Genomic DNA, 115773 nt, shown 5'->3' with positions numbered 1-115773 from the left:
TATTTATTAACAGCCTTGCCCTCCGAGGCGGTGGAAAGCCTGGTGAGGCGAGGTTAGTGTAGGCCTAGTAGCCTACTGTAAATGTAAATTGACTGACAAGAAAGCAGGGTTTCCTGACAATCAACTAGCCAATCAAAGCGCGACTGTCCATCCTGGCAATGGGGTCCTGACAACCTGCAAAAAAGCAGCTCGAGGCCCTGTATGTAAATTATTGCGACGCAGCTATGACGTGAAGATGTCGAACATATATCTTGCAAATTAAAGCAATACACTAAATCGTGAACATTGAAGTGTGTCATTGAATAATAATAATAGTAATTATAAAGTAGTCTGTCACAAACCGCTCTCTTTTACAAACGCAGTCATGCAGTCAATTTTTATGAATTGAACAAGGTGGACCCTGTTGTAAACAAGTGTAATGCTTAATTGGGTCGTCCACTCACAGTTAACAGTCTTTGTATTGAGTTTGTGCTTGAAATGTACTGTTAATAAATATTTCAATCAATCAATCAATCAATCAATGCAGACTGCAGAGAAATTATGATAATTTATTTTGCATACTTTCTTCTATTCCAGTAGACAATCAGTCACAAATTAGCACCCTGTAGTGTAGAAGATCCACACTAAATGTGGCATTGGCCAGCCACCCTGTTGGGGCCCACCCATTAGTCCGAAGGACCGTTGTTCCGAAGTACCGATGTTCAGAAGGGCCATTGATCCGAAGATTAAATGAGAAGTACCGATGTTCCGAAGTACCGATGTTCCGAAGGGCCATTGATCCGAAGATGACAATGAGCGCTCTCCGGGGTGCTGAATGGCAGCTCAACAACGAGCCCATCGCATACCAAAAAATAAATATGTTGATATTGGCAGGATTCACAACGGAGAGTTGTTATAATTGATATATATTCCCTGAAGTGTCTACAGTATATATATCATTGGTACAATCATGTTTTTTTATATGCCTTTATCGAAAGATAAGAGCAGCACGCATGTCGGGTTATATAATGTGCTATACGCCACGGCTATATATAAGCCTGCATGCCGTCTCGTTGCACCCGTGATAACCATCCTTTTTTAAATTTCTTATAGACTATAGTAGCCTACTGTTTTACTCTTATGTTTAGGCCTGCCGCCTGCCGCCTCGCCTGGATATAATCCACCGAGGGATTTTTATTTATTTATTTATTTTTCGTGTCTGGCCACGCGACTGTGTAGCGTGTGCATAGCTACACAAGAAAGATTCAATAAAGTACCTATAACCTTGAACCTTATGAACAAATAAGTCAACATATGGTGTAATAGATTTCTTTACTGAACAATTGGGGATTAAACGGACATGACTGAGGAAACACGTGCTCTAAACAAAATGTAATAATAATAAATAATAAGCATATATGTGCAGTCAAGCTCACAAAAGTATAGTCTCACTTAAAATAGAATCCCCCCTGAACAAAAAGTCCTGCACGCACAATCGCACATATTCAGCTTCAGAGTCCAACCCTCCTGCGGCCTCCCATGCACCGCTGATGAAAAACTTAAACAAAATTGTGTACAGTATGCCGCACCGCATTCCAGTAGTCATCCAGATTACGTACACCGTCATGGTATTCACGTTTAAGACGCACAATGCACTCCTCCAAGTCCCTCCACTTCTTTTTGGGCCGTGGCCGAGGTTCTCCCCTCTCAGCAGCTGCCGTTGTGCTTTCTACAAACCGTTGATGATCCTTGAGATGGCGCAGGAATATCCACAGGGATGGGTGCCACTGCCTCCTCTGCACTGTAGAATTCCATCTCTGATGAAAACCTTAGAAAAAATGAAAATCAATCAATCTTTATTTCAGATCCAGGGAGATCCATATGACAATTAAACAATACAACGGGAAAATAAAACATAAAAATAAATATATAGGCCTATAAATGCACCCTCGTGTGAAGTGAGGGGCGCTCACTGTATTTAATATAATAATAGTAATAATAGTCAAACATAATATTAATATGAATATTAACAACAACAAATTAACATCGTAGCTTACCTTCCACATAATTGTTGGTCCGATTGTCTGTAGTTCGTCTGTAGACGTTCCACAGTCGTGGTGGAAATTGACAGCCGTCATGGATGTAATTCTGGCCAAGATATCGGATGAACCGGGTCAGTCTAGGAAAGCGCCTTTTTAGACGCACTGTAGCTCTATCAGTTGAGAGCAGCTGGAAGTTCTGCAGGACTAACAGAGGAGGCAGGTAGCCAATGGCCATGAATTTCTGCAGGCAGTTTCGAAGCCTGTCGTCCCTTTGGTAGTTTGGTATGGACCAGAAAGGCCCAATTCATTTATGCGCCTCCACAGACTCTGGCAGAAATGAAAATAACAGCCGTAAGACTGACTGTTGGGAAGTTCAGTCTGAATTGCCAGCAGAAGTGAACTTTCAAAGTCGGTGATGATGCGCTCTGGTTCCCACGCGTGCCCAGTTACACGCCGCACTTTGCGCTTCACCCTTTGCAGAACCTGCCTGTATTGACCAACTGTTTTGCCAGTCAACAAGCACATGACCAGTGGCACCACACGACCCAGGTATTTGCCGTGAATGGTCACAAACTGCATGTAGGGCCGCGGGGTGCTCTTGAACGTGCCGTCCATATAGATATCACGGCACCTACCGAGCTTGGCAAAATTGTCATTGGTGCCAAACATTATTATTCCCCAGTCGTTGTCCTGGCGACAAAGAAAATTGGCCCCACGCCAAGTTCTTGCCCACTCACCCTCTACCCGAACATCATCTACTGCATGTGGTATGGGTGGCATGCGTTTGGCACGTCGCCGATTTAGAGCTGAGCGCACGGTCTTGAATTCAGGCACATGGTCATCATTTGGGGCATCTCGAACCATCTGGTCATAGACCCTTTTTATTGGCCTTGACGGGTCCGCGTCCACTGCCTCCAGCATGCTGTTTTTCAGGGCAATGGTCTCAATGAGATCCCTATCGACGGGATGGATGTGTGGAGCCACATGTAAAATGGTGATATCTGCACCCTCCTCATCAATATCAAACACGGCCGTTTGAATAAAGGCCCCACAGGCCTTTTGCCAACATCGCCAGTACATTTTGGTACCGATATCCCTCATGGACTAAAACTTTCCCTCCTCGGTTCCCTGGCTGTACGGAGGCCATCCTTACAGGTGTTGGACTCTAGACCGCGTGCGTTTAACGTGCCTATTTAAAAGCTTTGGACTAATCTCAAGTGGGTTTCAGCCGTGCGTAATTGTTCAGTTACGCACGGATTAAACAAATTCAAATCAGCCTTTCTTTGGTCATACAATATTTTATATTCATTCGTATATCCCTGTGCGTAATTGGCACTAATTCAAGTCTGTCTGTCATTGGTGAAACTGCACAATTACGCACGGCTGAAACCCACTTGAGTTTAGTCCAAAGCTTTTAAGTGAGACTATACTTTTGTGAGCTTGACTGCACATATATGCTTATTATTTATTATTATTACATTTTGTTTAGAGCACGTGTTTCCTCAGTCATGTACGTTTAATCCCCAATTGTTTTATTTATAAGTAAAGAAATCTATTACCGCACCATATGTTGACCTATTTGTTCATATAAGGTTCAAGGTTATACTTTATTGAATCTTTCTTGTGTGGCTATGCACACGCTACACAGTCGCGTGGCCAGACACGGAAAATAAATAAATAAAAAGCCCTCGGTGGATTATATCCAGGCGAGGCGGCAGGCCTAAACATAAGAGTCAAACAGTATAGGCTACTATAAGTAGGCTATAAGAAATTTAAAAAAGGATGGTTATCACGGGTGCAACGAGACGGCATGCAGGCTTATATATAGCCGTGGCGTATAGCACATTATATAACCCGACATGCGTGCTGCTCTTATCTTTCGATAAAGGCATATAAAAAAACATGATTGTACCAATGATATATATACTGTAGACACTTCAGGGAATATATATCAATTATAACAACTCTCCGTTGTGAATCCTGCCAATATCAACAACCAATATTTATTTTTTGGTATGCGAGGGGCTCGTTGTTGAGCTGCCATTCAGCACCCCGGAGAGCGCTCATTGTCATCTTCGGATCAATGGCCTTCGGAACATCGGTACTTCGGAACATCGGCGCTTCGGAATAACGGTACTTCGGAACAATAACCCTTCGGAACAATGGCATGGCACCGAAAAAATCTACCTAAACAAAGCAGCAGTGGCTATAGATCTTAATTGTCAGTTTGTGCTCACACACTTCCATGAGAGTTTGGCACAGGGCACATGAATGGACACCAACCTGAATTGTAACATATATTTAGAATAGATTACAGAACATGATTAAAACTACATTAATGAGACATGCTACTCACCCTGGCAGTAAAATTTATAAAAAAAAAACAGCAGACCCAGGTCTCAAGACCCACGGCCAGGCCAGCATTCACCAAACTTCTGCTTGGAAGAAGACAGGGCATTTAAATAGTTACCTGAGGATTGTCAATGAGGAAGTGCCCCTATGGTGGCCTCTGAGGCTCAACTTCAACTGGCTACAGTACAGAAGCATGAGGCTTCTTTCCAATATGGCTGCTGTGCATAGAGCCCATTACATACATACAGAAACGCTAAAATTGACAAACTCATCCCGGGTCATCATAAATAAAAAGGTCTTGGTTTCTGAGGCTATCATAGACAGACTGGAAAAGCTTTGGAGCTGTATTAGCCCTGAAACATGACTGTCATGATTAGCTGTATATATTCAAGTGACACCATAAAATGAATGGTCCCCCAAACTATCAGGACAGAATTATAACATTTCAGAGTAGTTGAACATAGTCTTCCTGAATCTGCAACAGACATACAATTTAATAAATGCACATTGGAAACAAACGAAAAAGCTTTTACCTTGGGCAAACCAAATAAAAATAATCAGTTCAACAAGAACAAGCTTGCAAATGTTTCCCATTTATATTTCCACACGACACAATAGTTAGATGTCAAGTGCTGAGGAAGAAGTGACTAGCTGGCCCTCAGTCAGAGGTAAATAAGGCTTGCTGCTGGTCCCCACAGGCACAGCTGTTCATGATCAGCATTGCCTGTCTGTCATGATGTCATCCCATCCCATCCCATCTCACTACCAGAATCAGAATCGGGTCGACATCGGTAGAGCTTACCAGCACTCCACTTGCCTGCACACTTCCACAAACTATTCATAAGTACTCTGTCAAGGTTCTAGACTTATTATCCCATTCAATATATGAATGTCTTCATATATTGTATTTGTATTATTATAAGACGCATTATTCAGGCACATTCCAGGATGCTTGAAGTCTACTCTATGAAGTTTCCAATGTCAGTAATGTTTTGTGATGGTGCCATCTGCTGGTGTTGGTGGTGCACTACACTCTTTTATCAGGTCCAGAGGAGCACTTCATGCTTCTGCAAGCTTTATGGAGATGACTAGTCACTAGTGCTATAACTAGTAGTAACTGGTTTGCAGAGATGGGAAAAGTACTGACATTCTGTACTCGAGTAGAAGTACAATTACTTGTGTAAAAAACTACTTTGGTAAAAGTAGAAGTAGTCATTCAAATAATTACTCAAGTAAAAGTAAAAAAGTACAGGCTCTGAAATGTACTTTCTGAGTAAAAGTAAAAGTATTTTTACCGGATTTGCAAAGCCAACTGTAACCTCATATACGTCGAAGGCTATTAAACTAAAAAGATCCCCACCAAAAACACTGATTTGGCTGGTTGTGGTTGATCGTCTGATTCGTCTGGCTCGTCCTGCGTCGAGTCTGCAGTGTTGACCGTTTCAATGTCACTTTCCTCCTCAGTGTCGCTCATTTTTCTGCCTGGTTCGGTTCCGCAAATACGTGTAAACTATATCTCGTCTCATCTCACGATTAGATACGCATCTCGATGCACTGCCAGCGATACGATACTTTAGCGATACATGGAATCTCCTGGTGATATGATGCGATACGATTCACCCCTCTACCGATACGATGCGATTTGATGGCGATTCATCACAATAGAAAGGATTTATATTAAAGCTCTATTCATTTCCCAAAACATGTAAAAATGCATTACATTTCAATGTAATTTATTGTTTTACTGTAGGTTAGTATTATAGCTCTGCATCTCAAACAACCCAACGTATAGAATTCTGTAAGTAAACAAAGGGTCTGCTCTCTGCTGGTTATTGTGGAATTGTTAGAATACTAATAATCATATAGGCTATAGTATAATTATTATATCTCAAAGGTCAAGTTGAAGTTTTGACAAGAGATTAAAATGTAATAGCCTATCGTTCATCAATTAATGTTACCAACATATAAATAGAAAAGAAACAAACAAATAAACAAAACAAAAATTACAGGTAGGTCACACTTGTAGTGCTGTCAAACAAGTCTATGTCTAGTTTAATCTGCAACAGTTTTATAATATAATTGCCTATGTATAGTGGGGGTCCCTGCTTGAGCTCTCACTCTCAGCTAAGTGGTCCTTGGCTTGACCTGAAAAACATTGAAGTCCCTGGCCTGCATGTATTATTAACGTTTTAAATACATAGCAGATGTACAAGCTCACAACGCGTCTCATCCACGCCCATATGTGAGTTTGTGGATCTGTAATTTTAGGCGTGCGACACCGTCTTGCTGCAGAATATAAATACATAAGGCTTTTATCCCAGAGATCAGCAGGGGAAAGCTGGACAGTGGAAAGTTGTGAAACGGTTGTAAACGACTTTAAACGCAAGCAGTACACCCTGCTGTGGCGTTGTTGTTGTTGTACACGTGTGTGCAGACTGCAGAAGCTTTCTTTAATTACAAATTGATGATCGCGACGCAGATTCGCATAGGAGAATCAGTGAGAACAGCTGTGGAGTGTGGATCATTACCAGCACGCAGAGCTACAGTGAAAAGTCAACTGATCGACGGACAAATTCGGATAGCTATTTTATAAAGCTAAAGGTGGTGCTTCTCTTGTTCTGTTAGTCGCGGGTGCTCTTTATAGTCAGTTTGTTGTCTCAGTCTCAACGTGTCTACTCTGCACGGTCGTACGGTAGCTTCTGTCCACTGACTGTGTGTGCGGCTGTGCGCTGCCTGCGAGAGACCTTTTTTTCCCTTCCTTTTCTGATGGTACGTTCAATGCGCCTCGGAAACACATCTGAAAACACTGTTTCGGGGATATTCGTTTGCCTCCCGCATCTGAAAACACTGTTTCGGGGATATTCGTTTGCCTCCCGCATCTGAAAACAGTGTTTCGGGGATATTTGTTTGCCTCCCGCATCTGAAAACACTGTTTCGGGGATATTCGTTTGCCTCCCGTATCTGAAAACACTGTTTCGGGGATATTCGTTTGCCTCCCGCATCTGAAAACACTGTTTCGGGGATATTCGTTTGCCTCCCGCATCTGAAAACACTGTTTCGGGGATATTCGTTTGCCTCCCGCATCTGAAAACAGTGTTTCGGGGATATTCGTTTGCCTCCCGCATCTGAAAACACTGTTTCGGGGATATTCGTTTGCCTCCCGCATCTGAAAACACTGTTTCGGGGATATTCGTTTGCCTCCCGCATCTGAAAACAGTGTTTCGGGGATATTCGTTTGCCTCCCGCATCTGAAAACAGTGTTTCGGGGATATTCGTTTGCCTCCCGCATCTGAAAACACTGTTTCGGGGATATTCGTTTGCCTCCCGCATCAGAAAACAGTGTTTTGGGGATATTCGTTTGCCTCCCGCATCTGAAAACACTGTTTCGGGGATATTCGCATCTGAAAACAGTGTTTCGGGGATATTCGTTTGCCTCCCGCATCTGACAACAGTGTTTCGGGGATATTCGTTTGCCTCCCGCATCTGAAAACAGTGTTTCGGGGATATTCGTTTGCCTCCCGCATCTGAAAACAGTGTTTTGGGGATATTCGTTTGCCTCCCGCATCTGAAAACAGTGTTTCGGGGATATTCGTTTGCCTCCCGCATCTGAAAACAGTGTTTCGGGGATATTCGTTTGCCTCCCGCATCTGAAAACAGTGTTTCGGGGATATTCGTTTGCCTCCCGCATCTGAAAACACTGTTTCGGGGATATTCGTTTGCCTCCCGCATCTGAAAACACTGTTTCGGGGATATTCGTTTGCCTCCCGCATCTGAAAACACTGTTTCGGGGATATTCGTTTGCCTCCCGCATCTGAAAACAGTGTTTCGGGGATATTCGTTTGCCTCCCGCATCTGAAAACAGTGTTTCGGGGATATTCGTTTGCCTCCCGCATCTGAAAACAGTGTTTCGGGGATATTCGTTTGCCTCCCGCATCTGAAAACAGTGTTTCGGGGATATTCGTTTGCCTCCCGCATCTGAAAACACTGTTTCAAGGACACCCGTTTGCCTCCCGCATCTGAAAACACTGTTTCAAGGACACCCGTTTGCCTCACGCATCTGAAAACAGTGTTTCAAGGACACCCGTTTGCCTCACGCATCTGAAAACCAGTGTTTCAAGGACACCCGTTTGCCTCACGCATCTGAAAACAGTGTTTCAAGGACACCTGTTTGCCTCCCGCATCTGAAAACAGTGTTTCGGGGATATTCGTTTGCCTCCCGCATCTGAAAACAGTGTTTCGGGGATATTCGTTTGCCTCCCGCATCTGAAAACAGTGTTTCGGGGATATTCGTTTGCCTCCCGCATCTGAAAACAGTGTTTCGGGGATATTCGTTTGCCTCCCGCATCTGAAAACAGTGTTTCAAGGACACCCGTTTGCCTCACGCATCTGAAAACAGTGTTTCAAGGACACCCGTTTGCCTCCCGCATCTGAAAACAGTGTTTCGGGGATATTCGTTTGCCTCCCGCATCTGAAAACACTGTTTCGGGGATATTCGTTTGCCTCCCGTATCTGAAAACACTGTTTCGGGGATATTCGTTTGCCTCCCGCATCTGAAAACACTGTTTCAAGGACACCCGTTTGCCTCACGCATCTGAAAACAGTGTTTCAAGGACACCCGTTTGCCTCACGCATCTGAAAACAGTGTTTCAAGGACACCCGTTTGCCTCACGCATCTGAAAACAGTGTTTTAAGGACACCCGTTTGCCTCCCGCATCTGAAAACAGTGTTTCGGGGATATTCGTTTGCCTTCCGCATCTGAAAACAGTGTTTCGGGGATATTCGTTTGCCTCCCGCATCTGAAAACACTGTTTCGGGGATATTCGTTTGCCTCCCGCATCTGAAAACAGTGTTTCGGGGATATTCGTTTGCCTCCCGCATCTGAAAACAGTGTTTCGGGGATATTCGTTTGCCTCCCGCATCTGAAAACACTGTTTCGGGGATATTCGTTTGCCTCCCGCATCTGAAAACAGTGTTTCGGGGATATTCGTTTGCCTCCCGCATCTGAAAACAGTGTTTCGGGGATATTCGTTTGCCTCCCGCATCTGAAAACAGTGTTTTGGGGATATTCGTTTGCCTCCCGCATCTGAAAACAGTGTTTCGGGGATATTCGTTTGCCTCCCGCATCTGAAAACAGTGTTTCGGGATATTCGTTTGCCTCCCGCATCTGAAAACACTGTTTCAAGGACACCCGTTTGCCTCCCGCATCTGAAAACACTGTTTCAAGGACACCCGTTTGCCTCACGCATCTGAAAACAGTGTTTCAAGGACACCCGTTTGCCTCACGCATCTGAAAACAGTGTTTCAAGGACACCCGTTTGCCTCCCGCATCTGAAAACAGTGTTTCGGGGATATTCGTTTGCCTCCCGCATCTGAAAACACTGTTTCGGGGATATTCGTTTGCCTCCCGCATCTGAAAACACTGTTTCGGGGATATTCGTTTGCCTCCCGCATCTGAAAACAGTGTTTCGGGGATATTCGTTTGCCTCCCGCATCTGAAAACACTGTTTCGGGGATATTCGTTTGCCTCCCGCATCTGAAAACAGTGTTTCGGGGATATTCGTTTGCCTCCCGCATCTGAAAACAGTGTTTCGGGGATATTCGTTTGCCTCCCGCATCTGAAAACACTGTTTCAAGGACACCCGTTTGCCTCCCGCATCTGAAAACACTGTTTCAAGGACACCCGTTTGCCTCACGCATCTGAAAACAGTGTTTCAAGGACACCCGTTTGCCTCACGCATCTGAAAACAGTGTTTCAAGGACACCCGTTTGCCTCCCGCATCTGAAAACAGTGTTTCAAGGACACCCGTTTGCCTCACGCATCTGAAAACAGTGTTTCAAGGACACCCGTTTGCCTCCCGCATCTGAAAACAGTGTTTCGGGGATATTCGTTTGCCTCCCGCATCTGAAAACAGTGTTTCGGGGATATTCGTTTGCCTCCCGCATCTGAAAACACTGTTTCGGGGATATTCGTTTGCCTCCCGCATCTGAAAACACTGTTTCGGGGATATTCGTTTGCCTCCCGCATCTGAAAACACTGTTTCGGGGATATTCGTTTGCCTCCCGCATCTGAAAACAGTGTTTCGGGGATATTCGTTTGCCTCCCGCATCTGAAAACACTGTTTCGGGGATATTCGTTTGCCTCCCGCATCTGAAAACAGTGTTTCGGGGATATTCGTTTGCCTCCCGCATCTGAAAACAGTGTTTCGGGGATATTCGTTTGCCTCCCGCATCTGAAAACAGTGTTTCGGGGATATTCGTTTGCCTCCCGCATCTGAAAACACTGTTTCGGGGATATTCGTTTGCCTCCCGCATCTGAAAACACTGTTTCAAGGACACCCGTTTGCCTCCCGCATCTGAAAACACTGTTTCAAGGACACCCGTTTGCCTCACGCATCTGAAAACAGTGTTTCAAGGACACCCGTTTGCCTCACGCATCTGAAAACAGTGTTTCAAGGACACCCGTTTGCCTCCCGCATCTGAAAACAGTGTTTCGGGGATATTCGTTTGCCTTCCGCATCTGAAAACAGTGTTTCGGGGATATTCGTTTGCCTCCCGCATCTGAAAACACTGTTTCGGGGATATTCGTTTGCCTCCCGCATCTGAAAACACTGTTTCGGGGATATTCGTTTGCCTCCCGCATCTGAAAACACTGTTTCGGGGATATTCGTTTGCCTCCCGCATCTGAAAACAGTGTTTCGGGGATATTCGTTTACCTCCCGCATCTGAAAACAGTGTTTCGGGGATATTCGTTTGCCTCCCGCATCTTTTCACACTGTTTCAAGGACACCCGTTTGCCTCCCGCATCTGAAAACACTGTTTCAAGGACACCCGTTTGCCTCACGCATCTGAAAACAGTGTTTCAAGGACACCCGTTTGCCTCACGCATCTGAAAACAGTGTTTCAAGGACACCCGTTTGCCTCACGCATCTGAAAACAGTGTTTTAAGGACACCCGTTTGCCTCCCGCATCTGAAAACAGTGTTTCGGGGATATTCGTTTGCCTTCCGCATCTGAAAACAGTGTTTCGGGGATATTCGTTTGCCTCCCGCATCTGAAAACACTGTTTCGGGGATATTCGTTTGCCTCCCGCATCTGAAAACAGTGTTTCGGGGATATTCGTTTGCCTCCCGCATCTGAAAACAGTGTTTCGGGGATATTCGTTTGCCTCCCGCATCTGAAAACACTGTTTCGGGGATATTCGTTTGCCTCCCGCATCTGAAAACAGTGTTTCGGGGATATTCGTTTGCCTCCCGCATCTGAAAACAGTGTTTCGGGGATATTCGTTTGCCTCCCGCATCTGAAAACAGTGTTTTGGGGATATTCGTTTGCCTCCCGCATCTGAAAACAGTGTTTCGGGGATATTCGTTTGCCTCCCGCATCTGAAAACAGTGTTTCGGGGATATTCGTTTGCCTCCCGCATCTGAAAACACTGTTTCAAGGACACCCGTTTGCCTCCCGCATCTGAAAACACTGTTTCAAGGACACCCGTTTGCCTCACGCATCTGAAAACAGTGTTTCAAGGACACCCGTTTGCCTCACGCATCTGAAAACAGTGTTTCAAGGACACCCGTTTGCCTCCCGCATCTGAAAACAGTGTTTCGGGGATATTCGTTTGCCTCCCGCATCTGAAAACACTGTTTCGGGGATATTCGTTTGCCTCCCGCATCTGAAAACACTGTTTCGGGGATATTCGTTTGCCTCCCGCATCTGAAAACAGTGTTTCGGGGATATTCGTTTGCCTCCCGCATCTGAAAACACTGTTTCGGGGATATTCGTTTGCCTCCCGCATCTGAAAACAGTGTTTCGGGGATATTCGTTTGCCTCCCGCATCTGAAAACAGTGTTTCGGGGATATTCGTTTGCCTCCCGCATCTGAAAACACTGTTTCAAGGACACCCGTTTGCCTCCCGCATCTGAAAACACTGTTTCAAGGACACCCGTTTGCCTCACACATCTGAAAACAGTGTTTCAAGGACACCCGTTTGCCTCACGCATCTGAAAACAGTGTTTCAAGGACACCCGTTTGCCTCCCGCATCTGAAAACAGTGTTTCAAGGACACCCGTTTGCCTCACGCATCTGAAAACAGTGTTTCAAGGACACCCGTTTGCCTCCCGCATCTGAAAACAGTGTTTCGGGGATATTCGTTTGCCTCCCGCATCTGAAAACAGTGTTTCGGGGATATTCGTTTGCCTCCCGCATCTGAAAACACTGTTTCGGGGATATTCGTTTGCCTCCCGCATCTGAAAACACTGTTTCGGGGATATTCGTTTGCCTCCCGCATCTGAAAACACTGTTTCGGGGATATTCGTTTGCCTCCCGCATCTGAAAACAGTGTTTCGGGGATATTCGTTTGCCTCCCGCATCTGAAAACACTGTTTCGGGGATATTCGTTTGCCTCCCGCATCTGAAAACAGTGTTTCGGGGATATTCGTTTGCCTCCCGCATCTGAAAACACTGTTTCAAGGACACCCGTTTGCCTCACGCATCTGAAAACAGTGTTTCAAGGACACCCGTTTGCCTCACGCATCTGAAAACAGTGTTTCAAGGACACCCGTTTGCCTCACGCATCTGAAAACAGTGTTTCAAAGACACCCGTTTGCCTCCCGCATCTGAAAACAGTGTTTCGGGGATATTCGTTTGCCTCCCGCATCTGAAAACAGTGTTTCGGGGATATTCGTTTGCCTCCCGCATATGAAAACACTGTTTCGGGGATATTCGTTTGCCTCCCGCATCTGAAAACAGTGTTTCGGGGATATTCGTTTGCCTCCCGCATCTGAAAACAGTGTTTCGGGGATATTCGTTTGCCTCCCGCATCTGAAAACACTGTTTCAAGGACACCCGTTTGCCTCCCGCATCTGAAAACAGTGTTTCAAGGACACCCGTTTGCCTCCCGCATCTGAAAACACTGTTTCAAGGACACCCGTTTGCCTCACACATCTGAAAACAGTGTTTCAAGGACACCCGTTTGCCTCACGCATCTGAAAACAGTGTTTCAAGGACACCCGTTTGCCTCACGCATCTGAAAACAGTGTTTCAAGGACACCCGTTTGCCTCCCGCATCTGAAAACAGTGTTTCGGGGATATTCGTTTGCCTCCCGCATCTGAAAACAGTGTTTCGGGGATATTCGTTTGCCTCCCGCATCTGAAAACACCGTTTCGGGGATATTCGTTTGCCTCCCGCATCTGAAAACACTGTTTCAAGGACACCCGTTTGCCTCACGCATCTGAAAACAGTGTTTCAAGGACACCCGTTTGCCTCACGCATCTGAAAACAGTGTTTCAAGGACCACCGTTTGCCTCACGCATCTGAAAACAGTGTTTCAAGGACACCCGTTTGCCTCCCGCGACTGAAAACAGTGTTTCGGGGATATTCGTTTGCCTCCCGCATCTGAAAACAGTGTTTCGGGGATATTCGTTTGCCTCCCGCATCTGAAAACAGTGTTTCGGGGATATTCGTTTGCCTCCCGCATCTGAAAACAGTGTTTCGGGGATATTCGTTTGCCTCCCGCATCTGAAAACACTGTTTCGGGGATATTCGTTTGCCTCCCGCATCTGAAAACAGTGTTTCGGGGATATTCGTTTGCCTCCCGCATCTGAAAACAGTGTTTCGGGGATATTCGTTTGCCTCCCGCATCTGAAAACACTGTTTCGGGGATATTCGTTTGCCTCCCGCATCTGAAAACAGTGTTTCGGGGATATTCGTTTGCCTCCCGCATCTGAAAACAGTGTTTCGGGGATATTCGTTTGCCTCCCGCATCTGAAAACAGTGTTTCGGGGATATTCGTTTGCCTCCCGCATCTGAAAACAGTGTTTCGGGGATATTCGTTTGCCTCCCGCATCTGAAAACAGTGTTTCGGGGATATTCGTTTGCCTCCCGCATCTGAAAACAGTCTTTCGGGGATATTCGTTTGCCTCCCGCATCTTTTCACACTGTTTCAAGGACACCCGTTTGCCTCCCGCATCTGAAAACACTGTTTCAAGGACACCCGTTTGCCTCACGCATCTGAAAACAGTGTTTCAAGGACACCCGTTTGCCTCACGCATCTGAAAACAGTGTTTCAAGGACACCCGTTTGCCTCACGCATCTGAAAACAGTGTTTTAAGGACACCCGTTTGCCTCCCGCATCTGAAAACAGTGTTTCGGGGATATTCGTTTGCCTTCCGCATCTGAAAACAGTGTTTCGGGGATATTCGTTTGCCTCCCGCATCTGAAAACACTGTTTCGGGGATATTCGTTTGCCTCCCGCATCTGAAAACAGTGTTTCGGGGATATTCGTTTGCCTCCCGCATCTGAAAACAGTGTTTCGGGGATATTCGTTTGCCTCCCGCATCTGAAAACACTGTTTCGGGGATATTCGTTTGCCTCCCGCATCTGAAAACAGTGTTTCGGGGATATTCGTTTGCCTCCCGCATCTGAAAACAGTGTTTCGGGGATATTCGTTTGCCTCCCGCATCTGAAAACAGTGTTTCGGGGATATTCGTTTGCCTCCCGCATCTGAAAACAGTGTTTCGGGGATATTCGTTTGCCTCCCGCATCTGAAAACAGTGTTTCGGGGATATTCGTTTGCCTCCCGCATCTGAAAACACTGTTTCAAGGACACCCGTTTGCCTCCCGCATCTGAAAACACTGTTTCAAGGACACCCGTTTGCCTCACGCATCTGAAAACAGTGTTTCAAGGACACCCGTTTGCCTCACGCATCTGAAAACAGTGTTTCAAGGACACCCGTTTGCCTCCCGCATCTGAAAACAGTGTTTCGGGGATATTCGTTTGCCTCCCGCATCTGAAAACACTGTTTCGGGGATATTCGTTTGCCTCCCGCATCTGAAAACACTGTTTCGGGGATATTCGTTTGCCTCCCGCATCTGAAAACAGTGTTTCGGGGATATTCGTTTGCCTCCCGCATCTGAAAACACTGTTTCGGGGATATTCGTTTGCCTCCCGCATCTGAAAACAGTGTTTCGGGGATATTCGTTTGCCTCCCGCATCTGAAAACAGTGTTTCGGGGATATTCGTTTGCCTCCCGCATCTGAAAACACTGTTTCAAGGACACCCGTTTGCCTCCCGCATCTGAAAACACTGTTTCAAGGACACCCGTTTGCCTCACGCATCTGAAAACAGTGTTTCAAGGACACCCGTTTGCCTCACGCATCTGAAAACAGTGTTTCAAGGACACCCGTTTGCCTCCCGCATCTGAAAACAGTGTTTCGGGGATATTCGTTTGCCTTCCGCATCTGAAAACAGTGTTTCGGGGATATTCGTTTGCCTCCCGCATCTGAAAACACTGTTTCGGGGATATTCGTTTGCCTCCCGCATCTGAAAACAGTGTTTCGGGGATATTCGTTTGCCTCCCGCATCTGAAAACAGTGTTTCGGGGATATTCGTTTGCCTCCCGCATCTGAAAACAGTGTTTCGGGGATATTCGTTTGCCTCCCGCATCTGAAAACAGTGTTTCGGGGATATTCGTTTGCCTCCCGCATCTGAAAACAGTGTTTCGGGGATATTCGTTTGCCTCCCGCATCTGAAAACAGTGTTTCGGGGATATTAGTTTGCCTCCCGCATCTGAAAACACTGTTTCGGGGATATTCGTTTGCCTCCCGCATCTGAAAACAGTGTTTCGGGGATATTCGTTTGCCTCCCGCATCTGAAAACACTGTTTCGGGGATATTCGTTTGCCTCCCGCATCTGAAAACAGTGTTTCGGGGATATTCGTTTGCCTCCCGCATCTGAAAACAGTGTTTCGGGGATATTCGTTTGCCTCCCGCATCTGAAAACAGTGTTTCGGGGATATTCGTTTGCCTCCCGCATCTGAAAACAGTGTTTCGGGGATATTCGTTTGCCTCCCGCATCTGAAAACAGTGTTTCGGGGATATTCGTTTGCCTCCCGCATCTGAAAAAAGTGTTTCGGGGATATTCGTTTGCCTCCCGCATCTGAAAACAGTGTTTCGGGGATATTCGTTTGCCTCCCGCATCTGAAAACACTGTTTCAAGGACACCCGTTTGCCTCCCGCATCTGAAAACACTGTTTCAAGGACACCCGTTTGCCTCACGCATCTGAAAACAGTGTTTCAAGGACACCCGTTTGCCTCACGCATCTGAAAACAGTGTTTCAAGGACACCCGTTTGCCTCACGCATCTGAAAACAGTGTTTCAAGGACACCCGTTTGCCTCACGCATCTGAAAACAGTGTTTCAAGGACACCCGTTTGCCTCACGCATCTGAAAACAGTGTTTCAAGGACACCCGTTTGCCTCCCGCATCTGAAAACAGTGTTTCAAGGACACCCGTTTGCCTCCCGCATCTGAAAACAGTGTTTCAAGGACACCCGTTTGCCTCCCGCATCTGAAAACAGTGTTTCAAGGACACCCGTTTGCCTCCCGCATCTGAAAACAGTGTTTCAAGGACACTTGTTTGCCTCCCGCATCTGAAAACAGTGTTTCAAGGATATTCATTTGCCTCCTGCATCTGAAGCCATGAACAACTCTCTCCGGCATCACCAGTACGTCCCTGCATTAGTAACACAAACACACACATTCTCTCGGCACAGCGGCTCGAGCACTCAACACAAACACACACACATTCTCTCTCTCGGCACAGCGGCTCGAGCGCTCAACACACTAAAAAAGCAACTTGCCAAATATTGATCTGTTTGGGCTCTTTATAGGTGTCCATGAACTGTCAACTGTTATATTTGTCTCCTTGTAAAATTTACTGTCATTTGTGGATTCAAATGAAAAACTAAAATTGTGTGTGTGTGTGTGTGTGTGTGTGTGTGTGTGTGTGTGTGTGTGTGTGTGTGTGTGTGTGTGTGTGTCATTAGTATACACACGCAGCATACAGAGAATCAAAACATGGTTCCTACTTTGAGCAGTCTTCTAACCGATGTAGTCATCAGTGTAAGATGCTGCAGGATCTCATCATCTCATCCTCAAACTCTGCAATGTTGTCGTTTGGACTCTGGGGTCATCAGCAGGATATCTGAAAGAAAGAAAGAAAGAAAGAAAGAAAGAAGCTTGTGACTAAATAACTACAATATAGGTCCTCTATAGCGCCACCTATACTGTATTATCTGTATACCAACGGAATCAAGTTCGACACACGTTTTGAACAAGGTCAACTTCTCCCTCTTCCGCATTCAAAGCCCACGCACGCATGCTGCCGTGTGCGGTGTTCCCCCCTGGGGGTCTGCGGTTCCCCGGGGGCGTCCCAGCTCACTGCTAAACTGCCTATCACACAGAACCAGAGAGGATCCCCATTGTTCCTGCCCCCCCCCCCCCCGTACTGTTTGACCCATCCTGACCCATTAAAATTAGTGATGGATCGAATATTCGGCCGCAGAAAATATTCGGCAGAAAACGGCTATAAATGCATTTTCGGCCTATTCGGTTTCGGCCTGAATAGGCAGAAAATATATCACTGAATACAAACCGCATTCAAAAGAGCTGAATAAAAGTTTTATGGACCCATAATAGTGATTATTATTTAAGTTAAGTTTTGCCGTAACCATTTTTTTTGCCATAAATCAGGTAGTTTTAAGGTACGGCCATGACAGCAATGGTAGGAAAAAACATATATAATATTAATCATATTCGGATATTCGGTATTCGGTTTTCGGCCAACTGTTTCCTATATTCGGTATTCGGCCAACTGTTTCCTATATTCGGTATTCGGTTTTCGGCCAACTGTTTCCTATATTCGGTATTCGGTTTAGTCCAAGAATTTCCCTTTCGGTGCATCCCTAATTAAAATGTAGCCTGAAACTCTGCCGGAGGGGTCTGGACAGACAGTGGGCGATCATTGGCATGCGCGGCCCGCCGCGGCACTGAATATTAAACCATTTAGGCCTGACAACTGTCTTCTAAATCATGATGTTTTTAGATCAGTGGTGCTCAATATTTCATGTCAAGGATCCCCAAAAAGTAGTTGGCCGCCGATCGACCCCCATCTGAAAATATGTTGTTTCTTCAGGGACCCAACCAAAAGCAAAGATTTGACTTAAAAACTTTGACTCTGTTAACAATATTCAAAAACAGCAGATCTACAAGCTCATGGCGCGGCACACAGGTCCATTGTCCACCAGTCGACCTTGAGGCTTAATCAGGAGTTGTAGTAGCCACAGGATAATCTAAGCGGTGGATATTGCTCTTGTCTTCATGTCTTTATGTATGTAAATTGTCTTGTTCTTTGTGTTATGTCAAATGTGTGACGTATACGCAGGGCTCGACAGTGCGACTAGGTACTCGCATTTGCGACTAAAAATATCACCGTGCGAGTTGTAAAATTCAATTTGTAGCACAGGTGCGACTACAGGATTTGACCGTTCAATCGTGATAAAGACAAGTCTCTGTCTACAGCAAGTGCACATTCTATAGTCGTGGTTCTATACCTACATTTATATTTCTGAACGGCGGTGTCGTTCGCCAAAAAGAGCAGAGCTACAAGCTAACAACGTGTCGAGGCTCAATGCGGTGTTCATTTGAAGATCTGTCCCCTTTGCTCCCACCGCCCCGCCCCTCCCTGTGTTGCTGCTCCGTGCTCTTCCGTCACTGCTTGCTGACTGTCAGCAGCAGCAGACAGAAAAGAAGACGGGATAGCATTAGCATGATAGCACAGATTCAGAAGGAATTGCTTGGACCCCGACACGTTATTTGCAAAGTTTGTTTGTAATGTTCAAAGTTCAAACGTTACTTACTTTTAACCAAACGCGGGTGAAACAGCGTGCAGCCGTGCACGCACGCGCGCACACACACACACACATGGAGTGGACGGATTGATGTTTATCAAAAACAACCCTTGCTTAGCGTTTGCTTACAAAAGTGTGTGCCCAGCATAAATGATAATGCGAATGACTGAACTGGCTGGATTACCGTATTAATATCAGTCAGTCAAAGCCAAGGAGAATGTTACAATACTAATTCACCATCGAGCAGCCTCTGCACTGTCTGAATGTCACACTAACATGATAGAACAGCAGGATAAAAACGGATAGCCTGTCTATCCATCCATGAGCAACATATTATCTATCTAGCTCTGGTCCATAGCTCTAATGTGTTGCACGTATTAGAGGTATGGAACAGAGCTACTATCGATCTATCTACAAAGTATTAGCATAAAACAAATTGATTATATAGATTATATGAAAACAAACATAACAATGATATCATGATGAATATCACTATTTTGTGATAATTGCTGAAAAGATAGTGATATAATATTTTGACATTATTTTCCACCCCTACCTCATATCACTTAATTAAAAGAAAACCACACCCATGTGAAGTGAGGGGCGCTCTTGTCATCATACATCAGATATCATCTCATACTGGCCAATCAGAATGCCTGTTGCCTGTGATTGGTTAGCTGATTTGCTCGTTTACATATGACATACATTTTCCCTTCAATGTCAATGGCGTTTAATTTATGTCATATTTAGCAGAATTTTGACGTAATTTCTCTGTTGATTGTCAATGGCTCATTTTGAGATGTGTGGGGACAAAGGCTGTATATAGGAGGGGCTAGCGCCCCTTAAAATGACATCATTTTTTGTGCTCCTAAAATAATTTGTGTGCTACTAGATTTTTCAACTTAGGCGCACACGTGCTACTTGGAAAAATGCTAAGCGTCGAGCCCTGCGTATACGTGTTCTGCATACTTGGCTGCTGTGTCGCAAGACAAATTACAGTGTGAACTGACAATAAAGTACTATATCATATCATATCACTCGGTATAGATCTGCTATTTTTCAATAGCTAAAATATATAGCATGATGCTTAAAAACACCAAAAGGGGTTCCCGTGCTGAATGGGTTAAACCAGAAGGGTTCCGTGGCGCACATTTGTAAGAGGCACACACTGGAAGGGGGGAGGGGGGGTGCCTGTCACACCCAGAATAATTAGCATTTATTTAACCACACACACACACACACACACACTATCTATGCCAGGGGTGGGCAACTGGTGGCCCGGGGGCCACATGCGGACCCCACCTTCACTCAATGCGGCCCTCATGTTAATATCAGAATACATATTGATTTCAGCTGTTACAATTCCAAACCCACTTTAATTACTTCATTATTGTCTTTGAGAGAAAGTTAACATAACTATAACTAAATGCATTTGAAATTCAATAAAAAAAGGTTACTTTTCAGGATTCCAATTCAAAAATAGCAAAGAAATATTCAGGTTTTCAATTCAAATATTGCAAAAAATAGCCGATCTACAAGCTCAAAACGCGTCGCATTGAGGCGCGTTTTGAGCTTGTAGATCGGCTAATTTTTGCTACGACAGTAATATGCACTGTGGCCCCTCTGGAATGAGTGTGGAAATATATTGGCCCTATATGCATCATCAAAGTTGCCCAGCCCTGATCTATGCTATATACAAGGCTAAAGGTTTTGTTTAATTTTAACGTAAGCCTATATATACATATATATGTATATATATCATATTTAATGTTCTCAACCTGGGATGGGAGTCCCTGTACAGTACAACTTGTACACAGAGCTCAAGACTTAAATCAACACTTTTCTGATTTTACAGTGAACTTTGGGGTCCCAGTCAGAGAATAAGAAGAGTTGTATTACAGTAGATGGGGGTAAACCGGTATAGAAATCACTGAATTCAATTGTATGAATCCATTTTGGGTGGGAACCCCTTTTGGTGTTATAAACATTATGTTATAATTTAGCTATTGAAAAATAGCAGATCTACAAGCTCATCGCGCGCCACCGAGTGGTGCGCTACGAGCTTGTAGGTCTGCTATTTAAAAAAAAAATTGAACACATAAGAAACATAGCTTTTTCAGAAAACTGTCAGGATGTATAGAAGACATTTTTAGAATCTGATCTCAGGTCAAAATGGGTTCAAATGGGGGTAAATCACAGAGTTACAGCACACAGGACCATTAATGCACACAACTATACCGTATAGGAGTTCCTGCTAGTGATGGGAGATTAAATCGGCAAACACATCGGTATCGCCGATTTTAGTTGTTTTTAGATTAATCTGCATCGGTTTGATTCATTAATCGGTCCGATTAATCGGTCTGTCTTAAAACAAGCACAAAGTAACAGCTTGAACAGATCTACAAGCTCACAATATTAAATATAAAAAAAAGGTATTAAAGTTAAATCTGACTTGCCTAAGCCTGCAGTGCAGATACGCTGTTATATGGAATTTTCAGAATAGACAAAATTATTATATATTTTTTCAATACAGAATGAGATCATATCGACATGATCGGTAATATCGGTTATCGGCCATAACAGCAATTAATTATATCGGATATCCATATCGGGCCAAAATGTCTCATCGACATATCCCTAGTTCCTGACCTGCAGTATAGCTGATAGCTAATATTACTCAGATCTAGTACTCCTTACAAAACACAATAATATTATTACTTGGATTCAAAAGAAATATAATACTACATACGTAATTTTGCTACCCCCACCCGCAAAAAAAACTGAATCCAATTCATTAGAATAATCAGTCACCATTATCAGCCAAGCTGAATAATCAGTCACCAATATCAGCCAAACTATTTTTCTGCTGCAAAATGTACTGTAGATATCTATATAAAATAAAACAGCAATCTCTAACCTACTACAATTTTTTCTTTTACATATATGTAATAATATTAGTTTTTGGTCAGTAATACCTCTCGTCCCTGGGTAGAATAAAGATAACAATAGAGATTGATTCTGAATAATATTATAATCAAAGTAACTTGTTTGAATGCCCAATACTGTAGCTAGATGTGGGAGTGGGCTGCTCTACTCTGCCCCCTGTGGGTCGAACAGCAGTGATGCATCCTGCTTCCTTAACCACACCAAAGGGTCACCATGATGACCCTTGGGGTCCAAACGGTTGCAAGGAGCAGTGTTGTTTGGGCAGCAGATTTTAGTTTTACTGCAAAGTGCTCCTTTAACCCATTTTGGACTGAGGTCGATAAAAAAAAAGGGTTCTAAATCCTATTTCTTTCTGAAAAACGTATGTTTCTATGTCAGTGGTGCTCAACCTTTTTCATGTCAAGGACCCCCAGAATTCTCTATTGGGCCACGGACCCCCATCTCAAAATATGTAGTTCCAGACCAGGGACCCCCCCAGAAGCAAATATTTTAGTTAAAAATGTTCGCTCTGAAATATATATTCAATGATTTGTGCCACATTTTAACGATTTTTCAAAAATAGCAGACCTACAAGCTCGTAGCGGCCTTTCTGTGTGGAGTTTGCATGTTCTCCCCGTGTCCGCCTAGGGTAGGTACCCTCACAAAAAACATGCAGTAATCCTGGTCACTAAAACTGCCTCCCCCTGGCCAGCCGGGGGGCCTGATGGAGGGGAAAGGAACTGGTTGGAATAACGTGTTCCTTCCACGAGCCAACCAGGGAAACTCCCCCCTGTCAGGTGTAAAGGAGCAACTTGGACACTCATGCATGAAGGAAGCATGAGTTCAAGTCCGTTGCTCTCCCCTTGTCCCCCATATATGGGGACTAGGTTGGAGGAGGGTGTGTAGAGCCCAGGATCACATTAGATGATTGACACAGGGGTGAAAAATGAGTTACAAAATCGTGGTATAAAAAATAAATACCTTACTACTAAGCTAAGGTTGGGATCTCTCGGCAGTAATTCTCAGGCCCTTGATTTAGGGCCTCTGTTACATTAGTTTTTCTTTCAATCTTAGACTATTTTTAAATCCGATAGTGTCACACACTACACAGGATAATCTTATCAAATTGATTTAGCAGATAATCTTAACCCGCTCAGCACAGGAACCCCTTTTGGTGTTTGAAGCATTATGTTATACTTTAGGTATTGAAAAATAGCAGATGTACAAGCTTGTGGCGCGGCACTGAGTGCCACGCTGCATCCTTGTAGATCTGCTATTTTTTTTAAACCGTGAAAATGTTGATCTGCTATTTTTTTTTTATCGTGAAAATTTGGTGCAAATCTTTGAATATATAATTATTTCAGAGCGAACGTTTTTAACTCAAATCTTGACTTTGGGGGGCGTCCCTGGAACAACATCTTTTCAGATGGGAGTCGGAGGCCAATTACAGATGATTTTTGAGAGTCCTTGACATGAAATAGTTCTAGAACCACTGATATAGAAACATATTTTCAGAAAACTGTCAGGATTTAGAAGATATATTTTTTAGAAGCCGCGTCTAAATGGGTTAAAGGCATCACACACACACACTACAGAATTCTATGCAGATTATCAGGTTTACCCAAAGACAGCATTATTCCCTTGCAATAGTTTGCTAAATCAACAGATGTATAAGAACTATGGAGGAGTGCATCAACATGAAAGGTGGATCATATAGGCCTATAATAATGATCAGCATATCAAAGTCATACGATTTGACACACACGTTACCGCAGTGAAATTTGTTGACCCATCTCTTGGAGCGGTGAGCCGCAGCCTAGGAGCGGTGAGCTGCAGCCGTGCCGCGCTCGGGAATCATTTGATTAGTAGATTTGACCCCCCAACCAACCCTTTGATCCTGAGTGCCAAGCAGGGAGGCATTGGGTCCCATTTTTACAGTCTTTGGTATATGAATCAAAACATGGTTCCTACTTTGAGCAGTCTTCTAATCGATGTCGTCATCAGTGTAAGATGCTGCAGGATCTCATCATCACATCCTCAAACTCTGCAATGTTGTCGTTTGGACTCTGGGGTCATCAGCAGGATATCTGAAAGAAAGAAAGAAAGAAAGAAAGAAAGAAAGAAGCTTGTGACTAAATAACTACAATATAGGTCCTCTATTTAACACAGCTTATCTTTTCTATTTCCTGAAAAGTTCAATTTGGACACACACACCTTACACTCACACTCACTGTGTGTGTGTGTGTGTGTGTGTGTGTGTGTGTGTGTGTGTGTGTGTGTGTGTGTGTGTGTGTGTGTGTGTGTGTGTGTGTGTGTGTGCACGCCGGCTGCATGCAGAGAGCAGTGAGACGAGCCAGCTTACTGTTTTAAACATATAACCACGCACACACCCGTTGTAACTGCCATCGCTAATGCAGTAGGGTTCTGACATGTTTTGGCCTCCCTCCTTCCTAATTATGGGACAACCCATCAGGGTGTACGCCCGTAATGAGACGTACCCATACCTGGGCCATAAGTTCAACATCGCTGGCGAGTGGGGGGAGCAAGTCAAGGAGCTCACTAGAGAGTTTCACCGTCGACTCGACCTGATCGATCTGTCCCCCCTCCCTATAGTCATGAAGCTCGAGGCTGTGAGAGAAGTGGCCCTGGCGAAGATACACCTATTTGCCAATGTACACATCGCACAACATGCACTGAGAGACATGACAAATAGAACTGTTAAAAACTGCTAAAATGGGCAAAAAACTACGGAAATGTGCCCATCTCTGATGGATTAATTACAGACTCCAGCGTGGTAGTGAAGGCTACCCTCACCCACCAGGGAGCGGACACTAGACTACAGGAAGAAACGGCAAGAAGGGTTCTGCTTAGCACGAAACAGACTGAAGCCAAAGAACATTGGCGTGGCCTTCGACTGCAGGGAAAGTTGGCCTGTGTTGATTCAGCTGATCACTCTCTGAAACTCTGTTTCACATTCGATGTACAAAAATGCTGCTATTGGGGAGGATGTTTTAAAATTCACCATCAAAGCAAGACTGTAAGTATTACCAACCAAGTACAATCTGTCAATCTGGTATCCCAACACCCACACTCCACTCTGTATAAAACATCATGATTCTGAACAACACCTAGAATCCATCGCACATAACAAATGGATGTAGTGCATACAAAAACTCGCCACGACCGGATTGTTGACCTCCTAGTGTCTGATGCAGTTCGAAAGTATGTGCCATCTAGTGCAGCAATGTATAAACATTCAAGAGTGTTACCAGATTGGTTTAGCTGCATGCGATGTCTTTGCTAACATCCGAATACACCTGATGTTGTCTTTGTTGACACCAGTCACAAGGAGGTCCTGATTCTGGAGGTGGGCTGTGTCTTTGATTTGTACATGGACCAGGCATTCCAAGATAAACATTCCAAGTATCAACCATTACTTGGAAGTATAACAAACCTGGGGTATCGCTGTAGATTTGCCATACTGATATTCGGAAGCCTGGGCCATGTGCATAAACTGACCATGAGTGGCCTAAGAATAGCTGGCATGACAAAAAGCAAAGCCAAACAACAGAGAATCAAAACACGGTTCCTACTTTGAGCAGTCTTTGTCGTCATCAGTGTAAGATGCTGCAGGATCTCATCATTACATCCTCAAACTCTGCAATGTTGTCCTCTGGAATCTGGGGTCATCAGCAGGATATGAAAGAACCCTAACCCTGAAAGAAAAGAAAGAAAGAAAGAAAGAAAGAAAGAAGCTTGTGACTAAATAACTACATTATAGGTCTTCTATTTAACACACAGCTTATCTTTTCCATTTCCTGAAAGACACACACACACACACACACACACACACCTTAGACTAGAGACACACGCCAAAATCTGCCATTGAGCCCCATTATAAAAGTCTCAAATTTGAAAGCACTATATTTCTAAATTGACACCTTTCAAAGATTCCTTTTCAGGCAAACATGTCCACCGTAAGATGAACTTAAGTAGGCTAGAATGGGGTTGGTAGGTTTAAGTATGTAGGACTAGTAGCATGCCAAAGTTTGCCATAGAGAATGCATTGGGCGTTTAATAACTCATACATATCTCAGAAACTACAAAACATTTCAAAGTAAAAAGTTCCAGACACACACACACACACACACACACACACACACACCTGAGCTGGTATAAACAGTGAATGGACAAATCTGTGACACAGCATGAATTCACAAATAATGACCCTCCGTCATAGACTATAAATACACACGTAAATAAATGTGTAGGCTATATTGCATTTATATATATATTATCATCATTGCGGTAATTATTATTAAAGTTTTATAGGTTTTGCTTTTATAATTCCTTACCGTAGAGCCACAGGATAGGCTGTCGGTCCGTCCATCATCTTCAAAGAAACGTATTGCCGCTCTTTTTAGTTAGTTATTTATTAATACCTCTGGCACGTTAAATACACCTTTCTGAATGTGAATGAATACACGTTGGTCACCTAAACGAATAACGAGCCTAATAACTAATAACTTAATAATGAATTCTGAAGGAATATTAAATATAATAATATATTGTCCATGTTTGTAAAAAAGCAGCGACTGAACTATAAGCTACACGCCAAATTAACAACAGCTGCTGTTACTTTGCTCCAATTACGCCGCCAGACAAACCTCACCCACACACACACACACACATTTCACTGAACTACCGGTATTATATATATATATTAATATAGACTCCTCAAGTGTCCACAGTAAAAATACGAAAAAGCATATAAAGCACAAAAGCATAATAAATTCCTTACCGTAGAGCCATAGGATAAGCTGTCCTTTCTTCAAACTTTTATCGGCGCTCTTTTTAGTTACCGTAGGCTATAGTTATTATTAATACCTCTGGCAGGTTAAATACAATTCACTTTCTGAATGTGAATGAATACACGTTGGTCACCTAAACGACCCAGCAATGACGAGCCTAATAACTAATAACTTAATAATTATTTTTTAAGGAATATTAAATATAATGTCCCAGCGACTGAAAGCTACACGCCAAACAGCTGCTGCTAATTTCCTCTGACAAACCTCAACCAGAGTCATCTAATAGGAGAGTAGCGACACGCTTTGATCTCGCCCTATGGTAACAATGTAATGCGGAAGTGCTCATTCTATCTCAATGGGATAGTTCCATAGAGTTGATAGTTCCAATGTGTGGCACTATATAGACGCTATAGTGTCGCCACTCTTTTACTAGATTTACTATGACCTCACCTAACAAAAAACTTTAATAGAATACAAAATATAAACTAATGGATGCCAAATATTAGACAAACCCACCTCTTGTCTGATATGCTGCAGCTGCATAACAATATATATATATATATTTAAAAAATAAATAACCCTGGTTCTCTTCACGTCCCACCTGACAGGAGACAAGTCACGTGACCAATAGGGTGAAGTGGGCACCTTCCTTGGATATCTGGGCAACTCGTTGTGAAATTGGATATTTTGTCCAAAATGTTAAAAGATTAGGCTTACTATATATTTGAAAAGAAATGTCTTTAATAAGTAAAGAAAGTAGGCCTACACATGATCATTATACATTGCTTGAACATTCGATAATTAAGGTCTAATATAATATTTCTACAAATTGCTACAAAACCTATTTTGGAGCATATACTGTAAAAACAAATTTGAAGGATAAAATTAGGTCTGATAATGATGTAGCCTACCGTGCATGTTCACATCATGTATACTTTAATACTTAAAATATATGTAATTCTTTTACATTTTGGACAAGCCCCTATGGTGGCCTCTGAGGCTCAACTTCAACTGGCTACAGTACAGAAGCATGAGGCTTCTTTCCAATATGGCTGCTGTGCATAGAGCCCATTACATACATACAGAAACGCTAAAATTGACAAACTCATCCCGGGTCCTCATAAATAAAAAGGTCTTGGTTTCTGAGGCTATCATAGACAGACTGGAAAAGCTTTGGAGCTGTATTAGACCTGAAACATGACTCATGATTAGCTGTATATATTCAAGTGACACCGCACCTCCCTGTTCACTCATGATAAACGACATTTCTTAAAATAAGTAACTGGTGAAGTTTTGCAGTTAAATGTTAACTGTTAACGAAAAGAAAACTGATTATATTAGTGCCACTCCTTAATTCTATATGACCTTTTCTAGGATCACAGCCTACAGGTAGACCTATTGTGTGGAGAAGACTGATGTAGGAAGACTGATCAACTGATGTACCCTCAACTCTCAGACCTTTGTATTCCTTTATTTTTTGATGCCAGATGCCATGGTCATTTGGAGACCTGGCATCCTATAATTTGTATAGTTTCAATGTACAGATATTTAAGAATATTTTTTTGAAAGCTGATATGTATAGGCTACTGCTATTTTCAAATAGGCTATTAGTTTGAAAACCATAGTTTAAATGGTAAATGGTGCATTTATATAAAGGCGCTTTACAGAGATACAAAGAGTTACAAAGTAACTAATGAGACAGAAGTATGCAAACCTATCTCTCTAGCCAGATTCCGTCTCACACTCACTGATGAGAGTGCGAAAAAATGATGCTCTCGAGTCTACACCATGGCTTCCCGTCTTCTTTAGGATGGAGTACAAGGTTTAGCTCCCTCCTAATCAGTGCATTCACAGCAATGCTCCTCGGAACTCTTGAAACCACCGACCTCCACCCATTCCCTCCGCTCTGGAAATTCAGATACAGTGAAAACCCCCCATGATGACTGTGTTCTACAGATACATATTGTGATAATAGCCAATCTACAAGCTCCCAACGCCTTGTGTTTTGAACTTGTAGATCGGCTATAAGCATATTCTTTGCCTTTCTTATATTTTACAAGTTGGCCAAAGTTTGACCAGTTCTTATAGTAGGCCTATAGTTTGTTGATTACTTTTGATAATGTAATGGTCTTTATACATTTACGTTTGATACTGGTCTTTATGTATATATATTAAAAAGTGCTAATTGACACTTAACTGTCCCCCCAGTCCGATCAGGAAGCAACCTCTTAACTGCCTGTTATAGCAGCAATGGCGTATAAATCAGTGTCTAGTGTCTCAGAAGAGGGCTGTGGAAACCCACCTACAAGTGCCATAATCAATGGGGAATCCAAGCTAATAGAAACAGCAGGCTTTCTATTCCGGGAAAGTTTGCATTCTATAATAGAATGCATTATTCTCACGGTAATACAAATATTTAATACAAAACAAAAGTAAAAAAATAAATAAAAATAACCTGCCTAACCATAATGTCACTGGTAGGCAGATTTCTGAAGTCTCCACAGTCCTCCTAGACAAAGACTGAGTAGAAATATATGCTACCATTTTATCATGAACATTAGTGAGGACCAATCAGCCTATATTATGAAGATGAGTGAAGTTGTTGTTAATGTTGGCAAGCGATAAATCAGGCATCAGAGGTTGTTCCGTCCTCTAGTATAGTCAGCCATAAAACTGCACCCAGTGGTGGTTTACTTAAGTAAAAGTCCAGGTTCAAAATGTACTAAAAGGTAGAAAAGTATTGGCATCAAAATGTACTTACTCATTATGCAGAAATGTCCCATTTCAAGTTTTCAAATGTACAAAAACCTGTGAAAATCGGCTATTTTCCAATGGTCTAATGTTTTGTGATAATAATCACAATCTATAAAGTAATTAAAGTTTTTTAATAATTGTAGTGGAGTAAAAGTACAATATTTGCCTCTGAGATGTAGTGAAGTAAAAGTATTGGAAATCGGAAATACTCAAGTAAAGTACCTCAAAATTGTACTTATGTACAGTTCATACTTAAGTAAATGTCCTTTCTTACTTTCCACCGCTGTCCTATACTGAGAAACAGTATTAACTGCCTGAGTTGTTAAAAACTGGGAAATAAATAAATGTATCTCTCCACTGTGCTGTTATCGGTACAGAAATGGACAGCGTGTTATCTTTTAGTCATCTACAGGTAGAATTTATTTGGTACCTTTAGTACTGATATCAAATATAAACACTTGTAGTGACGTGTGACCTTCAGAACACATTTGGAGGACAGCACAGCTCTGCAGATCATGAGAGAGAGACACAAAGAGAGAGAGAGAGAGAGATGCAGTGCAATCAGGCCAACCACAAACAATCAGTACATTATTATGATTGTTATTGTAATACAGTGCTGTGTATTCATATTCCTCTAATACAGGTTCATTTTTTTTGTTACACACATTCTCAAAACATCAAACCCTCCCAAAAAACACATCGGCAAGATTCCTTTCATTGTGTTTGCATGGGATTCTAAAAAACAATGTGTAAAACAGAAGGGTTTCTGGACATCAGTCAGTCTTTTTTATGGCACCATGTAGGATGCTCGATGCTGTGGTTCATTCAGTCTGAGGACCTTTGGCGTCAAAACCTCAACGTCTAGCAACACACAGACGCCTAGCAATACCTCAACGCCTATAGCTGCAAGACCTCAACGCAACACCTAGCAACACCTGAATACCGAGCAACAGATGAACAACACCTTAACGCATAGCTATACCTCAACATATGGTGTGTACTGTGTATGTAGCCATGTAATGAAAGCTCTGAATTTGCAAACAGTGCAGTTTAGTTTAGTGGCAAAAATACCCTCTTACAGCAGAGTACCATTGTGATTTAACAGAAAAAACACCCAGTGAGCCTGCGCGGTGCTACAGAGACAAACCGTGAAACTGAGAACGATGACAGCAACGAATATATAAGCCACCATAAAGTACATACTAGTGTAATATCAACACTCTGTAATTAGTCATGGCCAGTGAAGTACTGCAGTTTCTGCTGGTCATACTGGTCTGTGTATGTATGGGGTTTGTGATATGATACAAACTAGTTCCTGGTGTCGTGGCGTAGGACAGTACGCTTTCCTAGCTTACGGTTTCATGTTGTAGCCCTTTTAGTAGGTGAAATACAATCAGGATAATTTATTGCAGCAGGTGTACATTTAGATTTCCGATTATTATATCATTATCATCTCTGATGATATTATACACATCAGATGTAACGTCATAGTAGAGGCATACATATACAGTTTGGCAACAGCAGTTGCCACTGGCAGCCATGTTGGCTCCGAAAGTCCTGATCAATAGCCATTGGTCTCCAAAATGCTGTCCATGTAACCATGGAGACATTATGGAGGGCATAAGAACTTGTGTAATAAGAATAGTGCAGCTAACACATTCTATAGACAGTAGGCAGCAACATGGAAGCCACACTACCGGAAAAAACATCACATCATCACTAAACTAAACATCTCGACTATCAGAGGAGACGTGTGAAGGTTTTTTTTTTTTTACCACAGGTGCCAGCAGTACACTCACTGCCAAATGAACATTAAAAAAAAAACATAAAAAAACTTCCATAAAAACATTTAAAACAAATAAGACTGAAGAACAAACTGAAGAAGAGCTGCTGTGGTTGTTCTCAACCAATCAGATTGTCTTCATCTATCAGAGGGCGGGGTCTGTTTGAATTATCTCGGTTCGAGATAAAAGAAAATTACAATTGGAAACAAAATGATTTAGAGACTATAGAGTATATAAAAATCACACCTGTGTGAAGTGAGGGGCGCTCTTATCAACATGATGTAAAATAGACACTATATCAAATTTGCTCAGACGCTATGATGTTAAATTGTCCATTCATTGAACAATGGGAATTTAATGTTTGTGTAGGACACACACCAGAAGCTGGATATGCACTGTCCTGGTGTTAAAGCTGCAATCCGCAAGATATACAGATATTTTCTACTGGTTCTCTCTTGAACCTGGTTCTCCTCTGCGCGCTGAAACGCTGAGCTACAACAGAAACCCCCTTTGGACATGAGGTTATTACGCTATTAGCATCATGCAATACCACTTTTCAACCAGTAAGTGGTCCTAGAAGAGCATGAGGTGCACAGCTGAATTTGTTATATATATATTGCATTAGCATTGGTGAGAATAACCTATTATTCAAAAAATCTGGATTGCAGCTTTACATGAAGAGAAAAATGCAATATTGACTAATGGACTGTTAATTGAGGCCCGTATACTGCATGTCCTGAGTCTGGCTAGCAGCTAGCAGCCAGGGTTGGGTCAGTTACTATTGCACAGCTCAACCACCACTGTCAAATACTGCACTCATACCATGAACTAGGCCTAGTAAATACATAATGCAATAATCTTTTTATTATTTGTTTTATTCGTAGGTAGGTAGGCAGGTGGGTGGGGTTTGGCACTATTTATTTACAATATAAAGATTGCAGATTGATGTTTAGAGTTTAGACAAGTATTTAAAACTACTTTACTGCTATTTTCTGTGACTTTTCTGTTTCCCCAGGCTTTATTTTAATTGTCACGATGGGGTAAAACCCCACCCACCAGATGCTCACGGAAAAATAAAACAAACACCAGAAATGATCTGGAACTACAATTTCAGCACAAAAACAAATAACAAAACAAAACACTACACTACACACATACTCATTACAGGCTGCAGCGAGCGCACACACACACACACACACACACACACACACACACACACACACACACACACACACACACACACACACACACACACACACACACACACACACACACACACACACACAAGATACTATAAAAATGTATGATGCACTTGGTTTACATTGCATTGCATATTACGTTTTTTCATTTTTCTTTTACACAATTTTGGAATTATCACCAGAAAAGCTATAGGCTGTAAAAATCAAGCGTACCCAAAGCTGTTAATCCTATAGAACCCCATTCAGGCTGATCGATGTCAGGGGTCAGGGTTACATTCCTATGACAGTGCTGACCAGAAGGGAAGTGCAATCAATCGGTAACAGTGGTCCTAAATAGAAACGCAACAACATAGCATCACAGAGAAGAGAAGAGAAGAGAAGAGAAGAGAAGAGAAGAGAAGAGAAGAGAAGAGAAGAGAAGAGAAGAGAGAGTGGTTGGTTGTTAGTTCTGTTAACATAGTTCAGGATTCCCAGAGATCCCGGTACTAAAATAGTACCAGTAAAAACAAATGTTGCAGTCCTTTCCCAGTAGCTGCCTACAGGGTGCAGCGCCGAGCAGTCTGTCCTAGAGGACAATAGGACACATGTCCAACGGCAGTACAGTTCAGTGTGGCGCGGTGTCCAGTCAACATGTCCCACACTAACTGCGGGACATTCCGAAAGTTGAAGCCACGATGGACAGCTGTTATTAAATCCACTTATCGCCTTCGAGAATCATGAGGCGACATGTGATGTCACCAAACACACAAGGGTGTGATGTCACCTCGTGTCTAGAATGTGTTAGCTAGTGAAATCAGCTGGTGTAGCGTCGTTGGCAAGCTTTCTGGTTCGCGGCAGATGTTTACTCCACCGTGTTTGCTCCGCAGCCCAATGCTAGGTGACGCCCTTGGTGGTGGTCAGATGGGAGAGAGGCGGGGTTTGGTGAGAGGTTAGGCTGGGGGGAGTGGGAGTGGGGGTTCGGGTGGGGACAGAATGACACACCCACCCGTGGGATCCTTATCCTCCCATTGGCTAGACTGGTGGAGGAGGGGCAGGTCTTAGAGGCACTAGTGATGCAGGCGGCTGTTTACTGAAGGAGAGAAAGTGAGAGTGAGACAGACAGACAGACAGCTGTTGAGTTTGAATGAACAATATTACAGACAGACAGACGGACAACAGTATTGTTAGGCAGTGACACACAGAAGTAATATATTAGTCTTTGTTTCCTTACAGAGGTGGAGGTGGGGGTCTCATAGCGTGGGGGGGGCCTGTTCTGTTGGTCTGTACCTAAAGCAGGCACGCGCGCACACACACACACACACACACACACACAATCAGAGGTCAGCCTACCAAAGGTTACGAGGAGAAAACAATCACCAATGATGAAGGTGAATATGAACGTTAATCTGTTGTGGACACAAAAGACTACCTGTAAAACTCATGTTAATCTGCTGTTATGGACACGAAAGACAACCTGCAAAACTCACGTCAAGTACCTTGCCGTCTGTTTATCTCAGAAAAAATAGACCCAACTGAAAATGTAGACAACAGCCTTCGTGTGCACGAGAAGCGAACCCTATTGTCCCAATTCTGGGGGCGAACGTTCAGCGAAAACAGCAGATCTACAGGCTCACAACCACTGCTCTAGAACTATTCTGTAGTGTAATAATACACGACAGGTTCATATTATAAACCCTTGACAGAATGCCGTTTCAGGGTTCCCATTTCCAAACATTTCCAGAACCTTTCCAAAGAATAAAACCCCAGGCCATTTCCAGGCCTACAGTATATGGTACATAATTCTCAGGCCCATAGCGTGCAATTTTGAGGCTCTTACACCTGTGTGTATCAACGTGACAAATAGAACAGATCTACAAGCTTAAAAATGTATCACGATGCAATGTGTCAATGATTATTTTTGTCACGTGATGTCCTGTTCACATTAGGCCACATGTATTTCACATACTGTTAGACATGTCTTTTTATGAACAAAATCAATAGCCAAAAACGATGTATATCTAAATATTTTTTTACAAACCTTTTCCAGGCCTGGAAAACAGTTTGTTTCTAATTTCAAAGAATGTGAATGTGTTCTAGAATGGACATTAAGTGCTGTATACTTTACCTCGTCTGGTAGTAACTGAACACGTTGCTTCACATGGAAAGAGAGAACAAGAACAATGTCAGTATCAACAAGTCGTATTATCACTATTGTTGAACTTTTTTTTTTTTTTTCTGTGCCATTACGAGATTATCTTGTGAATATCCAACGGTGCCATTCACGAGATTTGATTAAGCAGCATTAATCCAGTATTGGGTGAATGTAATGCACAATCAATAAACGCACCATTTACTCTCTCTCCCCACTGCCCTACTGTCAATTTTTTTTTTTTTAAATAATCTCAGTATGGCATGTTGGCATTCATTCAAGGCTCACTCACCATGCTGCTGGGGTTGGCCCGGGCAATAGAGGGAGGCTGGGCTCTGGGCGGCGGCACTCTGCTCGGATTGGCTGGAGCGCTGCTGTCAGCTCTGGAAACAGGAAGTAAATATCATAATCTAGAATGATCAATGTTTTCATTGAGAGATTGACGGAATTGAAATTCGACTGCATTGTTGTGTTTCACAGAGCAGGCCACATTAGGCATCAGAATTGTTTTACCGACCCCAAAATTCAACATTTCCGATAACCCAAATAATTTGATACATTTTCTCATATCCTCTGAAGTAGGAACTGTCTCAGTCGTGCTGAAGAAGAACTGTTTATGATGTTTCTATCTAACCCTATCTGAATCTGTCCTGTGGTTCTGTGAAGGGAATACTCTGAGTTACATTATTAGAGGCATTCTGAAAAATGAGCGCGACCACCAGCATCTGGATCAATCAAACCGCCATTTAATTAGGAGCTTCTCACCAAAGACTTTCTGACACATTTTACAGCACTTTCAAATTAAAATAATTCATTAATTTTGAAATTTTGGGAACTGCTGATTGAGAAGTAATAACAAATATGGCTTTATATGACCACTAACCACTTCATGCTGTACTGTGTTTTAGGTGACGTGTGCTCAGCTGTTTACTGACTCTGCAGGGTTTCGTGCATAGACTGTAAAAAATATGGACAAAGCGTTCTCCGGGTCTAACATTAACGTAAAATGAAGCCTGTCAGTCCTTGTATTGTAAGTCGCCATCTTTCTAGATCCGTTTTGGCCCAGCTGGCCATTGGCTGGCCCAGACAACGAGGCGGGACTTCCCCCCTTCTTCTCCATTGGTTTTTATTTTGACTCGAGTGGGAGGGGAATCCCGATCATAGACTGTAACGGTAGCCACGCCCCTCAGAACATACGCGACTTTATGGTCATTCTTTTAATAAATGGGACCATAATTTTCCAAAAAGAATATTATGACATTAGAAATGAGACTTTAAACTAGTGACTGGAAGCAGAAAGTATTCATGACCATGTTTATTAAGGTAATACAGTCTAGGTGAAGTTGGGCCAAATACATGGACTTCTATGGGGCTATGGGTTTTTCTGGGTCCAATGACAGCGCCACAACAGGCCATTATATGAACTTTCAGGAAATCCCGATTTCCTCAGTGGCTTCACAAAATATCTGTCTGACTGCCCCCCTGGTAACTCGTGACAGTTACCGTGTGAACCAAAACGTCTAAAATAAGACTGAAAGAACAGATAGGGAAACAGATGGCCAATGGACTAATAGTCCATAGATAGCTGACTCATGGCTCTTGTCCACTGCAGAGCCATAGAGTAAGACAGAGTTACGAAAACTCTGTTCACTCGAGTCCAATGGCGGCTCTCCTACATAGACTTCTATTGAGAATGGGGACAACAAATAAGGACAAGTCCTGGACCGGAAGTAGGCAGAAATGCATTGGACCCAGGTTTAATGATCTTAAATCCCTTTATTTTAGATTGTTTTGTAGTAATCGTACAACATAAACATTACAGAGACTTTAGTTGTTACTGTACAATACTTTCTAAAATTGCTCTTATTTGCATCGCCCTCGTTGAAAACAATGTATTTCAAACTCCAGCTTGTCCCTCTCCAGGCTGCATGCATAGTTATTGGATATTATATAAGCTGCCTACCATATCTTTGCATCGCCCAACAGTAGGTACGTAATGTGTGTGTGTGTGTGTGTGTGTGTGTGTGTGTGTGTGTGTGTGCCTGTGTGTGTGTGTGTGTGTGTGTGTGTGTGTGTGTGTGTGTGTGTGTGTGTGTGTGTGTGTGTGTGTGACAGTGTGTGTGTGTGTGTGTGTGTGTGTGTGTGCATGTGCGAGTGCGAGAGAGAATGTGCGTGTGTGATGTCTGACTCACTCGTATGCCTGCGAGCGTTTCCTGCGGCTCAGCCCCAGCCGCGTCAGTAGCTCGTTCCTGCGCAGGAAAACGAACGCACCCAAAGCCAGGAGAGGGAGGATGAGGAAGAATAAGACCAACAGGAAGTCTCTTAAAGACGTGTCCTTATCTAGAGAGACACACACACAGGACAGGACAGGAAAAACATGGTGATGGCATCGCATTTTGTCTTGTCTTATGACTACTCCCACGGACTGTACAATGTTTGCTTCACATGGACAAGCCAGGGATCATGTTAGTGTGTGTGTGTGTGTGTGTGTGTGTGTGTGTGTGTGTGTGTGTGTGTGTGTGTGTGTGTGTGTGTGTGTGTGTGTGTGTGTGCGCGCTCGCGTGCGTGTACCATTATACGTGGGTCCACTGTCCACACTGCCACCATATCCTGTGACTTCACAAAGGGGCGGAGCCCAGCCGTACTCACAGTGACAGTTCTTATTGTTGTTGCATATCTGAAAGACAGACGGGATAGATATTATTATAACAATTGAATGCTTGAGCAGACAAGTAGAATTACACAAGGAAAGGTTGAGACAGACAGACAGACAGACAGACAGGTACCCCGTGTCCGTTGCATTTGTTCTGCAGGTCACAGTCGAACTGGAGGATCTCTGCTTCACTTCGACACTCGAAGTTCATGCAAACCTGAAGAAGAGACAATGTTATTACTATATTTGTAATTTGGACATAACAATGTTTCCATAGAAAATTGTCGAAAACGGCTTTAAAACAAACTGGGAGACGAACAATAGCAGATCTCTCTCTTTACCCGACGCGTTATGAGTCTGTAGAGCGGGCTCTTTTCCGGTGCTCAACCAAACATAAACAGGTATAACTCTTACGCTTGCCTAGAGTTGTTCCGTTGATACAGGGACAGCCCATCTTCACGTTATCATCCTATTGAAAGGGGCTTTTTTTATCACCGTTCTGGAATGGGGTTTATTTTTTAACGGTTCACAATGTCCATCTTTAAAATTCTACTATCGCGGGGAACATTTGGACACACACACTAGAGGGCAGCACGGGTCCAAAATATTGACGTGCCGTCGGGGAACGGGTCGGTTCCATTTCAAAGCTGCGGATCTCGTTTCGGGTATCTGAAATGCAGAATACCCGAAATAACCGTGAGGATCCGAGATTTATAAATTAAACCCTTCAACTTTAAAAATAGGTTTCAAAAATAGACATGCGTGCGTTGTAATTATTACATTCTAAATTGTCTGTTGAACAGAGTCAACGAGGGCTGGCTCTCGTCATGCACCTCGACATGAGCGAGAGCGCTCTCTCTCTCTTTCGCTTGCACACACACACACACACACACACAGTCACACACATGGCTATATTAATGCAATCATGGCGGCCCCCTTCAGCGAGCGAGGTGAAACGCAAAGCAACAAGCAATGTGGGACTAACCTCGCATCACCAGGCTTTCCACCTCGGAGGAAAAATGTGGGACAATTTTGTTGTGATTGTCAACAGCTCTGGTAAGAATGTCGGTGCGCAAAAATGCACTATAGCCTATGCAAGTTTGCAACCCTCCTCCTCCGCTGTGCTGTCTGGAGAGGCGGCGGGGTGCACGTTGCTCATAGACAACATGTCTTTAACATGTCATGTTAAAGCATATAATATTGCAGAGAACACACTATGGGTCCGGATCTCGGATCGGATCAGCACCGTTTTGGTTAAAACTTCTCGGCTCCGTTTCGGACCGGATCCAAAACTTTCGGGTCCGGTTCCGGGCCGGGAGCGGCCAATTAGAATGTTCTCGGATCCGGATCGGTTCGGTTCTGATATCACCGGGTCCGTTTCGGACCGGGTCCAATTTTATGGACCCGTGCTGCCCTCTAACACACACACACACACACACACATACACACCACACACAGCGCTTACCTTTCCCTCTCCACACCTGGTGCCGTCGGCGACCATCCCGGGGTCGGGGACGTCTGTGCCCAGTTTGAAGTCCACTCCGTAACACTTGGTCCCTAAGATCGGCGTCGTTATGATCGACGGTTCGATTCCAAACACGGTGGGACCGCTTTCTACGTTAGAACACTGCAGCTTGCCACACAGAGCGTTTCTATGGAGACACAAAGACGCACACACGCGCACACACACACACACACACACACACACACACACACTTTACTTCATTATCAGTAAAAGGTACTCATCACAGAGTGTGTGTGTGTGTGTGTGTGTGTGTGTGTGTGTGTGTGTGTGGGTGTGTGTGTGTGTGTGTGTGTGTTGTACGTACTTGCTCTCACACTTCTTGTAACCATAGTTCAGATAGCCGCAGTTTCCAAAACGATCTCCTTTGCTGTTTACATCTTTAAAACAAACCTCTGGGGCGGTTCTGGCCTCTGTTGGGAGAGGAGAGGAGTGGAGTGTACATGTTGTTAACACAGATGACCACCAGAGGGGGCTGAGAGTAAGTCAAATGAATGTAAAAACAAAAAGGGCAGATATTTACTTTGTCCAAATATGTCTTTGCACTGCTGCTCGTAGTTCTGACATCTTCCATTATAACAGACGGCCTGCTGGTTCTGACACGGATGACCGTTCTGTGCACCATGAAACAATAACACTAAGTCAACTTCACCTGTTTGGTGTGTGTGTGTGTGTGTGTGTGTGTGTGTGTGTGTGTGTGTGTGTGTGTGTGTGTGTGTTTACCTGCACAAATACGTCAGACTGACAGAGGGCTGAGGAACCGTTACAATACTCGGGTAAATCACACTCTTTGTCTGTAGAGGACCTACACACTGTACCTCCTGGTATGAACTACAGAGAGAGAGAGAGAGAGAGAGGGAGAGAGAGTGTCAATATGCTTACATATTATTTTATCTCAATATTAAATATACTACATAAATACATGTATCATTCTGTATCATAATGTATCACATGCCCAGCCTTTATTGGCCCTGGCTGAAGGGGTGATACAATGAGAAAGAGGCTGAAAAGCATGCACAGTTCCTCATTCACAGTTTAGTTTAGTTTGTTTTGATCATCTTCACCAGGATCCATTAACATCATATGAATATGATATGATGACAACTTACAACTTACCCCATTTTGACCTGAGATCAGATTAAAAAAATGTCTTCTACATTCTGTAGCAGACCTACAAGCTCGTAGCGCGCCACTCGGTGGCATCATTGGGCTTTGGGCTTATCAAGCCTGTTATCGAGCATAGCGGCCCATGATGTCACGTTTAAACAATCAAGACAAGAGGCCATCAAGAAATACATCTAATCACCCACGCTGGCACAAACATGTCGGTCTAAAAGTGCATTGATGTCTGCCAACCAGCGCTGTCTGGGTAAACACAATTACACTTTTAAAGTAACCAGTTAACAGTTTCTTTAATATTATTTTATTGGTAAAAAGATAAATTGCCTTCCGTCTGTTAGAAAAGTACTGTATTTGAAGGCCCTAGTAAAAGATACTGGTTCGGTTTATTGTCTCCCGTCTTTCCACAAAATAATAGAAAATGCTCGGTAAGAACCTGGCTCAAAAAGTCTGATCGATAAGCTGAACGTTATCAATAGAAAAATAACGAAGAACTCAGGAACCTGCGGAACTCGGCTCCGCCCTTGTTCGTGACCGCATCACTGTCGTGCTAGTCTCGCGTAGCCAGACAACTATTCCACAATCGCAGAATGCTATATAGTCTGGAACTACGCCTCCCAAAGTCAGAGTAAGGAAGCTGCCATTTAAAATATCTTTACATTAAAAAAAACATTATTTCCATTTCTGCTAAGCAGCAAGCTATATATGCGTAGGTGATTTCTATTTATATTAGGATACATTTGTGCCACTGTAAAGACGAAACGGAAGTGAGAAGGTAAGGCTCCACTTCCGCTTTATATTTTACTCATGATAGAGCTTCCGTTGCTCCAGACTGTATGACGGAAGCAATTGGAAATTGCGACAGTCTGGCAACGCGAGACTACTGTCGTGCTAATAATCATGATAAAGCACACACAATTATGTAATAATGCTTAGTTTTACAATATTAATTATAGTTGAACTACCTGACACTTGTGACAGCAGACTCCGTACGCACACTGTGCTCCAGTCTTCAGCTTACAGGTCTTATATTCACAGCAGGGGTCCTTCTCACACTCCTAGACACACGCGCACACACACACACACACACACACACACACACGTAAAAGTAATTCAATTGTCACTTTAGAAATGTGCAATTTTTTCTTCTTTTACTATGTATATACTGTACATATCTTGTATTTGTGTTTTGTTTTCTTTATTCATTCATAATGCCAGTATCCTTAATTGTACTGTTTTTGTCATGAATAAAATAAAATAAACGACTTTTTTTATAACAAAAAAGGAATGTGCAATTACCCTATATACACTTATATTGTATGTTGGTTTGTTTGCTGTTGAGTGACAATGTTTCACATTGAGCTATTAATCTGGAGACCCCCACAAAATTATTTGTGGACCCCCAGTTTTGGAACCCCCCTTCTCTAATAAATCCATCCTACCTTCTCTGAGCCGCAGTCACACTCTTCTCCCATGTCCACCAGTCTGTTTCCACAGAAGGGGGCGCTGTAGGCCTCGTCAGGCTGCGGGGCGTTGAGCAGACAGGAAGCCGCTCCCGACAGAGTCAACTTCTCAAAGTCGTCTGCACTACAACTGCTGAAGTTTCTAGAACCACTGGAGAGGAGATAGATAGAGAGAGAGAGAGAGAGAGAGAGAGAGAGAGAGAGAGTGAGAGAGAGAGAGAGAGAGAGAGAGAGAGAGAGTGAGAGTGAGAGTGAGAGAGAGAGAGATAGAGAGATTACAGGAATGTTGGGTTTGTTAGTTTGTGTGTGCGTGTGTAGTAGAGGCTGACCTTTTTTCGGTATTCCCGATTCCCACAGGATTCCCACGGGATGGGATTCAAATTTGTATTAATCCCGGGATTGGGACGGGATGGGAATGAAAAGTCCACGGGAATGACATCAATTAGCCTCATTATATTACCACAGATTAACCGTTCCTATTACCATAACTTTTGAATTAAAACTGCATGAAACACAGTACTCAAAATCCATTGCCTTTCCTAATGACTCATTTATTAATTAAAAAGGATTAAAAAAATAAAAATAATAAACAGGAACGGGATGGGAGTAAGTTTCGAGTGGGATCGGGATAGGACGGGAGTGAAAATTCACTCCTGTGCGTGTCTGTAGTGTAGTGCAGTGTAGTGCAGTGCAGTGCAGTGCAGTGCAGTGCAGTAAAGTGCAGTGCAGTGCAGTGCACATACGTGGCTCCAGAGTTCATGATGCAGGCCTCCACAGCACAGGTACAGTCTCTGCCGTCATCGTGATGCATCCCGAGGTTGTGACCCAACTCATGAGACACGATGGACGCGAAGGAGGGCACGTTGTTATTGGTGAACTACAGACAGACAGAGAGACATACAGACAAACCGACAGAGAGACATATATAAACAGAGAGAGACATGGTGTGAGGGTGGTGACAGTTTTTGATGGTTTATGCTGGTTCATAATATGAGATTATTAACTTGTGATTTATTGCCGCGTTAAGGCGATGTTAGGAACAGGAAGTGACATACGGCATTGATCCCGCCCCCATGGCTCCTGGAGCACACCGTGGAGACGAAGGCCATGCCAGCTGTTCCTCCGAAGGCCTTCCTCCTGCAACATCATCATCATCATCATCATTGATTGATGTTTTTTAGTCAAAAAAAGAAATGAAAACAGTACAGGGTACAACGGTCAAGCCTTTGGTATGCAAAATGACTGACAGCACCGAAGAAAGACCTTGTGGTCTTGTTTCCATTCGGGTCCTATGCATTCATTCACAATCAAAAACAAGAGGCTCCTGCATTTAAGCATTGGCTAAATGAAATGACTAGTACATCTTGAGAGAATAAGGTATTTCCTGAGAAACAGGGGGAGACAATTTGATAAAGTTTGGCTGTCCCTTGTCCATTACTTGAGTATAGAAACAATTAATAGACAGGATACCACTGTGGTTGACTGTACAACAACAACAACAATTGAGACATCTCAGGAAATCATGAAATATATGTACAGGTGGGAGTAAGAATAAATAAATCGGATGGGGGGGGGGGGGGGGGGGGTAAAGAGGTGGGGCAATCACCTCCTCTCCTTTTGACCTGCTTACAGTGACACTAATTATGTCTTGGACGTGTATACACGTCTTTCGAATAAATACTACGGGGTGCTATAGGCGTCCTTTGGTCTTTTTTGTTGATATAAAAAAAGTGCAGTGTACTCCTTGGTGTTCCGCGCATGTGCACTGCCATTCACTTCCTTGTTTACGGCTCCAAAAGAATGGCTCGTATCTCCTAATCTAGGGAGCTCTCCATGGTTTTGACCAGAAGGACAATGTTCCGTCTTCATTTCTTACTGCAGCATGCCTCTCGTTTGGTGAAGTCTCCAGGTCTCCTGTTTTTTTGGGGGAGTAAAATCTGCCATATCTGCTGGCACTAGTCTAGCGCCTATATTTTGAAGAATTCCCCAGCCAAAAGGTGGGAAACCAGTGATATGCTTATTTTGAGGGCAGGGGCCAGGGCATTCCACACCTGAGTGGCAGTGCTGTGGAAGGTGTTTTTTTCTAAAACAATAAAAAGGTTTTGGACATATACGTTTTCCACCGGACAGTTGTTCGCAAGCTGTTAAATAGCATGTTGTTACACAGGGATGTGTGCCTTACGGGTGATAAAATATGATAATATATGTGTGGCCTTGTGGTTTAAAGATACAAGTATATCCAGCTCCACTGTACAGACCGTTTTATGTTATCAAATCCTGACCGATAATTATTTGCATTTCAACTCTGCCTCCGATTCAATGATGCCATTTGTGCAACATGTAAGTACTGTAAATTCTGTGCTCTGTGAATCATACAGAAACAAACTACAGCAGCCATGTAGGGCCGCCAGCTACGGTTTAATTAATGCTATTCCCGTTACTGAAGAAGCGAGAGCTTCTGGGAACTCAGATTACAGTCTAGTCTAATGTGTTTATTTTTCTCTGTCCGTCTCTGTCTCCTGAAATTTCCCATTAACTAAAAATAGCTTAGATCTGCTATTTTCTGCAATGTTCAATGCTGTCCTAACAGTAACAGTCATAGTTAGGGATGGATAACTGATACCCAAAAAAACCTGACAACAAGCTTATTGAGTACACGTTATCAATAAGCTTTGGGCTTATTCGCGGCACATGATGTCACGTTTAAACAATCAAGACAAGAGGCCATCAAGAAATACATCTAATCACCCACGCTGGCACAAACATGTCGGTCTAAAAGTGCATTGATGTCTGCCAACCAGCGCTGTCCGGGTAAACACAATTAGACTTTTAAAGTGACGGTACACATAATTAACCAGTTAACAGTTTCTGTTAGAAAGCTACTGTATTTGAAGGTACTAGTAAAATATACTGGTTCTGTTCAGAATTTATTGTCTCCCGTCTTTCCACAAAATGCTCGATAAGAACCCGGTTCGAAAAGCCTGATGGATAAGGTGCTCGTTATCAATAAAAAAATTAACGAGCTACATCCCTAGCCATAGTAATACAAATAGGTTTGTAGGCCTGTCACAATTATCACAATAGTCCTTCTAATAGTAATTATTTGAGATTTTGCATAATCGTCAAAATGTAAAAACAAAATCTTTGTTTTTACATTGTGCTTACTTCTGCTGAGTCACGTCTATGTCTGGGGACCAGGTCTCTCTCTCTCTCTCTCTATCTGTGTCTGTGTGTGTGTCTGTGTGTGTGTGCGTCTACAGTATGAGTTGTGCTGAGTCATGTCTGCATCTGGGGACCTGATCTTTCTCTCTCTGCGTGTGTACCAGGGGGGCAGTCAGACGGATATTTTGTGAAGCCACTAAGGAAATGAAAGTTCATATAATGGCCTGTTGTGGCGCTCTCATTGGGCTCAAAAAAACCCATAGCCCCATAGAAGTCCATGTATTTGGGCCCAACTTCACCTAGACTGTATTACCTTAATAAACATGGTCATGAATACTTTTTGCTTCCAGTCACTAGTTTAAAGTCTCATTTCTAATGTCATAATATTCTTTTTGGAAAATTATGGTCCCATTTATTAGAAAAATGACCATAAAGTCGCGCATGTTCTGAGGGGCGTGGCTACCGTTACAGTCTATGAACGGGATCCCCCACCCACTCGAGTCAAAATAAAAACCAACGAAGAAGAAGGGGGAAGTCCCGCCTCGTTGTCTGGGCCAGCCAATGGGCCAGCTGGCCTGAACTGGGCCAAAACGGATCTAGAAAGATGGCGACTTCCATTGCAAGGACTGACAGGCTTCATTTTACGTTCACGTTAGACCCGCGGGACGCTTTGTCCATATTTTTTACAGTCTATGGTGTGTACGTGCATGCATGTGTTGTGTGTGTGTGCCTACAGTATAAGCTGTGCTGAGTCATGTCTGCGTCTGGGGACCAGGTCCTTCTCTCTCCACTGGGTGAAGCGACTCAGAACCTCTCCTGCTGAGCCGTCTGTGCTGATGTGGTTCTGCTGAGACCAGATCTCCAAGCCCACCAGGACCACACGCACGTTCAACTGGATGTACATCTGATGGACAGACAGAGACAGAGACAGACAGAGAGAGAGAGAGAGAGAGAGACAGAAATAAAGAACTAAATGTGATTTATGTTGCAAAAATACTGAAATGAATTGTGTTTCTGAGCTACAGCAGTTCCATATAAACATGATTCCTGTTGGTCATTGTGTCATTATCTATCAGTCATTTGATTGATGACTGTCAAATCAAATCAATTGAATATCAAATGTTTTGGAATTTTATACCAGTACTTAAAAGTAATAAATATGGTATTCACACAAGAGACGTGGCAAATAGTCTAGTATGTACATCTAGCAAAAAAGTCTTATACATTAGAAACGACATTTTCTTGTAGATTTGAACTAGTTCCATAGAAATAATCATCAGAAAGGACATTTCTCCATCCATCCATCCGTCCATCCATCCATACTCACACTGTCGATGTAGTTAGCGAGGTGAACCATCTCCTCTCTAATAGCCGTCTCATTCCTATTCATATAGGTAAACTACAGACAGACAGACAGACATGAGGGAGAGAGTTGTAATAGCTGTACTGGAAGACTGGTTGAGAATGAGACGTGTGTTGTGTTGTACTGGGAGGAGGTGTGTGCCGCTGTACTCACCCTCTCGTTGTCTACAACAAGCAGCAGTTCCACATAGTGAGTTTGAGGTAGAATTCCACGCTTTGACTGTTGAGAGACACACGCATGCGCACGCACACACGCCGCACACGTTAGTTATAAAATGAATAATCAAATGCACTGTGTGAGCACAAGGTTTGGTCTTAACGTCTTACACCCTTGACCAGAGTTCCCCAGGAGTCTATGCGTTCTGAGCTTGTACATCTGCCATTTTTTGCAGGACGTCGCTGGAGTTCAAAGTGATTAAGCATGCCGCATTCTACAAATGAACCTTTTTCGACCTAATACTCGCTGCAGCTCTGCTTCCGAGTTCTGGACATTAGACCGTGCCCACTATATTCCCTTGCTGCAGTGTACATTTTGACAGGAAGTCTTCTGATTAACACACCATTTAGCTTTAGTCCCATTTAGTCATCTGAAATTCTTTAGTCTTAGTCGACTAAATATAAAAAAAACCTTTTTAGTCTTAGTCTTACTGTTAATTTTGACAGCAAATTCTGATTTAGTCTTAGTCTTTTGAATCCAATTTGAATCTGAAATTGTTTGTCTAGTCTTAGTCGACTAAACCTTAGTCTTAGTCAACAAAATGAACACCGCCCTGTTGAAACTGTGATGTTACCATGGATACCAGCTGCCTATCTCACTACATGACACTGTGTGTTCTCTTGTATTTCCCTTTGTCCTGCACTATGCAAGCACTGTTGAGGGTGCTGTAGTCTAAATTGTATATTTATCTTGTCACTTACGTTGCTGCCGTATCTACAGACAGTACTTTTTCTTGCTCTGCATCTTAACTGCTGTGCTTCCCCCCGCAGGATCAATAAAGGTGTTATCTTATATTGTCCCCCACTTGCTATCGTATGTTATCCGACTTGCTTTGACATCATCAATTTGTCTTGGAGATGTCATCATTTCTGGCGCCAGACAACAGTGGACATCACGTGTTCTAAATAATAATAATAATAATAATGGATTGCACTTTTATAGCAGTTTTCTATGCAGTTTTCTTCCATGAGTGCTTAGTCAAAGTGCTTCACAATGGTCCATTCATTCATACATTTGGCCAGCGTCAGCGTCCTCACATTCACAAACCAAAGGTGGCAACCACAGGGAGCAATTAGGGGTTCAGAGTCGTGCTCAAGGACACTTCGACACCAACTCTGGGGGAGCCCGGGTTCACACTGGGAACCTCGCGGTTGCCATCCGGCTGTTCTACCGGCCACTGACACCCCCACTATCTCTCTCACCAAATTAATTGCCATCTGGTTGTGTGTGTACTCCCTCAGATAAGAGATTAAAGAGGTTTGGTATCTCATAAATTCCTCAGTCACAACACAACCTGTCTGTCTTCAAAACCGTCCGTGGTACACTGTGGGCAGATTGTGGAAATTAAACAACATAAATCGCAAGTGACTCATGATGTTAGCATTGGTGTCTCTGCAGTGATGTTCGGCTGTTTAGACGTGCAAAAACTGTGACTGTCAAAAAGACCGTTGGCCATGCAATTTGGTTGTGTCTACAAATGCCTTCTAAATCCTGACAGTTTTCTGAAAAACCCTATGTTTCTGTGTCCTATGTTTCAAACATTTTCATGTCAAGGACCCCCAAAAATATATGTAATTGGCCACCGACCCCCATATGTTGTTCCAGGGACCTCCCAGAAGCAAAGATTTGAGTTAAAAATGTTCACCCTAGAAGATTATATTAAAAGTTTTGCACCACATTTTCACGATTTTTCAAAAATAGCAGACCTACAAGCTTGTAGCGCGGCACTCAGTGCCGCGCTATGAGCTTGTAGATCTGCTATTTTCCAACAGCTAAAGTATAAATTAATGCTCAACAAACCAATAGGGGTTCCTGCCCAAAATGAGTTAAGAATTTCGTCGGTCTATAGATTTCAACAGTCAGCAGAAGCCATTGTGAAATGCACATTACAATGGTCAGTTCACCTGAATAGACAGGTCTGGAATTATTGATTAAATCAACTAATGGATCGGGTCAATACATATCACTACTCAACTAATAGTAAATCTAAGATTCAAATGATAGCTACTGTATAGAGCACATGCGTAACATGTTAATGCGTGTGTGTGTGTGTGTGTGTGTGTGTGTGTGTGTGTGTGTGTGTGTGTATGTGTGTGCCCGTACCCGGACATGCTGGCTGACAGTGTGATGTCTGTGAGGGATGTCTTCCGACTCGTACTGAGCATGCTCTGTAGCGTTGATGGCGTTGTGGCCGGGGCCAACGTGTGCTGTGCCACACCCCCTGGGCTGTGATGTCACATCTTGCAGGCGGTACAGCAGGTGCTGGCCGGGGGCGGAGTCTGAAGGCTCAATACCGTAACTGTCATTGGAGAAGTGCAGCACTCCTCTGAGAGACACGAAGAGAGAGAGAGAGAGAGACAGAAATAAGACAGACAGAGAAGGACATGGGTCACAGGGTCAGGTGGTAAAACCGATGTATTTTAAAATGGCAGCAGTATCAATACTGTAGTGCAAACAGTACATAGGGTAAAGTTTGTCTGGTACAGCAACATGTCAATGTTGTGGGGCGACAGTGGCTCAGGGGTAGAGTGACAGGATGGCAACCGCAAGGTTCCCAGTTCGAACCCTGTGGGCTCCCCCAGAGTTAGTGTCGAAGTGTCCTTGAGAAAGACTCTGAACCGCTGATTGCTCCCGATGTGCAGGTTGGTGCCTTGCACAGTTTCCCCCGCCATCGGTGTGTGTATGTGTGTGTGTGAATGGGTGAATGCAATGCACAATCTCTGTAAAGCGCCTTGGATAAAGGCGCTATATAAATGTATCATTTAACGGCAATGAGTCTGAGCAACATTAGTGAGACTTGATGGAGGAAAAAGAGTGATTTATATTACGGCTCTCTCCAGACCAATGTGACTGTTTCACTATTTGAAAACTCAATACTGCCCTAAAGCGGGTGAAAGTTTCCATGCTGCGGCTTTACTCTGACACTCAAGGTTGTTGGATCAAACACAGTTACTGTAGAAAGCCAGAGCTGATGGGAAGGCTGCCATGACAGGGCTCCCCCTTGTTTGTGTGTGTGTGTGTGTGTGTGTGTGTGTGTGTGTGTGTGTGTGTGTGTGTGTGCACACTTGCGCGTGTGTGTGTGTGTGTGTGAATAACTGATTTACAGATTATTTACTCCCAGTTCAGAGTCCAATTAGTTTGGAGTCAGGCCAGATGAAATCAGCCACCACCCACAAAACAACAACATCTCACAAAATGATCCGTTTGTGTCGTGAGCATCTAGCCTACAGCCATCTGTGCACGCACACGCGCACAGTAGGAGTGCGTGGGATGCATTTGTGTGTAAATGACTCATAGTGTGATTGTTGAAGGTACATGTGTTTTGTGCGTGTGTGTGTGTGTGTGTGTGTGTGTGTGTGTGTGTGTGTGTGTGTGTGTGTGTGCGTGCGTGGACATCTGACACACTGAGAGAAGAATAAACAAAAGGGTTATAAATAGAAGGAGACTGTCATCACCTGGGGTGATTGTGATTTTGCGGCACGGCCACCTATAGGCTTTGGAACACCCTGCCTGAAAATCTTTAAAGTCAGTGTCATCTTTTAAATCACTTCTGAAAACCAACTTTTTTTGCAGGTTTTCAAAAATATGTTTGCGTGGATGTTGTTCTGCCAATAAAGTTAATTAGCATTTTTAGGGGAGAGACACAGCGTGAAAGAGCGAAAGGACAGACAGAGGACAGAGAGAGTGGAGAGAGGGAGAGGGAGAGAGAGAGAGGACAGTGAAAGGACACAGAGAGTGGAGCGAGACAGAGGGAGGGAGGGGTTATCTGGATGACAGAGATATGAATGGACAATTAAATGAGAGAAAGATTGAAAGACAAAAGCCCTGTTTCAGATATACAATGTTTGCAGGCAGTGTGTGCGGTGGCAGGCAGTGTGTGCAGTGGCAGAGCAGTGCGTGAGGTGGCAGGTAGTGCGGTGGCATATTGGATTTTGGTGTCACGTGTGAATGTGTGCCGAATCTTGAGTGGTATAAATCTTGTTTCAGGGCGAAGGTTTTTTGCGGAACACGACCAGACCGGCAGTGTTGTGACGTTGGTTACAGTAATTTTTTGGACAGGAAAGGGATGGGGGGGGGAGACACACGGCAAAGACCGACGGGCTCGGGACTCGATCCCACGACACGCCGTCAGGCTGGATTACCGGCGTAGGTGCCTGGACCGCTCAGCCACGGCCCAGACCCAATATATATTTTACAATAAAGTAAAATCCAGCAGGTTAAAAATCTGTGTGTGTATACCTGAGTCCGTTACAGATGCTCATAGCAACAGACGAGTCCTGCATGTCTTCAACATAACCCTGGTAGTGACAGTGCTTCTGAAACACACACACACACACACACACACACACACACACAAGATAGATTAGATAGACAAACTGAAGAATAATATTATGTGAAAGTTTTTTGTGCCAGGGACCTCCAGAAGCAAAGATTTCACTTTTCACTAAGATGTTCACTTTAAATATTTGCACAAAAAAATTAAAAAGCTGATCTGCAAGCTCATAGCGTGGCACGAAGTGACATGCTATGAACATGTATATCTACTATTTTTGAATAGCCAAAGTATAAATATGGTTCAAGTGGATATGATACTCAACCACTTTGAGAAGCAATGCTTTAGATAGCATGGATAGTTTGGACAGATGCTAGGTTTTATAATTATCCAGTTTCCTAGTTTCTTAGTCAGGGAAAATAATGTCAGAATAATGTCAAATCTGGGAATACAATTCTTAACAAGAAATTTCTTCACCAATGTGTTTGTAAAGGTGTCTATTTGTCTACTAACATATCCCACATTGGTTTCAATTCAGCCACCCTAGGGGCATTTTTGACAGCTGCTGAAAGTTGGGGTACCATTTTTTTTCATGATTCTGAATCCATTCCAAGCAAAAAAAATGTTTTGCACATTTGGGCAATACAAGTGGATATGGCCGAATGTAGCCTGTCTTGCACTTTTTTAAGTCACTCTGGATAAAAGTGACTGCTTAATGCCTAAACCGTGAATCATATGGATGGCCAAGAACATACCACACAGAATAACTCCCCTTCTCTCCCTTCATTACTGATACAACTCTGCTGTGATGTCAACCCCCGCTCTCTCTCTCTCTCTCAGGCTCTTTCTCTCCTTACCGTCTCTCCCTCACTCTCTTTCTCTCCCTCACTGATCAAGAGAGATGTCACACACACAACAGAAACTGTTGCCAGACAACGGCGACTTGCGCTGAGGTCAACCGATGCCTGACAAGACCGATTTGCGTGATTGAAATTGATTGAAAACTGTATGAACAGTTTGTAGAATGAGCACAGTTCAATACAAGGTCTGCTAAGAGGATTGAGATACCCAGAAAAGCTATTAGTAAAAGCCTTAGTGGCTTGTTTACATTTACATTGGAGTCATCCATTTTCAATTCATCAGTACATTTAAATGACATAGAAATATACCTGTATACTAAGCAACAAAAAAAAAAGAAAAAAAAGGTTATAACTGTTAGAAATAATATGTACAGTAAACATCGTAAACATACATTTTACTGTTGGTAGGGGAGTTCTACATTTTTGTGGCTGAATTAATTTAACCCCTTGTTTGAGCCGAATCTGGGTGGAACGTGATTTGAGGAACTCCCTCTGGTGTTGTGATTGTGGACTTTGTTGACGTTTAGGAAGTACTTTGACACATGGGCGTCTTTGAGGTGCAGCGTATGTTGAAGACCAGGCCCATTGCAAGTAGCCATCGTCTAGACTCTAGCCAAATGTCATAATGAGCAGCAGTGTTGATTTCGTCGACTAAAACAAAGGCGAAAAATGTTCGTCGACTACCTTTTTTCACTGACGAAAACCTCATGGAAACTAAATTAAAACTAAGCTAAATGACTAAAACCAAGACTAAATATACTGACAATCTCGTCAACAAATAACAACTAGACTAAAATGTTATAGGAAGGGACTAGTGGACAAGAGATCCAGTATAAGTCATTTTACAATTAGTTACAATTAATCAATCAAGTTAAATTATTATTCATGTCATGTGTGACTGTATGGGACCCGAATGGAAACTTTCTTCTGTGAAATCCCTTTTTTGGACAAAAATGCCTGACTGTACATTGTGCTGTTTGCATTTATATGTTGCCTAATAAAATATTCAATCAATCAATGCATGCTGAAAATAGACGATCTACAAGCACACAACACGTCGTGCTGAGATGTGTTGTGGGCTTGTAGATGGTCTATTTTCAGCAGGTGTAAAATCAGCCATTACGACGGCATCAAGCCAAAATGTATTTTTGTCCACTAAATCAACTGTAGATTTAGTCGACTGAAACTAGACCAACACTAAAACATTCCGGGTGACTAAAATGTGACTAAAACTAAATGAAAACTATTTAAGAGATTGGTGTGACTAAAACTAAAATCAAAATGTGCTGCCAGAAACAACACTGATGAGCAGGGGTCAGGTGAGTCGTCGGAGTAAGGCCTGAACTAAATTGTTACGGTTTATGTCATGGATCGATGCTTCATAGACTGGCCACATGAAATCTGACATCCACATGGATCTGTTTTTAAATATTATTATGAATAGTGATGATAGTTGATGATGAGTGTTGTCCAAATTTACACCATAATAAGACAATTACTTATTCTGTATTCTAAAATACTTATTAGATACAATTAGACTAAAGCATATTAACATGCCATTTTCCATACTTGAACAGATATGATGTTTAAACATATCACACATAACACAAAATACTATACATTCACACGTACACAACATTATCCCCGCACACACTTCCCGCATGACTCCCATAGGAGCTTATAAAGCACTTCCTATTTGCATGAGTTTGTGTGACTGTGTGCGTGCGTGGGCACGTGAGTAGCTCCAAACAATGCCAAATAACTTCCATGTCTTCCCAGAAATGACCTCATCTCTCTCTCTCTGAGCTGAAAGTAAGAGTCATCATAGGAGAGAAAGGAAATAATAATGTTCTGACGCACACACGCACGCACCGTTATTTTGTGTGAGAAAGTTCTTTTGACCAGGCACACGCTTACTTCCTGCTTCTCCCTTTAACAAAGTTGAACCCCGCCAACACACACATACATGCAGAAAGTTCTAATATCTTTCCTTTGTGTGTGTGTGTGTGTGTGTGTGTGTGTGTGTGTGTGTGTGTGTGTGTGTGTGTGTGTGTGCCAAGATGTGTGTTTTACCTGTACAGGTGGTCTAGTTGTGACCAGTTCTCCGTCTTTATTGTAGGAATAGACAACGAAGTCATTGGGGAGCAGCATTCTGAAAATAACATGATAAAGATGGAGAGGAGAGACAACAAGTCCCAACATCATTTCACCACTTGTACATACAGTAAGTTAGTCAAAATTAAAACTGGTCCTTGAGGAGAGTATGATAGAAGAGGAGAGGAGACGACACAATTATTACATAATCGTCTAATTGCAATTAAGCAGAAATAGCAGATCTACAAGCTTACAACGGGTCACTGTTGTATAAGTTACTTGTCATATCTGCCCAGTGCAATTTTTTAATGACTTTGTTTTTTATTTATTTTTTGGTATTCAGCCAGCAATGAGTAAAACGCTCCCAAAAATGTTTTGTCTCTGTGACACATCTAGGGGCCACAATCTGCATTCAAAGATATTCTTAGAAGCTTTGCCATTGGTCGAAAAATAAACCCGTTCGAAATGACTAACCAATCAGGTAGTAGACAGGCAAATCGACCAATACTACTAATAAAATCTTTGAATGCAGATTGCGGCACCTAGACGTGTCACAGAGACTAAATTGTTTTACCCATTGCTGGCTGTCTGAATACAAAATATCAATCAAATGTTGACATAATATTGCTTATAGTAGCTTTAAAAGGCAATCTGAAATTATTTTTTCAACAACAAAAACTGAATTAAATCGTCAATCGTAATTATTTGTGCGACAATTAATCGTCAACTTAACTGTTGTAATCGTGACAGCCCTGGACACAAGGGGACATTAGGAGAGAGAAATGGAGGTGCAGTGTGTAACTCACTCATTCCTATGTAGGTGCACCACATGTTCCTTCCCGTCAACAGGTATACTGTAGGACACCTGGAGAGACAGAGAGCAATACACACATTCATTCACACATCTGTGTTTCATCCTCAGTGTGAAAGAGTTAAGGGAGAGTATTTCGTTACCACTGTCGCAAAATTGTTTGGTGGGATCTCGGTCACTAGAGGACATAAACACAAGCCAATCTGTATTGTATTGTACTTCACCACTGAACACCACATTGTGAATTCATTCACAAACAAATACAGAATAATATACACAAATAGTAACTTACTATATAAATAGCTGGGACATGGCTAATAATTATAAAGAATTCCTCCTCATCCCTCTTACCCTCTCTCAGACTAAACAATGCTAGTACAGACTACGGAGGAGTCTCATCCTCAGTCTGTGTGTGTGTGTGTGTGTGTGTGTGTGTGTGTGTGTGTGTGTGTGTGTGTGTGTGTGTGTGTTTTCTTTTCCCTTTCTGTTTTGCTTCCTGAAATAGGATAAACAGGTTAAAAATTAAGGGTACAGGCACCATGTACTCTCATGATGTACAGAACATCCAAAGAACTTGAAACTATAGGATTTGGTATCGTTAGTATTTTATCCTTTCTGATTCCAATATTTCCGATTCTACTTCAGGTATTCAGGTTCTTATCGATTCCTGTTTTGGTTCCATAATGGTAATAATAAAAAAAGGAGATAACTAAAAGATTTTTCACAGGACCGCGCACGCTTGCGTCAACGCCCCTCAACTTCTCAGACACGGCATCCAGACAGTGGAGTCACGAAGATGCCAAAAGCCGCGAGCGACTCTTCCGGGTTTTTAGACAGCTGGTGGAGGGAAATGAAGCTCCACCCACGCGGCAATTTGCAGCGTCGGCAAAGAGTTTCCGGTTTTCTGGCCGACAGTATGTCTAAATGTCCATACTGGCTGCATTGAATGGTCTGGATAAGAAGATACTGGTGATTATAGGTTGATATTAACATTCAAAGCAGGTGATTACCTAGGTGTGCAAGTAGCTGGCTGACTGACCTCATCTCCTTTAAACTAACTGGCAACAGGAGTCTTATCCTCATTCCCTTTTTGTCTTGACCGCATACAGCAAAAGCCACAAGGACATGTGACTGACAGCAGCTGGTGTTTTGGTCCCCAAATAGGTCAAGGTCATTTTTGTTTTTTTATTGATACTAGACCTGTACGTGCCTGTCGCAGTTGGCCACCGGCCTATTTGGGAACGATGCAACTTGGGAACCTAATGATATACGTTGTCATAGCACCCGGGGTGGGAGCAATAGGCAGGTAACTCCACCCACGAGTCACGACCACTACCCAGTCATACTGTATGTAATCTATCTAAACCTCAGGACACAAACTTGCTGGCTGGACATTTTTAAATGGCTAAATGTACATTAAGACAAACTGTAATTGCAAACATTTCGTAACGTATACGTTACATCATAGGCTTTTAAGCCTGAGCTATTAAGCCAAAAATGTGTATTACGTTTTAAGCCAATGGACATGATCAGCAAAAATGATGGCCAGCTATGCACTATGTGCAATTTCAAAACGGGTGATAAGCTATTCCGTCAAGGCCATCGATTGCTCAGCGCAGACCCTCACATACCTTGTTGCTCGCTCTGGTGCCCTGCAAGTCTCAAGGCCTAGCCGTCGTCGACGTACCTGCATTGTTGTCAAGTGATGTAAAACTCCTAGCAATCGGTTTGCTAGGAGCGGTTTGCATAATGTGTCAGTGAGTGTGGTCAGGTCTGACTGTACCCTGATCTTTCCGTGACAAGGTGTTCGTTTGTTCGTTCACACACCAAATGTGCATTGGGAAAGACAGTTTCTCTAGTCGGAAATTACTTTTCCTAAACTAAAAGAGTCGTTCACATTCCCCTGCCTGCAGCAGACAAATCGCAGGCATCAGTCCGTTATGTCAGTGGTTCCCAAAGTGGGGTCCAGTGACCCCCAGGGGTACTTGAGGGAGTTCTTGAGAAAAGGTTTGGGAACCACTGCGTTACGTTATGTCGGCTACACTTAAAGGTCTGTGTATGGTCAGGTGGTGACATCACTTACTGATCCTAGTTGTATTTCAGACAGACCACAGCACAGCAGAAAGCTTAGCTTGCAGATCGTGTGGAAAAAATCAAAATAACCAAAATACCAAAATAACACCGGCTTTTCCTCCTCTGGCTGCGCTGTACAAAACAGAAACGTTTACGGCAGATCGTAGTGCCGTGAATCACGTTATGTTGCTCTGGGAAGCTTTGCGTCATTGCATGGATTGCGTCATTTCTGATGAATCGGTCAAAGATGCCAGTACGGTTCCTAAAACAAGCATGAAGCATGTCTCGGATGTCTGCTGACACTGACACCATGTGCAGTCTGGTATTGTAGATCAATTCTGGAGACAGAATTAGCTGCAAGAGACAACCATAGTAAACAGAGTAAACAATGTCCTGACGGTTTGGGGACCCGAAACTCTGGGGAAATAAACAAAAGATGCTGATTGAGCATGTGAATGTGATCTATACTGTACGTGTACTCAGTCAGAAACAAATAGACAAGAAAAAAGGCAATGATTTGCTCATTCTTTCAGGTTTGAAAGAATGAGCCAATTACTGTGTGTCCAGTAGTTTATAACTTTCTCCAGAAAGATGGCATGGCTTGGCAGAAGGACACAAAATACAAATTGGATGCCTTTGCTATAACTGTAAGACTATCTCTTACACTAAATTATACTAAATTATATTTCTTTCAAACCTGAGCTGTGTCATTGCTCTTATATACTCTTGTCTATTTGAGTACTCATACAAACCACCCTGCCTCCAGTCCAAACCCTCCCTCTCCACGCACGCCGCTGCTCCACAAACGGCTGCGTTGTTTGTTATATTGAGTGGGTTCTTCATTCTCAACTCTGCTGCTCTCTCTAATAATGCTAGTCTGAGTTCAGGAGTTGTGGAGAGAGAGAGAGAGTGTGTGTGTGTGTGTGTGTGTGTGTGTGTGTGTGTGTGTGTGTGTGTGTATATCGCCAAAGGTCATGTCAGGTCCAGCAGGGCGGAAGAACATTGGATTGGTCAGCCGTTATTGTGCTTAGCTTTCTCTTCCTAAGGTCAAAGATTCAAAGGGGTGCACAGGAAGTGGCAGTGAGACAGATATAGTCATGTGACCTGACATGACACACATTTGTTGTATAATGGAGGGAGAGGAGAGGAGAGGAGAGGAGAGGAGAGTTGGAGATCTGGTACCTGATTGGGTGGTGTGCTGCTGACATCCCTCCTCAGCTTGTTTCCTATTGGCCGTGGTACGACCAGCTGATAAGAAGAGAGGTGTGCTGTCTGCTGGGAGGCGGTGCCTAGAGAAGAAGACACATGCACGGTCACATTATCAATGTGTGTAAACGTTCTCTCTTAGTGCCATTGGCTTCCCTATTGTCTGTCTCTGCTCCCTATCAACTTAATCACTGATGCCTGAATTGGCCCTCTCAGCTCTCCTAAAATCTGTGTCTCCTCTGTCTCTCCTATACGTCTCCCTCTCAGCTTTCCTACTGTCGATCTCCTACACCGTCTCCCTCTCAGCTGCCCTCAAACTAGTAGATCTAAACTCAGTTAACTCACACCTGACATCTATCTATACAATTGAGAAGTTGTAACACGTTGTGCGGCGTGCACGCACAACTTTGTCCACAGTTCGGGTGGCCAAGTCATAGACGCCACTGACTTTACCGGTACTTTACAACCGTGGACAGCTTTAGTTTCCCACAGCGGGGCCAGCTTTTGCAGTTTCTCTTTCCGTGATGCGATGGAGCTATTGCGGTGAGCACGGGAAAAACACAGTCGGTGGCCAAAGACACATCGCTGTCGGCCTTCGTTCAAAATGTACGCTTTGTGTGTGTCTCTCACTTGGACACACGGTATTCACAGAGAAACAACAACAACACGGATGCGTGAGGCTAGACGTGAGCGTGCCGCAGATGCGCAAGCTTCTAGTTTACCACAATCACAGACCTCACCTGATCTCATTATCATGTTCTTTCTCTTCATTAATTTGTTTGTTGTCAACCACAGAATTGCCTGACAAACCACTGGTGTTCCAGTTAAAACTCACTACCGACCCTGTAAAAAACACGACTGTTCCAGTGAAAAAGTTTGTACTGGGAATCTTGCTGTTCCCATCCGGTCACTCTACCCCTGAGCCACTGCCGCCCGAAAAAAGCGAAATCATACACCTGTGTTTTCACAGAATTTGTCTTGAGAAAGATATTACAACATTGCTTGAAACCAGGATCTCTGAACCAATAATTATTTGAAATTAGCTGTGGATGAGGGTGAATTGCATATCTATGATAATGGAAATTGTGTACTTCAAATTTTGTTTGCAGAAGGCTGTTCCATCCTTGTTTGTTTCAGCATGACAATCCCCTACGCCCTCCCATACAGAAATGGTTTGATCAGATGAGTAAGGAAGAACTTGACTGGTCTGCACCATAACGAGTCCTGACCATAACCCTGTCCAACACCTTTTGGCATGAACTGGAATTCAATTCACTAAAGTATGTAACTTTTTTTAATGAAAATTGAATCAATGCTCTTCTATTGAGACATTTAGAAGATCGTGTCAAAGGTCATGCCTCAGCTAGACACAGGATCTGGCATGAATTTTGACAGGATAGTCAATTTATCCCCTGAGCAAGTAGGCAGGCTCGATTAGCAGAGCTCACTGGTAAAAATGTCAGCACTTGCGCAAGCAAATGGGTACAAATCCCACAAGAGGAAAATTACATAGTGCAGCATTAAGTAATTGATCGTGTGTCGTGTGGATGAATGGAAATAAATAACGCCTTAAGTGGAGTTGGTTCCCCCTTTTGCTACTATGACATTCTGCACTATTCTGTGACGTTGTTTTTCACTGGCTGGACCAATGGCTGCTGCAATTTGCTACCAAATTACCGGTAGTCTTCCACAGTGAGGTCAGACACTTCATGGTGGGACGGCACGGGGGGTTGTCATTATGAGACAGGAAATGGACTTCTGCAGGCTGCTGCGATAAAATTGATATATCTAACGTCACTGTAGGTGCAACCTTAAGAGTTCCGTTAAATGGAAAAGGGGCACTAATTAGAAACAGGTTGTCCATTGACTTTTGGTTATACAGTCTTGTTACAATTCTAGAATTCTATAGAAGTGGAGACTAGTTGTGTAGTCCACCAGGCGTCTAATCCTAAATCACGTTTAAATACATTTTCACAAAATGGTATTATGATAAAATAATGATACTATAATATATTTCCAGTTTCCAAAAAATAATTTCAAATATTATTCAGCATGATCAATCAAATTTTCTTTTATAACCAGGCTATAATAAAAGAAAACAGGCTATTATTTCAAGCTGATGCCATGGCAAACCCAAGAGCCAACCCTCATTGTGAATGATGAATTTATAATGAATTTAAAAGAGTGGACCCTCAACAGTGTAATGCTTTATGGCTTCGTCCACTCACAGTTAACAGTTTTTGTATTGAGTTGTGCTTGAAATGTACTGTAATTCAGCAAAGTATAAATACTTCAAACAATCAATCAATGAATAAGTATTGATAGACAGATGCATGGATTGACACACTGACACAGATATTGTAGAGGTAGTCTTCTGTCTGTACCAGTAGCAGTTGTGTTGTTGTTACTGTGGCTACTGTAGTCTGTTACTGAGTCCTAACTTACTTTACTTACGCCTATTACTGTTCCTGGGGCTTAGGCCCGTAGCCTATTTGCAGGTTTTTCACTGGGAAGTGTAGCTAACCTTAACCTCTCTATCCCAACCCTCCTTGTTTCTCATTCAGACCAGGGGCCAGCAATGAAAGAGTGGGCGCGGCTGTCTGAACAAAGTCCTAGCAGTCAGTGTTGCTAAGCTTCTTAACCTCATTGTGACCTGGAGGCTAGCCACAGCAACCTGTAAATACCCACAATGCTCAGCTACCACCGCCTGGAACTCTATCCCCCAAAATCAAGCATCATGTAGACTAGTCTCTGAGAGATTTCTGCCAAAGGAGTGCTGGTGCAGAATGAGATAGTTAGTTAGTGTTTAGCAGTATGTGTACAAGTATTGTACTGTGTTGAGTAATTTGAACTCTTTACAGTGTTTGTGGTAATGTGGCCTGGCTTAACACATGGTTTATAAACAGAAAAGATCCAAAGCACAGAATGGAAATGTTAGCATATAGGCGCGTTTCAAGGCGCCTTACTTTTCATTCGTGTAGACTCTGCCACAAAGTGGCTGTATGCTACTGTATGCTGGCCCGTGCCTCCCTAAATAAAAAAAACCCTTAAAAAAAGTAAAGACGTGATTTTTTTCTGTTCATACAAACTCTTCTGAGCACTGTGAGCTGTGCACCCGGTAAACTACTTGTTGAGACTTGAGTGTGTTGTGCTCACGATCACTTTCCCTTCACTTAACACATTCGTTCTGCCCGTTTAAGATGATCCTAGATCAGTGACATTCCGATCATCCAATAGTAAAGAGTACAAGGATCAGATCCTAGATCAGAAACATTAGCCTACAATCCTCCAATGGGGGGGTGTGTGTGTGTGGGGGGGGGGGGGGGGGGTGGAGTTGTCACCCCCAGGGTGGATAAAGAGTACTAAACAAGTATTAGATCAACCAATAGTGCAGGGTACCGTACAAGGATCCTAGACTAACGATCAGCCAAGAGTACGGAGAAAAAGCATCAAATCAGCGACATTACTACTACTAGTATCAACCAATATTAAGGAGTACAAGGATCAGTTCCCATATCAGTGGACACAATATCCCTGATTCCCTGTGTTATCCTAGAAAGATCATGCAGGGAGGAAGTGACATAACCAGAATAAAAACATCAGATAAGGACAGCAGATAACCTACTACTCTAGCCCAATTTGGGGCGGGAACCCCATTTGGTGTTTTAAGCATTATGTTATACTTTAGCTATTGGAAAATAGCAGATCTACAAGCTCATAGCACGGCACACTACGAGCTTGTAGATCTATTTTTGAAAAATCGTGAAAAAATCGTGCAAAGCTTTGAATATATATTCTTTCATAGCCATCGTTTTTAACTAAAATCTTTGCTTCTGGGGAGGTCACTGGAAAAAAAAATCAGATGGGGGTCGGCAGCAAATTACATATAATCTTGGGGATCCTTCACATGAAATATTGAGCACCAGAAACAGATATTTCAGAATACTGTCAGGATTTAGAAGAAATGTTTAGGCCTAAATGGGCTAGGAGTGTTTACTTTTGTCTCTGTCATAATCATTTCACCAGTGTGTCACGCATGAGGTTGAACTCTCTATGAACCTGGTTCATAGGGAGCGTTCTATGAACAACAAAATAACATTTGATTAAATTAACACCTGATGCAGGTTCACCAACAACATACAAACTGTATGGACATTATAGTCAGAGCAATGTATCTGTTTGGCCATTATTTGACTGTTTTTCTGAGCGGTGGCATACCATGTGTGTGTGCGTGCGTATGTCTGCCTGAGTAGGACCTTTGACCCCTGTCTGAGTAGGACCTATTGACCCTGCAGCTGCTGAAGCCAAGCTCCAAGGCACCACACACACTATAACACAGTATTATGACACACAATACTATGCAACTATAACACACAGTAACTATAACAATAAAAGCATAGTTCCACCGCTCAGTTCGTGTGGGTGCTATTTTGTTTTGACAACATCTGTATCGCAATTATGCGCTCCGAAGTGTCCTGATTTTTTGGTGCAACCACTCGCCAGCCATGTGTGTGGCTGGGTGGGTGTCTGGGTGAGTAGCTGGCTGGGTGGGTCTGAACACGAAAACAGCATGGTTGTTTTTCACCACCTGTGCGCAACCTAACACACACAAACACACACGGACATATTAACTGTATATGAGCGGCAGCAGTGGCCGAACGGTTTGCGGAGCGGTCTTGATACCGGAAGGTCGCCAGTTCGAATCCCCGGACCGGCACGTTAAGATTACCACCGCTGAAGTGCCCTTGAGCAAGGCATTGAACCCCTACCATGAAATGTTCTATGAGCAGGGTGTGGCTGTAAACAAGAATCTCGAGCTTAGTCCACTTCCCTGGGTAAACAAAGAACTTTGCTTTGCTTTGCTTATACAGTATATGATGATTTCAGGTGTGACAGTAGAGGGACCCACACACAGTATCTCTGTCATTTCTCAACCGTTTCGGACGCGGGGCGGCACGCCGGAACCGGGTCGACCCCCTGGGCAGTGGGCACGTTCCTGGGGTCTGGAACTTCCTGACCTTATTTTTGTATAAGTTAAATATATAGTATAGTAAAAGTTAAATACTTAGGACTCTGGTACTGGCATCAGACCCAATAATCTGGCATCTAACCTAACCCATAATCGGTTTGCCTCTACAATTATCACCTGATACAGGATTACCAACCACCCTTTAGGAGTTATCCTCACACCGGGCTCGAATTCGGATTTTTAAGGGCGTTTCTCCATCGGTTTTCCGAACAAACGCGGCCGGTGTGCAACCACCTTTAACCTTTAGGCCTGGGCCAATGTAACCCGACAGCATGTCGTGGGTTCGAGTCCCAATTCTGATGACTTTTGCTGCGTGTCACGTCCCATCTCTCTCCCCATTTTCTGTTAACCTACAGCTTTACTATCAATAAAGGCATAAAAAGCCCCAAAATAAATCTTAGAGGGGGGGGGGGGGGAAAGCAGTACTGGAGTTTAAAATCTGGCCCCATGCAGTCACCAATCACGTGGGTCTAAAGAAATGTGTTGCGCCTGAGGGTTCAGGCTCAGGATATAAAGGGCACCGAGCCTTTTCAGTAATTGCTCCTAAACTGTGGAACCAGGTTCCTAGCCATGTCAGGCTGGCTCCAACACTACCTGTTTTTAAAACGCATCTTAAAACTCATTTCTATTCCCTGGCTTTTAAACCGTGAATAATGTGTACTCCTGAGTGTTTGATTTTATTGTATGTTTTTATTACTGTATTGTATTATGTTTTAATACTGTTTTTCCTAATTGTACAGCACTCAATTTTGTTGTTTTAAATGTGCTCTATAAATAAAATTGGATTGGATAATATTTACGGTAATTCATTATATTGGGTCACTTAGTTTCAACTCACCAACACTAAATTGGGCTCCCAGTATGAATTCCAGCTGAGAGAATCACCGCTCGGTTAAATCAAAGCAGCCTGTGAGGCTAGCAGGAGTGTTATTATAAGTTATAAATTATAACTTAAAATGAATGAATGTTCGTATACAGATGATATCCATGTTGGTCAAATAAATATAGTATGTTATGTTTGTTGCTATTCAAGCTCAGGTTCAATAATAGGATTACTTTGTTTTTACATTTCAGCAGACTCCAACTGTGAGAGCTCATGTTACAGTCCAGTCAAGTCTGCCACAGACAGGCTCATGCCATATCCTATCCCATCATGTACAACTGCCTGTGCAGTGTGTAGACTACTAGCCATGGTTCACATGACTCTCTACTTCACGAGCCATGTCATGATAATCATGACAGTCATGTTTCAGGGCTAGTAGACTACAGAGTCAGACCCCCTAGCTAAAACTAGCCTGTAGACTACAGACAGACAGAAGCCTAAAACAGTCAATAGTCTACTCTAGACTACAGACAGGCAGACGCCCTGGCTAAAACTCTGGAAAAATGATGCAGTGCATCACATAAAAACCCAAGGACTCCTTTCGCCCCCCACATCACATCAATGGTATGAAGTACATGTCACCTAAAATGAGTCAGCAAGCAAGCTAGTGAGATTGAGTGAGTGAGTGTCGACTGTGTCGTTATTCCATACCACCAGACCTAGCCCTAGAACGGCTCTTACAGTATACTATACACTAACGCACATTCAGGCTATATAGTATGGTCTGGTGTAGACCTAGAATGCCTGTGTGTACCGACTGATCCTTAATAATACACAGTACTACACACTCAAAAGAAGAAACGTGTGGAAGTTCAAAGTGTTGTATTTCAAATGTATTGATCGGTGAGGCTGCTCGCTCCGTCCTCACCTGGCGTGACTAGTCCGTCCAGTAGCACCACGGACACACAGAGGAACTGGACCCAGTAGTACTGGGACAGCAGGAATGTCACCTCCATCTTCTAAATGGAAAAATGTATGTCAACAACCCTAACTCCCTGTCCTGTCCGTCCGTCCGTCCGTCAGGCCGATCGGTGCGGCAACAAAATGAAATCAAAACAACAGCATTAACGGCTATCTTCTTCTTTATCCAGGCGTTTCCAATCCCTTCTTCTCCTCCTTCTGGGGTGAAACTGATGTTAAAACCACACAACTGCTTCTTTTTTCTTTGGCCGTGCCATTCTGCTACCTCACAACTATTCCCTGTTTAGTAGAGGCTGCAATAGCGTGATTGTTTTGTCAACTGCCTGCAGTGTCTGGTGGTTTCAGAATCCTCTCGGTCCTTGACAAATCTCCGTTTAAAAACTTAAACAAACACGATCAGGCTTCGGAAAATCAATTTGGAGCAGATGAAGATCTCTCTCGTCCCCTCTGCTAGGATGTGTCAATCTGTTGGGTGACCGCAACCATGTAACCATAGGTTTTTCTGGTGTTTAACAAAATAAAAGTCTCTCGACAATGTTTTTATATTCTATGGAACAATATATAATAGAGTGTGCTAAATGAAACAAACCTTAATTGCGATTTAGGCCTGTGTATTTTATTATGTATTACATAATTATTTTATGCATTTCGCAAGTTTTGAAATCTTAACAGGATCCATGTCATTAAGTGCATGGCGTGTAGCCTACAATAAATGTAATCGAAATGTATAGGCTACTGCTAATTAACTCTGTGTAGTAAAACGACTGTCGCTTGCCGAAAATAACTTCGCCATTCAAGTTTCATCTAACGGTAACAATTAAACAATAACGTGTTTTTTTAATTAAATATATGTTTATCTTATGTTTATCTTGAAACAGAGGTCTCTGAAGAAGTGGAAGTTCTGTTTTGTCCCCAACAAGGGCCTCTTCACTCCATTTAGAAGCGCTACTATCACGCATGCGTTTACAATTGGACCGTGGCATCCCTCCCCTCTGTCTGCACGGACACCAAACCAAACCGATACACAACACAACACAGTACAGTCACTCACTGTCTGGCATTAGTGTCATATCTTATCAGAACAGAACACAATCTATTCATTTCATTTGTAGGTCTATATCTCGAGATCCTCATTGGAACGAATTGCGTCGATTCATGTGAATCGCCGGCTGTGATCAGTTTTTTAACCATCTTTGTCTTTTATGACGTAGGTATCTAATATCTATGACGTAGATATAAATTACTCCAAATCTGGTAACTGTGGACCCCCTGGGTGTGTAAAGTAGCCTATTTTTACCTCACCGTACCTCTTTTTGTAGCCTAACTGATTTCATTCAATCAGGTATAGGAAGTTGAGGGTTAATTTTAGTTGGCTCATTAAAATAATTATATATAGGCTATCATTATTATGTTTCCATTACTTTCCTTTGTAATGGTTTATCCTGTATCCTGATTCCTGTAGGCCTCGGTAGAATCTGCACCTGGCTCGCTGATAACAAACTATCCTTACAACTGGGAAAAACTGAATCCATTCTCTTCGGATCAAATAGTAATCTCAAAAAGGCAGATGGCTTCTTGGTTAGAGTGGGTGACGATATTATCACACGGAAGGATAAAATTACCTACCTAGGTTCCATCCTGGAGGCCAATCTTTCCGGTGATAAGATGGCCACCAACGTAATCAAAAAAGTCAATCAAAGAACAAGATTCCTCTACAGGATCTCCTCACTGGTCAACAAAAACACCTTGAAGACCTTAACAGGAGCCCTCGTACAAGGTTTCTTTGACTATGCATCCACCTCTTAGTACCACAGCACCTCAAAGGCCCTTAAAACAAGTCTCCAGACCTCCCAAAACAAACTGGTCAGGCTCCTACTTGGCCTCACCCCCCGAACCCACCTCACCCCTGCCCACCTCACCCCTGTGGTGTCACAGTATTACTTCATACTTTTCAACACTTGTTGCTTTTTGCAACACTTCTGCAACGCTTTTGCTTTTGCAACGTTTCCTGCGAGTGATGCTTCCTACGAGTGTTGCTTCCTGTATCTCTGTATATCTGTCAGGCCTCTTACAGTAGTTGTTCACCCCCAAAAATATATTTTTTTTCTCTTGAATTCATGGAGATTGTTGTTTTTGTCGCATTTCTGAGCCAATAATTGACTCAGAAATGTGACAAAAACAAAACAATCTCGATGAATTCACTCCACTCACAGTTAACAGTCTTTGTATTGAGTTTGTGCTTGAAATGTACTGTAATTCTGCAAACTGTTAATAAATATTTCAATCAATCAATCAATCAATCAATAATTATCTCTCCTAATTGCAGGATAAAAGTGGTATCGCAATCTGAAAGTATTTTTGAATACAATAACATTTATTCTAAAAATAAATGGATTTAGAATGTTTATTGTATCACTAGGAGGTATTCCCAAATGCCAAAGGGACTCTCAACACTTTCATGTCATGGACCCCCGAAATTAAAATATATGCTATTTGACCCGCGGGACCCAATCTGAAAATATTTTGTGCCGGGGACCCCATGATTTGTGTTGTTAAAATGTTTCAGAAATATTACACATTTGTAACAAGGTTTCTTTGAAAAGCTCTCTACAAGCTCACAACGCATTGCATATTTGTAAGGCTTCTGTAGATCAGATATTTTCAAATGGCCAATGTAGACCAGTGTTGTTTTTGTCCACTAAACCAAAAATTGTTCGTCGACTACCTTTTTTCACTGATGAAAACTACATGAAAACTAAGCTATGATGACTAAAACTAAGACTAAATATGTTGACAATTTCGTAAACAGATAAGAGTAAAATGTTAGGAAGGGACTTGTGGACAAAAGATCCAGTATAAGTAAAAGACAAGTGATTTTACACTAGCCGATAGCCGATAGCCGATCTACAAGCTCACAACGCGTCACAGCCATAGACTGTAAAAAATAAAAATAGGTCACAGAGCGACTCAAGGCCACTGAGCTGGTTAACCTGTAGATTTAGTCGACTAAAATCTTATGACATTTAGTCGACTAAAACTAGACTAACACTAATACATTCCAGGTGACTACAATGTGACAAAAACTAAGTGAAAACTTCAAGAGGCCAAAAACAACACTGATGTAGGCTAGGCCTATAGGGTTTAAAGTGGTTATGCTGACCCTGTAGAATAGATGCACTGATCTAGGTAACTGTTCTGACAGTTATGACCCTCTGTCATTCAGTATAGGTACTTATTCTTTATTTGTGGTGTCCTTTATTCTGTCTACAACACAACAGTGTTGATTGGAATCAATGTTAAAATTATTATGTATGCATCAAATTGAAGTATAGGCCTAAATGCTTCCCCAGAAATCCCCACCATATATGATTTAGTTTGAACTTTGGGAGCAGAAGATCGGTCCTGGGCGATGTGACACTTCTCAAGGGTTCACCGCTAAACCCCTTATCCCTAAACTTCTTTGCCTTAAAAATATATATATATGTTGAAAAACATTTTTGAATAGTTCAACTAGCCAATCTACATTGACACGTTGTAGAATGGCCATTTTAACTATTCAAAATAGTAAAAAAGGCAAAGAAGTTAAGGGGTTTAGCGGTGACGAAAATGAAGCCCATCATATTTTGATTATTCAAGAGACATCAACCAACAGTGCATATTAAAACAGAAGTCCTACCTGAGCTCCAGAACAGAATGAACAACATGACTGGATGCATTTTTGCCTCCAGAGGATTCGGTCACACTTTTAGTCTGGAGAACTGGACCTTCACTGAACAAAGACATTCGGTCTTATATCTCTAATACTGACGTCAACTGCTCTCCTCTACATCGTTATCTCTTCATGGATGTGATTCATCTGTGGTGTCACAGTATTACTTCATACTTTTCAACACTTGTTGCTTTTTGCAACACTTCTGCAACGCTTTTGCTTTTGCAACGCTTCCTGCGAGTGATGCTTCCTACGAGTGTTGCTTCCTGTATCTCTGTATATCTGTCAGGCCTCTTACAGTAGTTGTTCACCCCCAAAAATATAATTTTTTTCTCTTGAATTCATGGAGATTGTTGTTTTTGTCGCATTTCTGAGCCAATAATTGACTCAGAAATGTGACAAAAACAAAACAATCTCGATGAATTCAAGGCTTTATGCCATGTGGTGTGTCATTGATAGAACGTAATTATTTTGGGTGAACTGATGGGTACAACACATATTGATATTGTATAACCGGACAGCGTCTCCCAACGAGCATCCTACCAGTGTTGTTTTTGGCAGCAAATTTCTATTTTTGTTTTAGGTCATAGTCTCTGGAATAGTTTACATTTAGTTTTAGTCACATTTTAGTCATCTAGAATGCATTAGTGGTAGTCTAGTTTTAGTCGACTAAATATAAGATTTTAGCATGCATTTTCAGCATGCAACCAAGTGTAAAATGACTTATACTGAATCTCTTGTCCACTAGTGCCTTCCTAAGATTTTAGTCTAGTTTTTATTTGTTGACAAAATCGACAGTATATCGACAGTATATTATATACTATAGTCATAGTTTTAGTCATCATGGCTTAGTTCTTATGTAGTTTTTGTCAGTGAAAAAAGGTAGTCGACGAACATTTTTCGTCCTAGTATTAGTCGACGAAATCCACACTGCATCCTAGACTGCGGAAGGCAGACATATGCCTTTGTTGGTTTATTGGTTAAAGAGATCCAATCAGTATACTCAGTTGACCATATTATTATTTAAATCATTAATGTTAAATAAAGAGCCATTTATTTAAAAGGCATAATGTGATTAAATACAAATGTATTATACATTTTTTATATATCAGGATATTGATTCATCTATGTTTAACCTTTAATCTATATGACCAAAGGATGACGAATACACTGTATGCCCATATTTCCGTAACTGTGTTTTCCCAGCATCAAACCGAGCGGGTTGATAGAAATCTAAAATTGTCACTAAGATAAAGGAAAAAGGAAGTACCATTCTGACGCCCATGAGCTCATGTAGTACATTTCATACTCATTCTGTTATTCAATCTGTAATACTTTAACTTCATGCAATTGGATTAAATACATGATAAATCCTTTATACCTTTGTCCGTTCTTAAAATTCACCAATTAAAGGACACGCAGAGATAGGGTGCTCCAAGAGGGTCTTTCTAATCTAAAGTATCTCACTGCACAATTTATTTGTTGTTATAAAGAGCCCATCTCCAACACCTTCCAGTAAAATAAAAAGTGCACCGACATCTGTGAGTCACTCCTAGCACTTTGTGTTCGTGAGTCAGAAGATCACCATAGCAACCTTTCTAACACTCCTCCCCCCCCCCCCGTGTTAAGCTGCCTGTCTTATACCAAACAATAATACCATCAATTCCCCTTTTTACAATTTAACCATTTTTTCATTTGTTCTTGGCTGGGCGTAGCCTATATAGCCCTGTTTAACAATGTTGTGACCAATTTGCAAGTTGAGAGTAAGCTACAGCTGGTGGCCTAGCAGACCAGCCAGTTGTCCCTCCAGGCTATGGGATTATGGTGGAGTGAGAGACAGAGAAAGATAAATGCAGTCAAGGCATATTTTAAATGTGTTCAGGCAATGAGGCATGACCCAAATAATTATTTCCTGTTGCAGTGTTTATGAATATCAGTAGCAGACAGACAGGAAATACGTTGTTCCCTAGCAATGCAAGTCCATACGGTATGGATATGAGACTGTCCTTTATGAATACCGGTAACCTAACATTTGTCGGCAATCCATTTGTTTGAGGGGCGTTAGCCCCTCCTATAAACAGCTATAGTGTTTAATGTTTGTGTTGAACACAAACATTAAATGCAATTGACAATTAATGGAGAATTTACGTCATATGTGTCTGAGCAAATCGGAATATGTTTGTCGGTGGGAACCTTTGGCCAAAAAGGGACCACCATTCTTGATGATGATGATGTATGATGATTAGAGCGCCCCTCACTTCAAACGGGTGTGATTTTTATCATATGAACCCAAGCGACAACAAATACTGAAACAAGATAATGAAATCAACACTTTCCGATTTTCGAACCACATACATTTAATATTACGCTTAATCATGCACAGATTGTATTTTCTGCATAAATCAAAAACCTATTGGAAAAAGGCATTAGGAAATGTGTTCTGCTACCTCACTTCCAGGTTGGTACTGTGTAGTGCAGCGGTTCACAACCTTTTCAGGCCAAGATCCCCCCGAAAGATCCACCCTATTCATATTTGAACAGGGAACCCTGAACAGTGGACCGGACAGGGGACCCTGACAAGCACTTGGAATCATAGGAGTTGAGGCATTACATTTTGTTTGACTCGATTCCACAGATCATGTGGAATCATGTGGGGAGGTCTCAACCTGACCCACAGGTTGAGAACCACTGGTGAAGTGAGACAGGAATGTCTTTGTAGAACATTTATTATACTGACAAAAAAAACAATTCATCAACTTCTAATCTAGTTTATAAGTGAGGCACAAAACATATAGGTCCATTCAGCGCTGCACTGTGGCGACATGGACTAGGGCTACGCTTGCATGCGGGCCCTTTGTCTAAGACAAATTTCTTCCTCGGGAGACTAATAAAGTATATCTCTCTCTCATATCTCAGTGTACTAGGTAAAGTACTGTATATCAAATGAACTTCAAAAATAAAAATAAAAAAGTTATGTCTGTCTGGGTTTTATAGTCATTTAACGAATGAAAAAAGTATTATCAAACGCTTGTGACACTTCCAGAAACGTTAATGTGTGTGTGTGTGTGTGTGTGTGCGGCTGTGCGCACACACGCGTGCGACCCATGCGCGAGTGTTCAGAATAGTGGTGCAGAGTCCAGGGCTTTGACTCGTGCAGCAAACAGCAGAACATGTTTCTCCACCTCTGTGTTGATTTGGGTCTCCGAGGCCCCGGGGTTCTGCTGCACAAACTGTGCGATGTTCTGGATGCACTCTCTCTGAGAAAAACAACGGCTTCAGTTAGTCTACCAGGCAGCCATAATCTTGAACTCGAAAAGGCTATACAAATATTAATAAATACAAAATAAATAAACATGAGCTGAGGAACTTACATTTATTAATTGTTTACCAGCAGAAACACACTGCCCTCTCGTTTTATTTTGGTGATTTCACTGTTTGTTTTGGTAGACAAGACAGGGACATTTTTGGGCTACCGAAACAAACACACACATACATACAACGAGATGTCAGTGTGTTTCTGCAGCTTTAAAACGTCACCAAAAATGTATTTATTAAACACAGGGCAACATTACATACTATGACATTAACAATTTAAAGTTTTAAAACTGCCCATCTACAAGCTCATGAGGAATAATGTTGTGACACATTGTGAGATTGTAGATCTAAATCTTTCTGCCTATAATGACATGCACAAAATACGGACGCCAGGTTGAAAGTGGACACATTGGCTGCATACTTGCAGACACTGACTGATGTCATCAAAAACGTCAAATAATGGCCTATAAGTACATCATTGAAACCAATATATTAGTCAGGCTCTACAACACAACTCCAGACTGTGTTCACATTGAGTGTTTGGTGTTGGTCTCTTGCAGAATGAGTTACAGTGTGGCAGAGGGCATACATACATTTGACAGACAGTGCACGTTGTTGTGACTTTACAGCAGCTAAGGCTCATAAAGTTAAAACCATGCAGTCATTCTTGTTGCAGCTGTATTTTAAAATGTTGTCCTCATCATGACGGTGGATGAAAACGTTATTATGGTCAGAGTGTGACCGGGTGTAAAGTTCTGGAAATGGAGTCAGAATGAGGCCTGTTATTTTACTTACATGATTAATGACCCCTGTTTGTTCACAAACTGCTATTGTTGCTATAGACTAGTTATATTCTATATATAATTGTGATTACACGTCGCAATGCGGTGTAAGCTTGTAGATCTGTTTGAAAACATTTGATTTTCATCTATAAAGACCAAAATAGGGACGCCAGTGCTTCATGGGTTGTTACCTTGTACTGTTCCACTTGGTCCTGGCCGGTGACTCTGTTGAACAGCTCTCTAGCCACCTGAACTCCATTCAGAAAGATGAGAGACTCTCTATCCGAGTCGGACTGAGACGACAGCCAGCGCAACAGCGTCATCTGCACACAGAGGGACGGAATGAAGGAAGGAAGGAGGAGAGACATTTCTGTTATTTTACTGGCAGTCTCTCGAGACAGACAGTCTGACTCCGTCAAGGAAAAGAGGGCACGGTTTTTCCTTTATTTTTGACAAAGGGTTCTCGGATTGTTTTACTAGAGATGATGACACTCGTCAAAGAATGTCAAATAATATAAGACAGAGGCAAATGGCAGACCTACAAGGTCGCAACGCCTCGGGTTGCGAGGCTTTGTGCGTTTGTGGCTATTTTCACAATATTTATCCCAGTGCAGATATGATTATCGTGGTAGAGAACCACTGTCCTGACCTAGTCCACCGATTACTGATGTTTTTGCGGATATTTTGTAAAAAAGTGCAAAGTTAATTCTAATGAATAAAACTACTTTTAATTTTGAAAACGTTTCGCAAATGTGTAGTTAAAAATCAGGACACATCGGCTGCATAATTGCTGATACCAATGTTGTAAAAACATAGTCAAATGACCTACACTACAGTATGGCTTTACTCATAGCTAGAGTAGGTTATATGTGTAATGCCCGGGATTCAAATAAACCAGGTTTTGGCTCTGAGCCACTACTGCTACATACGTGCACACAATTTGTTTTCAAATACCAACACATAGTACAGTAATTATACTGTAGAAGTAGCAACGTCTCCACTCTCCACCATAATACACAGTGCCAATGATACAGACAGCACAATATTTAGACATTTAGATGAAGATGATTATCCCATTTTTGGGCATTCCAAGTTGTTGCTGTTATGAAGACCTGTGCCACAGTGCCACTGTAGCCACAATTTGCAACACTAGATTTGTTTATCAATATGTTGAATCTAGAGTTGCAACACCGACCATTCACAGGCCATATCAACAGTAGACACCCTGTTGTGCTGAATATAACGTGTTTTACTTTTTATCCCAAAAAACTAGGTCATATTATAATCGGGGACTAGACTATTTGACATTCAATGTTCTTTTTCCACAAATGAGTCTTGAAAAATTATTCTACTTATAATCAGAGTCGCCTTATATTCGGCACAATATGGTACTTTCTGTCAAGAAAGTAGCAGGTGCAGGTAATATTTCTTTCCTCAGTGTTGGAGTTTGGAGCTGGTGCTGCAGCCATCTTGGGAACTAAACACAATATAAGGGAGAAGGGGGGGGTAGGTAGTCGATCGGACCAATGGTATGTCGGACCAAAGTATAGTAACCAGTGAGAAGAGTGTGGGGCCGAGAAAGGTTCTTATTGACTTTGCAAGTTGCAGCTAGGTTGCTAGGATGTGCTGGGAAGTTGGAACCCAGGTCCCCAACATTTTAACCCTCGTTGGCCGGGTGAAATATTAGGGTTTTGGTCATCAGGCAGAGGCTCAGTCTGAGCCACTACTGCATATGTGCACACTACTTGTTTTCACACTCATATAATATAACAGCCAGGACATCAACACAACTTGGAATGCCCAAAAAGGGATAATAATAAATACAAATGTCTAAAATTGTGCTGTCATTGTCAATGCCGTAATATGGTGGAGAGACTACTTAACTATAGTATGATAACTGTACTATGTTTCATTGTTTTGGTATGAAGACATGTGCCAAATATGCTACTCTACTGCAGTGAGTCTATAAAGTGGGGTCATTGAGGGGGTTCCAGGGAGCAAACTGTGGAACAGTTTTATTTCACTGTCTAGATTAGAAGTTGTCTCAATGAAAGAATGTACAATAATGATTATCCAGATCATGGAGTTCTCACCACATAGAGTAAAATGAAGATAAACATAAAGAAAGCGTTATTGTCCATTCAATTTACATAAAATGGAAATTTGTCTTCGGCACACCAGCAGTCAGTTACAACAATAAAAACATTACATAAAATACACAAATGCATTAAAATACAATAAGAAATGCATTCACATAACGCAGCAACAGTGATAGGCTATGGGGATTAGGTGGTGGACCCAATGACCATTTAAACATTTTCTTATTTAAAATGTGATTTGTCCACAAATCGTATAGTACATCTTTTTAAACAGTCTCATGGGGGTAGGGGGTCCACAGGATAGATGAGTGAGTGTGAGTGTGTGTCCAACCTGTTGAAATAACTGAGCATTTGTCATTCCTCCGTTCGTTGACCCCGACATATTTAATTTGGAACGTGGAGCTTCTCTGTGGAGCTAGTATTTGGCGTCACTCACCAAAATCACACGATGACACTTAAAGACGATATAACAGATTTAAAACTTTAAGATCTACTCTATAAAACACAACACGAGTTAATCTCAGTAGCAGTAAATATCTAGCTGAAAATATTTAAGGGAGCAGCAAAGCGTCAGCTCTTTCACACTTCCTGCTAGTCTGCTAGTAGCTAGCTAGTTTGTTTACATTTTCTTATTCTTTCTGGTGGAGGTCATATCCTCATACTACTATGTGGTCGCCCCCTGGTGGCGAAGAATGGCATCCCATTGAGCTCAAAAGCTAAATCAATTATAAAGAATCACACCAGTGTGAACCATAGAGTTATATACTCTAAGGTGTGAACCGAGTGGTGCAACAATGGAATGCGGAAGTGCTCATTCTATCTCAATGGGATAACGCATTCCAGCCTTAGGAGCAATGTTTGGAATTGGAACTATAGCCCATATACTAGGCACCCGCTTTGCGACGAGATAAAAGCGTGTCGCTACTCTCCTACTATACACTCTGGTGTGATCCGGTCTAGCGCCCGCCTTCCGTAATCTGGGCAATTTGCACGCACATTCACACACCATTTCCGTATCCGCTCCAGACTGGATCAGCGACCTGCATAGCGACTTGATGCCATTTTCATTGTAGCCAAGGGTATCTGTGCTGTGGGACTGACTGGGGGAGAGTAGTAAGGAAGTTGCATGCGCATAACATTTTGGTGGTGGCTACAATGGCGCCTCTAGATCTCGATAAATATGCTGAGATCGCAAAGCAGTGTAAATATCTACCAGAAAACGACCTCAAGGTAACTATGCGTTTGTCGTAGTGTCTTTGAGTAAGTCATATATCGTAATAACAAAAACAAAAAGCGTTAGCCCCATTTGTCTGTTCTTTAGTGTAGCATAGCTAACGTTAGCTTAGGTAGCTAGCTAACGTTCGTTAGCTTGCTAACGTCACCCCCATCGGGTTAGGAAGTAAAATTGTAATGCCTTTCAATATATATCATTATCTATCATATCTGAAGGTTAACCGCTAACGCATAACGTTAAAGTCACAGTTTGAACAGGTTCTTATTTGACTGCTGTCTGAGCTGTCAATTATGGCTAATGGTGGCTGAATGTGTCTGTCAGCTAGCTAACTAACGTTAACAGCAGATCTGACTGATGCTCGGCCGTTAGTTGGCATTAATGGCACGTTTTTGTATTGTTTTATGATCTTTTTTAGACCGATTCCCTTCGGTGTTACTACCTCGGTGTCAGGTCTGCAATTTGCAGATAGCCTGCCACAATCGTTTGGTTGTTCAGTTTTGTCTAAAACAGGAACCTTTGGTTTGTTTAATTGTTTTCTATCTCTACAGAGGTTACTAGGTTACGTAATTATGACACACACATGTATTTGTGCGTTTGTTTTTAATCTCAACAGATGTTTATGTGACTGACTGAGTGTGTGTTTGTTTTCAATCTCTACAGAGGTTATGTGACTATGTGTGCGACCTTCTCCTGGAGGAATCAAACGTGCAGCCTGTGTCTACTCCTGTGACAGTGTGTGGTGACATACACGGACAGGTAAAACACAATTTCTGTGGGTGGGAAATGGTATTTCTATTGGAAGTAATATTGCCCTACGTGTTCATGCAACCTGTCCTTTAGCGACTGCTGCATGTTTTTAAATAATTTATTACAAAGTAAAGTGAGTTGCTGTTCACACAATGTTGTATTTTATAATATTATTTACATTCTGCCATTCGTTGTTGATTGAATAACCTAAATATTAAATGTCTGTGTCTAAATCTATGTTATTACAGCAACACAAATGCAAAAATCAATCCGTATTATGCTCTGTAATTGTTTTGTTTTTTTCTAGCCGAGGTCCATAGATCCCATGCCTGTGGGAAAAAAGTGGTCTCAGTTTAAATGTCTTTCCTTATTTTCTTTCAGTTTTATGATCTTTGTGAACTCTTCAGAACTGGTGGACAGGTCCCAGACACAAATTACATATTTATGGTAGGTATTATTACACATTAATTCACACCTTGAAGTCATTCAAGGGGCGGCGGTGGTGGGCGGCGGTGGCTCAGGGGTAGAGTGCCTGGATGGGAACCGCAAGGTTGCCAGTTCGAACCCGGGCTCCCCCAGAGTTACTGTCGAAGTGTCCTTGAGCAAGACACTGAACCCCTAATTGCTCCCGATGTGCTAGTTGGTGCCTTGCATGGTTTCCGCTGCCATCGGTGTATGAATGGGTGAATGTAATGCACAATCTATGTAAAGCGCCTTGGATAAAGGCGCTATATAAATGCACCATTTACCATTTACCATTCCTCTGCTAGATCTTGAATTTGCTAACAAAATAACCACAACAAAGTCTGTTTTACTTGTTCTCTTTTAAGGGTGACTTTGTTGACAGAGGATATTATAGCTTGGAGACATTCACATACCTGCTGGTGTTGAAGGCAAAATGGCCTGACCGCATTACACTCCTCCGCGGAAACCATGAAAGTAGACAGATCACCCAAGTCTATGGCTTTTACGGTGAGACATTAAAAAAAATATTGGCTGTCAACAAGTTATTTTTTATAGTGATATTGAATGAAACCCATTTTCACTCCCTGACTCCCCTGAGTCTGAGTAGATGCCATTATGCCTGTTTTAAGTTAACAGCTCTATTTGTCATCTTTCAGATGAATGCCAAACCAAATATGGGAATGCAAATGCCTGGCGTTATTGTACCAAAGTGTTTGACATGCTAACAGTTGCAGCAGTGAGTATTAGAGATTGACAATTATTATTGTTTAAGTCTTGACTTCGGAACCACATCATGAATAAGTCTTCCACATTACATTTATTTTCTACAATCTTTAGCATATTTAGCAATTCTAATATTAGTTAGATACTGTTAGTTTAATATTGCCAATATTATTGGCAATATTAAACTAACAGTGTCTAACTAATATTAGAATTTTAGACATACTTTTGGAGACCTAAATTTAAAGTGAGTTTGTAAACCTTACCGTAACATTAAAATATGTGTTTGTTACATTTTCAGTTGATGGATGAACAGATTCTGTGTGTTCATGGAGGCCTCTCACCAGACATAAAAACCCTAGATCAGATTCGAACTATCGAGCGGAACCAGGAAATCCCCCACAAAGGAGCGTTCTGTGACCTGGTCTGGTCGGACCCTGAAGATGTAGACACCTGGGCTATAAGTCCCAGGGGGGCTGGGTGGCTATTTGGTGCAAAGGTCACAAATGAGGTGAGATATCATGTCACTAGACGTCATAAATTGCTTTAACTGTCAACAATATGTCATGTAATTGTCTGACTCCATTGTCCAGAGTGTAGCAGTAGCCTGTAGGTTAAATCTGTCAGGCTCCAGTCCAAAAGTGATCAGCGTCATGTTTCGCGCATGCGCAGTTTGCGCACAGCCGTTCACTTCCTTGTTTACGGCCCGACAAAACTGAATCTACGTCGCTGTCCATTTTTGATCAGAACTGTTCTGTCCTCATTTCTGACTTAACGAAGCATCTTGTTTGGAATATAAACGCTTCTAGAGAGAGATGAGACTTTACAGCCTGAGGTAGTAATGGAAGATTATACCTCACGGTTTTGAGGGGAAATGGAAGGTGGTGGGGCTTTTCAGAGTAAAATCTGCCTCATTTGCTTGGCACTCTAGCACCTTTATTCTGAAAAATTGCCTGGCAAAATAAGTGTTAGATGTGGTAATGCTTCAACAGAGCTCCAAATAAAAGCTTGGATTGGTAACTTCATTCAAATTTGTAGAGCTTGCTTGCTTGTATTCATTACAACATTTTCAAGTTTATTTTTATTTTTTCTTCTTTTTTAGTACTATGTTATGCAATAAACATGCATGTACCTTCATGGACCCCAATTTTATTAAAATGTATTATAAGCCCCAAAGCTTTGCTTTCATAAAAGATATTTTATAAAAGCAAAGCTTTGGGGCTTGAAGGTACATTAATAATGAAGCTTTGAACTATACAAATGGTTTATTGTCCAATAAATATGATTTTGGAGCCACTTTTATGTTTATTTGTAATACTGAAGATGTTGGTAAATAAATAATATATAATGTATGATAAGAACGAAATGCCATTTCTTTTTTGCAACTTACACCTCATCTACACTGCCAGCGTTGCGAGCGAACAATGAAGTCATGTATTAGAATACATGTTTTTCAATGAGACTGTCCTGATGTACTGTGAGAGTGCAGCAACGTTGTCCACCCCTCTATACTCGCTCGCAGGGTCTCTGTTTGAGCGAGGTTTCGTGGCCCCAAACACTTTTATTGGTTATTTGATTGGTTCAGGCTACGTTGCAACGCAATCTCCAACGGTCCATATGGGGTGACGGTGGCTCAGGGGTAGAGTGACCGGATGGTAACCGCAAGGTTCCCAGTTTGTTAGTGTTGAAGTATCCTTGATGTGCAGTTTGGTGCCTAGCATGGTTTCCTCCGGCATCAGTGTGTGAATGTGTGTGTGAATGTAATGCACTATCTCTGTAAAGCGCCTTGGATAAAGGCGCTTTACATTTTATTTACCATTTATATCAGGACCGTTTTTCGCATGATATCGCCATCGGAACGCTCGCTCCTTGCCTGTGTAGATGAGGTGTTAAACTGGAGCTAGATAATAAAATAAAGAATAATAAAAAAGGGACGACTGGAGCGTAGGGAAATGCTATTTATAGGGAAAAGTAGGGATAGTTGTTACAAGTGTTAGTTTGTACCCACTAATCAGTCTCTTTGTGTCTCTCCCCTCCCTTTTTTCACTTTCTTCCAAATTGTGTAGTTTGTGCACATCAACAATCTGAAGCTGATCTGCCGGGCACATCAGCTTGTCCACGAAGGCTACAAATTCATGTTTGATGAGAAGCTTGTTACGGTGTGGTCCGCTCCTAATTATTGCTACCGCTGTGGCAATATCGCCTCCATTATGGTCTTCAAAGATGCTAACACAAGAGAGCCTAAGCTCTTCAGAGCAGTGCCTGACTCTGAGAGGGTTATTCCTCCCCGAACAACAACCCCATATTTCTTGTAATCAGAGTTGACAAACATCAACATAGCTGTCACATTTGTTCTGTGTCACAGACAAAGGACTGAAAGTGTCTGTGACAGTGGCATCAGCAGTTAACCCATTCTGAACGGGAACCCATTTTGGTGTCAGCATCATGTTATGCTTTAGCTATTGAAAAATAGCAGATCTACAAGCTCATAGAGCTTGTAGGTCTGCTATTTTTGAAAAATCGAAGAACGACTGTGACATTTTTAGAATCTGATCTCGGGTCAGAATGGGTTCATCAGACCAGTGTGTGTCCAGTGGAAGCCTCGTTATGAATCTGATCTCAGGTCAGAATGGGTTAATGAGTCCATGTTGATTTTGTATGATAGTTCGTATTCTTTTCCACCTAATTTCTGCTCTCGGTGCCAACTGTCAACAGCTATTTTCTACACCATATATTTAATGCCATTATTCTAAACTAAAAACATAAACGAGGAGATCTTGGTTGTCCATGCACACAGAGTTATTGCTAATGCTGTGTAAATGCTATATTGAATAAGGCCTAAAATTTCCCAGTCATCTGACCCTTGTAAAAAAATAAAATGCATATTTTTTAGGTCTCCTCTGTAGTTTACAATAAAAATCAATTCACTCTGAAGAGCAAATCAGTTTTAGGTTGAATTTCTCTGTGGTGAAGTACCAGGTGTATTACTGTTATTTACAATGTTTTATCTTATTTTTGCTATGGAAATGTATGTAAGATAATTAACGATGAAGCACTGCACAAAAGCAAAAATTGCTTTTATCATTATAGTCCTATTGTTTCATTTGAATTAAACACTTCTGTAATAGTATCTTATAAATAAAGCTGTAACGATTGAAAATGATGCAGAGATCAACTCCTTATATCCACTAATATTTGTTCGCACTGTCAATTATTAGGCTAGCTAATTATTATGCAAGGGTTATACTATGGAATAACTTCTAGTAAGCCTTAGATCAAGATTCAACACTGTTCAATTTTTTTCTTCTATTCTGACATTTGTGTATATACGCTTTTTGAATGATTTATGTTTTACACTGCAGCTGTATATTCGGATTTTATATAGTGTGTGTGTGTGTGTGTGTGTAATATACTTGTAATACGTCAGAAGATAAGTTATACATGGTATAGCCTAATATTTAGACTCGTATATGTATTTATCGATTCTGACGTCATCACGTCAGAATCGATAAATACATCTACGGAGTGGAATGGAGGACAAATGTAAATGAACAGAAAATATACTAGAACTATATAGGCCTATACAGTCTTGGATGAAATTATTTTTAAAAAAGAACATAAAATATACCGGTATCTCGTAGAACTGTCGAATGGACGCATACATAGGAGTGACGTCACTGGTCATATGTGCAGTTGATTACGTGTTTATTAGCTAGTAGCCATAGAGCTAACAGGACAGGAGGCTCAAGCTCGGTTTCACCACCACCTCCTCAGTGAATATAGCAGCTCTTTAACTGGGATATGTGCACACAGACAGACATTCAATATAAATTAGGATATGTAAAAGGAGACCACGTACGTACGGCGTCGTCAACTCTTCGGATAAACTTTCACAATGGTAAGAGAATTATGTGTGAACGAGCAAGCTAACGAGCTAGCGATAGCTTTTTACAGTGGTGGTGCCTCTCATTGTTGTGACCACGAAGCTAGCTATGTATCCCAGCTGGACATGTATGTTGTGTTTATGCATTTCTGAACGGGTAAACTATAACTCATATGGGCCACATGCGCAGAGCGTTGTAGTGTTGTTATGGAATGCAACGCGAATATGTGACGAGAAAGCAGACTCCTACGGTTTGGACAGTTTAAGCTGTCAACGATAATAACATCGCATTCAATTAACAGACCATCTAGTTTTATAGACAGTGAAGTGTGAAGCTCCTTTCCATAGATTTAAGTTCTGAGGAACAATGCTGAAAGAAACCGTTCTAGCGCTGCTGGTCATTCAACACAGGCAGTTTTGGGGTTGTATTCCACCAGTTGTTCCCTGATGTTTACCGTGTGTTTTAACGATGCTTTAGATTTGCTCAGTTTTGCAGATCCAGACCAGAACATTTAAAAGGTCTATCGACTACATGATACATTTATTTGAGAACAAGTTTTGAGATTGAGAGAGGGAGAGCTACAGAAATCTAAATGGGGCGGATAAGTCGTGGACATTATTGCTGTTCAGACCTGATAAACACGTTACACGTGTTATTTGGACTCCATTCATTGAGCGTCTCTGTTAATGTCTAGCAGAACACTGGACTTTCAATAAATATTGAATAACTTCTTCAACGTGTTGAAACACTTCCTTGATTTAATGTTGCATGCTGTTTATTTCAGATTGTGGGCTGTAGCCAGTGCCACGTCTCGCTCTTAGCATTTGTAAGCCATAAAAATGACACATGCATCTCTCCCTTGCTCTTTCACATTGTCTTGGAAAAGAGTGCATTAGTGATGATATTTCTATTACTAAACTTCTGGCAACCATGACCCTACTATTCTAGACCATCTAAATGGTGCATATTGCACCTTTTATCCAAGGCGCTTTACATGGATTGTGCATTACATTCACCCATTCATACACCGATGGTGGGGGAAACCATGCAACTTGGCACCAACCAGCACATCAGGAGCAATTAAGGGTTCATGTATGTAATGATGCCCCTGTATGTAAATGCTACCAGCATTTATTGAGTCTTTGCTCAAGCATGCAGCTGATTTACTGCATGGACATACACTGCATCCTGAAGAAAGACAAATAGTGGAGGAGAGACATACTGTGGTTCACAGCGGTTGCATGGCATGGTCCGGATTTTGCACCCACATTGTGGCTTTGTCAGAGAGTCTGATGTCTCTGACACTTGGCACGTTTAGGGCTAGAAATGTCAGCAGAAAAATGCAGGGTGGTGATCCAGCATCTTTCCTACTTTCCCATTTTCAACACTGTGACGCTTGCTCTAATGTTATTTGATGCAGTCATTATTGTGTATTTTAAAATAAAATAACCTGTTATCTTTTTCAGATGTAGCAGAATGGCAGTGAGAGCCCTGCCTTCCTTTTTCGGACAACACCACACCGGCACACGGCTGTACTTCTCGCACCACCAAAACGAGAAGCCCTGAGCTACTACTGCCACTACCATTTTTGGGGAGCGGATGTCCAGCGAGGAGGGTGTTCTGTGGTAAAATACACTGAGAAAAAAAGAAACTGGCACAAACGAGAGCGAGAGAAATGTTTGCCAAACTGAAGAAGAAGATTGCAGAGGAGGCTGCCACTGCTCCCAGGACCGGTGGCCGTATCCCCCGTTCGATTAGCAAGGAGTCCATCACTTCAATGGGGGCAGACTCTGGGGATGACTTTGTAAGTATCTCCGGCAGGGTGTCACTGTGAAATGAGTTACCATTCAGCCTGATTTGTACTTGGTCATACACAAGTCATGATTGCAAATTTAAGCTGATTTATTGTCACACAAATAATTGTGATTAACGATTTGATTGTGCTTTTTGCATTGAATATTGGAGTGTTACTTACAATTTGTATTTCTGTTTTGCCCTTTAGGCTTCGTAATCACAAATTGCACAGGGCAGATGTGACAAATATACAAAAATCACTGACACTTTTTCATAATTTATTTCTTTCCAATTTTCTTTTTACAAAAAAGTGGAAATAGTTTATCTACAAGCTTACAGATGTCTCTAAGCTTGTAGAACTGCTTTCACAATGATATATATGTTAAGGCCAGTTTTCTAAGTGTTTCTGCTGGGGCCTATTGGCCCTGCCCTACCATTAGTAATCCCCCTCTGTACTAGCGGGATAAAAGCTTTTGGCCGCCTCTCTCATATAATGCAGCCCTCGGGACAGTCACCATCACTGCCAGCTCTATACATGTGCATAATGCATCACTCTCCTCATAGTGGTGGTGCTCAGACCATAATAAGTATATGTAACATCTAGACATGAATTTACAATTAAAATGTTATTAAAAGCAATCCAGGAGGAATAAAAATGGATCTAAAAAAACAACAACCTATCAGTGGAAATGTATTCTAAGAAGTGATTTAGAAGATGCCACTAATCTTTTATTAATTTATATTAGCTAGCCAGACGCACCTTTTTACCATGAAGACTAAATCATAGCCCCTAGGGATTTGAATGATGTAGATATTTTTACTGTGGAATTTCCTTGTAGTAGTTATCTCTGCCTGGGTGTGTCAGCTTGATGGAGACCTTTAAAGTACAGTAGATGCCACGAGCCATAAGGGGCAGGGGACCGATTCATTGTTTTGTTTGAGAGCATGCCATGCAGGCAGGATAATGTGTTGCTCAGTGTCGTGAAGGCAAACCAGTGTAACCTGAAGCCCTGCTCTAATGTCAGACCTGCCCCACTTCTCAGTTGGCTATTTACACGCAAGCACGAGTGCACGCATACACCCTTCTGACCGGTTCTCTCGATTTTCCAGTCCATGAGTGAGCTTGATAATCCATTGGTCGCGTGGAGTTTTGAAAGTTTAATGATTCCTCCATGAGGCTTGTAAGGATGAATGTACACAGTACTACTTCGGTTCTGTCTCAAGGGAGTAATTTTCTTGCTCATCTATCTTTTTCAAAAAAAGAAAAGTGTTAGCATCTGTTACTTTGATTAGTGTTACCTTACAGAGTGGAACCAACCCAGACTCCTCTGATGCTATTGGATTTATCTTCTCGGTGGCACTTGGTTAATTATTTAGTCTAACCCAAGTCACAAGCAATTCTGGGTGACTGTGACATTGTTAACCCAAGTCACAAGCAATTCTGGGCGACAGTGACATTGTTAACCCAGTAAACAGTTAAACTGATTTGAGAAATGACCAAACTGTTTTCTAAAACTAATAATATAGTTTGCATATAGGCCTTTTTACTATTTAAATTTTGCTTAAAATTCACATGCTTATATATAATATCCTTGTAGAAATAGATATTTCATCATATTCTCAACAATATTATGTACGATGATGGTACGCCAAAATCCTTCTGCTATCCATTTACAATTCTGACTCAATTTTTGAATTTAAAAAGTGCCCTTCTGGGCACAGGTCTCCACCAGGAGTATAGGACTGTGTGAGATCTTTGGCAAAATGTTTAGGAGTAATATAAACATGTTTTTTTGTTTTAGTTTTTTGCAACAATTTTCTTCATTTTGTTGAGGAAATGCTGATATTTATTGGATAAGTGGGGACTGGGGAGTCAATGGAGAGTATTGCAACTCTAGATTCATCCCATTATTTAAAAAAATCTAGAGTTGCAAATTGCAGCTATAGGTCCATGTGTATTCCAGCCCTATATGCATATTCTAATACAAACTTCTTAATACTTCCTAAGGATAATATGAGCATCAAAGCAATATTTAGATACTTTTATTTTATTTTTAATAGCCGATCTACTAGCTCACAACGTGTTGCGGAGGCGACACGTTGTGAGCTTGCAGATCAGCTATTTGTTTAACATACGACACGTCGTACGGCGAAGCATACGCCAGGCTTCCCTTTTGTTTTTAGCCGAGGCGATGTACACAGTCAACACAGAGTCAGACAGTCAGACACACATGGCTCCTCGGTGCAAAATAAACAGTGTACACTACCCGACTTTACGATAATAAGGGACAGTATGTCGGGACACGCTGTTGTCATGTTGATAAGCTTCATGTTGTGCAGCAGCAGTGCCATTCCGCAATGCTTTGCACTCCTCCAACTCCACTATGTCGGAAACTAAAACCTGTACCCGTCGGTGGCCGGTGCCTAGGCTGTTAGAGACGGCATCGCACACGAGCAACTTGCTCCTGCACCCGGAAAACAAACACAAGCACAGCGGTGAATGGGAAGAGTGCAAAGCATCCAAAGCATGCCCTTTTACAACTTTTACTTTTTAGTTCGCTCCACATCAGGTTTTCAAAGTAGTAAACTCCTATCCTCCTGTCAACCGCCCTCCTCCCAGCAGTGAGCAGCATGGAATCCTCGCTCGTTTGAGTAATTGTGATTAGCCACGATGGGCAGTGCACTTGTGCAAGACGTACTGTGAGTGGCCAGTAGTAGCTACTTTGAGTGGCAGTCAGTGGGAAATGCTCTCGCCACAGAATTTACTAGTATTCTGGCCATAATAATCATTCTGGGCGGCCCCAGCTGTTGGTACGCAGAAGCGCTTCCCGGCGCTTGATTGACAGCGCATTATGCATTTTGACGACTCATGTGCACTGGCGCACCGCTTATGTGCAGCCCTGCTCATAGCATCTCTGAGGATAGAATTCTGGATGAGCAGGACATGTGCAGCATTTTGAACGAAACTGACCCCTCTTTGGAAGGCAATCTTAGCCAATCAGTGTAGAATCTGAGAAATCCAACAGACTCGTCTTGATCACATGACTACAGAGATCATGTGGACCGATTTGCGTGAGATTTGGATGAAATCTGTGCGACTAACATAAGCAATGTGTTTTGAAGAAATCGGCCTCATGGTGGCGCTATAACCGGCAGATGTGGAGGGATGCAGGGACAATGTTTTTCCATGGCCTCTAGGGAGTGCGCATACATAAGTTGTATACAGATCGATGCAGTTATAGCTAAAAACAGGAATTGGCCTGTTATAGCGCCACCGTGAGGCTGATTTGGGGGGAAAATGTGTGGCATGTCGTCCTCGGCCTAGTGGAAATGTGCGTGTATAATTTCACGGAAATTGCACACTGCTTTTGATTTGTGGCGAAAAGGACCAATCGTGTGAGCTTTGGAAGCCAATCTTAGCCAATCAGGATGGAAGATAGGAAATGGTGCCGCTCCGTGTTGATCATATGACTATGGAGTGTATACCGAATTGTGTGATGTATGGATAAAATGTGTACGAGTAATCTACAGAAATGTGTTTTTCCTAAATCGGCCTCACGCTATAACAGGCCGTTGAAGAATATTTTGGACAGAGGTTCGTTGTTGGCATCCAGGGAGTGTGTGTGCAAAGTTTGGCATGGATCGGTACAACGGTGCCGGAGATTAGCTGATAACGTACAGACGGATGGAAGGACACACACACACACACACACACACACACACACACACACACACACACACACACACACGGAGTGCAAAACATACTCTCTCCCCATGCCTTCGGCCTGGTGGAGACAATGATGAACATGATCATCAGCATTTGAGATGCAGTAAAGTGCACACATTTCTACGAGTGTGCTGCTGTGTTCCTTATACTCATACCGTGCTCTCTCCTGTTGTGTTATTACCCATACTTTGTGTGAAGAAAATAATTGTGCAACAGCAACTGAAAGAAAAATGCCGGCATGCTGTCAAAACTTAAACGAATACCTCTGTGTCCATTTTGAGAATGTTTATTCATTATCTCATTGACTTTATTCAACACCGGCTGAGAAACCTTATTTTCTGTCCCATTCTGAACATGGTGCTTTGCTGTCTGATCCTACAATGCCCAGTATTCACTGCGATTCAAGGCTTCTCAGGCTTCGTTCCTGAGCCTGATGACAGAGGGGAGACTGCGGTAGCGTTTTCGATGCCCAAGTGAATAAGTCCCTAGGGGTGTGTTTGTGTTCGAGTTGCTTCATCTATGATACAGAGAGGATTGACAGACTTGGAGTATTCCTTTAATGCATGTCCTCTCTCTGTCTGTCTTCATCCAGGCCTCTGACGGTAGCAGCTCAAGAGATGATCTCTCCTCCCAGATCCTCAGAAGGAACGATCAAATTCGGAAGCTTGAGGCCAAACTATCAGGTAATTTACTGTTTAATGTATGCGCCAGGAAGCATAAATTGATTGTTTTGATCTGCAGCACTAACACTAACACGTTTCCCGAGTTATTACACCTTTGTTTAACCAGGTGAGGTGGTGAGTCCCATTGATTCTGTGATCTCTTAAGCCCAGTCCACATCACTGATTGGCAACTCGTTACAACTTGGAACCATTTGCAGCGGTGTCTGAATGGATCTGTTGCAGGTCGGTGCAGTTTTAGGATTCCGTTTGCGAGTGGTTGTTGTAATCAAGACTTGTTGGGTTCCAAATCGTTAGTGTGGACTGGGCTTTTGTCTGGGCCTCAACGATTTTGGCCTTTATGCTCAAAGTTATTTTTGGCTATTTCCTTATTCTGAATTTGAGAACAATGCAAATTGCTTATAGCGAGCAGTTTATTCTCCAGCATAGTCTACTGGTGTCACTGTTTGTCCCTTTAGGTGGCGTATGAGACGACTGTGTTCCTTAACAGTTAACTGCTGCATATCCACATGCAGCCTTTTAACTGGGATGGTTTTCTCATCTAAAGAAAATCATGTTTTCTTTTCCTTCCATTATTTCTCAAACATGTTTGTCCCTTTTTCATTTTCCTCCCGTCATCATGTTTCGTTCACCTCTACCTCTCCTTTCCGAACATCTGCCTGGCCCTCTACCTGTTTTATTTACATTTTTGTGTATGTGTATGTGTGTACTGTCGGTACTCCCATATCCCATCACCCTCCTCCTCCCGCCACTAGACTACGCAGAGCAGCTACGACTTATGCAGAAGACCAAGGAGAAGCTTGAAATTGCGTTAGAAAAGCATCAGGATTGTACGTACTTGTTCCTTTACTCTCCTCCCATCTTTTGCTTCCTTTCCTCTCATTTGCCCTGCCGGCTGTGGCATTCAGTGCCGCCATACGTTTCTGTCATAACAATCACATGTTCCAAATCACAGTATGGGCTTCTTAAAGGTTTTGCCTTGTTGGGGCTTGTGGGTAATGCTTTTCATAGTGCAATATTCAAGTTGGCACACTGGATTTAGGTTTTTCTTGTTTGTGGGTCGTCATGCACTGCTTGCCTGTGCTTCCTCGATACACACACCCGGCTGTAAAGCTTTCTAAAATGGAACACTCAACTTTTCACAGCTACTAACCGAAGTCTGCGTAATCGTTCGCTCCGTATCGTTTTGTGCTGCACACATCACGCTTTTAGTTTTCTGTCTTTTGCTTTTCCGTCTCTCTTGCTCCTGTTTGCTGCCCAGCTTCCATGAGGAAACTCCAGGAACAGAATGAGTCCCAGCAAGCCAGCAGAGCAAAGATGGCCGAGGGGATGACTCTAGCCTTGGAAAAGAAGGATCAGGTACACACCATGCATTGCTCAGTGAGGAGTTCTATTATTATTTAATAGTTTTGTGGGGATTTTGCTTTTAAAATTGATGGTTGAAAAGCTTTCCCTCTTTTGGCTGCAGGAATGGATGGAGAAGATGTCTGTTCTGGAAAAGGTAAAGGGCTATTTACTTTCCAATACACAAATCTGACGTTGCATCCCATTTGCAGACATTATTTATTCCCATTTTAATAAACCTGTTCAGTGTTCATGTGCACTTTGTTACTGCTTTGCACGGTGCTGTTTTAATTAACCCAGAGATCAGATTCTAAAAAATGTCTTCTACATCCTGACAGTTTTCTGAAAAAGCTATGTTTCTATGTCAGAAACAGAGACAGAGAAGTCGATTTTTCAGGCGCGCTATGAGCTTGTAGATCTGCTATTTATTTGTGGAGGAATCCTTGGGAGGAAATATGGTAAGCATCCTGAATGTCATTATTGGACATTGCCAGTCAGTTTATTTTTGTTGCTGCACTGTGTGTCCTTCAGGAGAAGGAAGCTCTGTCAGCACGGCTGGAGGAGATGATGGAGCAGAGCCTCGCTCTGTTCCAGAAGAGAGACGACCGGGATGAGCTTGAAGGCTTCCAGCAGCAGGAGCTGGCTAAAGTGAAACACATGGTACACACACACACACACACACACACACACACGCACACACTACGGTGGCGGGCTGATGGGTGGGTCCATTTGGTGAGGAGTTAGTATTTTTGTACAGTATGTGTCTTCTGTCTTTAAATGTTAATTGTGTGTTAATTTTTCTTCATTTGCTGCTTAGTTTTGTTTTAGGGATTTTAGTGGTTTTTGACAGGGGGGCGGGGACATTCGAGCATGGGGCTAAATATGTATTTAAAAAATATATATTATGGTGATTTATTTTTATTATTATTTACTATAGTCCTAATAGACCTCAGGAAATTACATCTGGCCACAGAAGATCACAGGATCTACTGAATGTGAAGGAGGCCTACTGGGGGGGAAGCCACACTGTGTCATAGGCCCAATATGAATCGGTCATAATCGGTATCGGCAGATATGACCCTGCATATAATCGGTCATAATTTCATAATCGTGCACTCCTAATTAATATCAATGCCTGTGTCTCATCGTACCCCTTAGACGGGGTTCTTTGCTGTTGGTTTATACTAGTGTGACTGACTGAAATGCACTTAGGTCTCACCGTCTTGAGGTGGCGTTGATCTATTCGATGCACATGCATCTATTGTCCATTGTATGAATCAGAATGTGAATTGCCTGTGTTGTTTTGTCTTATAAAACCTGAAAAATCTACGATATAAAAAAATAATCAAATAGCACTCCAAACTAAAGCACCATTGATTCAATAAATATTAAAAATATAAAAATTTCACAGAGAGCAGAGTGCATTATACATCACTCGGCCCTTAACCCATTGATGCCTGAGGCCGAATCTGGGAACGCCTTCTAGGGCCTGACCTAAGGTTTCTGAAAACCTTCAAATTCTGATGATTTTTTTTTTAAATAGTTATGTTGCTACATGTATAGCAATAGCTGATGAGACACAGAGAGCGCGCCGGCATCAAGGGTAGAACAACGTATACGTTGCACCAGGCAGGTTAAGTTAATCTCCCCAGGATACTTTGTTTGTCTGCGTTTAGCTGCTGAGGAAGGAGGAACTGCTTAGCAAGCGGGACAGAGAGCTCCAGAAGAAAGAGGCAGAGCTGCACACGGCTAAGGAAGGAGGAGCGGAGACCTTGGGCAAGCTTCAGGCTCTGAGACAGGAGCATGAAGAGAGCTGCAGACTCAACACAGAGCTGGAGATTGAAAGGTGAAGCAGGATACAAACATTGTTGCTGCACTTCTACTGTTTGATCGGGAGTTCTGAGAGAGAAGTGTCACCCTCTGTGCATACTTCGCACTCCTGGTTAAACTCCTCAAGGTCAGGTGAAAAGTAGCATAAGAAAGTAGGTAAAACTCCGTCATGTTATCGGCAATTAAAACCAATACACTATTGACACCAACATAAATGTATGTTGTAACTTACTGACCAACATTTCGTATTCATTTCGACATTGAAATCGATGCAGCATAACGCTGTAACAAGCACCCATGCACTTAGGGCTGTGCCTATCCCAGGCATAATCGAATAATAAAGTAGGTTGATTCCACGCTATAAGTGGACATTTCTTGATTTGGCTACAGAAACCCCTTCAGTCATTTTGGAGTAATCCAATTTGCTAGATATTTGGTCCTCAATTGGAATTTCGACCAGTCCATTGAGAGAGTCTTTTCATGAGTTTACTTTGAGTCAAGACAATATTCTCTCATCAGAGGCCACTGTTTGTGGTGCATTCAACAATTTGCACCGGGAATGCTGTGATTTGGATTGAGTTTGAAACGTGTCAGAAACTCTGCTGTGACTTTGTGCAGAGAGGAGCTGCTGGTGGCCAGAGAGGAGGCAGAGAAGAACATCAGAGAGCTGGAAGGGAAAGGCCAGGAGCTGCAGAAGGTCATTCAACAGGTCTCTGAAGACTTCCAGAAGGTCAGTCCAGGACCACAACCTGGAGATGACGGATAAAGGGGTAGTTCATTCCCCCCAAGAATAACCTATTGTCTATCAATTACACACCCCATGAAACCTTGAATTCATCATTTAGTTTTTGTCCTCCAATAGGAGACTCAGTAGAAGACTCGACTCTGCCGGTCGTCAAAGTATTGGCTTAGGAATGTGATAAAAACTGAAAGAATCTCTGAATTCAAGGCTTCATGGGGATGTGTTTTTTTTTCTGTGAACTACTCCTTTAATGTAGGGTGCAGCATAATTAATTCATTAAGACCTGAGGTCGATTCTACTGTCTACTAACAGTTTTCTGAAAGACCTACCGGTATGTTTCTATATCAGTGGTGCTCAAACCTTTTCATGTCAAGGACCTCCAAAATTATATGTATTTGAATGCGGACCGCCCATCGAAAAAACATTTTGTTCCTGGGAGCATGGACCCAATGTTAACTAAAAATATATATTCAACATTTGCACACATTTCATGACACTCAAACCTTTGATGATGAGCTTGTATATTTGCTATTTCTGAATAGCCAAAGCATACAAGCGTGGTTAAAGTGTAGTAATTGTATTTCATAATTTTATTAACACCAACAACTGTTATTTATCTTTAATTTTTATTTATTTATCAAAACGTATAATTGTGATTTAATCACGTCTCAAATAACAGTGCTTATCCTTTTAGTTCTATCTGTGCAGCTCTTTATTGACGACAGTATGGTTTTCAGTCACAGAGTAGGGTGACGTCCTTGGAGAGGTCCCTCCTGGCGTTGCAGACTGAACACGATGCCCTGAAGTTGCAACAGCAAAAGGTCAGTCAGTACTAGTGCATACATAACTTCTCTTCTTCTCCTGCTCCAGTCTGGCAGGAATTTTAACAATACACAGGATCTGATAGATACTGTTGTAGCTGATAATAATTTACCAATAAATTACTCATGCCGGCAGGCTAAGCCTGGGAGCTAAAAACAAACTGTAATGACGCGAGACAAAACAATGATAAAATGATTCATATCCAAACAAGCTCAAAGTTTAAAACGTTTATATAGCTCAGTGCACAAAATATTACAATACAATAAATATATATATATATATATATATATATATATATATATATATATATATATATATATATATATGCAATAAATATGTGCAAAGAATCTAATAAATAACAATCAAAACAGTGAGCAAACAACGTGAATGAATCAAGCTATAACAAAGTATATTGTGCGGTCAACAAAGTGCATCCTCCCAGCTCACCCTGCCTCCAAGTTCAAACAGCCTTAGGGCTGAGCTGGTTCAGACACCCATATTTGTCGACTACCAAGGGCCACCCACAGAGACGCTCTCACCAATAACAGAACGTCAATGCGGTGCCCACACCCATCACCAACCAAGTGACAATTATTGTAAATAAGCGCTCTCTGGCTCCTACAGATACTGTAGCCCCCTGGTTCCCAAAACCCTGGGCCGGGACCCATTTGTGGGTCGCAGACACATTTTTATGGATCCCTTTTATTTATTTATTTGTTAATTTCTTTAATTTGGAATTATTTTTGAAACATTTTCAAAAATAATTCCAAATTAAAGCACGAATTAAAAAATAAATTCAATGAGTAATTTCATGAAGAAATCAAAGAAAACTCAAAGATATTCCAAACAAATGTTTGGTACTAGTGAAAACGGCTGATCTACAAGCCCACAACGTGGTGTAAAGCGACAGGTTGTGGGCTTGTAGATCTGCTATTTTCACTAGTTTGGGTCCCCCGGGAGACATAACATGTCTCTTTTGGGTCACAGGTTCAAAAGTTTGGGAACCACTGCTGTTGCCAACCACCCCCCTATAATCTGTGTCATTCCAATGCCCAGGCTGCTGTGACGGACGCAGAGAGGGAGCGTATGTTGCTTGATCTTCAGGAGAAGGCGGCCTCGCTGGAGAGACGACTGGAGGGCAACCTGAGTGAGGATGAACACCTGCAGGAGCTTCTGAAGGAGGTAAAGAACGAATCGTGTTGGCCTGATGGTTGCTTTGTCTCCTCGGCATGTCATGTGGCATGGCAGCCGCTTGTCAATCAGGAGGTGCCTGGGAAGCATTCCTTTTTGGGTTTATGATCCGGTCGTAGCGTATAGTAACGTCATGTTGTAGTCACTGATATGTAGTCATCAGGCAGGAAACCACAACCGGAATTAGAACTACACAAAGTTATTCCCCGCGATCATGATTTTAGGGCCTACCCAGTTCAATTCGTAGTTTAGCTGATTTATTTTTAAATACATGAATGTGAGTGTACTTTCCAGAGTCTACTTGGCGTCTGTATACCTTTGTTATCCCATGGGAAAATTCCATTTTATTTTGTAGGCCCTAAAATTATGATCGCGGGGAATTATTTTGGGTAGTTCTTATTCCGGTTGTGGTTTCCTCTTTCCTGCCTGATGACTACAAATCAGTGACTACAACATGACGTAAGTTACCATCCGCTCCCGACCGGATGACACAGCGATGTAGTAACACTGGTCTGTGTTACTACATCGCTGTGTGATCCAGTCGGGAGCGGATGGTAACTTACGTCATGTTGTAGTCACTTGCTTTCCTCCGAGGTGGTTTATGTGGAATTCCTTTAATGATGAATTTAATGTGCTTCTGACTGTTGTATTTCTTCGTTTTGTTCTTGGCTTTTACAGAAGTCCACGTTGGCGCAGAGACTAGACGAGGCCAGGATGGAACTTGTGCAGGCACGGACAAACCATGCAGACAACATCAGCTCTTTAGAGGCACAGGTTAGTCACAGCCTCTACAGGCACAGGTTAGTCACAGCCTCTACAGGCACAGGTTAGTCACAGCCACTAGAAGAGAATCGGGGGATTTCAAGTTCTCTTTTTGTCTAACTACGAAACACAGAGGGAATCAACTAAGACTAAGGTTTAACACTAAAAGAAAATTACACGATGCTTATCGTAAATGTGTTCCCCCTGTATAATAAATTAATCCATTCGCAAAGGGTATAATCGTATAATGTTTTTTTCTTAACACATCATCTTGCACCACAGATATTCAGAACCAACTGTAGTGTCACTGAGCTACAAACACTTCTACGGCACAAAGACGAGTCGTCCAAAGCCTACAGAGAGCGAACAGACGCACAAGTAAGTAAGGACAATATAATCCATAACTGCTTGTGTAGTTTTATATACAGTATATTGCAATGTGGACTTGCGGTAAGGCACGCCAGTTGTGCCTTGGCCCATAGTTTAGTTAGGACACCACTGAATCAGTTAACCCTGGTAGCATGTAGTTGGACAGTTAGTGCTGCACATTTCATCATTGTCTTTCACAGATAGCTGGTCTGGAACAGCAAGTGCAAGAAGCTAATAAGGGACTCTGGAGTTCAGAGCAGCAGGTCATAGAACAACAGGAACATATGCATAAACTGGTGAGTATGGAATGGATTTATTACATTTATAGTATGGGAATTTCATAATGAATGATAAATCTAAAATGTATGTGAGATTTAGTTTTTTTAATTCCTTCAGATTGAATTAAAAATATACATACAAAAGCCTGTGATCCACGAGAACGTCGGAGCTGAGTAACTGATTTTGTGTGTGTGTGTGTGTGTTCCTCCAGAAAGCAGAGTGGGGCGTGGAGAAGAGCAGTCTAGAGGAGAAGGTGTCTTTAGCACAGCAGCACGGCCAGGAGACAGCAAGACGCCTTCAGGAGGAGGTTGCATCTCTACAAAAGGAAACGGATGAGCAACAGACGACTCTTAATGTCAGGATTGTGAGTCCTGCTTCTCATCTTCAGTTCTGATGTTTTATTTTATATTTATTATTATAATGACTATTTATTATAATTATAGTGACGTCTTATCTGTCCATTTCAGTCCATTCATTGCACCATAGCTGATTAGGACCTTCCACGCAAATTTGATATCGGCCTCAAATGAAGTTATATTTTCACCTAAAAATGTAAAGGACTAAAATGCAATGGCACACCTCAGCATATGCCAGTCTGGGTTTGTCCATGTGAAGCTAAATGTGTTTCACCCTGTGTACATGTACGCATGTAACTGTTTTCACATTGACATGCGATATTACAGTGTAAAGGGACTTTCAAGCGGGAAGCGAGGAACGCAGGCGTTGTTGCGTGGATCAACGACAGGTCTACTCAAGAGGGGCGCAACAACGCAAGCGTAAAAAGAAAGCTAAACAGTATCCAGGTCTGGTGAGTCGCGGGCGTGTGCACGAAACGAGCACGCACGCAACAAATTCACGGGGCCGCGCTCACGTTGTCGCACCGCGACTGCTCCCCAGTGCTCCACGCAAAAACACAGGTCTCATTGAAAAGTAACTACAGTATAGGCACGTTTATATCGCTTCACGTTTGAAAGGCCCTTGTAGCTGTTTCCGATTTGCTGTCTTTTACTTACTTTTCTTTTGAGACAAGCTATGGAAAGTAGTGCTTTTACAAATGGCTAGTGTTGGAAATGTATCAAGACCATGTTGAAAGTCGCATCACAACTGGACTATGTAAAGGCAAACGACTACGCACACAGTGTACTGCAACCTGTACTTATACACTGTATTAACCCCGTCTGCACGCTATGCCTTCTTTTCCATTTTCCCCTACTTATTCAAGTTACTTATTCAAGTTAACTACAGCAGCAGTACAACATGTACTGTCAGTTTTTGCATGATGAAACATTGTTCAAAGTCATATACTATGTCTTAATTAATTATCCATGCACAGATGCATTTGGCCTTTAACAATGTCTCTGTGTGTGTTTTTAGAGTGAGCTGGAGCAGGAGAGGTCATCCCTGCTCCAAGGGAGGGACGAGGCAGAGGAGGCTCTGAGACGAAGAACAGAGGACCTTGAGGGGGCTAAGGTACAAGACACGTTCTGGATTTAGTTAACTGGATCTGGGCTGGCCCTTTCTTCTGTGTACACCAAATCTCTGCGCCCAAAATGGCCTTCCATTCTTGTCTAATGTTCGCTCCAGAATAACATGCTAGGGTTAAAGTCGTTAAAGAACATACACGTTCAGAGTTCAGACATCTTTTTGTTTCAGGAAATAACATTCAGCTCCCTCCAAAAATTCTTACGTTGCTTTATTGCTTATTGGATTTTTCTCCAACATCCGTGAGAGCTTTGGTTGTCCTCATTTTGAGACAGCCTTGGTCGTATATAGAAATTGGGGAGAGGAATTAGATGACATGAGCCAAAATCTGTGTTACCTGTGCACATCTACAGTGTCAGAGGCCACATCGGTTTTGTGAAGCAGATCTGTAACCGTGTTGTCCTGAAAAAGGAGAGTGTTAGAGGGGCAGGGGCTGAAATCCCGTAAGAGGGCACAAAAATATCAGATATCTGTAGATCAGCTATTTTCGGGGCGCAACCCAGCACTCTTTAGCTAGTTTCCTAAACAAATTTGTTTTTTGTTCAGGAGACTTCGGAAATAAACGCAATTCTCCAGTATGCTGCCTTCCAGCATGGCATGGAAAGGCGAGGCATTTGCATTAATTTTACCACAGTAAATGCTGCATTCATGGTCTGGAGAGGGCAGTTGTTTTAGAGACGGGTAAAAGGGCAGGGGCTGAAGCCCCCTTTGATGTCTGTGTGCACGTCCCTGGTCCCCAATCCACATGTCCATGTGTGTGTGTCCTCAGGCGGAGCTGAGCAGCCGGCAGACTGTGAGTGTGGAGATAGCCAAAGCACTGGAGGACACCAGACGACAGAAGGAGGAACTCCAACTCCAGGTCATTAAGCATACAGAGGAGGTTTGTCACAGCTCGGCTGTAACCATTTGCTGTATTCAGAGAACGTTCTGCCCAATACCACACTGCCACCGTGTTGGTACTGCAAGTAGTTAAATGCCTTGCTCAAAGGAACAGTGAGAGTACAAGAACACTAGCATCCCCCTATTCCGAGCATGTCGTAATAAGGCAAACATTTGTTGTCTCATTTCGTGCTTGTAGATCTGCTGTTTTTGGCGAAAGGATTTGGTGTAGATTAGAGGGGGGGGAGTGGACCCAAGTATAGACACCTGGGGGACCCTGGACAATGAAGTGTGTATACTGTATATAGGATTTAAGCAGTTATGTTATGATTTCCCATTGACTTTCCACGGCAAGATCAGTCTAGTCTAAATGAAGAAATTGGATTACTAAACTTATTTTCCAACTTAACCCATTTAGACCTGGGAACAATTCTACAAATGTCTTCTAAATCATGACAATTTTCTGAAAAACCTCATGTTTCAGTGGTTCTCAATGTTTCATGTCAAAAACATCATGTTTTCAGTTTTAAAAGTATGCAGACGATGTTCTACATTTTTAGCGATCGTTCAACAAATCATAAATGACCCTTTCATGATATATATATATATATACACACGTTTTTTTATTAACTTTTTCATTTCACAGGTTGGAGAGCTGACGACGTCTCTTCAAAACATAGAAAAGGAACTGGCCAATGTCACAGAGCAGCTGAAACTGAAAGAGGAAGACCTGAAAACACTACACAATGGTATACGCAGCCTTACACACTTACAGTCACATACAAGGACACACACCTTAAACACTTACAGTAAGCCCTATTTAAAATAAAATAAAAACTATGCAAATACACTATATATATATGCACAACATACAGCACATTATCTGCTATTTTTGTTATTTACAATAAAATATTTATTTAAATTCGTATTAGTTTTTTGTTGATTATTTCTGAAATGCCGATGATAATGGTTAAAGGCAGTAGGCTTTCATTTCTATGCCCCATGTATTTTATAAGCTCTTCATTAGTTGAAATTCAGTCTGTTTTCGAGCTAAGCTTACAAAAATGTAAGCTATTTGAATCCACATAATTGCAGAATATTATATTAAAGCTGTCCTCCTTAAGCTTATGTATAATGTCTCCCTCTCCTGGCAGAGAGAGGTAATTGCAACGATGTCTGTACAGTGCAAATATATGGTGGTTCATCTAGTATCCAATTCAGTGTTTAGTGCTTCAAATGACTTTATTGATATTGTAAACCTGTTCATGTCCTACTAGACACCAGGGTTTGTTTCTAAATGGAAGCTCCAGATGTGCTATTTGAAATTGTATCAACATAATCTACCATACCAATGTTTTATTAATTTAACACCAGGAAACCAGGAAACCAGTGTCATTTCAGATTTTAGCATTGACTATTAAATAACCTGTACACACTCGCAGCACGACACTTTGTGCCTCGCTGTGAGCTTGTACAACTGCTATATTTTTTTTACCATGTTAGAAAAGTCTTACCTGAGAACTATTGATTCAGAAGGCATTTGTGGAATCTACCTCAGGCCTTACATTTCAGCTTTCTTTTAGTTTAGTTTTTAAATGGTGCTCTCATTTTGGTAGTGTTCCTGTTGCCTTGTGTTGTGCAGAGCTGCAGGCTGTGCAGGAGGACAATGACAGACTGCAGGTCCAGGTGGAGGACAGTGAGCGAGACAAAGACCGGCAGCTGGACAGCCTGAGGGAGGAGGTCCTCACACAGACGCAACAGCTGGACACCTGCCATTCACGGGTTGGGACACACACACACACACACACACACACACACACCCAGGGGCGGCTGTGGCTCAGGAGGTAGAGCTGGTCGTCCTATGATCCATGGGTCGGCGGTTCGAATCCTGTCTACATGTCGAAGTGTCCTTGGGCAAGACACTGAACACCACATTACCTCCAGTGGTTTGCCACTATTGATGTGTGAATGTGGGAAGTGAGGACACTGGCTATATTGGCTTCACCTCCCAATGTATGAATGAATGGACCATTGTAAAGCGCTTTGAGTAGGCACATAGAAAAGCGCTATAAAATGCAATCCATTATGGTCACACATACAGTCACAGTCCTACACATATGCACACTTATTTATACATGCATACATAACTGTTTTATTCCAAAAAGATATGCCCAATATGAAAAAACAGATACCCTTACAGTAGTGGGGACACCCTGGTAGACAAGTTTAACGCATAATACCACACCACATGTCCAATTTAATGTAACTAATATTTTTTACTGCATTTTCAGGTGGGTTGCCATCAGACTACATTTTATAGTGTTGCAATTTAAATTATCTTTGCTCATCTATTTGTGTCATCACTTCCAATTGTACATGTTTGTCCTGTAAAAATAGTTCTCTCTCCTGTTTGGATAAAAAATATATATATAATAATGGTAACCCGACTTGAAAATGCGTTTTCTGTCTCTGCATTTCCGGTCTCTCTCGACTCTGTCAAATAAAGGCTTGAAAATGGAATAAACAAATGATAAATGAAGAAATAAATAAATAATAAAATAAAATAAAACAAACAGCAGTTTAATTGTGGGTGTGTGTGCTTTATTCCAGATATCGGACCTGGAAGTGGAGGCAGAGACCCGTCCAGAGCAGGAACAGAATGGCAGCGTAACTGTAGATGACCTTGATCACATTCAGAAGGTCAACAGAGAACTGGAGCAACAGCTGAGTGAGAAGAACAAGGTGAGACTACTTCATGTTTTGTGCATCTATTACCGGTAATATCTAATATTGTTAGATAAAATGTTTTTATTTATTCTTGCAAACAAATGTTTTCTTGTCTTGCTTGCCAGACCATAAAACAGCTGCAGCAGAGGCTAGCAGAGCTAAAGAGAACTCTTCAGAAGGAGCTGGTGAGATATGTAGCATAATGTTAATTACAGTAACCCTGGAATGTTCCTAGAAAAAATGAAAAGCATAATAACATGACATCTGTGAATGCGTGCGTTGCAGAAGCTAAAGCCAGAAACGGAAGCTGAGGGCAAGGAGAAGGCACCAGAAGTCAGAGCAGATAAGCAGGAGAGACTCAGTCCCGACCCACCACCGGCCTCCACCTCGGCCGCTGCCCCTCCGCCGACCTCGGCTGTCCCCCGCCCTCCCACATCCAACACCTTGGTCACCAACACCTCAGACCTCAACGACTCCAGAGAGATCAACTTTGAATATCTCAAACACGTGGTCCTCAAGTTCATGTCGTCCAAAGAGGCCGAGGTAAAGAAGAGGTCAACATGTGTGTTCGGTTTATCCATAGATGTTGAACATTAGATGCAGCATTACGAATTTACTGTGTGTATATTTCTTACTTTCTCAGGCATATCAACTAGTGCGAGCAGTGTCTGTGTTGTTGAACTTCACTCGTGAAGAAGAGGACATGCTAAAGCAAACTATTGAATATAAGGTGAGTGTTGGAACAGTATTGTTGTTAAATCAGTGCCACATGGGTGTAAAGTGGCTCCTTCAGTGTGTCCCCAGGCCTGTTTCAACTCCCGGCCGGAGAGTCTTTTTGCCTTTTGTCATTCCCCTGCTCTCTGTTGTCCGCCTTTTCCTGTCTCTTACTGTCTATATTGAGAAAAAGCAGAAAAAGAATTGTAGTTAAAGTTCTGAGAAATATGTGCTGAAATAAAGCTGAAATCTTTTACTCAAGAAATAATTTGTTCTAATTGTAAGAGGGGAAAACAGGTTTTCGATACATTTACTAATACCAAAGGTTGTACTGTCTATGTGTATGTATAGGTGGTTTCTATACATACTTTTCCCGTAGCCAAAGCCATCCATGCTAAATAAGCTGTCACAATAGACTTGTAATTGGATCAAATAGTGATTTTTGTTTTTCTCTTTTTCCATTAGATGTCGTGGTTTGGATCCAAGCCTTCTCCTAAGGGCATTATTCGGCCTTCGATCTCAGGAACGGCACACTGGAGCTGAGGAGGAACGCACGCGCGGGCTGTTTAGGTGATGATGGGGATCAATGGACAGGGAGATATTATATGTACTTTCCAAGTACAATGTGTCCTTCCTGAACCTCTCCATCGTTGTGGCTGCCAGTGCCCAAACAAGGACTCCATCCAAGCTTTAACCAGACACGGTTTCCTATGTAACTCATTATTTTGAGGAAAAGGACTGAGGGGGGCTTTAGTGGCACTTATTTATAATGCGTTTGTTTTTGTAATGATATTACTTTATGTACGGTGGAAGCAGAAAAGGTTTTACTTACCTTGAAGAGTAACCATTCGGACAATAATGTTCAAACCATTCAAACAATAATTTCCTTTTTATTTTAAAAGGATGCTGTTTTAAGACAATTTAATGACTATAATGGATTTAGAAGAATGTTGTCGTCTTGATCTTATGGGTTTACCCTGGATTGCTTCACAATGGTCCTTATGGGAAGGTAAATGTATATGTTCAGTCCATTGGAATTTCACATAAGACCCCCCCCACACACACACACAATGGATATATTGGCCACACCCGTTATCATCATACATTATGTTGAAAACCAATCAATAAATCCTAGACGATCCCAATTAACTTTCTACTACACTTTCGGTTTTCATGGAGTTTGACAGTGAGGATATATTTTTTTCTTATGTTCTTCATTGTCCTACCGGTATATATTTTCCCATTGACTTAGATGTTGAACGTGGTGGTCAATGCCTATATGATCTGTGGGTTAGCGAAAGGGATCTTTACTGATCAGAGGAAGCGTGGTATTAATGTTTCTTTAACCCATCAAGTATTCTCTGAATGAATGGTACAGGCTATGATTTCTGAAGGAACTTTTATGAAAACTGTTTGGTTTGTTATCTTAAAAAATATAATATATAGATTTGAAGGCCTATAATTGAAGGGCTTATAAGTGTGTCATTTTAATGACAGCCTGTGAAGGTTTATGATTCTCAAATGGTTTGGGTTCACGAGACTGAAGACATTTTGGCGTAGGGATCGTTGAGATAAAGATGTATTTAGGTTAGAAGCTGGGTAATGAATGCAATGTCAAATCGATGAAAGTATAGCAAATCAATTTGTAAATTGTTGGAGGACATGCCTACCTTTACCTGCCTTGTGTCGATGTAAATGAGTACATTCCATATGTCTATTTATATATGAAAACTGTATATATGCATTAAGAACTTTATAAATCAGTGGATGTAAAATGGTTTGCTGTGACCAGTTGCAGTAATATTGTCTGTTTTAGTTTCTGGCCGTTGTGGTGTCATACAGTCTCACTACCCATTGCTTCCTGTAACTTCTGTGAGAGTTCAGAGACAATACTTCCACTGGTGAGAAGAAGCCAGGGTAATATGCATGCCTACTGCTGGACTCCCTTAAAGCAGTCAGAACCACCTGTCTTTACTAGAATATTCCAGATTCCCTTTTCCATTCTAGAATGCTCTAGATTCTGCGATGACTTCCAGTGACTTAAAGAAGCAGAAATGCTCCCGTCTGCTCTGACATACCAGTTTAAATTATGCAGAAAATAACGATTGTTCTGGTTTAAAGGGGTTTATTACAACTTTTGAGGCCGTTTCTAATGGAAACAATTTTCATTCAGTGAAAAAGCACATAATTGAATGCAATGATGTCGAACATCTAACCCTGGTTCTTTGAGGAATGGACTTCACTGATTTTATTATACTGTCTCCATGAGAATAAAAGAAGCAATGCACTTTTACAACATATTTGATTCTTCTACATGTTAGACCATGCAACAATACTGTACAATCAACAGATTGTCCTAATGTCATATTATTTAACTGCCCTACACATGATTCTGTTTGTTTCCCTTCATTCATTGATAATAAATCGAGATTGTGAAATGTAAGACTCTGCATATTTTATAAGCCAGTTGGTTGCAAAGGTAACAGGATAGATGGGAACCAAGGAAGGGTGGGCATTTGTGACCTCTGTGTTAAATTGGCATTATTTTCCCAAAAAATGTTCACATCATACATATTTTACATGACTTATGACAATTTATATATATATATTTTTTTACATTGGACAAAATGGACAATTTTACATCCAGATGCATAGACAATATTAGACATGTCCCGTCCCTACTAGTGCCCATCTACCCTGTATCCTTTCCAAATCTGGTGTTATACTAGTAGTAGTCATGCGACGCGTGGCGCTGATTGCATTTGGTCAGGAGGAGCACTAAAACGGGAGGCGAAGAAGAATGCCTCCGGAAGCAGTGTTGCCATGTCTGCTTATTATAAGAGACTGGGCTTATTTTTCTGTAAAGTTGCTTGTAAATAATTATTGGTAGTTCGTAGTTGCGGGTTGGGCTAAAGTGTAATTGCTTATTTGGGCTTGTTTCCTAATGTTTAAACCATTGATTCTCATACAGTACATACAGTGAAATTTCCATGCCAAGGACCCCCAGCTAGCCTTGATGAATGCATTTGTCCAGCTAAAGCAGTAGCCTAATAAGCACCCTGACCCTACATAAAGAAATATGTTTGCCAGGGTCCAGGCCCCCTTTTAATACTCTATGGTCCAGGCAGGCTATGCAGGCAGGGACCCGGATATCAAACATTGTCTGGGCTATTTTCCAAATAGCCCAGTCGCCTCTTTTGGGCTTGTTTTCATAGAGCTGGTTGCTTGTTTCTCTCACGCAATCTGGCAACACTGTCCGGTTACTTTTTTGTGAGCACGCGCTCCGTCCGGCCTTTCCAACGGGGCAGCGTCAAGCAACATGGTGAGAGAAGCGCAGCTTGTCCTCAAATCATAAAAAATCTCCTATTTATCTATCAGCAAACGACCACAGCTGCACATATTACTCTACATAAACACCTTATACGAGCATTGATGTGTGTACAGAGTAACAATGGTGCATACATTTTGACAAAGCCGTTAAATTGTCTGACGCTGTAAACAGCTACTGTGTTTGCTATCGTGCATGCTATGCTAGCACGCTAGCTGATGTCGGGAATCGGGATCTGTAAAACGGGGCTCGTCGCAACATTCCATGCTTCTTTTGATATTAAGTTCTTACCAATATAACCACCAGGGAACGTGAACTAAATAACTAATCTATACTGCGTATCATTGACATAGTGTAGGATTCTAGTAAATAACGTTGCGGCCTAACGCCAACGCTTCGAGTTAGTGCTTAAAGACTCTTCCGTAGTACTGTACTGTGGCGTCAGTTTGTCGAGATTAATTAATTTTAGACCAATTATATATATTAAAAATTGATCATTACAACGTCTGAATATTTAGTTAATGGGGCTTTTTTAGCAACCGTCCGGCACATGTCTTCAGGAATGAGGCCACGATATGTCCGTTTTAGTGGTCACTGTTTGTTCGTACTTTAGTTTAGCACATTGTGAAAAACGTTTCTTAATTTCTTAACGCGCACTCTCTCCACTCGTGGCAGATGGATAATTGTGTCCCATTTTCTGGTGCATGGCATCCAAAGTCTAAGATGATAATTGTTGAGCTGATGTTTTGCTGATGCATTTTCAACAACTGCTTACCAAAAGACTGAGACCTGAGATTGCCTTGAATGTCACTGATAATGGGTTTTTGTAAATATTTAATTTAACAATTGCCTACCCAGAAGTTTTGAAGCAATAAACGTCAAGATTGAGGTTTCAACATTAATTTTACAATCTTTTCTTTTTAAGGCTAAGATTAAGGCGAGAGATCTGAGGGGCAAGAAGAAGGAAGAGCTTTTGAAACAGTTGGACGACCTGAAGAATGAGTTGTCCCAGCTTCGTGTTGCCAAAGTGACAGGCGGAGCTGCCTCCAAACTCTCCAAGATGTGAGTATTTCATGTATCCCCAATGATCAGTGCTTAGCTTTGCTGGTAACTTAACCTCACACACACACACACACACCTGTCGATTCATCCACAACCTCATTGGTGCATGGCGTCTATGATGATATTTGTTGAGCTGATGTTTTGCTGAAGCATTTTCAACAACTGCTTACCAAAAGACTGAGACATGACATAAGCCTGCATATATAACTGTCAAGAAAATGACATTTGTACACATTTCAGTAAATAGTTTGTCTTGAACAGTATCATTTTAACCTCACTGTCTGCCTTTCATCATTCTGTTCAAAATGAAGTTTAACTATGTAAAAACTGTGGATGATGTAGGTCTACTCTAGGCATGTTGATGTCGTAAAGCTGACATTTATCGGCATACGGATTTAATTTAAATGGGGCTTACAACGCATGCATTTCTCTGTCAAGGATTACTTTGTTCAAGCTTTTGCATTAGTAATAAAACTACTTTCAAACCTAGTTTAAACGTGGTAGTTCGAGCGGCATGACTGTATACAAAGTCAATGCAAAGACGAGACGCTGTGCGAAGTTGCGAACTGACTCCACGCATCACATCCTGACAGCAAACAGCGTTGTTGTTCTAGTTTTGTTCACCCAAAAGCTATATTCAAGCCGGAATTATGTTACTTATTATTATGTATTGTCTTTGGTGTTCTCTAGCTCGGCCGTAGGTGATTTTCTTTATTTTTTTGTAACTAATGCTGGCCTGCATGACAAGTCAAGCGACTGGAAATCGTGTAGCTCGTTCATACATTTTTTATTTTATTATCAGACAATTTGGCAACCACCGATTGGAGTGAAAATCTGCCACTTTATAATGGTGGTTGTACGATAAGTATGTTAGGAGATGGAATTGGTTATGAGAAAGTGGTCGAAACAATTTCATGTTTGTTTGGTAAGACTCACAAATTAAGACAATGTCGTAAAATGACCCCCAATGGTGTTCACAAAGAATGTTAATTTCTTAAACATTGATATTAATGAAACCTTACTCTTCTTCCTCAGCTGCGTCGTCCGCAAATCTATTGCCAGGGTCCTGACTGTCATCAACCAGACACAGAAAGAGAACCTCAGGAAGTTCTACAAGGTGAGAATGGTGGTTACACATTGATCCATATTCACATGGAGTCATGGCAAACTGACCACTAACTATGGTCCATACTAATGTTTTGGACACACAGCTACCACTTGTAGGACATAGAACATTTTTTTCCTCTTCATTGGTGCATGGCGTCTTTATTCAAAGATGATATCTGTTGAGCTGATGTTTTGCTGATGCATTTTCAACAACTGCTTACCAAAAGACTGAGACTTGAGATTGCCATCATCTCCTTGATAGTGGGGTTTTGTTAATATTTCACAAATTATGCCCATTTGAACATTGCTTCAAATGCACAGAAAATTATGAGATGTAAACAAAAAAAGAAATTGTCCACTTCAGATCAACGTACATGACATGTTTGGTTTGCTCACTGCTTTGGTTTGTCTTAATAGTATTGACCTATTCCTTTTCTCTAATTGGTGTCCCTGATGTTAAATACTTTGATTATCCTTTTCCTTTCAGGGCAAGAAGTACAAGCCCCTGGACCTGAGGCCCAAGAAGACCAGAGCTATCCGCCGCGAGCTCACCAAACATGAGTCCAGCCTCAAGACCAGGAAGCAGCAGAAGAAGGACCTCCTTTACTCTATGCGCAAATTTGCAGTCAAAGCTTAAAATGCTTTTTGTGTCATGGTTAACATTTTTTGGTTTAAAAAAATTAAAATAAAACCATAAAAAAAAAAAACACGTTTCAGTTGGTTTTATTAAGTAATATAATAATCACTAGTCTGGAACTTTGGGTAGTAATGGCTGAAATGGTTGTCCTGATCCATTATAGAGGGTATGCGTGTGATGCCATCATACCGGGAAGTTATGCGGGAACGTCTACAGAGTGTCAAAAACTACTTTTCTGGCCTTTATACTAGCCCATACATCCAAACAAAAGTCTGATTGCATTAAACGACGTTAAACAACATTAAACTCACTTTGCCACTATTTCCCATTCACTTTATGCATGCGCATACCCTCTATTGCCATATCAGATGGCACCAAATGTATACCGGTAATTGTTTTCTGTCTGCATGATAACTTGAAATACTAAATTCTACCAGATTAACTTTACAGTTCAAATCTCCATTGCCTTCATTATTGCACATTGAAATAAATTGTGCATTATATAAAATTGTTTGGCTGTGAAATGTTTATTGAACCATGCACTGTAATACTTCAGTGTGACCATATTTTACTTAATGATATATTATTGGGTATTGAGAGGAGGTGCATAATCTTTGAGAATTCAGGTTTCCTGGAAGGACAAAGTCCACATTTTATTATCTTGTTCTACATGGATAAAATGTAACCGAGCACAAACTGAAGTAGGCCTATATAAATTCACTCCATAACGTGTAGTCATAAATTACAAATGTATACAAAGTGGAACTTCACAATTATGTCTAATTCGTCTATTTATGCTCTTATGTGGCTGCTAGTCGTAATATAAATTGCAGATGTCTTGTAATCGCTGTGCACAAGGGGGTGCCATAGAGCTACATTTGGATGCATCAGAACTGCATGTCGCCCCAAAACAAATGGTCACCTTGAGGTCATTTAAATATCGAGTCCAGACCAGGTATAAGAATTATTTGTTTTGTCCAACTTGACGACAAGCATCCATATGTTTTCTTTTGGGATATTTTCAGTATTTCAGAGTGGACATTTTATGGACCCCTCAGGTCAAGAGGCTGCAGTGAAAGCCATGAAAATAACGTTTTATATTTTTAAATCACAAAGTTTCTGACTAATTGGGGTTGTACAAAAAGATTACACAGAATATATCTGCTGTTGGGCAGAAACCAAATGTCGTCAAAGTTGGTATGGTGACTTTAAGATAATTGAATGTTAATATTAACATGATGTAAAGTGATGTATATTAACATCACTTTACCAAAATCCAGCTCAAGTGGAGTTGGGAGTTTTTTGACCATTACGGAGTTGTTTTCATCATTGATTAGAATGACGAAGCACTATTAATACTTTTCATTGTTTCAATGTTTGTAAAAACCCACAAAGAAAGTAGTTTCGTTTCTGCCCAACAGCGAAGAGATGTGCCTGGCTGTGATGTAGCCTAGTATGATTTATTTTAATATATTTTGTATTTAATCGATTTTGACATTTTTCAATCTACGAATTTTAAGTGTTCAATTCCCTGAGTTGGGAGAACGGCACCAGCTGCCCCATTAGTGCTCCGAAAATATACAAATAGCTAATATAAGGTGCCCTGAAGCCCCAAATGTTAGAGAGGCCTACGGGGTGCCTGTGCAATGTATTAGTTCGTAGTTTTCAAAATATGTTTCAATCCCGTCTGTGGCCGATTCCATCGGAAATTCCCAATGGCCATAGGATGGCGGTAGTGAGGGGGCGCATCCGGTGAAAACCGGGATTACGCTCAATGTAAACAGGAAGTAAACGGGATTAAAACACGTCTTTATTGAAAACTACGGACTAATACATTGCACAAGCACCCCGTAGGCCTCTCTAACATTTGGCGCATCAGGGTAAGCACCTTAAATTATGCATTTATTGTTGTACATGTTCGGAGCTCTTAGCCTAAGATCTATTGGGGGCAGCTGGTGCCGTTCTCTCCTCCCTCAGTCAAACGCTTAGACTCTCGTAGATTCTATCTCGTAGATAGAAATGTCAAAATTGATAAATATCGACAAGAGTCTAAATCTTAGGCTGCCTTTGATGCTCTGTCACATCATGCATCATATCATACCATACAGTATGCAGTTGTAAGTGTTTCAAATTCTCGCATTTACTGAGAATTATTCTCTGCTGCACCCTGTCCATGCTTTGTTTTCGTTTTCCATGGCATGCGTAGGCCTAAGTATTTTTTAAAACTCTCCTGCTTCCTATCAGCATTCTCTGCACCATTAGCAATGTTATTCCAATTGTCTGAAGGGATCTGGATAATTACAGATGAAGTGAACACAATGGCCATCTGCTTATGATTGTTTGTGTGTGTCAGAAGTGTGACCTTTTTGGGATAACATACTGGACCAGAAGGTTGATTGCCCAGAGCCATGTCTGTGATGTGTGTGTTTACACAATGCTTTATCATTAGGGTGCCCTATATCCTCTTCCCACTCAAAGAGAGTGACTAATGCAAATATTTGCCTTTTCTAAAAGTGGAAATAAGATCACAATATCCTCTTTAGCCTCTGGCACTTGCTCGGATCTGGGCTGGAGGGAGTGAAGCGCATACAATAGCCAATCTATTAGTTTATACAGTACATTCTGTCATGTTTGCTATTTTCTGACATGCCCAAACTAGTAACACCAGGTTGAAAGGTTAACATATCTATAGTAAATTAGGATGTACGCATTAAGCTGATGCAGTTCTCCAGACTAAGAACATAACGAGATAGACTTTCTTGAATGCATAATGCATAACTTCTGTGTTGGCCCTGGTCTGTTGTGTTTCTGATAGTCTTGTAGAATGTAGATTATTAATTTAACTAACCACACCAAAGGGTCAAGACGGTTTTAGGGTTGTCCCTGCGGTGTGATATGTCTTGTAACTTGTTGCACGTTGACCCACGTTTACCCTAGTGATTCAACGCATGGAATTCAATGGCCCCAAACCACACCAAAGGGTCAAGACAGTTTTACCTTTAACTCCTTGCAACTGTTTGGACCCAAGGAGTTGCATGGTGACCCTTTGGTGTGGTTAGGGCTTTAGAGGGAGCAGGTAATGCATTCCACCTCTCACTTTATGAACACTAGTCACATGGAAAATGTTGTTGGACATCCATTTACGGCTGTGGGAATCAAACTGACCACTCAGTCCGAGAGGCCAGTCTCTGTAGACGTTAGGCCACACCCTACAACTGACCTCTCTAGAGGTCACAGCTGTCCAACTATGAGGTAAGGCATCGTATCATCCTAAAGATACATCAGTCACTGCTATGGTATCAAATATAAGCAGCATGATTGTGTCGTTCTTGTGTTCAAGTGGCCCTGTAGCACATATTTAGCTTTAATCTCCTGCGGTCCATGGGGTCCCCACACTAGGGTCTTGGTGGTTTTTATTATGGGGAGCCTTCCCAGGCCATCCATGTGGGACCCATGTTTCTTAGCAGATGTAAGGGGCCTCCTTTTCTGGACAGCTGCAGGCACTAGTAGGAGAGGGTTGCATTTCCCCCCCTTTTCCCCGGCCTGCCCGTGCGGAGGCTGTTTAGGGGCGCAGGGGCCAACTCTGTTATCCATGATCTGCCCTGAGCTGCGGTTTTCACCACGGGTCACAGAGCTGCCATTCCCACCGGAGCCTTGTTGCATGATGTCACCGTCATCATCAGACGGTTCCTGTAACTTGGAGGGGGACAGGGGCTCCTGCTTTCGTTCAGGTTTAGTGCGATCCTGCTGACTTGTGTAATTCGAAGAGGGGTCCCGAAACACGGAGCTCTCCAGGATGCTTTGTTTCGTGTTTACCTCGGTGGTCTCCAGAAGGCTGGAGCCCTCCTCCTCCTCCGCAGGCCTGTGTCAAAGACATAGTACATCTGCACGTTATAAATGGACAAAGGGACCAGGATTGGCGTCTCAACGCCGAAAATGAACCGCTTGACGTTCCACAGGATGTTTTTTCACAAAACATGCCGTAATTGGATCATCACCGCCTCTGTTTTGTTCCAGAAAAATATTCCTGGGGAATAACAGATCATACCAAGATGCTGTGGGTATATTTCTACAGTACATGTGGCGTTGTACATGCTACAATGTTTTCGTCTTCCCCCCCCAACCACCCAACCAATGACATCACTTATGAGACCTGGCTTCAGAGCTCAGATACGATTTCTGGGAGTAGGGCAAAACCAAAGATATTATCGAAATAACAGCAGATGGCTAAATGTTATACCTGCTACGCCCTAACGCCTATAATAATACCTTGTATCCCCTTTCTCGATGTCCTGTTCCTCATCATCCTGAAAGCATGACGACGGCAGATAGAGATGTAGTTTTGAAATTTTGGAAAAACATCTCCCCTCTCCACCAGCATCCTGCTGTACATCATAACTGTCGTCCGCCCCTGACAAGAAATGTGTTTTGAGAGTGAGTAAGGGTGAAAGAAGGGGTTTTCAAAGTGTCTCTACAATCTACATACAGCCACTCGGAACACAGTGCAGATGTTATCCATAGTTTGCCAATCTTCGCAAATGCAACATCTTGAAATTAGCAGGGTCAGTGTGTGACACATTGAGCATGACCACATCAGAGATAGAAGTATTACTTATTGTCAGAAGATTTACAAATACAATTACTGAAACTGCAGCACAAACAAACACTACTCATAACACAAGACGAGAGAGAGGGAGAGAGACACAGAGAATGACATTCATACTAATCATGGGCAATAACATTTGTTTTCTGTTTTTATGAGCCACCACAAACAGTTCCAGCTGTTTTTGCCCACAGACAGAGAAGAAAATTATGCATCTGTGTTGTTAGGAGGATACATTTATGGGGATTAGCAGTCAAATTGGACCTGGTGTGCAACTGTGCACGCATGTGGGCTCATGCGTGCGTAGTATTGTAACTGAGTGCATGTGTGCATGTGCGTGTAGTTTCAGCATTGGCTCCTGGGAGAAGCCTTGATCAAAACGGGCTTTTAAGTGGATACCACTGTGAGTAAACAGTTTTGTCCCCAATGAGTAGCTCCACATTAGCACCAGATGCCATATATGTACTTAGGTTATGCATAGGCTCTGATTTGATTCGTTATACCGTGAAATTGATATGACATCCAAGTGTTGTCTGTTTAATGAGTAGATGAGTGAGTAATTAACTGTAATTGAGTATGAAATGATTAATCAGTGATCATCATGATCACAGTTGTGAAGATACAGTCAGATGGCGTGTGACATCACCCTGTGTCCATGTTGATTCTCCTCGTGTCCAGGCAGTGGACGGTCTGATCACGGCCCTTAAAATAGGCCGCGGTCCCCTTCTGTTCTCCAGCCTTCCCTGAGCACTGTTCACATGCCTGCCTCCTTCTCCGTCCACACCGCACTGAGTCAGCGCACTGGGTGGCAGCCTGGCACCGATGGGCCTCTGTTGCAGGGCACAACGGAGCCCTTGCACTACACAGTAAAATCCTCATAATTAATTTTACTCTTGAGAGTGTACAAAGGGTCCATACACTCTGGTAGATTGGTAAAATAACACAAATGATTTTACTTGGAAGGCAAGACTCAAGGCAGAGGTGAATACTACCACCACCATTACTACTACTGCTGCTGCTGCTTCTGCTGCTGCTACTACTACTGTGTTAGAACTCCTGCCATTGTAATCAGCATTAATGTAATTTAAATGAGTTGTTTTTGGTCTTATCTAAAGCGGCCCACAGTAACAAAGGGCCCGGCTAGTACCATATGCCACAAGTGCATGGAAATCTTGTCTGTCATGGCCACTCACCAATGCCTGTCATTGGTAGTGCTATGATTCGTGCTACTAGAATCCATTATTAGATGAAGATGATGGACGGTATATTAAATGATGTAATGTGAAAACGTGCAAATTGAGAAAGTGACCAAAGTGGAGAGAGTTAATCACCATTAAGTCCAATGGGTTTGTGTGAGTGTAAAGGATGCTCTGTGGTTTTGAAGCAGGAGGCACGTCTCTCAGTAAAGGATACGGGTCTTGGCATGAACCCTGGGTAGTCTCTGCTTATTGGCAAGGGCTCGCACTGAAACAGCTTCCTCTGGTGACCGTGGAGAAACATGCTTTGGTGTCTCTGGAGGAAATCCAGCTTCATACGTCAGTGTTTCACTGCGTATACTATAGTGTTGCTCTGGAGAGAGAATGTGCAAAGGCTTAGCAGCGTGTGTCTCGCCCATGCGTGATGCACGCACACAAACTTAGACAAATATGTTGTTTGTTGAACAATTGGGAAAAGATTGATACCATACCATAGTGTTTTGTCCTTGGTACGTCAAAATGTATCAAAGATCTTCAGATGTTTTAATTACTAACAGATCATTAATCAGAACAAATGCATTCTTTATCATTTTTATGAGAATTTGGTCTTTGGTCGCAATTCAATGTAAAATCTGATGGCATGTACAACAATCCAGCATTAAAAAACACTAAATAAAATACCCAACCCTATTGATTTGACTGCTCTAAATTGAGTCATAATTTCCATTAGATTCAATATATTACAGATGTTTAACATGGCTTAAAGCCATTACAGGATACAAAAAAATAAACAAACCTTCCTGCCACATGGTTGAGCTATCATCACTGCAGAAAGAGAATAGAATGTCACCATTTGTTTGACCCAACCTCGTGTCAGCTATAAGCTTGCAGCATGTGTATGCAAAAAGTGTATGAACCTCTTGCAAAAAGTATGCCCAACACTGCAAATAGCCCACCCCCCGCACGCATACATTGCTTTTTACAAACATTGCATGATTGCATCCATATCCCCTTACCGTAGCACTAACCCTAACCCCATCCCTCTATGAAACTTAAGTAAAATGTAATTGGGAACTCCAATTTTGCCCCCAATTTGAGCTGACCCGAATCAAACTGTTTTTTATTATGTTCATCATTTTGGTCTCATGTGTCTGGGTGTCTGGGTAGCTTGGTCGGTAGAGCAGTTGTATTTTAGACCACAAGGATCATCTGATTTATCCCAAGCAGGTATTAGCTAGGTAAAAATGTCAGCACGCAGAAAACCGTGTTCAAATACGGGATAGGAGATGAAGGTTGCATACTGTAGCAGCAATGAATCAACAAATATTTATAGTGCAGCATTACGGCATGTTGACAGTGGTACTGTGATAGCACAACCAGTCGGCATACCTGTTCAAAACCTTGTTACAGCTGTCTCACAGTGTAACAATTATAAGATTTAAGCAAGGTCCAACATAGTGATTATTTGAAAGAACTTAACCAATAAATAAAGAACAAGATAGCATACTGTATATCTGTGACTGTATATAGTACATACTGTATAACATACAGTTATGTTATGTTTGTTCGTTCTCAGATTCAATTATAGGTCTGAGGGAAATGTTTGTGTACTGTGGCTGAGAGATGATAGACTGTACTGAGTTAAGTTTACACAGCATTGTTACTGATTAGGGGATGGCTGGCAGAGGATTTAAGAGCATTGTGCACTGTCATTGCTGTTATTACAGGTCCTGTGTGGTCTGAATCTCATTCCTATGTCAATATACTGTATACAGTATGGGTTACCACAAGATTGTCGGTATAACCTGCTGAATGTCTTTGCACTTTGTGTCACCGCCAAGGCAAATTTCAAATTTCTCCTGCCCCATGAATAACGCGAATTTGATTGTGATTCTTATTTTAGCAGATTAATCTCTATGTACTAAATTACAGTGTCACCTGTTACATTTTCATTCCTATGTGCCCAGAAGCACAACAGGTTTGTTTTATTTTAAATAGAATGCATGCAGCTCTGGAATATTTTCTGTGGCACTGGTAATATTTTGTACTAGTGCAATGGGAAAGAAGGATTATCGACAGCATTGTAAAAGAAACCATGTGTGCACGTTGCTCACAAGCCCTTGGGGACAATCTTTTAACACGGCCTCTCAGCGGTTCCACCACAACAGTAAAGTAATCCAAACTTTTCTTACCTGCTCTCAATTAGATGTTCGAGGCTTTGACCAGCTTTCCCCCCCACCACCCCCCCGGGGTACCATATCATAGAGTTGAATGACAGGCTGTTTGGTAATGTTTCTGAACACAAATCCACACCCAAACATTATTCCGCTGGCTTCGCTGTTAGGCCATGCCTGGCTGTTGCCAAGGACCTATGATCTCAGTCTTCGGGATTTGTTTGCGTCGGTGAGGGGTAGGGGTGAAGTGTCAGCATTGTCATGGTTACAAATAACTCTGCCGTTGGGTTTGTATGACACACACAGGGCATTATCGTGGTTCATATTTAACAGGCACATAATATAATCTGAAATTGGCTTCACCCTCAGCAAGAACACATTTTATATATATACATTATAATCCGAACTTGGCTTCACCCTCGGGCAAGAACACTTTCGGTCGGCTCTTTAAGTCAGCGAAAATCATGAAATCATGGTTGTCACCACGCCTGGGGTAATAAATTCAAAAAGTGATTGGGGATAACGATAACGGCTCATGCGTGAGAGACTTCACTAGAGTGAGGGCTCAACATTTCTCTGTGGATTTGGAGGCCCAGCTCTGCTGTGATGCTTTTTATCACCACGCCGTACGTAATTCGCTTTAAAGGGAGGACAGGTGGAGAAGGAATTCATATTATCTGGATTGCTTCTGTCTTCAATAGCCCCCCTTTCCTTCCCCAGGTTGGACTAGTTCCAGAAGTTTGTGGCTCTCAGCCGCCGTTCTCTGTTTTCACTTACACACCTGTCGCCATCGTGGCCGCTTGACGGTTGCCAGGTGACTGTCTGCTGCTGTTGGACAGAACAGAAGCAGAGGCCTGAGTGAATGAGCATAATTTAAAATAATCAATATATATATATATATATATATATATATATATAAATAATTAATATAATGTGATCAATATGCCCCTCCCCTGCATGCACAAATCAACGCACTGTCGCACGCACACACACACACACACACACACACACACACACACGCACATATTAAACTAATTGACAATTACCTTTTCCAGGTTGACAAACCG

The 115773-nt window shown here is 42.1% G+C and overlaps 5 protein-coding genes across 8 annotated transcripts; 3 read left to right on the top strand and 2 right to left on the bottom strand.

The window, feature by feature from the left end:
• Positions 1-30931: 30931 nt before the first annotated feature.
• LOC308317627 (disintegrin and metalloproteinase domain-containing protein 9-like) lies at positions 30932-64768 on the bottom strand. 2 transcript variants are annotated; one of them, XM_080766771.1, is made up of 24 exons: positions 64250-64768; positions 57446-57552; positions 54186-54244; positions 53359-53437; positions 50392-50468; positions 48256-48478; positions 46090-46155; positions 45901-45972; positions 45308-45477; positions 42467-42548; positions 42155-42288; positions 41391-41562; positions 40914-41006; positions 39553-39660; positions 39353-39443; positions 39137-39242; positions 38773-38959; positions 37441-37524; positions 37226-37331; positions 36847-36994; positions 34947-35037; positions 34631-34657; positions 33737-33792; positions 30932-33595 (listed from the first exon to the last, which is right to left on the bottom strand). In XM_080766771.1, exons 1-24 carry the CDS (start codon positions 64335-64337, stop codon positions 33538-33540), a joined length of 2484 nt encoding a protein of 827 aa, XP_080622897.1. In that variant the 5' UTR covers positions 64338-64768; the 3' UTR covers positions 30932-33537. The 2 variants fall into 2 exon arrangements, with proteins under 2 accessions (XP_080622897.1, XP_080622898.1); XM_080766772.1 differs by having other exon boundaries at positions 50392-50465.
• A 5162-nt stretch (positions 64769-69930) lies between these two features.
• Positions 69931-74822, bottom strand: LOC308316827 (uncharacterized protein). The gene is made up of 3 exons (XM_080765618.1): positions 74539-74822; positions 72300-72431; positions 69931-71268 (listed from the first exon to the last, which is right to left on the bottom strand). The coding sequence occupies exons 1-3, from the start codon at positions 74587-74589 to the stop codon at positions 71128-71130; spliced, it is 324 nt and encodes a 107-aa protein (XP_080621744.1). The 5' UTR covers positions 74590-74822; the 3' UTR covers positions 69931-71127.
• A 458-nt stretch (positions 74823-75280) lies between these two features.
• Positions 75281-80536, top strand: ppp6c (protein phosphatase 6, catalytic subunit). Of its 2 annotated transcripts, XR_013964174.1 has the most exons (8): positions 75281-75437; positions 76102-76197; positions 76570-76635; positions 77019-77160; positions 77310-77389; positions 77675-77884; positions 79440-79820; positions 79868-80536. XR_013964174.1 is itself a non-coding variant. In XM_080765186.1 (7 exons), exons 1-7 carry the CDS (start codon positions 75363-75365, stop codon positions 79686-79688), a joined length of 918 nt encoding a protein of 305 aa, XP_080621312.1. In that variant the 5' UTR covers positions 75281-75362; the 3' UTR covers positions 79689-80536. The 2 variants fall into 2 exon arrangements, 1 of the variants encoding a protein (XP_080621312.1); XM_080765186.1 differs by having other exon boundaries at positions 79440-80536.
• A 515-nt stretch (positions 80537-81051) lies between these two features.
• Positions 81052-103029, top strand: golga1 (golgin A1). Of its 2 annotated transcripts, XM_080766542.1 has the most exons (24): positions 81052-81271; positions 82724-83061; positions 87371-87461; positions 88214-88288; positions 88720-88817; positions 88927-88959; positions 89334-89462; positions 90479-90648; positions 91251-91362; positions 92112-92195; positions 93253-93378; positions 94066-94161; positions 94432-94527; positions 94719-94814; positions 95009-95161; positions 96172-96267; positions 97049-97159; positions 97805-97907; positions 98801-98940; positions 99769-99900; positions 100011-100070; positions 100171-100428; positions 100529-100615; positions 101065-103029. In XM_080766542.1, exons 2-24 carry the CDS (start codon positions 82933-82935, stop codon positions 101140-101142), a joined length of 2553 nt encoding a protein of 850 aa, XP_080622668.1. In that variant the 5' UTR covers positions 81052-81271; positions 82724-82932; the 3' UTR covers positions 101143-103029. The 2 variants fall into 2 exon arrangements, with proteins under 2 accessions (XP_080622668.1, XP_080622669.1); XM_080766543.1 differs by lacking the exon at positions 88214-88288.
• A 794-nt stretch (positions 103030-103823) lies between these two features.
• On the top strand, positions 103824-106803 carry rpl35 (ribosomal protein L35). The gene is made up of 4 exons (XM_080766040.1): positions 103824-103921; positions 104853-104989; positions 106025-106106; positions 106584-106803. Exons 1-4 carry the CDS (start codon positions 103919-103921, stop codon positions 106731-106733), a joined length of 372 nt encoding a protein of 123 aa, XP_080622166.1. The 5' UTR covers positions 103824-103918; the 3' UTR covers positions 106734-106803.
• The last annotated feature ends 8970 nt before the right edge of the window (positions 106804-115773 follow it).

This window comes from Protomyctophum bolini, assembly GCF_963924005.1.
Source record: "Protomyctophum bolini genome assembly, chromosome: 6".
NCBI lineage: Eukaryota > Metazoa > Chordata > Actinopteri > Myctophiformes > Myctophidae > Protomyctophum > Protomyctophum bolini.
The sequence above is the reverse complement of the archived record's forward strand: the minus strand, read 5'-3'. Positions and strand labels throughout refer to the sequence as shown.

Bases quoted from the DNA above. Each gene is read 5' to 3' on its own strand.
- LOC308317627 (XM_080766771.1), bottom strand. From the start codon at position 64,337: ATGGAGGTGACATTCCTGCTGTCCCAGTACTACTGGGTCCAGTTCCTC. The intron at 48,479-50,391 runs GTATACACACAC...CGTGTCTCTCAG, and splicing joins AGCATCTGTAACGGACTCAG to AGGAGTGCTGCACTTCTCCA. The intron at 34,658-34,946 runs GTGAGTGAGCCT...TTCCATGTGAAG, and splicing joins GGGCCAACCCCAGCAGCATG to CAACGTGTTCAGTTACTACC.
- golga1 (XM_080766542.1), top strand. From the start codon at position 82,933: ATGTTTGCCAAACTGAAGAAGAAGATTGCAGAGGAGGCTGCCACTGCT. The intron at 95,162-96,171 runs GTGAGTCCTGCT...GTGTGTTTTTAG, and splicing joins CGACTCTTAATGTCAGGATT to AGTGAGCTGGAGCAGGAGAG. The intron at 97,160-97,804 runs GTTTGTCACAGC...TTCATTTCACAG, and splicing joins TCATTAAGCATACAGAGGAG to GTTGGAGAGCTGACGACGTC.
- LOC308316827 (XM_080765618.1), bottom strand. From the start codon at position 74,589: ATGTCGGGGTCAACGAACGGAGGAATGACAAATGCTCAGTTATTTCAA. The intron at 72,432-74,538 runs GTTGGACACACA...CTCTGTGTGCAG, and splicing joins ATGCTCAGTTATTTCAACAG to ATGACGCTGTTGCGCTGGCT. The intron at 71,269-72,299 runs GTAACAACCCAT...TGTTTTTCTCAG, and splicing joins ACCAAGTGGAACAGTACAAG to AGAGAGTGCATCCAGAACAT.
- ppp6c (XM_080765186.1), top strand. From the start codon at position 75,363: ATGGCGCCTCTAGATCTCGATAAATATGCTGAGATCGCAAAGCAGTGT. The intron at 75,438-76,101 runs GTAACTATGCGT...CAATCTCTACAG, and splicing joins TACCAGAAAACGACCTCAAG to AGGTTATGTGACTATGTGTG. The intron at 77,161-77,309 runs GTGAGACATTAA...GTCATCTTTCAG, and splicing joins CCAAGTCTATGGCTTTTACG to ATGAATGCCAAACCAAATAT.
- rpl35 (XM_080766040.1), top strand. The intron at 104,990-106,024 runs GTGAGTATTTCA...CTTCTTCCTCAG, and splicing joins GCCTCCAAACTCTCCAAGAT to CTGCGTCGTCCGCAAATCTA. The intron at 106,107-106,583 runs GTGAGAATGGTG...TTTTCCTTTCAG, and splicing joins ACCTCAGGAAGTTCTACAAG to GGCAAGAAGTACAAGCCCCT.